A 139,634-nucleotide genomic window follows, 5' to 3' on the forward strand; every position below is an offset into this window, starting at 1 on the left:
TTATTGTTTCTTAGAATCTGTGATATTGCAAACATGCTTTGTATTTAAAAGTCAAAGCTCCTCTCTGAAAGTTGAGGTCACAGGTCAAAAGCTTCTCCCCCTTTCCTGTGGGGGAAGGGTCCAGGCCTGCCTGCATTTTGCAGGACAAACAGATTATTGTCCCACATCTGCTATTGATTAGGTAAACGCATGGCTCCGCCTCTTCTCATGTTGATGCGTGCTGTGGTTTATTTTTGGTCAGAGATGGCTTGGTGGGTGCACAGGATGTGTGAAACTAAGTGATCTCCCCGGCTGTATTAATGTACTTGTAAAATAAACTCTCAGTGCTTTGGCTAACGACGATCCCGACTCCTTCATTCCACCTCAACATTGCAACATCAGAAGTTTTACTTCACAACATCTGCTTTGAACACCTGGAAGCCTCCCTGCGACACCAGCACCAACCCTTGGGTCAGTCAGATGGGACTAACGGCTTAACTTAGGGCATTTGGTTCAGAAATATGACTCTCGTTACCGCAGAGTGGGTTGTTTTTTTAAGGCTATTCATACTGCTATTTAGAGAATGCCTGTAGGTTGGCAAGCTGTTAAAAGCCCCTACTATTTTAAAAAAATAGGCCTAATGTCAGGGGCACCTTACTTCTACATGTATTCACATTATATGGAAAATGTTTCCACCTGGTGAAACTAAAGGCTGCACGGTACTCAGGCTACAATACGACCATTCTGTTCTGCTCTAACGATTCAATTGATAGATTCTACATAAAAAAACAATTAGCTTTTATTGTTTCCAATGATAACGTCATTTTAAGTGGAGGAATGCAAACCTGTTTTCAAATGTAAGGTTTTGAATTTGTTTGACATTTCTCAGTAATAACACCCTCAGACACCCACTATCATTCATGCTATGCCTTCAGTGGTAACTCAGATGTTAAGGGGGGTGAAGCTTTTTCCTCCCAAATCGGCTATGCTTTGTTTTTTAACAAAGGTATGCATTTCCTGCATAATATATGTTTCTCACAATTGTTTTTTGTTAGCTGCGCACAGGTGATACTGAATCTTCTCGATTAATAGATTATAAACTACACCATGCTTAAATAGACTCCTAAGTTATTATTTCATATGAGACATATGTAAGAAAGGGGAGGGAAGAGTCAATTATATTGAGTAATTGATTTTATATTGGAACATTTATTTCTCAAACCTGTTTTATGGAAGAGGAAAATATTTCTGATAAACTAATCTTTTATCAAAATGGTGAATTAATATAACATTTAGAATAATTGAGAAAGGGTTATATCGACAGGGACTAGCTCACCTTTAAATTACAATAACATTTCTCTACTTTGGACTGATGAGTATATGATTCTTGCATGTTAAATGACTAACACAAACCTTACATTTATGCATGTGCATGGGTCAGGAAGGCTCCCAAATAATTCTGAGGGGCCTATCCTATTTTTGTAATTAAATGATAATGTGCTAATCCATTACTTTGAGTTGTCTGCACTCAGGAAAACATCCCTATCAAGTGTTAACCCAATAACTAGGACAGCTCTGAAGGCCAAGGGTCAGAGAGAGAGGGTCACACTCTCCGGCTGCAGAGGGCACCCCCAGCCACGGGCAAGGAGGCACGAGGTCGTTCGAGATGAGAGGATTCTAATCTTCAACTATCTGAGGAGATGGGATGCTTCTTCACCATTCTGCTCGGTGGGCTCAGGCAGACAACCCTGCGGGACGAGCGAGGACTTCAGAGGCTTCATACAAGGTTCCTTGTTTCTTGGAGGAGCAGATGTCTTCCTAACCTCTCCCATCACGGGGGAAGACCTGGATGCGCCACTTGGAATACGCAGTTTTGTCTGGCACTGCTCTCAAGCAGATAGCAGAAGGAATGCAGGCGGATGAGCCTCCGTTTCACTGGGGGGATCAACTACAGTGCTCACTAATGAGCCACACAAAAGCAGAGCAATTGGGGGGTTTAAATATGGCGCTCTGATGAAGAAGAGTTTGAGCCAATCAGCACCTCAGTGCTAATCTACAGTATCAGGATGCCTTTACACACCAGACACTTTTTGTCATAAAGAGAGGAGGAGAACGAGTCAGAAAGACTGAAGGACACGTTTTTCCAGCTCTCGTACAAAGATGAACTTTGAATTGATTTTATATCTTGGATGGTTACATATGTATAATTAATGACTGTCTTTATATTTCCAATGACCAGACATGTGTTGAATAGTGGTGATTAATATATTTTTGCCGGATCAGATTACACTTTCGCACTAAATAAAATTAATTAATTAATATTTTCAGATTGAATAATAACATATTTCTACTATTATCACAGATAATGTTAATATCCTTAATCGTCCAGCAATCAGGCTTAACAACACTACTCTTTAATGTATTATCCATGCACAGAAAGAACTACAATGATGTTTCAAGTACTGGATTGATTTCAGTTTTGGCCCAAAACTAATATTTATAATATTTCATATAAAAATTATGTAGCACATTTGATCCTCAAATTAGAGAAGTATAATTTAAAGAAATTGAATCCTTTCCAAGTACCATAAGTAGATGCTCAGGTAAGTATGGCTAATAGGAATAATTGATAGACTTAATTTGGTACAGATCAGTGGTAGCATTTACAAATGTAATAATTCAAGTTTTAAGAATGTTTAATCCTTCCTTTCCAGGTTTTTACAAAAGTCTTTGAATATTTGCCTAACTTTTCCTTTTCAGATTTTGAACAATGTTCTTGACTAAAATGAATGTATTGATTTCACTAAGTGCCTTACTCTTGACTAAAGCGTATTTAAGTAAACGTAAAAGTAATCCTAAAATTGAGGACACTGCACTTTTGCAGATTACAGATTGATCAAATCACCAGTGTGAATTATATACTCTAACTGTGAATTTTTAGCTGGATCTCTTACGATCCTGAGTTTTAAAATGCTTTTGACTAGTGATTGCCTTGAAGTAAATCTTTAAAGCGGCAAGCTGGTTTTGATTTTATAGTTTGATGAATGAAATTAACTAATGATAAATGATCAAATATATTAGTTTAAAACAAATATTTAGCTATTGTGCACCTGTGTTTTATGTGTGTTCATTATTATGCTTTTGACAAAAGATGATCAAACCACTGATGAGAGATGATTTTTCCTATTATGATTGGCTGTATCAATCATTGTGATTGAATGTTTCAATCTTATTCTACTTTGTGATGTAATTAATGTAAGGTGAGACCACACTCGAATCTGGAGACGCCTATTGAGTTAATTATTGACCAAATGATTATTAGACTAATGTTTTTAGGTTATCATAAATGATAAAAAGAGTGGACTGTTAGGGAAATAATTATCATAGACGCCAAGATGTGACATACAGGACAAACCTTGACGTCTGTTTACCTCCTTTAAGGACACAGGCTGCTTCAGCCAATAATGTTATTGTTCCCATTCTGTGACCGGTCAATACTGGGTCACAGATGGTCTGTATTGTGGGTACACTGGGACACTTCCTTGTCTGTTGTCTGAGGACTCCAGGGCATGACATATCCAAGGCCATAAGTGGCGGAAGCTGGTAACTTAGTGTGCCCAAACTATCTAAAGCTATCTTATCAAAACATGTTGATGACTCTCTGTGGAACCAGTTAAATGGGCTGGCAAGAGAGAGGCTCTCCAGAATTTACGTGGCAACCCACCCGTGCAGTATCACCGGGACTGCTGTGGACTTGTGATGTGAATCCTCCGGCCGTAACTCCAAATAAACCATCAGTGTTTGACATCAAAGCTACTGCTCCTACCGTGTCTCCTTCCTGAGTCGGTGACTCCCACAGCATTGCTACACAGAAGTTTCCTCTACAGTATGAATAGGGGTTGAAGAGGCGCTCTTCCTGGGTGATAACAATGCAGGCCAGCCGGTCGCATCACAGATTTCAGAGCGCTGGGCTCTGCATGTTATCCGTCCTCCCAAATCCCATGGAAATGATTTACTCTTAGGCTTTGCACCCAGAGAGTTCCAGGGAGGACTACCACTTGTAGATTTATTACCCGGTACACAGCCCTCCTGTTCCTTGGAATCCTTGTAGCTGCTAACTAGCTGTGAGTTAGCATACCCTTCTCCATTTTTTTGCAACACTGGTAAAGTGGTGTCATTCCCATGACATAGTCCATTCACTTCCACGTTAACTTCCAACCGTTGCATTTTCATTTCCAACACAGCTATCTTCTGTATACGTTTGTGGAAGTCATCTGTAGAGAACGGAGGCATTTTGCTACCAACTAGCTTAAGCTAAATAGCATGCAGTAGCCTACCAGGCTTTAGCTGTTGCTAGGCCACGCTACTGTAAGACTGAGGTCGTCGTAAAAATGTTGAAATATGGCTGAAACCCTCCGTCTATTTACGAAGATGAACTGTCCCAGTGATAAGTTCATGTCCAGGAGCCACTGCTCGAAGTTTTCAGAGAATAAGAATAGGAAAATCAGCATAAAAAGTAAGCAGAGGCAGGAGCAAGCAGAAAAGCATCTGCACTGTAAGAAAGAAAGATAATTTAGATATGCAAGTATAAGCCATGATAGCTTATTTTATTAACACGCTAATTCGATATGAAAATCAATGGAGGCTGAGTTAACTTTGTAGGAAAACCTACCGTCCATGACTGCCCCTGAGCTGTGTTTTATTTGTTAATTTCATATTTTTCATTTCCTAAAACATTATTTTCCTCTCATATTAACAGTGTGGATCATTGAGACAGCGTGGCGTCCAGAGGTCTTATCCCGTTTTCCCACTTCCTCTGAGGGGACAGCACGGAGGGGGGGGCATGAAGAAAGACCTGCACCATCTTCATCCACGCTGGGCGTTGCTGTTACTTATCACTGGCTCAGTGTCATTTCATTTGACCAAATGTCTTTACATTTAATAGATGTTATTATTATCCACCTTTTTGTTTTATGTCCTTTTATTTTAAACATTCTTTGAGACTTCATCTTCTGGTTCAAATTTCAATAAATGTAATTTGTATAATCACTCTTTTGTCTTTATTCTACATGAAAATGTTAGAGATTCCATTCAAATCTGTTGATTATTCATATCTTCCTCAGGCTAGGAATAGTATGGAGAGTTGTTCATGCTAAATGTATATCATTTTCTCACAGGATATAAAATGAGACAACACAGTTTGTATCCATTGTGTATGAATGCTTCAGCTCTTCAGACCAACATAGTAAGATGTGAGCATGTTCCTAATTGTGTTGGTATGCAGCCTAGGTCTGGTCTGTTTAATAAAGCAAATCTGCCATTTTTATATTGTAGAATTTGTTAAATTAAAGCAGTCTTTAATTGTTTGTCCTAAACATAGCAATATATGCTTTTGAAATGTAACATGTCTTTGAAAAAATAATAGTATACAGTTTATATTGTGCATCACCTTTAGCTTGAAAATACATAGATGTGTTTTTTTAATCTATAAAATAAATGGACAGACACTTTATGTCTATGTTTATTACTTTTTATATTTTTTTGTTGTTACATTTTTCATTCATTTTACCAAAATAACTTGATTTAATTGTATTTAAAATAATATTTCCAAAGAAATAAATCCTTCGAATCTGCCTGTTCAGTTTCTGTTGGAATGTGAAGGGTTAAATGCCGTCTCTGTGAGTTACTGTGAAGACGGGAGAGCTTGTTGGTCCCGGTTGGTCCCTCTCTACATTCACAGAGGGGCCCGCTATCGTAACTCAACGAGAGAGTAATGTCAAATGACAGTACAATTGACCAATCATATCTTCCCTCTAAATGGGCGGGCTTTATTTTCGCGGACTTTATGACAGGTTCCGCCCGCTGTGAGGTCTATGCAAGTGGTGCAGTCATAGATATATATAAACACTAGATTACTCACCCGCGCTGCTGGCCAATGGAGACCGACGTTGCCACATGGCCGCCATCTTGCTACAGGTAGTGCTCTCATTCATAACATTATGGTTTACTATTTAAATAACCATAGCTTGCTCAATTTTCAACCAATTTTCAAACGGTTTGGTTTTTTATAAACATCAAAGATGTAGTTATGATACTGTATACTTATAGTCGTGGACTTTCTTATGAAAATAACATTAAGCAGATAAAGCAATAGCTATACACACACACAAGGTATTTATATTAAATATTTGCCGGTGTATATATTTCCATTTATTTTTATTATATTGTTAATATTTAAAATAAATTATAAAATTAAAATATATTTATATTTTATATATAAAAATCGGTCTCATGTTACCACTCTGTAAGCCAAGCGTTGTTAATTTAGCAATGCCTTAGCTTGAAGAATAGGGACACAACTAATGACAATAGCATATGGTGGTATATTATTTAGATATTCACACCTTTATCAGAAGAACCAAACCAACATAAAATGAGCTCACAGACAGGCCAGTTCTGTCTCATTTATCACAATTATACGAATATATAAATAATAGTAATATGGAAATTAATAAGTTACTTTTTTAACAATTCAATGTTCACTTATCAATACTATGAGCCTGATTTTTTTTACATTCTCCAACAGAAAACACAACTCAGCGTACTTTTAAGAAATTGATCTTAATAGGCTTTTCCCCTTATAAGGCAAAAATATGTTTTGAGGCTCTGGACAAAAATGGCTATTTTGATTGTAAAGGTTTCCAATCCCTGGGTGTAGTTTCAATGTTTGCACATGTTTATTCAAGTGTATGAGTGACATAGAGCAAGTGAGATGGCCAGTGGTTCTCAAACCTTTTACACAGAGTACCGCCTCAAATTATATTGGGCTCTTCTAGTAACACCATCATAGACCTTCCTGGGTACCACCGAGATAAAGGATTTAATATGACAAGCCATATGATGCTCTCATTTGTTAGTGACATTCCACATGCAAATAAAACAAGATTAGATGGTACTTTATTGATCCCAATTTGGGAAAACATTTTTAGTTACAGCAGCATAAGGGACAAGGCATTTTACAATGAATTAGAAATAAGCAAGACAAATAAAGAAAAAGGAAAATATACATGTTGAGTTTGTCAGGATATTATATATATATAATATACATAAATATAAGGCATATGGAATATTAATGTTAAATATTAAATAGATTATATATGTGTAAAATGTACAACGTGGTTATATTCAAGAGAAACTATGGAGCAGAGATCTTGGATCTTCCAGCCAGAGGTGATTTGTTGAGTTATGGCACTGCGGAGCTGCAGCAGTCTGTTGGAGAAGGAGCTCCGTTGACTGTCCAGCTCATTTTGACGGACAGGATCGTAACATTTCCGTCATAATCCATTATTACCCGTCGAGTACACAATTTATCACTCACTCGCGCTGACGGGGGGTATTTGGTTAACGCGAGTGCGACCACTGCTCCCAAGCCCTGTTGTTGCCATTTTATTTTATGTTGAATAAGGTTAGTTAGTTAGAGACCATGAGTTAGACCCGAGTCTTCCTGACAGTTCATATTGTGCCGCTGCCCGGTGTAATTCAAATGTGCCGACGCGCGCAGCACCGGAAATGGAACTGCTGGGAGAAAAACTGACGATCAGAGATGTAACGTTATCTTTGATAATATTTCGCCTCCTCATTTTTCGTCAACGAAAGTAAAGAGAGATTTTGGCATAGTTTTTATTTAGTAAACTACATTTTCGTCTAGTCACTTTTCGTCAACGATATTACATGATGATTTCGTTACAGTTATTGTTTACTGCCGTCGGTGCCGTCTCGTCATCGTCTCGTTTTCGTCATGGAAAAAAAGGTCGTTGACGAACATATTTCGTCATTGTTTTAGTCAACGAAATTAACACTACCACAGCTTCAAAGGGGTCCAGCTTGATGCCGATGACAGACCCAGCTTTCCTAATCAGTTTATTGATCCTGCTGGTGTCACCGGCTCTGATGCTGCCCCCCCAGCAGACCGGAGCAAAGAAGAGTGCACTGGCCACAACAGACCGGTAGAAGATCTCCAGCATCTTGCTGCACACGTGGAAGTATCTCAGCTTCCTCAGAAAATAGAGTCTGCTCATCCCCTTCTTGTGCACAGCATCATTGTTGATCCTCCAGTTCAGTCCGTTGTCTAAGTGCACTCCCAGGTATTTGTAGTCCTCCACAACAGCCACATCCAGAATGCACAGGGGTAGAAGAGATGTCCTCACCCTCCTGAAATCAATGACCATCTCTCTGGTCTTGGCCACATTCAGAATACTCACAACATTAGGCTGAGGTTCATCTTCCGCTCTTCTTGAAGTGGTTGTGCTTCTTGTTGCTTCCGGCTAAAAAATAAACATAATTAAAGACATTTTGAGTGTTTAAAATGTGCTTTAATACACAACACATTATTTATTCCTAAACTTGCAGAAAGAAAAACTAAAGTGTGACATTTAATCACATATTTATCAATCAATCTTATACACCTTGAATTCTTGTTGGCCAATGATACACATACCCTTTGAAGATGAGCTGGGAAATTGAATACTGTTGGCACAACACCATCTTTAAGCCGGACAGTCTGCCCCGTCCTGTCAAAGTCCTCACTCCTGAAGTACTCACTGCAGAGCAGCGTCCTGCCAGAGGAAACAAAACCGTCCCTTCTTAGGGCAACTTCCCACTGCCTCCTCCTCTCTCCGGTTTTGGGAAACCTTAAAAACATGAGAAAGGTAGCCAGATATATAAATTATTGTCAACATTGTCCGCCCTTCTTTCCTTTAACATTAAGGGTAAGGACAAAAATACACACCGAAATTATCATATTTTTGGGGTAATTGTATGTATGTATGTATGTATGTATGTATGTATGTATGTAATGTATGTATGTATACTTTAAGAATAAGACAACCACACTAAGAGTAATAAAAAAGGTGTCCAAAAGAAACATTACATAATTGTGTAAAGAAATGGTAACAACATGTTCTAAAGAGGCTGGGTCAACATCAATCTTGCAATACTATTATCTCACATAGCCCCACTGATCCTGTGTAGCAGGACTTGTAATGTACATACATCCACTAAGTAATTAACGATTATTCTAATTATAGTCATAATATTGTCATATCTTACAGGTGAAAGGTGATTCCACGGGTTCTTGTTTGCAGACTGCAGCGATTAGAGCAGCCGTAGGCTGCACAAAAGCCAGGCAGTCAGGTACTTCTGTAAACACAAAGCCAGCAATTTCCTGTATCATAATGTATCTAAAATGTAAGATGTTTTTAACAAGCCCGACCACTTGGAAGAAATCATGTGTAACTTAAATTATGTTGAAAAGAAAGAGCAGTTCTGCCTCTCCCACTGGTGTAAAGTTGCTGGGTCAACTTTGTAATACTAGGTCTCACTCACAGCCTCTTGTTATTAGCCAGCTAATAAATACAACCACGTCATACACAAAGAAAAGCTGCAATTTCAACATGTCCAAGCATCCTGTATCATAGCCATACTAATAACGTTTATAATAAACAAAATCGTTTGTAAATCAGTCAAGATTTAAGAGTATTTTTGTGCAGATCACTCACCTTACAACAGCTACCATAGCGCGTACCAGAGTAGCTGTTGACTGTAGCAAGATGGAGGCCGGTGAGCTACGCTGGAAAATCTCCCATGAGCCATCTAGTGTTTATATATATCTATGGGTGCAGTGACGCATCCTAAAACCCGGAAGTAAGCTTCGCTCGGATTCCCTCGACAGAAAGCAACGGGATTTCTCCATAGGATTTTGGAAAATAGCTCGAAATAAGGTCTGTGGAAAACGAACCTGTTAGATAAATGCACGTTGTGTTCAGCCGGATAATATCCACATGTCTATCCTACTTTTATTATTTTTGAATCATAAATCTAAACGATAGATTTATGATCGATAGATTTATGATTAGCACAAGTTCGTTCATGATGGCTCACTTCAGTGATAGTGATGACATCGTTGCGAAATTATTAACCGAGTAGTTACAATGATAAACTGGAGTGGCAAAGGATCAGCTCAGAGCCGTCTAATAGAAGAGTTATGACATCTCCGTTCACTCCAATGGACCACTTTTTTACAGCAATGGCGGATCGTGGAGCCTCTCATTCGTTCCCCGGTGTTCCGGATTGACTGGTTCCCCGATCAACTGGTTGACAGATGTGGAGGCGTGGCCTCGACTGAAATACACATTTCGATCGCTTCTTCTGTCGTTTACATACATCTTTTGGTATATTTGGCGGGATAGGAACACTTTGATGCACATTCAGTACCAGTGTGTGAGGTTGTGCTTACGATGGCAATATCCGGACGCGAACAGCGAGGACTACAAAAAGAAAAACGAGTTGATCGGGGATGTCTGTTCAAAACATTGCGAGCTCCAATAAATCATTTAAACCAGCTATTGTTGCCAGACTTATTTCTGAATATCGTTCTTAATGTGATACCAAGTCCATCTGATACCTGTGTACACCTTCAGACAGCCTCCAAGTGAAGCACACGTTGTTTACTCACAGTTTGAAAGCAGCGTGGAGAAGTCTTCAGCTGTGTTAAACTGTGATCGCTCGAATAAATCCTTAAAACCAGCTATTGTTGCCCGATTTATCACTGAATATCGTTCCTAATGTGATACCAAGTCCATCTGAGACATGTGTACACCTTCAGACAGCCTCCCAGTGAAGCGTACGTTGTTTACTCAGAGTTTGAAAGCAGCGTGGAGAAGTCTTCAACTGTGTTAAACTGTTCCTCTCAGGTAAACTGTGATTCGCCCATGGGAAAATGGGATCCGCCCAGATTAAACTGGGTTACGACTTCTGTGGCTATCTACCAGCTATCATGTTTAATATGAAAGACACACACATCTACATGCCTTATAAAAACGGCATTCTGCAGCACTCATCCAGATAACATGTGACTGTTAACTCGTTTTGCAAAGATAGCAGCAGAAATGTCATTGCTGCATGTGCAGGGATATTAGACTTTAAAATGCTGATGGGTCATTAATGTTGGTCTCGGCAAACAATATTAGGAATCCTCTATTCAAACCACATAATATTCAGTGTCCATCGACATGAAAATAACAAAAAAGTTCATGCTGGACTCAAACCCGAGTTCCAACAGCAAAAGTCACTCCAGCCCTGCGCGTTATGAGTGCGCCACGGATCAACACGACGTATCGAACCACCACACTATAATATTTTAGATTAACCTTAACACACTTATATGTAAAACTAACACTTGTCACAACATAATGTGGGCTCGCAGGCTGATAAACTAGGATATCTGATCTCGGTGGGTCTTAATGAGGCTTGATACAGACCTCAGTCAGTATACTATATTATAATATGTATATTATATGGCTTAAAGTGTACATTCGCTCACATTATAAATGATGGTCGGGTTGCATTTTTCTGGAACTTTTTAACAAGGTAGACATTGCTGGTAGATAGCCACAGAAGTCGTAACACAGTTTAATCTGGGCGGATCCCATTTTCCCATGGGCGAATCAGTTTACCTGAGAGGGTCACAGTTTAACACAGAGAAGACTTCTCCACGCTGCTTTCAAACTCTGAGTAAACAACGTACGCTTCACTGGGAGGCTGTCTGAAGGTGTACACATGTCTCAGATGGACTTGGTATCACATTAGGAACGATATTCAGTGATAAATCGGGCAACAATAGCTGGTTTTAAGGATTTATTCGAGCGGATCACAGTTTAACACAGCTGAAGACTTCTCCACGCTGCTTTCAAACTGTGAGTAAAGAACGTGTGATTCACTTGGAGGCTGTCTGAAGGTGTACACAGGTATCAGATGGACTTGGTATCACATTAAGAACGATATTCAGAAATAAGTCTGGCAACAATAGCTGGTTTAAATGATTTATTGGAGCTCGCAATGTTTTGAACAGACATCCCCGATCAACTCGTTTTTCTTTTTGTAGTCCTCGCTGTTGGCGTCCGGATATTGACATCGTAAGCACAACCTCACACACGGGTACTGAATGTGCATCAAAGTGTTCCTATCCAGCCAAATATACCAAAAGATGTATGTAAACGACAGAAGAAGCGATCGAAATGTGTATTTCAGTCGAGGCCACGCCTCCACATCTGTCAACCAGTTGATCGGGGAACCAGTCAATCCGGAACACCGGCAGTTAGCGCCAAGGCTAGCAGAGCGGTAGAGTTGCAGCATAATAACCGTTCGTGACGGACTTTTAAAGGTAAGAAGAAGTTTAAAGATTTATATTGCGGATATTATCAGTACATCTGATTCAAATTAACATGTGTATTAAAGGATGTCAGTGGATTATCCCTAAATCAGTAGATTTAGGGAACGTTTACAGATAACAGATCAAGCTAGGATACCGAAGCAAGTTAGCAACAGACGTTGAACAACCTTTTAATTGTAAATTCCATTCTCTTAATGTCATTTGGTCCAACGTTGTTGAATTAGAGAAGAGGGGCTTCTAAACAGGATTGTATGCGGGGGTGGAGGGAGTTAAATATTAGATAAATATAACTTTGGTGCGTGTAAGAGTGAGTGTTTTTAGCAGAGCCATAGTGTGTCCTTGTGATTATGTTGATTATTACCTGCCTGTATAATGTTGCAGCTCAGCTGATTTTGGATTGATGGTAAAGGGAGAGGGACTTAAGTGAGTGTGAAAACACAAGGTAAGTTTAATACTACTGTTTTATATAAGTAAGCATACTAAACATGTATTCTATCACTGTATTATATAAGTAATATTGTTAGTAACCTACTGTATGGCAGGTGGAGGGGCAGTGATGTTACAGGTGGAGGAGCAAGACTGCAAACTCACAAGGCAGAGAAATCAAAGTTTGTTCTCCAGAGATGAGGTTGATTTCACTTCAATTTTTTCATATTTTCTAAAGATGTGGAAATGGCACACAAAAAAACTTGAGAGCTGTAACCAAGACAACTGTAACAACATGAGTAGACAGCCACCAAGGTTTTTCAAGTCCCTCTCTTACTCCATTTTGCCAACCCAAACTTCCAGGTACATGACAGGACACCTTGCTTGTTTTTGTTGTTTGCGCTCCTCTGGCAGGTGGAGGGCAGTGATCCCTTCCCTTCTTCCCTCAATCTTTGAGACTAATGTAAGTAGAAGACATGGCACTGTAAATGTTCGAACATTTAAAATATTATACCACTTAAAAATAAGAAATATTACTTTTGTTACTAAGAGTTCATACTTATGATACCTGTGTCACCTTTCACACTATCGCTGTAATCATGAGCTATGGGCTTTGTAGATACAGGTCCCGGGGTGAATCGTGGTGCAGGGGCCCTTCTCTTTTTGACCACAGGGCGATGCACGAAGATGGTGGGTATAGCCTCTGCTCTCAGCCTTGCCCTTTTTTGTCTTGACAAACTGGTCTGCATCAAAATGTGCCTGCGGAGTGACTTGAGGTTACTTCACACACAGAACAACTGTGTCTGAATCTTGTCTGCCCACATACATATTCCATAGTGGTTGAATACACAGTATTAGGAAACACTTTATACTTACTGGACATGTTATACTCATTACATACTGTATATAAAATATGACCAAGAATGTGAGACAACTTTATAGAAATTCATATCACATATGTTACTGATGCCATTTGTCATACTTTGTTAAACTCACAAATAATAAAGTTCCATAACTTCAGTTGGGAACAAAGACCACACCTTATCTCCCCAAGGCAATTTCCCATCCAATAGGTGTGCTATATAGGTGTGTATAACCCTTTCTCCTGTCTGTTTATCCCTCTTTCAGCACAAGAACCAGAGGGGGATTCAATGGAGCCTGAATACCTGCACTGAGACCCTCACCCTGCACCCTGAGTCTCAACTCTGTGTTTTTCAAGCCTTTCCCTGTTTTTTGTATTAAACAAAACATTAAGCTTTCCCAATGGTGTGGTTTTCGTTTTGTGAAAAAGTGCAAATGCAGTGTTTGTATATAAATCACATATTTTGTTGCTGTTGGTCGTGAAATTGCTCCTGCTTCCTCCGCTCTGTGTCAGTGGGGAAACTGTACATTTGTACTCCTTTCTCTGAGCGATTGGAGCATCCCCAGGCAGCACAGCAAACATGGTGGCGACTAGGAGGCAGCACAACACGGAGGAAAAGGCACAGACAAACTGCATGATATGCTATTCAATGTTTATTGAATTCCATGTATTTGCAATGGATGTTCCTAAAACAACACATTTAACATCATCATCATCATGCTGCTGCTGCTAGTCCTTTGATAGTCACCTGTCGGTCTCCTGTCCTTTCTGAAAGTCATAAAGATGACATTAGTCATTTAGATAACTTGTGTCCTCAATTACCATGGGATTACTGAAACTACCATGAATTTAAAAAAATGGTAGACATTAATCTAATCTGAATTTTAAAGCATTACTTTAGATCCCCTCCCTCTAAATATATCAAACATTAGAAAGTGATGCTCCTGACTACCATACAAGTTTAAGAAGATAATATTGGTTTTAAAGAATTCAAAGCTATAAATAAACAGCAACAGGCTCTTTAACCAAGGCACTGTTAGCCTAACATGTAAACTAGTTGTTCACACTAATCCTAATATTATCACTTAATATTAGCAAATTCTATTTTATTTTTTAAAACATATTGATGTAAATACATACACATATCGATTTGTTGTATACATTTTGCAAATCAAAACCTTTATTCACTAATAATTACCAAAAATCGTAGTTCTATCTCCTGTTATCAATGCATTCACATTGCCCGCCATGAACTTCCGGGGAACGATCCTCTTCTACATGAACCACGTGACGATAACCGTTTTTGGACTTCCGTTGTCGTAACTCTTCTATTATATGGCTCTGGATCAGCTGAATGACCCGCAAGTGCTTCATCCAAAAGGACAGGAGGATGGACTTTGTGTTTCAGTGATTTGATCATCAAAGGTAGGCCTAAGTCATTTTCAATGTGGGCCGTCGTGCCGACTTAATTCATTTGTAATTGCTACTTGGCTGTGGGTGCCCTGTCATGATAGGTGTTTATATAAAGGATGTTGTTTTGTGTGGTAGAGCGTCGCTGTCATTGATGCGTTTTGCACCCCGGACCACTGTTTTGATATTCCGCTGAAGTCTACGTTGAGACGTAATATCTCTTCTTTTTTTTCGAGGGAAGGGGGGGTCAGAGGGCCTAGGTATAAAAGTCACGGCTCGCCACTGTATTTCATTATCCTTGAAATAAAGGTATTATCAGTTTAATCTGCATTTGGGTCCTGCTTCCTTCGCTCTACCGTGACACTGACGGTTAGAAAGAGATGTCAATCAGCTAAATCGAGCAAGGAGGGCCAGAGATAAGTCAAATCCATGCACCCAAATGACCCAGAAGTGGGTTTTTTTTGCTAAATCTCTCTTAAAAAGGTCAAATTTCACTTATTTTGCATCAATCTTGATACAGGGTACTTATTATATGTTGTAGTTTGGATTCCTAAAGCTTTTAGTCTACCATCCCATTATTCAAGGGTGGTTTTCACTATAAGTAATGTTTTTTTTTGGATGGACACAATAATTTAAATTTGTTTACTGTGTTCAATCTGAATTTACTTTAAAATAAAAACATCTATATTGATTCTGACACTTCTACATCCAACTCACAGGTGTAACCTTGCTTTGAGAAAAAAGATTATTAATTTAACCCTTTTAGAAGGGAAGATAATGGTCATTTGTTCTGGGAATGTCATTTTCGAGCCTGAGACCTGAAAAACAGGCTCGGGCTTATTAATAGCTACTAACTTGAATTTTTATTAAAATGAATTGATCAATTATTTTTTATATTTTATTGTAATGTTGAGACAAGACTTTTGGTGACAATCATGTATTGCGTTACAATTATATGTAAAAAAAAAACATACCACTGCTCTAAGGCAGTGGTTCCCAACCGGGGTGCGCCAGGCCTCAGATGATTTGAGGCCAAATATCATATTTAGACTTTATTTTTCTTTTTAAATACAGTTTCCTATATAAAAAATTATTGATTAATTAATTTTAATTAAAATTCAAGTTAGTAGCTAATAAAGGCATAAAAAGACAGAAATGTATCATTTTTTCTTTAATAGAAATGTTTCTTTTGCCTGTAAAGTGTCCAAACCAGGCTTGTCTGGATAAGCGCATTTTTAAAACATAGTCATTGTCCATGCCGGTTTCAGTTGGATTATTTGTAACAGTTGCTCCGATCAGATCGGTCTCCTCCATTTTGTAGATTATTTATTTTTTTAATCCACATAAACCTCAGGCCTCAGGTGAAGCACACAGAAAACCAAAACATAAGCATCGCACTCCAATAATATTTAATAAACACAACTAATATTGATATCTTAACATGCAAAAACTGGCTTTCTGGCTGACCTTTGTGACACTACTTTGCTGAGATTATCTGACATCTGACTAAAGATCCTTAACTATGTACAGACATAAATCCCTACACACACAAGAGATGCAGATCCTAGGTTTAGATGTTATATTTTGACAAGTTTAACTTTTAACCTTTTTTTTAACTAACTTAACATATGATTAACTTTGCAGGTAATTGAAAGCGTTTTCTGAGGGAAGCCTCTAGCATCATGAGGAATCTTGAGTTATAAGTTATAAATTATAAGCACCCTTTCTATGAGCCTGTCAAGCAGTGATAAGGCGCTCAGGAACGTTGTGTATATAAAAAACCCTGCAATGACACAGAGAGTAAGATGGAGATTTTTTTCTTAAGGGAGGGAGCAGAGGGAGGGAACTAGAAAATAAAAAGTAGGGAAGAACTTACCTCTATAAAGGAAACTAGTTTGGCAAGAGCAGAGAGGTTTTTCTTCGGAAAACCTTTGGGGAGACCACAGAGACTGAACTGTGAGTATTAGAGATAAGTAGAGAGAACAATACAATTTTAAAAACTGTTGCTTTACAGGAGTTTACCAAGTCAAGGATGTACATTTTAAATGATTTCACTTTTTTGTTGATATCTATGATTTGCCAGTTTTTTAAGAAAACTCACCTTTTAGCCGGGATCACATTTAGTGCCCAGAATGTTTCCAACCTATGTCTTGCTTGTGAAACGTATAGATTTTCAATTTGAGTGATTTTGTTGGGCCATGCAGGTCAGGTCCATTTGTTATGGAAAAAAAGTAAATATTTGACTGTTTACATAGTGCTCTCTAAATGTACCAGAATAACATTTCACATTTATTTTGTTTGGCAGGTGTAGTTACAGGAGCCACCTGTATACGAGTGTGTGTGAGGGACCATGCTAGGTTTTGTGAACAATTTGATGATGTGGCGCTACCTCACTTTAGTTACAGGTCTGTTTGAGTGTCTGTGCTTCTCTGGAGCTGTGTTTGGATGGGCTTCTCTTGTTTTTATCCTAAAGACGGAGGGCTACTTCAGTTCTCTGTGCGTCAGCACCACAGGAGTCAATGCAACGCAGGTCTTAGGTCAGTTTGATATCCTCACCTCCACTATTTTAAATTGTAAGCTGGAGATAGCCAGACTAATAATTGTTGTCAAATGAGTTTGCAATAAAAAAACAACTCTTTATGCAGGCCACTCTGACACTAATTTTCAGCTATTTAAGCACATTAAAGGGATATTTAGGATTGTTAAAAGTGGGGCTGTTAAAGATCCTTGTCCAAAGTTTGGATAAAAAGACAGGCAAAGAAAGCTAAGCAATGTATTACTGTGAACAAGGGCGACAGCAAAATAAAAATAAAACGTGACCACCTAAAAAACACTGACTAGGCCTAGGGATAAGAAGTTCATACAACCCGACTTCAAACAAACTCAAATGTTTTGGTTAAGGTCAGAGAGGCCTGCGTAAATAATATTACTTGAACAACTGGTATCCAACTGTCATATATTTTACAACCTTGCCTCTCTGTCTCTCTCTCTCTTTATGTTGTATGTGTCTACAGATTGCAGCGGACAGGATGAACAGTTTTCTCTTGTTTTCACCATCGCCTCCTTTCTGTTCAGTTTTCTGATGCTACCAAATGGTGTCCTCTTCGACCGGTTTGGTACTACAGTGGCTCGGCTCTTTGGAATGTAAGTCAGAGAATATTTCAATAACTTAAGAATAAAAGGGAAAAATATGTATCATCCATATATCCTTTCCATAAAAACAGTGACTCAATATAGTACGTAAAGGGGACCTATCATGCAAAATGCACTTTTTGATTTTATACATATATGTGTCCCCGGTGTGTCAGGGAACTCACGCAGTGTCAGAAAATAAAACCCTCTCTCTTTTCCTCCGTACCCAAATCGCTAAAAACGGGGGTCCAGATTTGCTTCCGATATGACGTCAAATCGGCAATGCGGACCAACAGCACTATCAGAAACGTTGCTATCAGAAACAATGCCCGACTGTTTTGGACGTAATATGGTCGGTGTTTACATTAGCATCGTTAACACTCAGAGCTAACCTGTACTGCACAGAGCATGGCTGCAGTCGAATAGTCCATTTAGCTTAGGAACCTTCCTAACGGAGTGAAATGACCCGGAAGTCCCTCAGTGGCAGCCATGATAAGTGCCGTTCGAATTCTCTAGAATGATAGGAAAGGAGGTTTCAAACTTCCTTTTTAACCTCCTTTAGCTTAGGAACCACTGGACCTCCCTAACCGAAAGGAGAGGAGAAAATGCTGCCCCACAATGCCTTGCAGCCGCAGCATTTGACGTCACACAACAGTCGGCCGTTCACGGAAACAACCGATTATGACCGAGAAATTATATCATGAAAGTTACGGTGCTTATTAAGCTTTTTAAAACGTATGTGGTAAGTTGCCAAAGTGCTTTGTTTTGAACGTTCCTCAGTATTATAATCAAAAAGAGAAATATGAACGTTGGTTTTTACTGAAATGATCAAATAAAGTCAACATTTCACTGAGCTGTGTGGGGTTTGTTCAACTTTTAAAAGATGTTTGAATGGTGATATACACAGTGATAGGTGTTAAAGACTAACGTTTATAATAAATACATTTGTATTGATTTTAAGATATTTTCATAGTTCATACAATCATACTGGGATCATTTTTTTTATTAATGTAGACCGGAGGGTGACGAGCATAAGTTTCACTTTCCTTTTTTATTTCAATTCCAACTTTGGTCATGAAGAATGTGTTTCTCTGTTGTCCACGTTCATAAAGCATAAAACAACAGCATCAGAGCACGGTGCAGAGTCTCTAGATGAGTTGACAGTAGTCCCTCGTTCTTATTAAACATCCATGTTGTAGTCCGCTGTATAGAAAACTGTAGTTTCCATAGTTTCCCCACAGCAGCAGACGCACATTCATGACGTCCGCTGGCGCATCATAAACACGTCGGATAGTGAAAGTGCAGTCGGATTCTCTAAAGCACCGCAGTCTCTTCTCCTAAAACCTTTTGAATTCTCCTATCCATTATCCCTTAACCCCGTGACGTTTCACTCAGAGGTCAAGGAATAGGAGATAGGGTTAGAATTTAGGAGCTGATTTTTAAACTATCTGAACGCAACCCCCCTTACGAAAAATGAACTATAGTATTACTATAGTATACTATAAGAGTTGTATAGTATCCTATAGTAAGTTTGTAGAGTTCTATAGTATTTTTCACCAGCTGTCGTATTACTACAGTCTTTTCTGTAGTGCCATTTTACTAGCTATAGTAGCCCTATAATATTTCAATAGTAATACTATGTATCTAGATCTTTGTAGTATTCCTATTTTATTTTAAATATTATAACTATAGTATAATATATAGTATTTCTGTAGTTGTTTTTTGAACACACTATAGACCACTCCTATAGTAATATGATATTGTCATAATGAATGCATATTATTACCATAGTGTTTGTAAAAGTATTACACTCCTAGAATTAATGTGTCATTTTTTTTAAACACTGCTGTGTCAAAGGCAATTCAACACATTCAGTGTCATTTCTGAACTATTTTACACACACGTGTGTACGTAGAAAAATAAAAATGCACATAATCAACACATTAGTTTTGACTAACACTGGGCTAACATTGGGTACTGTCATTGGGCACTGTCCTGCCCAATCACGGTTGAGTTATTTCAAATGTATCATTTTTCAACTGTCCATCAAATGTCCCAACTGCCATTTCACCTCTGGCTGCTGTGGAGGATGGATGTCAGCGGAGGAGAGTCTAACTCTAGGTAAATTACAGAAACAAAACGTTTTTAACAAAGTGAGCAGATATATTGTCATAAATGTGAGCAAGCTAGGGGTCTAAATACATATTTTTAAATATGTTTTGCCAATGTTGAACAGCTAACTATTGTTTGAGTTTAGCTGCCTGGATGACAATTATTTTCCTTTAAGCCGTTCTTCTTCTTTTTTATTATATTTATTTTATCTTAACTTAATGTAGCTTACACTCTTTTCTGTGACCATCATTCTTCAATCGGCATTATATTGATAGCATTAGCAGCTATATGTTTAATGCTATCTAGCTACTTTGGCTAGGTTTCATTGTTCGGCCAGATGTGGCGGGAAAGTGCGAGTGAGAAGACCGACATTGGCTGCGTTGATATACAGTCTCTCTTACAGTGCAAATACGTAACTTACTCGCACTAAAGTTATTAGTAGTACGTGTACACTACAGTTTACCTGTTTCTGACTAAAACATCAGCCACTACTCTATACTTGCAAATATTATATTGTGTAGAAGGGAGATTTCATATCTGCCTCTTGTCGCTAAGGCAACTTGTGTATGTGAGATGCAGCGTCACGCACGGCACTTTAGGCCTTCCCTTCTGATTATTTGATTGGTCGGAAGGGAAGGGCCGGCGGGCTTTCCTTCCGACCAATCAAATCGTTGGGAGGGAAAGCCGGCATTCTTTCCTTGACATGTCCCTGACACAGCGGACTGCGGGTGTAGTATAGAGTGAGTGTAGCGTGCAATACTGTGTTTCACCACACATTAATTTATAGGTGCGCTGTTTCAGTTTTTGTAAAATACTCACTGACAACAGCGGAGAGATGTTTTTTAATACAAATAAAAAGAAATACCCAGCCTCCAGGAGAAAACGCCACTGGAGGCTGAGCAGAATATCCCCTGTGCTTCTCTAGAAGTTGTCTTTATGGGTGAAGTTAATTAACTTAAAATTACCATACTGCTTATAATTTATATAAGGTGTGTATTAATGGGTTTAACTAGAAGATGATAGATGATGGCATTTAATTTAATCTGGCATAATATGATTAGTCAACATCAGGATGAATTTGTATTTTTCTTATAATTACAGGAAGCGGGAATGAGCTGCAGGAATCTGTTAAAGTCCTAGCAAAAAGGAAATTAAAAGAAGAATCTACAGTGTCCAAAGCACAAACCATCTCCTGGAAGTAACAGGTGAATTTGGATATGTCCTGGATAGGATTTTAAAATACAACACAGACTTCAAAGAGTTTATAGATGTTGATAGAAGTGAGAACATCAGTAACTTTGACAGATTCCAAGTGCACTTTTCTGAAGCACCGGATCTTCAGCCTGTCCTAAGAGAAGTCTGTCAAACTCAGGTATACATGTACCATGCTTGTTAAATTGTGTTTCAAAAAATCACACAGGCCAGAACTTTACTTTGTGCTGTGCTTGCTCTTATTGTTTTGTTCAGCCAAGAACCAGTTCTTCTGAATGGCCTAACTGATCTACTTAAGAAGAAAATTCCAGAAGTATTTGATGAACTGCAAACTAATGTACCGAGAAGACCAGGCTCAAACTTGTCAAAGTTTGCATCTCTGACTTGGTGGAGAGGCATGGGTTGTAAGTATATGAATGTGAAATGTGTTTATATTTAGGGGTTGGGATACTTTTTCCCTTAATTTCATTGCCCAACAATTTCTGTTTCGGGCCTGAAATTGTTCTTGTACATTTTTTACATTTAAGTTATTCGTATTCATATTCTGTGAACAATGTATTTTATTTTGTTAATAAAGTCCCTACCTTTCAAATTGAAACTGCTCTGCTTGCTAACTTGTATTTGTTGATACCATACTTACTATAGGGATGAATACATCATTATTAAAGCTAATTAACTATAGATTCACTATAAGATCACCATAGCCAACTCTATAGTATTACTATAGTAATTTTCTGTAGTGTGTTCCAAAAAACCATATAAATAATATATAAAGCACTATAGTGATACTACATAAAACTCAATAGTATAGCTATAGTAATTTCCTATAGTGGCCGAAAAACCATATAAATACTACAGGAAACACTATAGTATAACTGTAACTTCACTATAAGATCACCATAGCCAACTCTATAGTATTACTAAAGTAATTCTCTATAGTGTGTCCCAAAACACCATAGAAATACTATAGCAGTTTTTTGTGGTATTTCTATAGTAATTCTCAATAGTAATACTATAGTGTTTTTTCGTAAGGGCCATGTGTGTGAAGATGCAGGAAATAAAAAGGAACTCACCTTGTGGTATAACCATGGATGTATAATAAGAACTGGATACAGCGTGGGAGGCGGGGCCTCATTCATTCCTATGAGAGCTGCTCATTAGCGCATGATGATAAAATGACCCAACTTTTGAGAGAGTGAAACGTCACAGATTACCCAGCATGCCTGAGAAGTACCCGTATGTGCACTCATAGAGCATGTGCAACTTTAACCAAAATGCTCGTTCACATCAAGCACGTCAATTTGCGTACACGTAATAGCACCGTGCGTTCATGACAGCATGGTAATGGATTGTTGTTATCATGGATTTGATAATGAACGAGGCGGCAGTTAGCAGCTAGCGGCTAGCTAGTAATGATGCTAATGTACACATCAATCGTTATGTACTTATATTACGCTGTAACAGGATCTAGTGATATCCAACAGAGCTTCATTTAGCATGAAATTATTATTGCACTGTATATATATATATTTATATACAGTGCAATAAGCTTCTTAGTGCAATACGAAGCTACAGGGACGTTAATAATGTCGGTAATATTAACTTTATTTAATACAACATTTACCGTACAAGATTTAATCATACAGCCCATGTATGATAATGAATTACAGCAAACATGTGCAATATATCCATTATTACAGCTCCGTGGGATGGCAGTAAGACGATATGGATCCGTTCTTATTGTGCATCCATGGGTAAAGATAAACGCAACTCACATTGGTTTCTCATACAGCATCTCTGTAAACTACGTGTATTCACTGAATTTCACTCTCTGCCTTTAACGCTCGTTGTAGCTCCAATAGCTCCAGCCCCACCTGGAGCACAGTGTGCTCTGATTGGTCGGGACACGTAACATGAACGTGCCGGGCGGCGCGGTCCCGTGGGTTAGATGCGCGTTCATAATGCAGAGGGAAATAACTCTCAGAATAACGTTATTAGCTAATTTTTACAACTTGAGGAACGAATGTTTTTAATAAGGGCTATACAAGTGTTCATACTGGGTAGTTTATTTAGTTTAAAAAAAATTATCCAACGAGTTACAGACCACTCTTTCCCCATGTAAGTCAATGGGAAAAAGAGTTTCCGGGCCTGGCAACCAAACGGAAGTGTAGTACCGCCGTTTGGCCAGCACGAATATTTTCATCTGAGTCCGGCGCACTTCCTGGGGGCTTGGGTATAACCGGCAAGAGAGAAAGCCTTTGAGCTCCATACTGTTTCAGAAATAATCCTTGATCTAATAATCCTTGCGTTTCATCACCGCAGCATTTTAGACGGTATCTGCCAGGTTCCGCATGAGCCGGCATAAGCTCCGCCCCCTCTTATTTTTGTTTGTTTCAGTTTTTTTTTTAAAAGCTTTTTTATTTGTTTAGCCTTTATTTATACAGGTGAAAATCTCATTGAGACACAGGGTCTCATTCTCAAGAGAAACCTGTTTATACCCGGAATCAGCACTTTTGTAACAGAAAGAGAAATAGTGGGATATGAGGCATGGCTAGAATGGGTGATCTGTTTGGTTTTTGACCAAAACAATTCATAGACATGTTTTTTATATATTTGACCTATGCTATTGCCTAAAAATAGCATGATAGGCGACCTTTAAAGCCCATTAGCCGTAAAGTTAAGAGGGATGTAATTTTGAATATTGACTAGAAAAGAACATCAACAAGTCCTTCTTCATTTGTGTTCTTAGTGGGGAAGAAATTAAGTGAGAACCTCTCCTAGTTAATTGCACTTGACTGAAAGTGTGATGCTTAAATCCAAGCAAATATGTAATACATCGTCTAACTCTGCATCACCATTTATATAATATTTATATAATAAAAATCGAAATAAATAAAAACCGAATAAAAAAAAAAATTAAAACTGACTATTAAAAAAATAGAAACTTACCCAAAACAAATTAAAACTGACTATGACAAAAGAAAAGACTGACTATAAAAAAATAAAATGTGTAGCACAGTCAATAGCAATTAATCATCAACACAACCTTTCTAAGAGTTTAAAGTTTAACTTCAAACTGCAGCATTTGAAATGCACTTTTGAAGCTCTGCAGTACAGTTCTGTTTGTTTGTGTCTTTACAGCTGTGTGTAAAGACAACATTTGATTAAAAAGCACTTTTTAACACATTTAATGATATCACAATTGATGCAGTTTACTATCAATCTGGACTAATAGTGGTGTCTTATGATAGGACACTGACTCGAAAGGTCACCACAACCTCACACCCGTACATTAACAAATAAATAGTCATAAAACTGAAAACATCCATAAAATGTACGATTATTGGCTTATTTTAACGATGTCATAGCAGGATTATTTCAGATATAATTGCAGATCTGCTGTAAACTAGCTAACTTAAATGTTTTGGTCTTGTAAAATATCATGTGTTTTAAAACATTGAAATGTATATTTCCAACAGAACTCTTTACACCACGGGTACCTTGATGATGGCCTTCTCGACTGCAGGTGAAAAACTTTTCTCTGTCTTGTTGTTTTGTAATCACTCATGGTTTACGTAAGTAATCTTACGTCTGTTGTTGCTCTTTTATTTTCATCAGCTTTATCAAACCTGATGTTCCCAGCTCTCGCCCTCATGGCGTCGGGTGGCAACATGCTTCTACTGACCAACTTGCAGGTACTAAAGCTGTCTCTCAGATCAAAGAAAATGTAAAGTCCATCCATCAGGACATTGTTTAACCTCTCAAGAATGGGGGGGGTCATGTTCAGACTCTTAGATTGAGATGAGGCTTGATCAATCCTTCCTATGTTTCAGAATCAGACTGTGGCTAATTTTGCTTTTGCCTTAACATTTTGGACACATTTGAGATTTTTCCCCTGTAAACACAGGATCAAAACCATACCTCTAAGTCAGGGGTCACCAACCTTTTTTAGGATGAGGGCTACTTTCAAAAAATAAAACAAGTCGGGGGCTACTTTTACTCCTCTTTTTTTGCAGTGTATATATTTAGCACATTTTAACATTATTATATGCTTACCTTTAACCTTTGTGTGCTGTTTGGGTCTGTGGGACCCGTTTTCAGTGTTTACTAAAAGAACATGTATGCAATTTAATTATTTTAACCTGCTTTATTTGGGGGTGGACTTCACATCCTCTAGGGGGAAGATTATTTTTTAAATGTTGAAGTTAAATGCATCAATCTGGTGCACTTTGAGCACAACATGAATTTATGGATACAGCTCTCAACACGCTGTATACTTTTCAATGATCCAAACATCTTTAGAATATGATCACAACCAATAACAAATCATTTAAACTGGTTTATTCTTACCTTATGTTTCCTAGTTAGCATTCTATCTTTGCATTTATGCATATTTTACTAATCACTCCCCTTTTAAACTTTTTTTTTTTTTTTTTTTACTGTCCTAGTACACATTGGAATGATTTCTTACTTTATCTATATTAAATAGATAAAGGTGTGCTCTCCCTAGCTCTCTCTATTGCTCTCTCTCTCTCTCCCTCTCTCTCTCTCTCCCTCTCTCTCTCCCTCCCTCCCTCCTAGCTCTCTCGCTCTCTCTCTCTGGGTGTTTCTCAATCGCGAGGATGCTGGCTTGCTAGTCGCGTACTTCCAAGCCACGGCTTCGGAAAACGAAGAAGAATGGAACAGGCTAACAAGTGTACCGAAAATAAATATCTCACGATGTCTATCTAATTATGAACTTGCTTTACTTTCACGGAACACATTTTTGGTGATAACAAATGTAACAAAGTAACATATTTATCAACACATGTTCTACGCCACTACATACTTAGATTTAAATGTGTGCTGCGTCGGTTCAGCAATTCTCCGCAAGGGTTTTTGAAATTGGTCCGTGCGCAAAGTATTGTGTGGATTTTAAGGACGCGAAGTCTACCCATGTGCAGCCTCGAAATTTCCCCCAAACCAAGGACGCGGCCTCGGTGGAATTCCAAGTATGCATAGGGTAGATTCTTTTAATTACATTTCCTTTTTTGTTTTGTGTATTTTTTACATTTTGGATTTGCTTGGCGACAGGGGCGGCGGGTACTGTAGGCTAGGGAAGGCTAACGGCCCGTCTACACTACAGGCGTCAAAAAATGCTTTCAACGCTTCGCCCATTCATTTGAATGGGGTGACGTAGGATATTTTCAAACTTCGCCGAACTGCATTGTGGGTAGCATGGCAAGGCGTTGCAAGCATCGCATCGCGAAAGTTGAACAATGTTCAACTTTTGAGGCTCGATGCTTGCTCGAAGCTGGCGTCAGCCAATCAAATCCCGTTTTTGCAATTCCCGCCAGTACAAGCGCTAGCCAATCAAACCGCGTGCAAGCTGGGAGAGCCAGACCGCAGTTCATTTCCTCATATTCCAAACGAGAAATTACGGTAGCAAATCACCCGGTTCTTTTCGACCAGAACTATTTACCGGGATACAAACCGGAGGAACCAGGCATGGAGGGAGGTGGCAGAGACAGTGGGTGAAACTGGTAGGTTTTCGCCTGTTTGGGGATTTTATATCCAGTTTACTTCGTTTTAACATTGCTATTGCTTTGTATGTCGGGGGCGGGAGATTCATGTGATTGGTTGTTGGTCGTGTTGCTCGCAAAAAATCGCCAAGCTTCAGACACGCCCAGCTTCAAGCTTTTTCGATGCCTGTAGTGTAGACGGGCCGTTAGCCTTTCCAAATATTTGTGTCACTGCATCCTGGTAAAATAAGAATATAATGTATAATGTTTGTGTCTTTGACATTAGCGCTGCTATGCAGCCACCAGTAAACTGTACTACGAAGCTCAACAGATCCTGGATATGTTTGAGTTATCTTAACTAACCCAAACAAACCAGATCTTGCTAAGCGGTCCTACGACGCTGGTTATCAACTCCGTGAATCAAGCCAGGGGCCCTTTCTCACTTCTCTTAGTTTTAATTTCCTCGCTCCTAGGTCTCGGTCTCACCGGAAGTTGATTTGTCTGCGCCATCTTGAGTAGCGTCCCAATGGCCTTATTTTTGCCGGAGGAGCGATAATGGAGGAGCTATAATCGAGGAACCACCAGACCATGGCCGTTTCTCAATCGCGAGGATGCTGGCTTGGTAGTCGCGTACTTCCAAGTCACTTCCTTCAGAAACTAAGCAAGTATTCTTCCAAGCCACGGCTTCGGAAAACGAAGAAGAATGGAACAGGCTAACAAGTGTGCCACTCTCTCTAACGGTTTCAACATAAACTGTACCAAAAATAAATACCTCACGATCTAATTATGAACTTGCTTTACTTTCACGGAACATATTTTTGGTGATAACAAACAAATGTAACAAAGTAACATATTTACCAACACATGTTCTACGCCACTACTTACATTTAAATGTGTGATGCGTCGGTTCCATACTTGCCAACTCTCCCGATTTTCGCGGGACACTCCCGATTTCATTGCCCTCTTCCGGTTTCCTCCCCGGGTCATATTTCTCCCGCATTTCTCCCGATTTCTGACAAAATCAGATTTACTCAGGACTGTTTCCACTCGGACTTTAATACAGCTACACCATTGTTTGGTTTCCATGGTAACCCGTCTCTGAGTCTGAGAGGGTGAGGAAGATAGTCACAGAAAACAGAATCGACAACTACTCTACTCTCTGCTCACTCCCATTTTGCATTTTGAAATGCTCCCGATTTCTGAGGTCTCAAGGTTGGCAAGTATGGTCGGTTCAGCCATTCTCCGCAAGGGTTTTTGAAATTGGTCCGTGCGCAAAGCATTGTGGGGATCTTAAGGACGCGACGTCTACTCATGTGCAGCCTCGAAATTTCCCCCAAACCAAGGACGCGGCTTCGGTGGAATTCCAAGTATGCTGGAGATTGGAACAGTCCTTCGGCGGCACTCGATGACGTAGCATCCTTGAAATATTGGCTTGGAAGCCAATATCCTCGAGATTGAGAAACGGCCCATCCTTCGATGAAATCCTCAGACACTCGGGCCCGCCCCCTTACTGTGTATCGCTCACTGATTGGACGATGCAGTGCATGCACTGATCTGATGCTTCTTGACATGAGAGCAGTTTCCCAGCGGAGTGAAGAAAATACATGAACCTCACGGGAGTCACTCCTCAGTTTATACCGTGTTTTGTTTCAATTCATGTATCATTTAGTTACAAATATGTGATATATCTGAACAACAAAGTGGTCAAAAATCATTTTATTCATTTTTTGGAAACATTTTCATGATCGCTTTTTTCGTTTTACATTTTCATTTATTGTCATTTCCATTCAATCAGTCATTAAGTGCTATTTAAAATGTGAATTTGCTACATATCCACACAAACAAACAAAGTGTGCAATCCAATGAATGTTAATCTAACTGGGTTTTGATAGATAACATATCTCTTTTTCTTCTCTAAATTATTTTTATTTCTATTGTGCACTCTAATCAAACTATTGTTCGTTTATACATTTTAAGAATGGCGTTTATCTTTTTTGAGAATTAGTTCTTCTTTTATTTTATTTATTTGGGTCTATAACAGATGATACAAATGTTTGTGTCAGTAAATGTGTACTAACAGAGGCGGGGGTGTTTGTGCGGCGTCATCACAAACGGACGTCGCTTCACGTGACACTCCGGAGGAAAGGACGTCCCATTGCTCTTAAAACTAATTTCCCTGCTTCTCGTGGTTTCCTTGCGTCCCTCCATGCTTCCCTGGTGGGAGGGACTAAACGCAGGGAAACAACGCAAGTGAGGGACGCAAGGAATCCATTTAACCGAAGTGAGAAGGACCCTGGGACGCAGGACCCCTCCCCGACAGCCGCACGGACGCGAGGGCCCGCTCATCACTGCGCGCACATGTGCGACCGCAGTTTTAATTGGTAATTGTAAGTCGCTTTGGATAAAAGCATCAGCTAAAATGAAATGTAATGTGTTGAGAGATGTATCCATAGATCTTTCCATGTTGCTCTCAAAGTGCACCAGATTGTAGCTTTTAACTTCAATATTTTAAAAAAAATCCCGGGGGAGCATCCCCCCGGACCCCCCTAGAGGAGGTGAGGTCCGCCCCCCACTCATAAAAGCACTTTACCGCTGCCTATATGCCGTGAGCTGATTATCGAGCCTTCATTGTAACAGTCGCGGGTGTACTGTGTGTGTGCGTGTGGGGAGTGTTGCAGTAGAAAATTCCACTGTAGCGCCACTGTGAGCTAAGCCCTGAATGTTTTCAGGTCCAGGCGACGCCCCTGATACTGCCCCATCTAAGACACGAGTGGATCTGACTTTAATTACATTTGAGTTGGGTGTTTCCGTCAACTTAATGTATTGCTTAAAATAATACGTCTGCATACAGTAGGCCTATATGTGACAATGTAAGTGTTGCACGGCCAGATACAGCTCGAGAAGCTGACTCAGATAAGGAAATATATGATAGGCTATATTATGATATTATATGATCGATGATCTGATTGATGATGTGATATGAATGATAAGTACGACACGTCGGCGTCTTCTCTGCATACGGTAGTTTAAACTGTATTTCCGTTATCCTGTAATATGACTTGATAGATTTAAACTCCGTACACTGAGCTCTGATTGGTCAGCAGGCGGTGCTTTCACTGAGTTGATCTCTTTTCTATAGACGCCGGAGGCGGGCAGCGTCAGGAAAAAAAAGTTATTTAGCCTTCCCAAACCTGAGACTCACGCGCCGCCTATGCTTGGCGAGCTATTTTTAGAACATGCCCGGCGGGCGACTCACGTTCCCCCTGCGGCCGACTAAGTGCCCGCGGGCACCGTGTTGGCTACCCCTGCTCTAAGTCATATAACGCCTTAGAACTTAGACTGAGAAACACAGTCATCAGAGCTTTTTGGAAGCATAAGAGGATAGATGTTCAAGATCAGATTTTTCACAAGCTTTGAAACCTTTAAACATCTGTCCCCAATGCTTCACTTAACAGGAATTAACCCAACCAAAACAAGAGTTTTCCCTCACACTTTTCTTAGAAACCGAGTCCTAGGGTAATGTTTAATTCAAATGATGTAGGCCTAGTATAAAACCACATCATCATATTCAAACAAGAAATTCTAATCATTGAATGGCTTAACGATTTTGATGTAAAAATGACAAGTCAGATTTAGAAAAAAAAACGTTTGTATTCCTCTCATGAAGTTAGGAATCTTGTTCGGGTCACATCGCTCCACTGTCATCACTCTCTATAACGGGTCCATTGGCTCTTCAGCCGCGCTCTTCCTTGTCATCAAGGTAAGAAACACTCGCTCGCTATTTTCGTATATTTGCAATATATTCAAACACTATCATGTTGTAACAATGACCTTGTTGTTCTGTTTTGCAGCTGTTGCATGAGGCTGGCATCTTTTTCCTCCCCTCCTTCCTCTTCCTCTCCGCCTGCAGCGTCCTTCACCTGCTCAGGACTTTCTTCCTGCTGCCCCGAGGCAAAATTCCCCACCCACTGCCTGATGGCTACACATGCGGGTACAGATTAAAAAAATCACACACATCAACACACATATCAACAGAATACTTTTTGATCTGTGCTCTATGTTAGAAGTACTTGTTTACTGTATAGACATCAGAGCAATGTGAATTGATAGTATTCAGAATATATTATTTTGTATATCTATTATTTTGGGCGCTCCTTTTACAGAGATGAATGTATTATTCATATGAAAAGGCTGCAAAACATTGAGCTTTCACTTGTGATCAAATCACCCCAGACGCATGCTAATCCCAGGTGTAAAAAGGGCCCTTGTCACCTTTGATCTTTGTCAGGATAACCTGTGGTAAATCAAAGACTCTGAGCTTGGAGCAGATAACAGCGGAGGGTAACAATCAACCGATGACAGAGGAGGTCAAGGACGTCCCGGATCAAGGTCTGTTCACTTCAAATCGCACAGATATTTAAAACAGGATAAACTAATCAAATATCCTATCTGTCTTTATTGTTGTTCTTTCCTCATCTTCATCCATCTCTACGGTTTCCTCTTGTCTCCCTCAGAGAAGAGTTTACGTGAGTGTTTGAAGTCCAGGCTCTTCTGGTGGCACCTGCTGTGGCTGTCAGTGATGCTGCTCAGACATTACCTCTACATCGGCACCCTCAACCCCATGCTGCAGCGGCTGACGAATGGAGATCCTTCACTTGGTAAACATGCACAAACACTACCTTTTGTCTGATTGTCTAAGCAAATTTCCTGCAAACCTTCCTTGTCATACCGTCTTTCCGCCTTGGTAACCACAGCACATAGCCTCTGGCAGAAATAAACTCTTAAAACTCGGCAGATTATCACAGCAAACACCTTCAAAACATCCAGCAAGACCAGCTGGATCAAGCACCACCGTAAGAGCCAGAGTATAAGAGAGTATAAGAGAGTATAGGCATGGACCTTGGGCTGTTTAACTACCCAGCATTCTCCTGGCTGATGTCTGGTTAGTAGTGAATTAAAACGGATGAATTATGACTCTGACTGGCTCAGCAACAAGAGACTGACTGCCCACATCTTGCAGGAACCGGGCTACAAGGTGGCATCCCTGATCAACTTGTTCTGGTTCATGATTCCTGTAGTACGAGGGATGTTAGACTCTGAAGGAGATTTTTGTTTCTAACTATCTTGTCCTTGCTTGTGTGTCTCACAGTGAGCTGGTACACCAATGCCTTTGCTATAACACAGCTGTGTGCTGTGTTGTGTGCTCCATGGAATGGCCTCATCTTCGACAGAAACAAGGGCAAACCTAGCACTGAAGGTAACAACATTCTAAAAAGAGCTTGTAATAAACCCAACATGAAAAATACATGGTATCCTAAAGTGAGACCCATCTCAGGGCACAAGACAGCAAAGTCAGTGGGCTCTTACCATAGAGTGAATAAAATATGATCATGTTCAGCGTGCCTACAGTCATTAAAGGGATTAGTTGCTGCTGAGTGCTCTGGTCTGTATGTATGGAGATGTCAGCAGAGTTTCTCTTTAAAGGAACAGGTGTGTGTTGTATTGTGTGTGTCTGTAGGAGAGAGTGAAAAGGAAGCAGACCTGAGGGCCTCAGTACTTTCTCTCTTCCTGACGGCGCTGCAGTGCGTGTTGTTCTCAGTCTGTGCCTGCCTCCCCTCCCTGCCGCTTCAGTACTTCACATTTGTCCTGGAGGTAATCAACCGCTCTTTCCTCTTTGGCGGCAACGCAGCTTTCATCAACGTGGCGTGAGTATCAAATACACACACGACCACATACAAATTAATTCCGACACAGCATGTTCTTGAGGCGTACAGCATACATACACCATTCAGCAACTTTCATAAATAACCTGACCATTTTGTACCCATCAATCACACTGGATAATATATGTAAAGGATGTTTGTTGATGTATTCGTCTACAACTTCTGCTGTTAGCCATCCACAACTAACTGCTGGCGTATGTGCTTGAAAACAATAGGTGTCCCGACTCTCATGCTAAAGAGTCTTGAAAAAGGGTTACACAATGTTCCGTTGCCACCTCCCTGGTGGTGTGATCATAATGTATGATGAGGGATATGCTGTAAAGCGTGATGTTGATGTATATGAGTTTCTCTGGCCGTATTTGTGTTTTAATAAACTCATATATCCAATTAAGGAGAACTGAAGCTCATTGAGTTTGTTCTATCTCACCAAAATGAGGATTGACCTGAAGTAGACGTTTTCTACATCATGTGTTCTTATCTAATCATAGGCTAGTTCATTATATGGGTTTTAAGTGGACAATTTTGTAAGTGTTACCTTCATCTAAGATAATTTTAAATACTTGATTGGTGTGTGTAGTTTCCCGTTGTGCCACTTTGCGAAGCTGTATGGTCTGGTCCTGGCTCTATCTTCAGTGTTTTCCCTGCTGCAGTATGCCTGCTTTGCACTGGTGAACGGACCTCTTCATGGAGACCCTTTATATGTAAGTGCAAAGCATCTCACCTACTTAATCTGGTAATTTTCCTCCAGAATTACCACCTGTATTTTATTCCACTGCCTCCTCTCTTCCTCCATGTGTCTGCAGGTGAACATTGGTGTGTCGCTGCTCATCTTGCTCGCCTTCATCCATCCTCTCTCTGTGTTCCTGCACTGTCGAAGTCTCGCCTCCCAACGAGCCATCAGTGCCTCCTCATAATGTTTGTGAAATGGGATTTGCACTTCAAATTATGTCAGCAATGATAAACAACAAAGCTCTGCCATCTGCTGGACGCTTAATTATCAGTGTAGCTGTTAGATACTGATATTACTGTACCAAACATACTCAATCTCCTTCTATGTTTTCATTTTATCAAACATATACATCTTGTGTTTTGAGCATGTCTATAAGTAGAACAAAATTTGATGTCATGATGGATTCCATTTTTTATTTGAATATGCCAAATGTAATGATATTCGTCAAATTATACAGAGATATATTTATGTTTCAGGTCCACCGTTTTTTTAAGTGCAACAACTGAGGAGGTTGTCAAATTGTTGAAATGTTATGAAATATATTTTCAATATGAAAATATAGTGTGTTAAATGGAATTATTCCCTATATAAATGTAATTGTAATATCATTTGTAATTTTTAAAAACAACAAGGAAATGTTGTATGTTGTTTAGCATGACATTAAAATTAAAGAGATACAAGGCTGAACTCCAAACTACCCCTGCGTGTTTTGCCCAGTGTTTGGTGGATGTTTGGAGTCCATGTTTTCTGGTGAAATTTGATTGAGACTTATCAGAGATTTATCAGACTTTTTATTGTTTGTCAATTTATACACTATTTTTTTAAGTCATGTACATTTTGCCCAACTCCTAAGCTGAATAAAATGTAAATGAATAACATTTTGGTGAAAAAGGTGCAGTATAATATCAACCCATTTTCTTCTTGAGCTGTCCTCATTGGCTCCTGTCAGACTGATTGCTGAGGTTTGATCCACCTGCTGAGTCCTTCACCAGCAGCTGTCCGTCATTTACTCGTTAAGGTCTGATTGGTCCGGGCTGGTCTCTGGCAACACTTATAACCGTCCTCCTTTGCCAGGTTCTCCAGTGAATGCCTTCATCATGATGACTTCACGGTTTGTTGCAGGGTAAGTATCTGCCGTGCTTTATGTTGACTTGTTACTCATACAAATGTGTTCATACTATTCCAAATTATTTCAGGGCTTCCCTCTTTGCGATGCTGATTGTGAGCATGTGCTGCCTTCCTGTTCAGCAAGGTGATGTGTCTTTCGACTTTGGTAAAATGTTTGTTTTTTCAGTTGAATTAGCTTCCTAGTAAACTTGTGTTTCTCTTGTACCTAGGCTCTTATCCTGGTGGAAGTAAACCCAACACAGCTCCTAATGTTGGCTTGTACCAGCAATGGCCCTCTGCTCAGTTTTCACCTGAGGCTGTTGAGTATTACAATGGGACCTACCAATCACTTTATAAGGCTGTACCACAGCAGGAGCCCAGTGTCCCTAAGCTAACTGCTCAAAGACAACCAGAACCTGCTGTTGGTCCTGGTTCTTTTGGACCGGTTAATTCAGGTTACAGGGGAACTTCAGCAAGGCAAAACCCTGACAACTCTGCTCAACCAGAAGCTGCTTATCAACCTGCCCCTCCAGGTAATGATCTCATGCCTAATGTTATGTTCTTTAACTGCCAAATCAGTTTGCAATTGCGCAATAATACAAATAAGAATCATCCCTGGCAAATCTTGGCCTCACTCTTTTCTTGACTACAAATTCATGTGAGTTTCAAACTTCTCTACATTTCTGTTTCAGAAGTCAAATGGGCTGTTGAACCTCCCAGGATGTTCTCCGGAGGTGAGGAAGTGTCGACAGGCACCCGTGCCGTTGTCTCCAGTCAACCAGAAAACATGAGTCCTCCTGGATCATTTTACCAGGCAGGGGAGTTGTCCACTTATTCCCAAATCTTAGAGCAGGGTAACTCTGAGCAGGAGACGGAGGACCTAGTGCCTTCTCGACGACCTTTTCCTCCAGGACCTTATCAAGCTCCACCTCCTAGGTCAGAGTCTGCGGGACGAGGATATGCTAGACCAAGCTTAACCAGCGAACCTCGACCAGAAGCCAACACGGGCGGAGTTGTGGTCCCTTATCGGTTCTACGACTTCTTCTTCCTGAACGGAAAGTACCCCCCAGGCACATTCAGTTTTTCCAGCGACAGCTACGAGCAAGGAAGAGACAGCTTTCAAGATGTTGGCTATGTGAGAGACTATTTTCCCAATAACCCTGCACCCGTACAGGGGCGCCAGGCCGCCGCTGCTGCTGCACCCGTCCAGAACTTTTACACACCCAGGATACCCGTGATGGCTGGTTCTGGACGGGATGGTGCAAAGACTGCTTCCCCTAGAGGCTTCAGGCAGCCAATCCGCAACCAGGCCCCTGGCTACAACTTTGGTTATGTATGTTCACAAAATGTATTGGCATATTAATAACTGCATATTTCTAACTTGTACTAAACGTGGTCTTTTCCTGTCTTTCAGGGTGGATACTAGTGACGTGGATGCCTACAGCATGAACAAAGATATCTGCTAAATAAATATTTTGTTAATTACTCTGGCTTCAAGGTTGATACTCTTGACTTGGGAACTCTCTTGCAGAAGGAGAAACCCAATTTTTAAGATGGTTTAAAACCTCCTGTGAAATCACTTTAATATAATTTGGGATTGTATTGTTATTGCACGGCTACTCTTATTTACGATTTCCATTGGCAAAAGATGGTAGATGGTACACTATTTATAAAATAAATGTATCAGTGGGCTAAGTACTACAAAAGTTTTTTGTTTTTTTTTAAACATCTTTTTTTTTGTTGCTGGCCCAAGATAAGAGGTACTTTAAACCAAATTGGGGAAATGTTTGCATTGCAGCAGCATTACAAAAAACAATGCATTGCACATAAGAAATAAACAATACTAGAATGGCATTACAAAGTAGAACATATATAGTAGACTGTGAAGATACATCTATAAACCCAGATGGCTTGAGAGTAACTTCTGCATGATCAAAGGCAGTCAAACCTGCGACTTCTGTTGATGTATCGGGTGGTTAGTTTCTTTGAGATCTCTATTCACCATGCTGTGGATTAGGTGGCACATTAAATGCATCCTTTCAATGTTGTTGTACATACAAACATTTCCTCTCCTGCATCCATCCTCTCTCTGTGTTCCTGCACTGTCGAAGTCTCGCCTCGTATCGAGCCATCAGTGCCTCATGTTTCTAAAATGAGATTTGCACTTCAAATGATAGTCACCCATGATAAGCAACACTGCTCTGCCATCTGCTGGATGCTTAATTCTCAATTTAGCTGTTAGATACTTATTACTGTGCCAACATTTCTCCATCTTTGCTTTGATGGTATCAAAGATAAAATGTCTCAGGTGTTTGTCAGTAGAAAAATGTTATGTCATGGATTCAGTTTTTTTATTTGAATATGCCAAATGTAATGATATTCATCAAATTATACAGAGATACAATTTGTTTCAGGTCAACTTTTTTTTTTAAAGTGCAACAACTGAAGAGGTTGTCAAGTTAAAATGTTATGAAATATATTTCCAATATGAAAATATAGTGTGTTGGAATTATTCCCTTTATTTGCCAAGATATTTTTCAATTTCTGAAAAATATTATACACCTGCAGGCAACTGGCTATAACATTTGTTTTATAGAAATGTAATTGTAATCTGATAAGATATTTTTTTTAAACAAGGACGTTTATGTTGTTTAGCATGATATTCAAATACAAATTAAAGAGATACAGTATGTAAAGGCTGAACTCCAAACTACCCCTGCGTTTTTTGTCCAGTGTTTGGTTGACTCAGTCCATGTTTTCTGGTGAAATTTGGTTGAGACTTATCAGAGATTTATCAGACTTTTTATTGTTTGTCAATTTATACACTATTTTTTTAAGTCATGTACATTTTGCCCAACTCCTTAAGCTGAATAAAATGTAAATGAATAACATTTTGGTGAAAAAGGTGCAGTATAATATCAACCCATTTTCTTCTTGAGCTGTCCTCATTGGCTCCTGTCAGACTGATTGCTGAGGTTTGATCCACCTGCTGAGTCCTTCACCAGCAGCTGTCCGTCATTTACTCGTTAAGGTCTGATTGGTCCGGGCTGGTCTCTGGCAACACTTATAACCGTCCTCCTTTGTCAGGTTCTCCAGTGAATGCCTTCATCATGATGACTTCACGGTTTGTTGCAGGGTAAGTATCTGCCGCGCTTTATGTTGACTTGTTACTCATACAAATGTGTTCATACTATTCCAAATTATTTCAGGGCTTCCCTCTTTGCGATGCTGATTGTGAGCATGTGCTGCCTTCCTGTTCAGCAAGGTGATGTGTCTTCGACTTTGGTAAAATGTTTGTTTTTTCAGTTGAATTAGCTTCCTAGTAAACTTGTGTTTCTCTTGTACCTAGGCTCTTATCCTGGTGGAAGTAAACCCAACACAGCTCCTAATGTTGGCTTGTACCAGCAAGGACCCTCTGCTCAGTTTTCACCTGAGGCTGTTGAGTATTACAATGGGACCTACCAATCACTTTATAAGGCTGTACCACAGCAGGAGCCCAGTGTCCCTAAGCTAACTGCTCAAAGACAACCAGAACCTGCTGTTGGTCCTGGTTCTTTTGGACCGGTTAATTCAGGTTACAGGGGAACTTCAGCAAGGCAAAACCCTGACAACTCTGCTCAACCAGAAGCTGCTTATCAACCTGCCCCTCCAGGTAATGATCTCATGCCTAATGTTATGTTCTTTAACTGCCAAATCAGTTTGCAATTGCGCAATAACACAAATAAGAATCATCCCTGGCAAATCTTGGCCTCACTCTTTTCTTGACTACAAATTCATGTGAGTTTCAAACTTCTCTACATTTCTGTTTCAGAAGTCAAATGGGCTGTTGAACCTCCCAGGATGTTCTCCGGAGGTGAGGAAGTGTCGACAGGCACCCGTGCCGTTGTCTCCAGTCAACCAGAAAACATGAGTCCTCCTGGATCATTTTACCAGGCAGGGGAGTTGTCCACTTATTCCCAAATCTTAGAGCAGGGTAACTCTGAGCAGGAGACGGAGGACCTAGTGCCTTCTCGACGACCTTTTCCTCCAGGACCTTATCAAGCTCCACCTCCTAGGTCAGAGTCTGCGGGACGAGGATATGCTAGACCAAGCTTAACCAGCGAACCTCGACCAGAAGCCAACACGGGCGGAGTTGTGGTCCCTTATCGGTTCTACGACTTCTTCTTCCTGAACGGAAAGTACCCCCCAGGCACATTCAGTTTTTCCAGCGACAGCTACGAGCAAGGAAGAGACAGCTTTCAAGATGTTGGCTATGTGAGAGACTATTTTCCCAATAACCCTGCACCCGTACAGGGGAGCCAGGCTGCTGCTGCACCCGTCCAGAACTTTTACACACCCAGGATACCCGTGATGGCTGGTTCTGGACGGGATGGTGCAAAGACTGCTTCCCCTAGAGGCTTCAGGCAGCCAATCCGCAACCAGGCCCCTGGCTACAACTTTGGTTATGTATGTTCACAAAATGTATTGGCATATTAATAACTGCATATTTCTAACTTGTACTAAACGTGGTCTTTTCCTGTCTTTCAGGGTGGATACTAGTGACGTGGATGCCTACAGCATGAACAAAGATATCTGCTAAATAAATATTTTGTTAATTACTCTGGCTTCAAGGTTGATACTCTTGACTTGGGAACTCTCTTGCAGAAGGAGAAACCCAATTTTTAAGATGGTTTAAAACCTCCTGTGAAATCACTTTAATATAATTTGGGATTGTATTGTTATTGTACGGCTACTCTTATTTACGATTTCCATTGGCAAAAGATGGTAGATGGTACACTATTTATAAAAAAAATGTATCAGTGGGCTAAGTACTACAAAAGTTTTTTTTTTTTTTTTAAACATCTTTTTTTTTGTTGCTGGCCCAAGATAAGAGGTACTTTAAACCAAATTGGGGAAATGTTTGCATTGCAGCAGCATTACAAAAAACAATGCATTGCACATAAGAAATAAACAATACTAGAATGGCATTACAAAGTAGAACATATATAGTAGACTGTGAAGATACATCTATAAACCCAGATGGCTTGAGAGTAACTTCTGCATGATCAAAGGCAGTCAAACCTGCGACTTCTGTTGATGTATCGGGTGGTTAGTTTCTTTGAGATCTCTATTCACCATGCTGTGGATTAGGTGGCACATTAAATGCATCCTTTCAATGTTGTTGTACATACAAACATTTCCTCTCCTGCATCCATCCTCTCTCTGTGTTCCTGCACTGTCGAAGTCTCGCCTCGTATCGAGCCATCAGTGCCTCATGTTTCTAAAATGAGATTTGCACTTCAAATGATGTCACCCATGATAAGCAACACTGCTCTGCCATCTGCTGGATGCTTAATTCTCAATTTAGCTGTTAGATACTTATTACTGTGCCAACATTTCTCCATCTTTGCTTTGATGGTATCAAAGATAAAATGTCTCAGGTGTTTGTCAGTAGAAAAATGTTATGTCATGGATTCAGTTTTTTTATTTGAATATGCCAAATGTAATGATATTCATCAAATTATACAGAGATACAATTTGTTTCAGGTCAACTTTTTTTTTTAAAGTGCAACAACTGAAGAGGTTGTCAAGTTAAAATGTTATGAAATATATTTCCAATATGAAAATATAGTGTGTTGGAATTATTCCCTTTATTTGCCAAGATATTTTTCAATTTCTGAAAAATATTATACACCTGCAGGCAACTGGCTATAACATTTGTTTTATAGAAATGTAATTGTAATCTGATAAGATATTTTTTTTAAACAAGGACGTTTATGTTGTTTAGCATGATATTCAAATACAAATTAAAGAGATACAGTATGTAAAGGCTGAACTCCAAACTACCCCTGCGTTTTTTGTCCAGTGTTTGGTTGACTCAGTCCATGTTTTCTGGTGAAATTTGGTTGAGACTTATCAGAGATTTATCAGACTTTTTATTGTTTGTCAATTTATACACTATTTTTTTAAGTCATGTACATTTTGCCCAACTCCTAAGCTGAATAAAATGTAAATGAATAACATTTTGGTGAAAAAGGTGCAGTATAATATCAACCCATTTTCTTCTTGAGCTGTCCTCATTGGCTCCTGTCAGACTGATTGCTGAGGTTTGATCCACCTGCTGAGTCCTTCACCAGCAGCTGTCCGTCATTTACTCGTTAAGGTCTGATTGGTCCGGGCTGGTCTCTGGCAACACTTATAACCGTCCTCCTTTGTCAGGTTCTCCAGTGAATGCCTTCATCATGATGACTTCACGGTTTGTTGCAGGGTAAGTATCTGCCGCGCTTTATGTTGACTTGTTACTCATACAAATGTGTTCATACTATTCCAAATTATTTCAGGGCTTCCCTCTTTGCGATGCTGATTGTGAGCATGTGCTGCCTTCCTGTTCAGCAAGGTGATGTGTCTTCGACTTTGGTAAAATGTTTGTTTTTTCAGTTGAATTAGCTTCCTAGTAAACTTGTGTTTCTCTTGTACCTAGGCTCTTATCCTGGTGGAAGTAAACCCAACACAGCTCCTAATGTTGGCTTGTACCAGCAAGGACCCTCTGCTCAGTTTTCACCTGAGGCTGTTGAGTATTACAATGGGACCTACCAATCACTTTATAAGGCTGTACCACAGCAGGAGCCCAGTGTCCCTAAGCTAACTGCTCAAAGACAACCAGAACCTGCTGTTGGTCCTGGTTCTTTTGGACCGGTTAATTCAGGTTACAGGGGAACTTCAGCAAGGCAAAACCCTGACAACTCTGCTCAACCAGAAGCTGCTTATCAACCTGCCCCTCCAGGTAATGATCTCATGCCTAATGTTATGTTCTTTAACTGCCAAATCAGTTTGCAATTGCGCAATAACACAAATAAGAATCATCCCTGGCAAATCTTGGCCTCACTCTTTTCTTGACTACAAATTCATGTGAGTTTCAAACTTCTCTACATTTCTGTTTCAGAAGTCAAATGGGCTGTTGAACCTCCCAGGATGTTCTCCGGAGGTGAGGAAGTGTCGACAGGCACCCGTGCCGTTGTCTCCAGTCAACCAGAAAACATGAGTCCTCCTGGATCATTTTACCAGGCAGGGGAGTTGTCCACTTATTCCCAAATCTTAGAGCAGGGTAACTCTGAGCAGGAGACGGAGGACCTAGTGCCTTCTCGACGACCTTTTCCTCCAGGACCTTATCAAGCTCCACCTCCTAGGTCAGAGTCTGCGGGACGAGGATATGCTAGACCAAGCTTAACCAGCGAACCTCGACCAGAAGCCAACACGGGCGGAGTTGTGGTCCCTTATCGGTTCTACGACTTCTTCTTCCTGAACGGAAAGTACCCCCCAGGCACATTCAGTTTTTCCAGCGACAGCTACGAGCAAGGAAGAGACAGCTTTCAAGATGTTGGCTATGTGAGAGACTATTTTCCCAATAACCCTGCACCCGTACAGGGGAGCCAGGCTGCTGCTGCACCCGTCCAGAACTTTTACACACCCAGGATACCCGTGATGGCTGGTTCTGGACGGGATGGTGCAAAGACTGCTTCCCCTAGAGGCTTCAGGCAGCCAATCCGCAACCAGGCCCCTGGCTACAACTTTGGTTATGTATGTTCACAAAATGTATTGGCATATTAATAACTGCATATTTCTAACTTGTACTAAATGTGGTCTTTTCCTGTCTTTCAGGGTGGATACTAGTGACGTGGATGCCTACAGCATGAACAAAGATATCTGCTAAATAAATATTTTGTTAATTACTCTGGCTTCAAGGTTGATACTCTTGACTTGGGAACTCTCTTGCAGAAGGAGAAACCCAATTTTTAAGATGGTTTAAAACCTCCTGTGAAATCACTTTAATATAATTTGGGATTGTATTGTTATTGTACGGCTACTCTTATTTACGATTTCCATTGGCAAAAGATGGTAGATGGTACACTATTTATAAAAAAAATGTATCAGTGGGCTAAGTACTACAAAAGTTTTTTGTTTTTTTTTAAACATCTTTTTTTTTGTTGCTGGCCCAAGATAAGAGGTACTTTAAACCAAATTGGGGAAATGTTTGCATTGCAGCAGCATTACAAAAAACAATGCATTGCACATAAGAAATAAACAATACTAGAATGGCATTACAAAGTAGAACATATATAGTAGACTGTGAAGATACATCTATAAACCCAGATGGCTTGAGAGTAACTTCTGCATGATCAAAGGCAGTCAAACCTGCGACTTCTGTTGATGTATCGGGTGGTTAGTTTCTTTGAGATCTCTATTCACCATGCTGTGGATTAGGTGGCACATTAAATGCATCCTTTCAATGTTGTACATACAAACATTTCCTCTCCTGCATCCATCCTCTCTCTGTGTTCCTGCACTGTCGAAGTCTCGCCTCGTATCGAGCCATCAGTGCCTCATGTTTCTAAAATGAGATTTGCACTTCAAATGATGTCACCCATGATAAGCAACACTGCTCTGCCATCTGCTGGATGCTTAATTCTCAATTTAGCTGTTAGATACTTATTACTGTGCCAACATTTCTCCATCTTTGCTTTGATGGTATCAAAGATAAAATGTCTCAGGTGTTTGTCAGTAGAAAAATGTTATGTCATGGATTCAGTTTTTTTATTTGAATATGCCAAATGTAATGATATTCATCAAATTATACAGAGATACAATTTGTTTCAGGTCAACTTTTTTTTTTAAAGTGCAACAACTGAAGAGGTTGTCAAGTTAAAATGTTATGAAATATATTTCCAATATGAAAATATAGTGTGTTGGAATTATTCCCTTTATTTGCCAAGATATTTTTCAATTTCTGAAAAATATTATACACCTGCAGGCAACTGGCTATAACATTTGTTTTATAGAAATGTAATTGTAATCTGATAAGATATTTTTTTTAAACAAGGACGTTTATGTTGTTTAGCATGATATTCAAATACAAATTAAAGAGATACAGTATGTAAAGGCTGAACTCCAAACTACCCCTGCGTTTTTTGTCCAGTGTTTGGTTGACTCAGTCCATGTTTTCTGGTGAAATTTGGTTGAGACTTATCAGAGATTTATCAGACTTTTTATTGTTTGTCAATTTATACACTATTTTTTTAAGTCATGTACATTTTGCCCAACTCCTAAGCTGAATAAAATGTAAATGAATAACATTTTGGTGAAAAAGGTGCAGTATAATATCAACCCATTTTCTTCTTGAGCTGTCCTCATTGGCTCCTGTCAGACTGATTGCTGAGGTTTGATCCACCTGCTGAGTCCTTCACCAGCAGCTGTCCGTCATTTACTCGTTAAGGTCTGATTGGTCCGGGCTGGTCTCTGGCAACACTTATAACCGTCCTCCTTTGTCAGGTTCTCCAGTGAATGCCTTCATCATGATGACTTCACGGTTTGTTGCAGGGTAAGTATCTGCCGCGCTTTATGTTGACTTGTTACTCATACAAATGTGTTCATACTATTCCAAATTATTTCAGGGCTTCCCTCTTTGCGATGCTGATTGTGAGCATGTGCTGCCTTCCTGTTCAGCAAGGTGATGTGTCTTCGACTTTGGTAAAATGTTTGTTTTTTCAGTTGAATTAGCTTCCTAGTAAACTTGTGTTTCTCTTGTACCTAGGCTCTTATCCTGGTGGAAGTAAACCCAACACAGCTCATAATGTTGGCTTGTACCAGCAAGGACCCTCTGCTCAGTTTTCACCTGAGGCTGTTGAGTATTACAATGGGACCTACCAATCACTTTATAAGGCTGTACCACAGCAGGAGCCCAGTGTCCCTAAGCTAACTGCTCAAAGACAACCAGAACCTGCTGTTGGTCCTGGTTCTTTTGGACCGGTTAATTCAGGTTACAGGGGAACTTCAGCAAGGCAAAACCCTGACAACTCTGCTCAACCAGAAGCTGCTTATCAACCTGCCCCTCCAGGTAATGATCTCATGCCTAATGTCATGTTCTTTAACTGCCAAATCAGTTTGCAATTGCGCAATAACACAAATAAGAATCATCCCTGGCAAATCTTGGCCTCACTCTTTTCTTGACTATAAATTCATGTGAGTTTCAAACTTCTCTACATTTCTGTTTCAGAAGTCAAATGGGCTGTTGAACCTCCCAGGATGTTCTCCGGAGGTGAGGAAGTGTCGACAGGCACCCGTGCCGTTGTCTCCAGTCAACCAGAAAACATGAGTCCTCCTGGATCATTTTACCAGGCAGGGGAGTTGTCCACTTATTCCCAAATCTTAGAGCAGGGTAACTCTGAGCAGGAGACGGAGGACCTAGTGCCTTCTCGACGACCTTTTCCTCCAGGACCTTATCAAGCTCCACCTCCTAGGTCAGAGTCTGCGGGACGAGGATATGCTAGACCAAGCTTAACCAGCGAACCTCGACCAGAAGCCAACACGGGCGGAGTTGTGGTCCCTTATCGGTTCTACGACTTCTTCTTCCTGAACGGAAAGTACCCCCCAGGCACATTCAGTTTTTCCAGCGACAGCTACGAGCAAGGAAGAGACAGCTTTCAAGATGTTGGCTATGTGAGAGACTATTTTCCCAATAACCCTGCACCCGTACAGGGGCGCCAGGCCGCCGCTGCTGCTGCACCCGTCCAGAACTTTTACACACCCAGGATACCCGTGATGGCTGGTTCTGGACGGAATGGTGCAAAGACTGCTTCCCCTAGAGGCTTCAGGCAGCCAATCCGCAACCAGGCCCCTGGCTACAACTTTGGTTATGTATGTTCACAAAATGTATTTGCATATTAATAACTGCATATTTCTAACTTGTACTAAACGTGGTCTTTTCCTGTCTTTCAGGGTGGATACTAGTGACGTGGATGCCTACAGCATGAACAAAGATATCTGCTAAATAAATATTTTGTTAATTACTCTGGCTTCAAGGTTGATACTCTTGACTTGGGAACTCTCTTGCAGAAGGAGAAACCCAATTTTTAAGATGGTTTAAAACCTCCTGTGAAATCACTTCAATATAATTTGGGTATTTTTATTGCACGGCTCTACTCTTATTTGCGATTTCCATTGGCAAAAGGTGGTAGATGGTACACTATTTATAAAACAAATTTATATCAGTGGGCTGAGTACTACAAAAGGGTTAAAAAAACAATTTTTGTTGCTGGCCCAAGATAAGAGGTACTTTAAACCAAATTGGGGAAATGTTTGCGATGCTGCAGCATAACAAAACGAGGCATTGCACATGTAGAAATAAACAATACTAGAATGGCATTAAAAAGTAGAAAATATACAGACTGTGAAGATACATCTATAAACCCAGATGGCTTGAGAGTAACTTCTGCCTGATCAAACCTGCGACTGCTGTGACGTATCGGGTGGTTATAGTTTATTTGAGCTCTCTATTCACCATGCTGTGGATTTAGGTGACACATTCAAAAAACGTTTACTTTAAGTATATTTTGATGCCAATACGTTTGCACTTTTACTTGAGTAACATTTTAATGCAGGACTTGTAACAGAGTAAAGGCTATTCCTACATTTAATTACTTTTACTTAAGCACAAGATTTACTTCCATTTCTATTCTTGACACAGCAACGTGTCCACTGGTATTAGCCTCAGCTACAGACTGTAGGCAACTGCTAGCGGGCAGATGCAACTGCTAGCGGGCAGATGCCACTGCTAGCGGGCAGATGCCACTGCTTGCTCTGGCAGATGCCACTACTCTGTGGCAGGTAGGCTACTTCCGGCATCTGCCACAGATGCCACTACTTACCGGGGCCGTTTCTCAATGTCGAATAAACCTGCTGCATATAGCCACTATTTCGAGAAGCTGCCGGACCGACAGACGTACATAAGTTTCACTTTCCTTTTTTATTTCAATTCCAACTTTGGTCATGAATATGTTTCTGTTGTCCACGTTCATAAAGCATAACAGAACAGCATCAGAGCACGGTGCAGAGTCGCGAGATGAGTTTACAGTAGTCCGTCGTTCTTAAATACATCGATGTTAGTCCGCTGCAGCGCCGGTCCGCTGTATTGAAAACTGTAGTTTCCATAGTTTCTCCGCAGACGCACTTTTATGACCTCTGCTGGCGCATCATAAATACGTCGGATAGTGAAAGTGCAGATCGGGTAGTGGTAGTCTTCTAAATCCTTTTGAATTCTCCTATCGACTATCCCTTAACCCCGTGACGTTTCACACAGAGGTCAAGGGATAGACGTGAGCTGATTTTTTTGACTATTCGACCGCAACCCAGGTGTCCAGGGTCTTCTAATTGGGAGCCAAAATATCAGCAGACGTCTCCTCCTCTTTAAAATATAGACTTTCAATTGAATGCCATCTGGTTTAAATACTGCAACACTTTTTAGTCCAGACATTGTGGTGCAACTGTATGGTGCGTCTGACTTCGGATCGAACAAGTATGTGATCAAATCACGTTAGGGTCACATTTGTATATTATGTGTCACTCAAAAAATCCGTTTGTGATTATATACATAGTGATTAGTAGCGATAGTATACCTCTACAAAGGACATTTCCCACTTGACTCTGTGGCGCAACGGTAGCGCGTCTGACTCCAGATCAGAAGGTTGCGTGTTCAAATCACGTCAGGGTCAGTTTTTAAGTTCCGTGAAATAACATAAAAACCGTTCACTCAAGCAGAGTATGGCAGCATTTACATTTGTATCTAAAGGTAGGGTAGGTAAGAATGGAGAAACCAGCTCGAGTAAGCTAGAATTTGAAAGTACACAACCGAAAAAAAGCTGCCACTTCCTTACAGAGCCCCTCCTCCAACAAACATGAACGCGCACATGACCAATAAGGACACGAGATAAGTTTGTGCACGAGATGCAAGGCTGGCAGGGAGGTAGGCCATCCAATTATCTGCCGAGGTAGATAATTGGACTTGCTTTTTACAGCGCCACGGCTTCCACAGATGAAATATTTGTATATGTATTGTCAAAGCATTTAATTTATTCATTGCTATCGGGATGTTTAGCGCATTCCATGGAATATAACAAAAAGTGTTTCTGAAGTGAATTACCTACCCTACTACATTTAAATCAAGTAATCCCTCAAATGAGGACGGAACATGACACAAGTATAAATTAATAAATGTATGAATAAATACAGGAATAAATACGGAAATAAATAAATAAATAAATAGGAATAAATAAATACAGAAATAAATACAGAAATAAATAAATGTGGAAATAAATGTGACCTGCTCTATCGAAATCAGTCGCATTGACCCGAAGACACATTTTGAGTTGTATACACTGTTGGAAAGAGGATATTCCTAGCTTTCTAATGATATCAGGATTGTTTTTGTACTCCAAATATTAAGCAAAATATGTCACATTTTGAGAAAAAGGCCTTCAAAGTTTTCTCTTCTCTGGGATCCATCGATCTGATTGATTATTATTATTATTATTAGTGGAGCAAATGATAAAAAATACTACGGAGGGAAGATATTTTCGTTGGAGGGGAAGCTCGCGAGTGTGTGCGTGTGCAGGGCCGTTTCTAGCTATTTGGGGGCCCTATGCAAGATGCTGTTTGGGGGGCCCTAGTTTTGACAGTTTTTTAACTACAATGGGGGGGATTCCAAAGCCTTTAAGATGATCTGTGGAGATTCATCAATCTGTTACACTTTAATAGGAAAACAGGCTAATTTCACGAAAACCAAGCAATTGAAAATTACAAAAAATGATATTAAAAAGGTAAACAATAAGGCTCCTCTATGTCAATAAATGCAAGAGATGCAGCATTTTCTCAGCTGTCAGCCCAACAATGATTTGGACTTTATTACCCCAAAAACGCAAGCCACAGCTTTGCTATCATTGCAGTTTAGTCATGTTTATATCCTACATTGGATTTGTAAGCATATAATGCTTCACCGAACACTCACAGGAGGGGGCTTGGCTGTCTACAAATAAAGACGGCTCATTTTAATTCTCCCCAAATATATTGAGGCTGAACCTGAACTTTGAATTCTCTGCTCCCATCATAATCTTGGCGATCTTGTTAAAATTGTGAATGCAGAATTAAAAATACTATGTAACTGGTTTGCAGTTAATAAATTATCCCTTGTTATTCAATACAAAGTCTGAGAGTAGAAATGACTGCATTATACGGATTTGCAATACAGAGATAGAAAAAGTTGGTGCATGTAAATTTTTAGGACTGCTTGTTGATGAAAAACTCAATTGGAAGCACTATATAAATTATGTACAGACTAAACTGTCAAAAACAATAGGTATTTTGTATCATACTAAAAACATTCTTGAAGAAAATATACTCTTTATAACAGTCTATTTCTCCCTTACCTTTAATACTGCTCCGAAATATGGGGAAACACGTACTCAACAAATCTACAAAAAATAATAACATCCCAAAAAAAAGTATTACGAATAGTCTGTGGTGTTGGTAAATATTGTAGCGATCCTGATAGGCTACTCAGGGTGTCACTTAGGCATCCCCCGTCTCTCTGCCAATCATAGAGCTGCACCGTGATGGTGGCTGAGGTGCGGGCCTGTGGTTGGTGGAGCGGACGGGGGAGGGCGGGGAGTTGTGACGTAGACAGTGCTATATATATGGGTATGTGTAGAAGTTAGTGTTAGTGTGAGTGGAGTGTGCGGTAGAACCCACAAAGTGTACTTGACCTGTTATCATCTGTCTTCAAATACTAGTTATTAAAGCCTAATAACTACAAGCCTGTCTCCGACTCATCTTGGGAACGTTACATTGGTGTCAGAAGTGAACTTTTCGAACAAGGGACGTCTATCCGGACGAGAGTCGTAACTGCGTCACGGAGCTAGCCGGTAAGCTAGCGGGGATGGATAAGTTCAGCAAGATGGGAGTGAAGCAGAAACACAGTAGTGATGAAGAGGAAGATGGAGCATGCGGGTGGTCGAAGGACATGAGAGAGGAGTTCATGAGTGCACGGGAGGTGAGAGAGCGCCTGAGAGAGTCGGCGGTGAGGATGGCTAGAGACGCGGGAATGTCTCCGTCTTCTGCGGCAGTTCGCGCCATTTCCAAGCTGGAGGTAAACAACAATGGCGGCGCCCATCAACCCGCAGCAGAAGCCGCCGCCGGGTCAGTGAAAACACCCAAATTCTCGGGTAAGGCAGACTGGGAGGCTTTCCATGCCCAATTTGAACTGCTTGCTCATGCCGGGGGGTGGTCAGTAGAGACTAAAGCACTACAGCTAGCTTTGTGCCTCACAGAAGAGGCTCTTTCATGTCTGCTACTACTTAGCCTTGAGGACCGACACAGCTATGAAGCGTTAGCGGGGGCTTTGAAGAGGCGGTTTGGACAGTGTTTCCCGCCAGAGCTGCTCCGGAACGAATTGAGTAACCGCTGTAGGAAGTCTGGAGAGACGCTGCATGCGTTGGCTAACGACGTGGAGAGCCTGACGCGGCGGGCATATGCACACATGCCACCCGGAGTGCAGAGTGAGCTGGCACGTGATCAATTCATCAGGGCTCTCCTCCCTGCGGACTTGAGGGTTGGGGTACAGCTGCAGCATCCACAGTCCTTGCAGGCGGCCTTGGAGATGGCTGTGGAGAGAGAGATTGTGTGGAGTGTAGCGGCGAGGAGCAACAGAAGGCCGGTACCGGCTGTGAGGAGCTGCAGAGTGGAGGAGAAGCCTGTATGGGTTACCGAAATGACTGAAAGTGTTAAAGTTTTATTAGAGGAGAAAATGAGGGAGATGGAAGCAGCTGTCAATGCAGAGAGGGAACTGCGGCAGCAAAAGGAGGCTAGACTCAAAGCGGAGCTGGCCTCTCTTGAGCGAGATCTCCAGGAGAGTAAAGAGAAGGAGAGCCTTGTGGCCTCTCTGGGGAAGTGCCTCCAAGAGGGCAAAGAGAGAGAAAGGAGCCTGGTGGAGGAGGGTGCCAAGAGGGAGGCACAGTTCAAAGAGCTGCTCAGGAGCCTGGAAGCCGAGAAGGACAACCTGGAGGAGCGTCTGACGAACCAGCTGTCCCAGCTCAATGGCAGCATCGCAGACTACCAGCAGGAGGCGGCGGACAACCGGGAGCACTTGGCCGAGCTGCAGCGGGAGGTGGAGCGGTTGGCGAGGGAGCGGGCCGAGTTGGAGGCTGAGGCGCAGAGCGAGAGCGACCGGGCCGCCAGGCTGGAGGAGGACATGAGGCAAGCACAGAGAGAGAGAGCAGAAGCAGAGTCTGGTAAGCAGGAGGAGCTGCTGAGGGAGAAGCAGCTGCAGAGGGACTGCATCAAGTACCAGGAGAGGATCAGCGAGATGGGTAGAGACGCTAAGGCGCTGCAGCAAGGTTACAACGAGCTCCAGAATAAGCTAGGACAATCCCAGCTGGAGACTTTGAAAACTCTAGAAGACCTGAAAAGGACAGAATCAGAGTTGGATACCTGTAAACCTCAGCTGGATGAGTCCCAGAAGCAGGCAAGCGTAGCTATAGCGGAGAGGAGTATCATGGAGCAGAACGCCCAACACAGAGAGGCCTCGATGAAGGCAGAGGTGGAGCAGACCCTGGACTCTGTGAGGTTCAGACTCGGAGGCGAACTGAAGGAGATGGAGCTGAGACTGGACGAGGTGGACAGAAGCGGAACTATGACACCAGGACAAGAGGGCAGCATTTCCGGGCCGGGGAGCTGGTCTGGGTCTACAGCCCACAACGGAAGAAAGGCCGGTGCCCAAAACTGGACAGTCAGTGGGTTGGTCCCTGCAGAGTACTGGAGAGGGTGGGGGTAGTGTTTGTGCTGAGTTTTATTTGTTCCTCGTGGGCGAGGAACTTTGTAGTGGGGGGGTAGTGTAGCGATCCTGATAGGCTACTCAGGGTGTCACTTAGGCATCCCCCGTCTCTCTGCCAATCATAGAGCTGCACCGTGATGGTGGCTGAGGTGCGGGCCTGTGGTTGGTGGAGCGGACGGGGGAGGGCGGGGAGTTGTGACGTAGACAGTGTATATGGGTATGTGTAGAAGTTAGTGTTAGTGTGAGTGGAGTGTGCGGTCGAACCCACGAAGTGTACTTGACCTGTTATCATCTGTCTTCAAATACTTTATTAAAGCCTAATAACTACAAGCCTGTCTCCGACTCATCTTGGGAACGTTACAATATGAACACACAACTCCCATATTTAAAAAAAACTCAATCTATTAAAATGTGTTGAGATAGTACAGCTTAAAACAGTACTGATTATGCACAACATTTTCCATAACAAAATGCCTAATAACATTCAAAAGCAGTTCCAAACCACAGCGTGAACATATGAATGTAAAAAAAGTCACTTGAAAATAAGTGTTCACAATGTTTATATGCAATTACGCATATATTATTATTATTATTCATTTGCCAAGTGCATGTGTACCTATTTATATATAGTATTTTAATTTCCAAAACAAGATAGTTGAAACTGCTATTGACATGTGCAGAAAATGACCCTATATCTAGTTTTCGTATATATATATATGCATTTATTGTTTTCCTGCCCTAACTTTTATTTAATTTTTTCTCCTGTTTTCTTTATTTCTTTGTACTCCTTCATTTCTATATACGTTTTTGACGCAATAATGCCGCTGTATTAGGATGATGCACGGGAGGGCTACTTTCTACAAGCTATGCTTCAGCCCTCCCGCTTCTACTAATTTTGTTCATCTTTGTGTGTATGAATTAAACTTTTTTTGTTTTTCGGATGAATAAAAAAAAATAATACTTTCAGCTTGGGGGCCCCCTAGTGGCCGCGGGGGCCACTAGGCCGCATATAGGAAGAAATGGCCGTGCGTGTGCGTGTGTGTTTGTGTAATTTTGCGTTTGTGTGTATTGTGTTTGTTTCCCGGGGAAAACACACCGGCTGTTGTTATGCCTGCTGTGACGTTAAGTTACTCCGTTCTCCACTTGTAATTATGCCGTTACAAGCTTCAAAGTTGTATTTATCATCTGAATTTGCCGAAACAAGTTTAATATTCTGAAAGCCAAGACTTTGTTTAATTGAAATCAGATGAAAACAAACTGTAACGGACCCTGCCGTGTTATCTATGATTACTATACTCTTACATTCAGAATTTCAGCCGGAGGGAGGGGGGCGGCGCTGCGGAAGAGCAGATTGCGAATGATAGGTGCCTGTCTTCGTCCCTTTACAAGCTTCAAATATATATTTATCGTGTGATTTTGGAAATAAAAGTTTCATATTCTGAAAGCCAAGACTTTGTTTGTTTAAAATCAAACAAAACACCCGAACCCCGAAAAATTGTTTTTTACGTAAATCCACGTTTATTTTGAAATGAGCCGTTGCGACTTCCGACTGATTTCGATGGAGAGGCGAAGTCACGCCCATCTACTTCCGGACCATGGGACCCCGGAAGCGAAAAATGTACATTGAATTCAATGGAGAGAGAACACGTATCTTTTGATCCTGTTTGAATTGTGCCACGAACTACACATATGATGTTTGTCAATCTTAAACAATTATTTCCATGTCAAAAAAGTCACATTTTGTCGTAAAACTGCTGAAATATAAGACTATGAAAAATACACTACTACAAAGACTACAAATCCCATTCTGGGTCGCGTAAGTGATGTCACAGGCATGCTCGGTGATTTATAATAAGACTCGTAATTAAAGCGAAGAAGAAGATCTCATAATTGATTTATTCCCTCCAATAAATTATAGATCGCTAAAAATAAATTCACTTTTACAAGATGCCTGTGTGCTTTGTACCAGGTTGTAGTCATACAAGTGATCATACCACTTGCTCCTTCTATCGATTCCCGTCTGATGAAAGGACCAGGAGTCGCTGGATCAGACATATCAGGTAATATCATAGGTAATATACATGTTGTGCATGGAACATAGTCAAGTTAGCTACCTAGCTAGTAGCGACGAGTAGCGACGAGTAGCGAGCACGTTAGTTAGCATTACATTACTTAGCCTTGTCATTTTTAGTAGCCTTACCATGAAGTTATTATTTTATTACATGAAGTAAACCAAAATGTTAAACAGTAACCAAACATGATGGTAAGTATTTCGTGAAACTTTTGAAGAGTAGCCTACTGCGCCCTCCACCGGGTGCTAAGGAAGCAGTTCAGGGAGAGTCGAAGGCAGGCATGGAGCTTTGCATGACATTCTTCTGGACGTGTTTCATTGTGATGACAATCTGTTTGTTGGAAAGACAGTCGTTGTGTGCTTATTGAGAGAAAATTGTTAGAAGAGATAATTATTCAAAGTGTTACTTTAAAGTGTTTTTACTGACATTTTTCTCTTTTATTTTCTTTACCTCACCTGTAACTGCTGAGACGTTGAGGAACATGCACACTGACCTGCTCTGGCAACCTGATTTCCACTGTACGTAATAGTATTTGGTTATGGTATATTATTTATATACATCAAAGGCACAATGCACCCCCCAGAGACACACATGTATTGAGTGTGATATTTTGCATAGATCATGTGAAATCATCTTTACATACTAGAAAACTGTAGGAGCGGCAACTTGTTTTGAAATTGAATTTTTAATATCCGATAATAAAGTTGATCTGTTTTCTTTATTCTTCTCTCTTCCCAGCTCCATCCATCACCATTCTCTGTTCCTGCAGGTCCTGCTTGTTAATCAATGCTCATATTTTTTTACACAATTACAAATAAAGTCATTGTATTGTATGACATGAAGTTGTGCTTCATTCGGAGTCAATAATAAATTCATTCTGCCTTCAACTGCGCAATGATTGTGGACTGCACCAACATCCATGTAGCTGCCCCCCAGTAAGATGAACCAAGCAAAGAGGGTCCCCATCATGCCCAAGGACATCCAGCTGGCCTGCCGCATCCGCGGAGAGAGGGCTTAGACTGACCTGAGACCAGCACACCCAAACACAACAGCTCTTTTAAGAGCCACCTACATTTTCAAAGAGTTGCAATCCTACGTTATTATAATGATTAAACTGGTTCATGTATCACTTAGTTTACTGAACCGTGATGAATGAAAGAAATTAGTGAGGTAGTGGTTTACTGAAGTTACAAGACATTCATATATGAGTAACAGGTCAGTGTAAACATAAGCTTCTGTCAATTATGGATCATTCAAACTATTTATATAAAAATATGTAATAAAGTTCTAAAACAAGTATTCGGTATATTCCTTGATAGCTTTTGGAGAAGGTTGTTTTTAAGTTTACTAAAATCTATCGTTTCAACTGTTTCACTTTATAAAAAGGGAACAGGTGAGTAGAGCATCATTGAGTTTCTTATTCTGTCAGTAAATTATCCAAATGAATGTTTTTCATTATTTTAGTCAACCCTAAACAAATTGATTGTACCTTTTAATGATGACCTTACATGGTCGGCAAAGTTAAATTAACTTCAGAAAATCAAATCTGTTCTGAGAAAAAACTAATAAATGTTTAAAGATAGGAACTTGCCATCCCACTGAAAAACAGTCTGTAGAGATATAAAGGCGTAGTTGTAGTTCAGTCCAACGTTTCATTTGGATTCATTTGACAACAGTCAACTATTTTCATAAAGAATATATATATTTTTCAAAGTCAACTTTATTGTCAATCTTACTCAGTTTGAGAGATCAAAAAGACGTTTAAATAAAATTATACAATTTACAGATATGTATACAAATATATATCTCCTATATACACCATCATGTATAATGATGGTGTATGATGTAGAAGGAAGTGTGGTAGATAACAAGTAAATATAGAGTTACATACAGATCCATGTTACAGCAAAAGATGGAATAACTAAGAAGCACACAGTATAATAATAATTACATGCAACAATGAAATAACTGCTCAGCATCTCCACCACAATCCCAATCTGCTGTGTCCTGTTTTCCTCTCCTCTGCATAACACCCCATCACAGATATGAAACACAACGCAGAGTCCGAGGGTGTTAAGAGTATGTTTATTGAAATGTCCTCCTCTCTACTGGCCAACACAGGGAGCATATGCTGGGTGTAGAATTGTTCCAGGAGGAAGAGATTTCCATGCCATGCAGGGTCTTTGGGGATGGGGATGATGATCGCCTCCTTCGTGGTCCACACAACAACTACTTTGGAAGTGCCAGGCTTCCTCCACTGGCACTCAACATCTGTGGAGCTGATCTGCCACATGGCAAATATTGCCAATGCTGCAGCGTGGCTGCATTTGTACATCTCCTGTGCACAATCACATACAGCGCTCTGCATCGCGCCATCGTCTCCCATGCAGATCTGTAAAAATAAAGTAAGTACCATTTGTTAGCATGCTATAATAGATTGAATGAGCAATAATACAAGGATGGTCCGGATCTGGGGGTGGGAGGGTTTATTGTTCCATAGTTTTGTCCTCTTGTCTGTTGTTATTGTTTGTTTTTTCTGTATTTTTTGTAATTTGTGTTGTATTGGTTGTGATTGTACATTGTATTTTTCTAAATGTGTATGAATACATTTTTGAAAAACATTTGATCAACAATAAAAAAGGATTTGGTCAGGATCTAGACTCAGAGTGTAGTTTATTAATTAATCAATGCTCTCTACATTAGGAAAACACATACCAGTGTACCAGAGGGAGTCACACACAGCTGTGCCTAGATAACCAAAATCCTTGACTCGACACACAGCAAATAAACTCAAATGACACAACGAGAAAAAGGAGATCACACATACAGTATAGTCGATATAAAACTGGCCGCTTCAATCTGAAGAGCAACTAAAACAAAACACGGGAGTGTACCTTGTTCTTGTGAACACTAATGTTATCCACAGCATACACAGAGACCACGAAGTTCTTAAGGAGAAAACTAGTTGCTAAAACAAAACACGTTAGTGTACCTTGTTAGCTAATGTTAGCTAGCTGACATTAACGTTACAGATTCTTTCACACACACATACGGGTTTTGGGCCGAGGGCGACACCGTACTTCCGGTATCAACCATTTCACACGAGGTGCATACAGAATATCATAGTCGATTGCCTTAATCAATATAGTCAACTCTAAAATACCACATATATGCATTGGCATGATAATATTATTGTGACAAGTGGGGTATTCACCTGGTGTTTCCAGAAGATAGACGTAGATGCAGCCAAAATCGACCGAAGGCCACTTTTGAGGGTCGTAATTCCATACATTGTACATCCAACAACCCACACAGCTCTAGTTTACGCTGGTAACGACCTAGAGCACACCCCTCAAGTCCAGAGATATAATCCGAAGACATGCAGCGATTTCTTCGGTCGTTAATTCAGAAAAAAAACCTAGTGCGCTCTGCCTGGCAACATAAGCTAGCTGTTTATATTAGCATTGTCAGGATTTTTGCACCTCCAGAAAAATGGCGTCTTTATAAAAAAATATATGGCACGCGTTGCATTGTGGGTAGCTGTGACGTCACTGTGTGTGAAAGAATTGCACTCATATTACTCACCGAAACCTTGTAAAGCCGGTCCCGCATGCTGGCTCTTACAGAACCGACTAACTCCCCTTTCATATAGGTACAGCTCTCAACGTGCCCAGACTTGTAGTGATTTTCACCTCGTAAAATACTTTTATTCTCATTCTGAAAGAATGTGGTTAAATGTGCTAACGTGACGGCCATCTTTGTGATGGTGACGCGTATTGTGCGAGACGAGAGACCTGTAGTTCACTGAGCGGTTTCACACGAAAAAATGTGTAACTTCACAGTTTTACGACACATTTTTATTTTTTTGACTTGCAAAATGTTCTTTTAAATTGACAAACATCATATGTGTCATTCGTGGCACAATTCAAACGGGATCAAAAGATAACCTTTCTCTCTCCATTGACTTCAATGTATAATTTTCCGCTTCCGGGGTCCCATGGAGGCTTTCGGAAGGGGAGGGACTTCGCCTCTCTATAGAGCGGGTCACAAATACAGGAATAAATAAACACTACAATAAATGCATAAATACATGTGGAAATAAATACAGGAATTAATTAATGAATGTGGAAAGAAATACAGGAATAAATAAACACTAGAATAAATGTATAAATAAAAATATATAAGTTGAAAAACAGATCATGTATACATTTCTACATTTCTATATATAGTTATGAATGAATGTGTCTGTGCGTGTTTCACACAGTGTTGTTCTGCTTGGTAGCCTTGTATTCTGTGGATACGACAACATTTATAACAATTGTACTTTCAATTGCTCTGAAAGTTGTGCATGTTTCTTTAACAATATCTTTGAGTTGCTATAATATTTAGTTTCACTTCCTCTGACCAGTCCCCCCTTTTATTTGGAAGCTTTGTGTTAAGGTGTACACTGTGTGAGGAGAAACACAGTGACTCTTCTCTCTTCAATACATATTTTAAAAGCGTATAGCATCGGGAATTTCTGTCGTATTCATGTTCCTTAAAGTCCCCTGAGACAAAAGTACAATTTATGATATTGGGCTGAATAAAAACACTTAGATTTACTTTTATCGATTTATTTGGCGCAAGAAGTACACTTCACTTCAGAGCCCCTCAAGAGCCAGATATAAATGTTTATTAGAGTAAAAAATTATGTTGCTATTAAAGGTTTTGCTCCTACCTAAAACTCAGTAACAGGATAGTAAGGGATGGGATTTCTAACAGGTTTGAGATTTTTGATTTTGAAGCTCTTCTCAACTAAAGCAGTGAGATAAAGCACACATTTAACAAGCAGCAAACTCACTGTGATAAATCAACATGATGACTGCATGGCTGGGATTGAACCCACCACATTCTGACTCAAAGACAACAGCTCTTCCCCTTAGCTACAGCCTAATTACGGGCTGTTGTTCAGAAATGATCAAGTGATGGCCGTCTGTCCCAATAGAGATAACCGTTTTGTTGTTTGAATGGAGTTTTTTTTTTTTAACGGGAAAGTTGAAGTTTGGTAAAGTTGGAAAGGTGCCGGGGCTTAACTCCATTGTTTCTAAAGGACATATTAAAGACACCTGACTCCAGATGCCCTGGTAGCCTTGTGTTTCTGAACAGATGTAAGACATTGGACTGTCACTTCCTGTGATGAGTTTCAACAAATGTTTTTACAATATCTCCTCTGACAAGTCCTCTCCTCCTCATGTCAAAGTGTACAATAGTTTATATGTAGGAAAATAAAGGAAATGTTTGTGTTGCAGTAGCATAAAAAACACAAGGCAATGTACATAAGATGAACAAGGATGCTGAAACTTTTATCCATTTAGACCAGTGGTTCTCAAAGTGGGGGCGCGCCCCCCCTGGGGGGCGCAGAGGCATGACAGTGGGGTGGCGAGAGACCAGGAGGAAAAATGGTTATTTAAAACAAAAATAACAAAAAAAATCATAATTTAAAAAATTATTGATTCGAAAATAATATGATACAGTACAGTACTATTACGTCTGGGTCTCTGTGTTTCATTAAAGCTTCCGGTGCTAGCGAGCTACGCTAATGGATATAAGGAGTTTTTTCAACAACAAGGTGGAAGAGAGTACTCTCCTGTCAGACTGAGAGGCTCAGTGAGCTAAAGGACTCTCTCAGTGTTTAGATAGTTAACTTTAGTCTAAGTTATATCAGTGGGTCTCAAACGTTTTGGTCACGATTAATGTAAACAATTATTTCCGAGGCACACGTTTATATGATCATTATAGTTATAAAAAAATAAGAGAATAAATGAAAAACAGGTATGAAGATCTCTTCATCTTGCTCTCAAGGTGCACCAGATTGATGCTTTTAACTTCAATATTTAGAAATAAATCTTCCCGGGGGAGCTTGCCCCCGGACCCCCATATGTGTGGTCCACACATCACCTATAAAAATAGCACTTTACCCCTGCTTACACCTATATGCCGTGAGCTGATTATCGCCTTCATTGTAACAGTCACACTGTGTATATGCGTGGGGATTGTTGCAGTAGAACATTCCGATGTAGCGACCGGTACATTAATGGGAAACCCTAAATGTCTGAGCACCCTCTATGAAACGTCAAGCTACCCCACAGCATCCCCAAAATAAATCTCTGGTGCCGCCATTGAGCCTGACTATTTGTGTTGGGGGGGCCCAACTTTTTTTTTCTCCAAAGGGTGACAGAAAAAGTTTGAGAACCACTGATTTAGACCAAGAAGTAGCAGACAACAGTAATGGGTGTTCACCACAACAGATTACAAGATGAAGCATACAAGGCAGCCTCTGTTGTGTGCATGCATGTTAAACACACAAACAAACACACACACACACACACACACACACACACACACCACACACAGATGATGGTCATTCGATGAGTGAGTAGAGTATGGCAGGCATGAGGCACATTAGTCAAACAAAAGACAATAATTTGTCTTTAGTCATCAGGGGACATTACATTGACTTACATGCATTTCCTGGAGACTTATCCTAACCGTAACCATAACCAACACATGCCTAACCCTAACCCTTACCCTTACCCTTAACCTTACCCTTACCCTTACCCTAATCCTAAACCTAACCAAGTCTTCACCCTAAAATGAATGATTCCCCTTATGGGGACCTCCAATTTGTCCCCATAATGGAGGCGAGTCCCCACACGTGACTGTGTAAACAGATTTAGGTCCCCACAAGTATAGTAATGCTAGGCCACACTCACACACACACACACACACACACACACACACACACACACACACATACACACACACACACACACACACACAAACAACCATTTTGGTTTCCCATCCATTGCAATTTCCTGTGCTCAGCATATCTTTCTATTATATACTATTTAACAGTATCAAGTCGTCTGGTTTTACAAACACACAAAGAGCAACAGATGCGTAGTTGTGTTTTGTTGATTGAGCAAGAGGGAGGGGGACAGATACACAAGAAGGCTGTGACATATTTATAGCCCCCAAGACTTAAACACGAGGGAGGAGGAGAAGAAGGATGAGGGGGTAGGAGGAGATGACAGACAGAGTGGGAATAAAGATAGACAGTTATTTTTAAAACCATCTGTTTTGTGTTGAATGAAAAGATACACAGTTCAGATTGGATGCCAATTTGAAAAGGTGGACTAGATAGTTTAACCATGTATCTATTTCATATCACATTTTGTCAAGAACTACAATGTGTGACAGAGGGCTTCAATTAGTACATTAAAAGAAAAAGTTGAGAAAGTTGAGACATGTGAAGTTATTTATAACTATCAAACTATTAATTATAATATATTTAATGAAGACAAAACCCAAAAAATGAGTACAAAGTGATGGAAGATATTGTGATTTTCAGTTGAGCACTTTTGGACAAGTGATGAATGACTTGTTTAATGTATAATCTTAGCTTGAGGCATACATAATTATAATATTACCAAAGAGTGTGTGTCGTTTCTGTTGTTTTATGAACTCCCTCGTTGCTGATTTACTGTAAGAATTAAAGTAAAGGTGCTGTGCTGTAAGCATGGCAGACTGAGGGAGAAGTGTACTAATTTGTTGTTTGCTTAGATGAGAATATTGATACTTGGAAGCTGCATCCAAAAGATAGTCAGCTTAGCTTAGTTTAGCTTAGCATGTTGGGGTAAGTGGAACAAAAATCGCTAGTTATGTTCTTGGAAATAAATATTAATTTGTATCACAAATATAAGAGGTTCTGGTTTGCAGATTGTGTTACTTCGCCAGAGCCGTGCTAGCTGTTTCCCTTGTTCCAGTCTTTAGGTAAGCTAAGTTAACCAATCGGGGTTGAAGTTTAATTTGTACCATACATATGAGAGTGGTCCCAATCATCTCATTTAACTCTTGGTAATCAGGTGAAAACATGCATGTATCAAAATCAACATTTTATTTTAAAAGCAACAATTAAGGGACAGCTTATATTTCTGTGAGCATGTTTAATGGACTGCATGCACCCGCATGTGTTTAAAATGTGTACAACCACGGTTTCCACAGCAGACGCAGCTGTCTGGCCCATTGGACTGTGCCTATCTCACTGTGGGTCTATTTTTGGACCACGTGTTGTTCAAAAGGTCAGATAAAGAAGCTAAGGCATCCTCACAAAGCAGTGGGTGGGGGTATCTGGTGAAAGGGGGTGAAGGCGGATATCCACAAACCAACCCACACATCACAAACACAGGGGCAGTGCTGACAGAGACGGAGAGAAAGGGAGACAGGGAAGCAAAGTCGAGCATTGAGAAGCAGAGAGGCAGAGACATTGAGCAATGAAGAGGATTCAACTTTGACTGAATTAAAAACGTTTCTATAAAGAGTCCTGGGGCATTAGTTGAAAAGAAATTCTGATTTTACCTTTGATCCAGTCATTAAACTGACATTTCTGCACATCATGGATGGAGAATCGCCCAGCCAGGAGACATCTGGGTCTACAGATCCAACCAGCCAGACCGACACCAACAACAACAACAACCAGGTTTGGTGTTTTTTTCATGTCATATTAAATTGCAGCATAAAGGTTTTCATGTTGTGTGAAATCTATGATGTGACAATCCGTACCAGGAATAGGCAGTGAGTGTATTTGTGACTGTGGCAGGTGGTACGTTAGGACAGCAGGACAGTTGAAGTGGTTCTGGCTGAATCACCTGTTGTAGCTCCTGGCTCACATGTAACACACAGATACACACAAGTTATGTAAAGTAATGCGCATGCACGGTATGGCATGCACACACAAACCTCCGATGAGGCCTGACCCGGGGTGACCGTTCCTCGAGTGGCAATATACAAGATATACAGTATTTGAAATAAGATTAAGTTAATCTCTAAACAGAAAATTCTGTATGCTACATTTCATTGAGATGAGATCTGAAAACCTTGAAGATTCCATGCAGTGGCATTTAAGAAATGATTGATTTCCTTCATAAAAACGAGTTAAAGCACTAATTCAATAGGAAGCAACCTGACATTTACATGTATTAATAAGTTGTTTGTTTAATTTCTCATATTGAAGAAGTTGACCTGTATTATAGGTGTGAAGACAAACTTTCCATCTGACAGTCCAACCTCTCAGACGTATTAAAATAAGTGAGATACTCAACAAGTCCCAGAGTAAAGCTTCAGGTCTCACATTACATTATGCTCTTTGGCTCAGGGACTGTAAAGAAAAGTAATTTTAGCGCATGCGACATAATGGTACCTTACAATCTGAAGTCATGCTTAAATCCATCTTGCAGTGACTGGACCAGGATAACAATATTGTATTAAGCTTCCACCCATGCATGTCCTTTATTTGAGCAAACTATATTTTTAATTGTTTTGAGATACAGCTCTACTTTCCCCATGGTGCTAGTAAGTTCTGAGTTTCCGATTTATTTTCTCAAAAGTAGGTTAACACTCTTTGCTTTTAAATTAGTTTAAAAGACCTAATGATGATAAGAGGATATATTAAATAGGAAAGAAGCACAATTACAAGATAAAGTGACGTAATTTTTAAGATGGAAATTGATGACATACAATATATAAAGTTATATAAAGATATAAGCCTTTTTCTATGTATTGCATATGACACCCTAATTGGTCAGACCTCCTCTTGGTCAAATCAGAACAATGTTAACAATGTTTTTTGGTAAGTATGGCAAGTGTGAGATGTTAAATAAATGTGTGTAGATACACACACATGCATTGTAGCTTGTAACTGCTTTCAGATGGATGACTAAACTCTATGTTATGCTGCTTGTCCTGCAGACAGATGAGCCACAGCTGGAGGAGAGTATAGACCCAGGGAGAGAGCCTCCAGCAGGGGAGACAGTGGAAGGTCAGGCGGTAATGGAGGTGGGGGAGAAGGGGGCGGAGGAATCAGTACCAGAGCAGGGAGGAGAAGAGGAACCCAGAGATCCAGACAATCCCCAGATTCCTCCATTAAAGACTGTCGAAGGGGATGCTGAAGACGCTGAGGACAAAGTCTCCGCTGATGCTGACGTTAAGGATCCTGAAACAACAAGTGAAAAAAAAGATGGGGAGGAAGAGATGACGGAAGATGAGAAAGGTGAGAAAGTGAAAGAGGACAAACCATGCGAGAAAGAAAGAGATGGAGAGGAGATGAGAGACCAAACCAAAGAGAAAAAGACGACAGAGCAAAAGGCAAAAGAAGCAAAGAAGGATGTGAAAGAAAAAGCAGCAAAAGGGGCAGAGAAGAAAAAACAAGTCGAGGCAGATGTAGAAACAACAGACAGCGGAAAAATGAAGGAGGTAGAAAAGCAAGGGAAGCCAAAAAGAAAAGGTGCTCCACCCTCTTCTTCTGTCTCTCGACCAAGACAGACCGCGCGCTCAATTAGAGCAGCCGCTAAAAATGACATAATTGCCAAATTCCAGCAAGGTGCTCCAGAGTAAGTCATTGTACGATACCCAGTGCATCAAATAAGTGACAGTACATATGGTCTAATAAAGGTTTCATGTGCAATATTGTGACTTCTTTAGGACACCAACACCCCCCAACTTCAAAGTTCAGAGGTCATCTTCAGGTTTGGCTACAGGAAACACAATCAAACAGAAGATGCTTCAGTGGTGTCGCAGCAAGACTCGCAACTATGAGGTGGGTTCAACACACAATCTTCAACACCAAATGTCAAGGTTTGTCGGCTAGATTTGGGACCAGAGAACTTGCAGAATAATATCATTAAGCTTTGATGTGTTTATCTTCCTGTCCTTTGACCTTTTAGGGTGTCAACATAGAGAACTTCTCCTCCTCCTGGTGTGATGGGATGGCGTTCTGTGCTCTGATCCATCGATACTTTCCTGAAGCTTTTGACTTCAGCACCCTGAATCCAAAGCAGAGGAAGAAGAACTTCACACTCGCCTTTCAAACTGCAGAGTATGGAGCTTTTAATTCTCTACCCTTATGGTCAGATGTTGACCAGATGAGTGCTTATTACACATGGGATCAAATGAGGACTAGATCCTTCTTCCCCCAATTGGTCAAATTCCTGAAAGAGAATAGCTTCGATAAGTTGGGTTTAATGTAGCTTTGAGTGCAATATCCCATGTGAAAGTCTTTCTTAAAGGTGGCTGCTTCTCACCAAGGAGTTTACTAACACAAACTAAGAATACTAACAACAAATCTGTTAGAATATCAGGAGTCTCTTTTTGAACCATACCACTGCTTTGTCTCACCTCAGTGCTCTCCTTTCCTCCCCTCTGTCCTCCCGTCCCATCCTTCCCCGGCAGGTCCCTGGCCGACTGCTGCCCTCTGTTGGAAGTGGAGGACATGATGTTGATGGGTAAACACCCGGACCCCATGTGTGTTTTCACATATGTCCAGTCTCTCTGCCACAACCTCTCCAAAATAGAGAAAGAGAGGAAGGACAAGGAGGAAAAGGAAAAGGAGGATAAAGACACCAAGAATGACAATGAGGGAGGGGAGAAGGAGAAAGGAGAGGTGTCCCCAGAGAAGGACAGGGGAGAGTCACCTGCTGAGAACAGTATGATAGAGAGCCAAGAGGAGAAACAGGAAGAAATTACAGAGACAGAGGGTGCTCAGGAGGAAGATAAAGCACCAAACAAATGTGAGAATGATGGAGATGGTGAAGTGGTAGTCGAAGGAGACTCCTAAAAAAACACTGACAGCGAACAGAAAGACTGGAGACCAAAGGATTGTTGACGGTTGTTTGACTTCAATGATTATGTCTTAGTTTGATGTTGGATTAACTACGGGCACTGTGTTATTAGATGTATGTTTGAAAGTGCACTATGCTTATGCTTTGTTTTTGTTCCACGTGTTTTGAGCACATGAATCAGAAATGTTCTGTTCCTCTATTTGCTGTGTGTCTATAGACATATTTATTAAATGATGGACTTGTGAAAATTGATTATGACAACAATTGATTATGACAAAAATATAATGAAGGACAGGTTGTCTTTTCTGCCAGAAAGCATTTTGTGCTACAATTTTTTTTACAATTTTTAAAGGCTCTATTGAGAAGTCTTAAATAGCCTAATTAATGAAAGTCGGTGAGAAATTGATAAATGTATTGAAAAGCTTAATTAAAAAGAGTAAATAACACTTAATTATAAATTGTGACCTTTGTAGAGTATGAGCCAGTTTAATTTGCTCTTTTTTAAATGTGTTTATCAGTAATAAAGCTGTGATTGTATGTTGTTTAAGGGTTGGATCCGAGGTCTATACAGAACACGGTTGTCCTAACATTAGAACACATATACAGAGGTGGGAAAAGTACTGAGATATTTTAGGCCTACTTGGTCCATTTCAGAATAATATATATGATATGTTTTGATTACAATTATTGATGCATTAAAGTGTTATCAAAGCTGATAAAGGTACAGCTAGTCCCAATTACGTTGTATACTGCAGGGTAGCTTGTGAATTTACTCCAGGTGTAACTAAAGTCTTATTTGATTATATTTCACATCATGAATCCAAATCTGTAAAGTGGGCTAACTGAAGTATTAAATAAATGTAGTGGAGTAAAAGTACACGATTTACCCCTGAATTGTAGTGGAGTAGAAGTATGAAGTAGCATTAAATATAAATACTCAAGTCAAGTAGGAGTACCTCAAAATAGGCCTACTACTACAGTAGCCTACTTGAGAAAATGTACTTAGTTACTTTACACCTGCGCTCATATATTTGTCGATTAGGCAATAGGCTACATCAAAAAATAATTGATTGTGCTTTTAATTATAAGGTGAATTGTTGAACATTTATTTTGTATCAGTAAAACATATACACGGATCATAACAAATAGCCAGGAAAACGTGAACCAAAACTGCCCCTGCTTCCCATGGATTACGGTAATCAGCGCCATGGTACCGGAAGAGCCATTGTGTTGTCGCTTTTGTGAGCTAACACAGCCACTGAGTTGCGCTTCTTTCCAACATAATTCACGGCGGAAGCAAAGTGAAACATGTCTGCAAGCATGCCGCCGGGCAGCATGAATTTAGAGTCGCAGCTTTTGTCCATAATGGATGTGCTGGTGAAAGCGGCGGTGTCAGAAATCAGTCAGCTGTTCTCGGAGAACTCGTCGTCTCTCCGGCTGCATCTCAGTCAGAGCCTGAGGGAGAACGAAGCGCTGAGGATGAGGATGAAGGTGACCCGGAGTGAGCTCTTCTCCCTCCGGCTGCAGACCAGGACCAACCGGCCGGTCAGCCGCTTCTCCCCGATCCGAGGATACACCCCCAAACCCCGGGCTAAATCCCACGGTAACTCTAAATACTTTCTACTCGAGTAACAAGTTGTCTCCTCCTGCAGCTTTCAATGTAAAATTAGCTTTTGTTAATTCAGATGCAAACCAAGGTATTATTTGTTTTTTTTTATTAAAAAGTGCTTTGATATTTCTCCCAGCCTACAATTATAAAATGTCAACAACTGCTCATTACCACCTCACGTGACAGTCCACATCAACAAGGGTTGCCCTTGTGCCCTAAAGTGGGTCTCTTAGGTTATTAAATATAAGCCTCATCTCATTCACTGTGCAAGACATGTTTAACTGTATTATGACTGGTTTAAATTGTGTATATTTATATGGCAAATTGAAGATATCGCTTTCTTTTACATTTTAAATGTGGTTTATAAGCATGGATGGATTACTGAATACCGAGAACAGACTATGGGGACCAATATGTCCGGAGCCCCACTGGCCTTCAACTACAAAATGTAATTGAAAGTTAAATGTACCGAATAGGAACATTCCCAAAATGACCACAAAGAAACATAAAACAACTACAGAGAGACGCAAACAGACTACAAAGAGACTAAAATAACTACAAAGAGATGAAAAGCAGCTGCACATAGACACAACTATGAAAAGGATCAAAAACAACCACAATGAGACACAAAGCAATTTCAAAGCAACTCGAAATTACCACAAAAAGACACAAAACCACAGAGAAATGTTTAACAACAACAACGTGAAACAAAACAACTACAATAAGAGACTAAACAACTATAAAGTCTGTGTTTTTTAGCGCCAATGTAGTAGTGAGGCCTTTTTGCTCATCTGTGGCCAGGGCCCCTTTTGTTTCGTAATCCGGCTTCGTTATGGTGCACAAGCAGAACATACAATAATAAAGATGGCACACAACATGGTTTAGGTAATTTTGGAGAAACCAGCTCGAGTGCGCTAGAATTTGAAAATGCACAGCCGGAAGAAATCGGCTACTTCCTTACACACACGAACGAGCACATGACCAATGAGGGCACGAGATAAGTTTGTGCACAGATGGAAAGCTGACAGGCAGGTAGGTTTTTACAGTACTACGGCTTCCACAGATGACATTTTTTAATGGATTTTTTGTCAAAGCACTTAAGATATTAATTGCCATCGGGATGTTAAGAGCATTCCATGGAATATAACAAAAAGTGTATCTCGAGCCGGTTTCTCAAACTTACCTACCCCACCTTTATGCACAATTAAAGGGCACCTAGTTTACAAATAACTTTGGCATGTCTTTTTGTAATAACAACATTGAAACATAGATACACAGTTTAAATATACTTTTTCAAAACACACAACAATACATCATTCAATATCTCATACGTGATATGCATGTTAACAAGGCTTGTATTAAGATTTTTGTTATTGGTCTTTTATTCCCCTTTTAGTGGTTACTAAGCCACCAATGCCACAAAAGATGGAAACTGTTGTGGAAACTTCTACTATTGCTCTTCAATCAGAGAACGAGCCTTCCTTCCCTGCCCCTCAAGTCGAGGTTAGTACACTTCAAAGAATTCCAGAATATAATAGTTGTGTTTGATTTTTATTTTGTTCATGCATATGTATTATTTTTGGTTAGTGTATAGTGGAGACACCAGATGTCATCCTGATCAAAGATGAAGAAGACGTGGGAGGATGTGTGCGAGTTGGAGGTGAGTTGTTATCAGATGTGAGAGTAAGGCAGTAGCTACAGAAAAAATACTTAGATGGTATTGCTAGTTTTACAAATTCAATATTGGATGGACTTTTCAGGAGATTTGTTGAAATAAATATTTATGAAGGAAACCTTTTAGCATAAATACATAGTATTCCGCACCTCAACTGGAACTACTTGATGTTTGGACTGTCATATTTGACCTTTATTCATCCTTATTGTTTTAAACTAATATGAATCATTATATGTATCCATCAATATAATGCACCTTCCCAAGCAGATGCAAATGCAATTTTGTTGTGTTTGTATAATGACTATAATGTTTGTTTATGTTGAGTCTTAAATCAACATGTGTCTGGCACTGCTGAAAGAAAACAGCCTTCAGTATTCTGCCTCAGAAGTTTTTTTGAAAGAGTTTTGATATTGACTTAAAATCTTACAATATACCTTTTTTATTTATGTTCAAACACTGTACACTTTGTCAAGTTAGATCATCATCACTTGAACTTTTAATTATTTTACTTAATGCATGCTTTAAAATATTCAAAGCATGTGTCAGATTGGATATTTGTTGATGGGTTAATGAGTAAGCTTTCAAGGTGATTTATTATAACACAGTGTGCATTGTGACATGATGAGTGGCATGATTCAGCCATGACTCATACATGCTAATTCTGTTCTAGAGGAAGGGAATTTTGGGTAGACTTTACTCATTGTTTTTAACCTATAGTGGGTACTTCACATCACACGTTGCTTTGTTGAAGCTACTTTAGGTTCTTGATGCAATGATTTTTATACACAAACTGATTCATGATGTCTTTTTGTGACTTGACCTTTTAGGTCAGGATGACTTTGGAAACCACAGTACGCAGGGTGGTGTTTCTACAGTGACTCCGAAATTGGACTCCTGCCTGACGGATGATAATGAGGATCTGAGAATCGTGAGTGTTCACGGACGAGGGGAAGGGCCTCTGCAGGAGGAGAGCGACACCCTCTTCACTGCCTCTGAACTCCAGGCTTTGAGCTCACTGTCTCCCCACCACAACGTCCACCATGACAGTCTCCTGAATTTCACCACAGGTGCCAGCGACAGAGTCCCGATGAGAGGGATGCAGGAAAACAGAAACCTTCAACTGGCTTCAACAGCATTGAATCCTGCTTTAGAAACACAAATAATAGGAGCTGATGTTCTTGTGGGCCAGCCCAGTCATGTTAGCCAGTTCACCCAGCAGCCAAACATCTACCCTCACGGCATCAACAAATCTCTCGACTGTACGTTCTGTGGTGAGCGCTTCCTCCGCCGTGAAGACCTGATTTTGCATAGAGCAAGTCACACTGGAGAGCCGCCAGTTCTTTGTACCTTTTGCGGCAAATCATTCTTCTCCAAGACCACGCTGAGCATCCACATGCGCATTCACACTGGGGAGAAGCCGTACGCTTGTAATCAATGTGGGAAGCGCTTCACGCAGAATGGCAGCCTGAAGATCCACCTGAGGACTCACTCTGGAGAGAAGCCATACACGTGCAACCAGTGCACAGCCAGCTTCAACAACCCCAGCAACCTGCGCAGACACATGATCACACACATCAGTAACGGGCTGATCTGACAATGGCTTAAAGATATTTTTAAAGAAGTTACTTTTACTGACTGTGCTGCATTGTGTTTGTGTGCTTTTTTTATAACAAAATAAGTTATAGTGGGTCTAATGCAATCCATAAACTACAAGTACACTAATGTGTTGTCAGCTTCCCAGTAAAATAATAGATTTTTTAATAATCTTTTTTTAATACCATCTGAAAATCAGACAAATATATGACTCTTTCATCATTCAAGGAGTAAGTAGTGCCTTCATTTCAATGAAATTTATAAATACTTTTATATATTGTACCTTCTCGTAGCCAACTCTGCAAATTATACAACTATAGCTTAATGCTATAAATAATGATTCAATGTGGAAGATACGCTCATTATTAAAGACTCACGCATTTGCTATGTTAAATAATATTACAGCACTGTAAACGCCTGTAAACTGTAGTGGAAACCGTGTGAACAACCGTGATTTGGACATTGGATAACAATGTACTTTATATTGTAGTATATATTGTGATATAGTAAATACTCAAGAAAAATTGTTTATCTATAATCCAATTAATGAAACGATATATTACAAATATTCACTAGAAGGTATCACACTGATGCAGAAGCCCTGTCTGACAGTTCTGCTCATTTATCTGCTAATGTTAGATATACTAAAGGGGTCACATTTGTTTTATGCTCTGGAAAAATCCAGTTATGATATGATTCACACATTTCTGTTTATATATATTGCCATAGCGCCAAACCCTAGTACAACAGAGCATGTTACTATGATGCTAATTTATTGTTGACAGTTATGAAAGTCTACAGTGGACAAAGAATCCCAACATTGAGTAATCATTCGATTTGGAATAATCAAACTCAACATAATTTATTATCAAAAATGTGTTTCTTACTGTAAGCTTAATATCTGTTAAAGGAAGAGAGACATGTACATGTGTTTTATTTTGTTCAATGTGTGTGTATAATTTAAAAAGCAAACTACCTCCACTTGTATCTCTGTTTCAGCTCTCTTCTCTGCTTTTGCACTTCCCAGAGGGTTAAAGACTGGTCATTAATACTTTAACTGTGGTTTCTGTTTGTGGATTTGTAATCTGCATATGCAATTATAAATAAATACGGATTTGTTTAACAGCTTTTAATGTCCGACAAGTAACCTTTCGTTTTGCCCCTCTAGGGTGCAGCATTGTTTGTGTTCCCAGTGATCATTGTGACTCAGGTTTACTCATACTGTGGCACTGTGGGGGGACTCGGAAACTGGGGGAAATTCCTTGCATTGTTCCTCTTTCCACCCTGCCCACTCTAAATCATTGTTTATCAGCATCCATCTGTTTGGCTTTTGGTTCACCATAACTTCTGTAAAGTCAGAAATATATCAAACACTAATAGGCAGGACTAAAAGTTCAATAATTACTTTAATATCAAGAGGAAACATAACGTTTGACACTAAAGTTAGAGTTAGGAGGGATCCCTAAATAGTTTGGTGGTCAAGCATTATACCAATAAATCAAGTGATTGCAGAGGCTGTTTACCATTAAACTATTTACTGACCGGGCACATGCAGAGGATGTGATGGTAACTGGTGGTGGTTTAATGTGCCCAAAAGTGTTTTCATGTTGATGCGAAATGCGTTTTTTGAACTTCCCTAAGAAATGCAGCTTCCTCTCAGGCTATTGTTCTTGGGCAATCAATGAAATGATAGTGTGTGTGTGCGTGTGTTTGTGTGTTAATGTGAGGGAGAGGGGAGCGACCCGGAGCGACAGACGGAAATAAATGGGAGGAGAGAGGAGGTGGTGGGAGGAAGCCTATTTTATCTACTAGTGCAGAATAATTTAAATCCCCCTTCTCGTCTTTTCTATTCACATGCTTGCTCATGCAAGTTCGTGTGAACGTTATCTATATTCCCAGTACACTGAATAGCTGCGCCCTTCTGGAAACTTGTGACAAACACCTGTATGAGAAGAGGAATTCTACTTGCGCCGTATTTACGGTAAAGCCGATTGTTGATCCCGCCCTCTCTTTGATAGAAAACTCGGTGATGTCGCTTCGTCTTTAAAGAGCTTGACCCAGAACCCAGGGAAGGAGGGGAAAAAACACAAAAAACGGAATAGTCTGTAAGGGGTCCGCAGAGGTTTTCCACAAGCAAGGTGAGTTAATTCATAAATGTTACCAGATGAAGCGGCGGGCGAGTGTTTCTTTTCTGTTTTTCACAGATAGTGGGTGCACTGCAGCGTTGGCAAGGAGTGGTCACATCATCGACAGATCAGCAACACGACTCTCCTAGATAGCGTTAGCTCACGATGCTAACGTGAAAAGTTCATACCGAGGCCCGCGTTACCGTAGCCTACCGTGCACACTGTTACACCTGATTCACAAGAGACCTAGATACCACTGAATGAAATTGAGAATACCGTCTAAATTAGCTTCAAATGCCCCTTTAGCCAAACACACGCTAACTTGCGGCTAATCTGTGTTTGCTAAGCTAACGCTAGCCTCTCAGTATGTAGGTTATTGTGATGCTAACGTAGCGAGACAGCCAAACCAGGTCACACGGGAGCGGAGTGGAGAGCTATCTGTGCTGAATTATTTCCCCCAAACATTAACATTTATCTGGGCATTAGCGGATTCACAAAAATAAGCTAACTCTCAAATATCCAGGTCTTTGTTCGTGAGAGTAATTTTATACCCACGTCTTATTGTGGTTTAGCAAACGCGCTGTTCTTTGCACATGCTCTACCTTGCTATATTACGTTAGCAAATCAATTCACGACAGTCTGTGGGTTTTTGCTAACTAGATCAGGGGAAACAGTTTTTTGGACTTACAACAGGGAATATAGTGGCATGACAACGTGACGGTCAGGCGGGTTTACAGCACTGAAGTAGAGCTCGTCTTTACATCAGAAGCAGACCGTTTTATCAGTTTAAGCAGATAAGTAGATTTCCACAACTAGACGCTTATCTTTGGTAAGGAGGCCCAAAAGAGAAGAGTGTATTTTAAGCAATGATAAACTGTAAGTGTATTTAGCATTGAGTAGTTTAACTACAATGTAAGGTACTTTTAACTTATCCTCCACTCCATGTTTACATAAAGTGAGGTTTACACTGCTATATGTATTTTTGCAAGATACTACAAATTATAATTAACTATTTTTAAAAAATATATATATATATTTGAACTACCCAGCAGTATTTTATTAATCGAAATAACCTCCTTCTTCAGCAGCAAACATTAAAGTGAAAAACTATTATACAATAATGTGCCATTCTGCATGCTGTTTACTACGTACATTTTAATTTCTAGTGTATTTATGCTTTTCCTTTAGTAGCATTTATTTTACTTGTATCGTAATACATATTCCAAGTGAGGTTATTGGAAACCTAACAACTTGTTTAACAGCACATTTCAATGTTAAGCCTGTTTTGTGTATTTGAGTGTAGGTAAGGGTGGTGGTCCTCAGTAGTAGGAGTCTATCACTCATGGGCTTGGCTTTTAAGTTTGTCCTTGTAAACCTGTTGGGTGAGTCATGTGTGGACTTGTTGTGCTAGGAAAATGCCTGGGTGGGAATAACTGTCAGCTTCATTGTGAACAAATAAACTAGCTGTTTCTCTTGTAAACATGTGCTACATGCACGTACACATTTCAGTGTAAATTAGTGTATTCTCTATTGTCTTTAAGTTGTATTGTGGTTTATGTTGTGTACAGCATGTGTGTAGGAATCACTGGGCCAAGGCTGTAGTTAATTCAAAGTGATGCAGGTCCCACCACTAATAACACCATGTGTGTCTCTGATCACACAGGTATCAGCCGTTCTCGACTACTCGTCTCAAAGTCGTTGTTTGATTGTTGATGTATGCTCCAACGCCGACTGTAATTGTGTCTGCTCCCTTTAGGTGTGCAGGTTAATCCACAAAGGGCCTAGCCTGTGTGTTTGTCTATGTACGTACGTGCGTGCACGTTAACGTCATGTGTGTATGTGTTGGGAGGTAAGTGGATTAGCTGGCCAAAGCTTCAATCCCATTACAAACCAGCTCCGGTGGCATCACACTGAGCTATTGGCGAACAGCCTGTCTGTGACCTCGAGATGCACGAACAGTTGTGCTCTTTGACAGTGAATGTGTTGTTTCAGTGGGAGTTTTTGCTGATGATGGCAGGTGTAGGGGCTTATTGAAGTAACCAGAGTTTCATTAACTTAACAAAGACTGCATTGTTGGTTACGTGTGCATATGATCTCGGATGTCTTCTGACAGGGTTGAGTGATTCATGCTGACTGATGGCCACAAAATCAGATGTAGATCTGTGACTCGTGTTGTGTCAGGGCTCGATCAGATGTTTGAAGCGTATGTGTATGTAGTTGACCTTAAGGCATCATGCTTGACATTTTTGACCATTTGTTGGCGTCATTTTTGTGACGGCGAAATGTTCGTTTTTCACTGTTTTTGTTTGCTGCTGATGGTACATTTAACATGTGGATTGAAGGAAGGCTTATGATCTTTATGTATAACAACATGGTTCGATCCATTTCTAATATCTTATTTCAAAATGTCTTTTTTGTATTGCTTTACCTGAAATACACTTTTGTGATCTTGAAAATATCTAGGACAGAAAGCAAATCAGTATGGTTCATAATATTTATTTTTGTTCTTTATTACAATTGGAGAACAAAAACGTTAGTCTTTGATAAACAGCCTAAAACCTACAGATAATCAATCAATTATTGTACAGGGAGTGAAAAAAAAAACCTTTTCATATCCGAGACTTTAAAACCAGCCAATATTTCAACGTTTTAGCTTCAATCAAACTCATCAGTTATCAAAATAGATTTTACCTGCCAGTTGACTAATACATCTTATTTCCGGTATGAATATTCAGAAATTAGGGAACAACCTAAATATAATAACTTTAATTAAAAGATTATGAAAATGAGTTGATACTGCCAAATTCACATGGATACTTTATGAGAAGTCATGATAGCAGAACTGAACACTTTGGATGGAGAACAATATAAGCAAAATGGGAAATGGTTTGTGGTCTTGTGATCAGCATATTGACCATAGGGAATTTTCACAACAAAGACTTCCTTTTAACCATCAGAAGGTGGTTCATTCAAGTGTACATCCTATAGGCTCTTGTGGTATTGCATAGAAGCAGGTCTGTTGAGGAAGATGGTTTCTGGTGAGCTTAAGTGGCCGCATTTTCCCTTTACTCATCTCTGACGTCCAATCCATAACATCCTGTTTCTCAGGAAGTGGGTTAGAGGGAAAGGGGAGGGAGTGGTAATGGGACGGCTCTGATTGTTTTCATTGTTCAACGAAACTAACCGCTGACTTTCAAGGCCAAACTTACAGCTGTGAGAGGGGAAGACGTGTGGAGAACAAAAGTCAAGAGCGACATTAACTTGACCCCCGACAGTCACATTCAAACAGATGCAATGGCACTCAAATGTTTCAAATGCTAATTATTGCTCTCCATCTCTTTTCACACTTGCCTTTATGCTCTCAGTTGCACAAACTTCTTATTGTTTCAAAAACCTCCCAGACTGGCAGCTGCACATTCTCTCCTCTGACTGTGGCTAAACACACACACACACACACACACACACACACACACACACACACACACACACACACACACACACACACACACACATACAATCACATTCCCCAGTACAGTTGCCAAGAAATATCAATCACAGTTTATAATTCATCTTGCATGAATGAGCATTGCACTCATTAGTGAAACACGATAGTGGTTAGCCTGTATATGATTATTTGTTCCAACTGAGATTACATGAGGAGCGAGGCAGTCTGTGTTTACATGTGGCATAACATTAAGAAAAGATGCCAGATGAAATGCAGTTAAGTAGTTTATTCCTTTGGGTAATTGCGACCAGTGAACTTGACTCGACAAAACTTTATCGGCCAACACGGAACACTAAAGGTTATTAGCCAGTGTCCTGCTTAGGTCGCTTTACAGCGGATGAGTGGGAGGGCTGCTTTGCTGAATTGGCAGGAGACAATGCTAGGAATGCAAGATTAGCTTTTATTCAGCTCTCCTTTCCTTATCTCTACCCCCCTCTTACACTGCTGTGTATTTCACTGCCTGTCTTTTTCCTTGCTTGATTTGTTTGCAGCTCTTGGCCTCTTCATCTCTGTCTGTCTCTCTGTAGGGTATAATATCAGCCCTGTCCTGGCTATGACCATATATAGGCATTTGTGGCTCAGGACTGCGCTGTGTGATTTGCTCAGGTGGGAGGTTATAGCTCTGGGGCGCCACAGCCACTAAGCAAAGGATAGTGGGAGTGTGTGTATGTGTGACATCATGTCTTCCTGTCAGTCAGACTTAGCCCGCATGCAAATCCTGGTTTTGGTTCTGACAAATTCCTTTGTCTTGCGAAATCAACTGCAGCCACTCCTTGTTTTCTCATCAGGCCTTCCTACTTTTTTCCCACACTGGGAACACCCCAAGAGAAACCGCAAGTAATATACGTGTGGGAATGTGTTCTTTGTCATTGATTTGACCGACATACAGGATCAGACACAGCCGCTCCATGCTTCATTTTACAAGTGAAATGGTGTCGTAATAGTCTGTCTTATCAGTTAAACAGTGCGATCACCATGTCTGCCTTCTTAATTTGTTTGCTCAATCTGAGGCAGGTGAAACTGTGAGTCATTCGTCACCATCTCTACATAATCTTATTACACCTATGCTTGTTAACACCACCTGTCGTGCACACAAACACCTGTTGCCTGAAATATAAATGCAGGTCCTTGTTTGCAGCCCAAATGTCTCTGTACCAGATTGTCAGAAGAGTACATCTGTGCATGTTTGGGAGACAGAGAGGCATTTAGAAACTGAAATTCGGTCGCCCCTCCTCTACCTTGTCCAACCGGTCATGCAGGTGTGTGGGTGGCAATGCTTGTGTTTATTCACCTTTCAAACCAGGGCCGATGAAGAGCCAGGGTGCTGAAGCAAAGAGTGTATCAACAGATAAGAGGATCTGAGTCTCCACTTGTTTGGCTCCGCTATAACAATGTCTTTTTCTCCTAGCCCAGCCAAGATAACAAAGAGACGTAGGGGGAGGGATAAAAGGCAGTTGAGTTAAGCGAACACGAGTAGCGGACTGAAAGAGCTAGGCCAGAGGTAGATGAAAAGAGGAAAGGCTGGGTACTTTTAAAAAAAATGCAAGGTTAAGAAGGAGAATAAAAGATCGAGTCGATAAGAGAACATATGGTTCTTGAAGAATGTTCCTATCTCTAAAATCCTTTTTCTCTTTATGCTGACGGTCGATGTTCTCTGGCCCAGAGAAAGCTGCAGGTTTGGTCAACTTCCCACAGCCTTTGTACGCAGGCCAAATATTGAGTAAATACAGGGTGTGTCTAAAGGCTGAAGCTACTGTATGCCTCGGTCTCGTGCTGTGTTTTTCTTTTTCTGCTCACAAAGCAAACACTCCTCTTGACACGCTTGTACGGTATTCTCACCAAGTTGCTGTTTTTCCAACCGAGGTGCTTTGAATCTCAAACGGTTCTCTCTTTCTCCCTTTTCCCCCCTTCCCTCCCCTTTCTCTCTGCAGTCCATTCCTCCTGTTTCTGGGCTTGGTGGTTCGTTGACCATCTACTCATGAGCAACTAGAGCTCAACCTCTGACCTTGGTGTGATCTCTCACCTCTACTACCAAACCACGCCCAAGGTGAAGGTGTGTATTTCAGATTTTCTCTGCAATGAGCTTTGATAGTATGTTTGTGCTTAACTCTCCTTGCAAATAAATGTTGTGTTTTTGGTGTAAGGCTCCAAAATATATTGTTTCTCCTCTTTATGTTGAGCAGGCCTTGTCCTCTTTGTTTTTTTTACCCTGAAGGTCTCTATCATTATAAATTGGCGCTTGAATGGTTCAATTTGTGATGTAGGACCATGGTGATTCCTTAACATCCTCCCAATGCTATGGAAACCACAATTATCGCATATAAATGTCATAAAAGAAACATGTACTCGGCGAGACACCTTTATATTTCTCATAAAAGGAACATGAGGTTTTGTTTAGTCTTCTGTCAATATGCCAACAGTGTTTTGCTTTGCAAAGTCTACACACTGCAGAGGATCTATGCCAACATCTCTTTGTCTGTCTGTAAGACGGTATTTAATGTTGTGTATGAGAGGGTGAAAAGCCTAGAGGACGCCTCCATAAATGCCCTAAGTGGCAATAGCTTTATTGATCTGCATGCTGGGGATGGTGGTATTGATCAATGTAATGTTGCAATAACTCTCCATATTATCTTGTTCAATTTGTTGCTTGCAATATTAATGATCAATGCAATAACCAGGGTTCAAAGACTCCCTCCACCATCACTACCCTCCTGCTACAGCTTTTGTCCCGTACAGTCTGTCTGACGTGAAATGTACAGTATCATGTGTCCTGGGATTTATGCTTTTAATAGTACCAGTTGAGAAGTCTATTATTATTCTACGTTATTTGATGTTCACATAGTGCCACCCTGAAGTTATTTCATTGTTGGCAGTGATTCTGTCAACACATGTTGTAATGTAGGTTTATTCAGTGCTGACATGCTCATGTAACCGTATCCCTAACGGCAGCATGACATTTGAGCAAGTCAACCTCCTTTTTACGTCTGTGTGCTGGGAAAAGCTTGAATGAATGAGTCATTGCACTATGACGAGTTTTCAAAGAACAGACTTTGAACACAAGAGCTCAGCGTAGTCTGGGAAGGTTTCCTGCCTGAGGTTTAGCCAGAAACCCGTCTTTACTGTTGGTGTGTAATTATTAATCACTGTGTTTGAAGCATTGAGAAATCCCTCGATGACCGTTCCAAGAAAACATCTCGATCTCAGTCACCAAACAAATCAGATTTATCAGATTGCGTAATAGTAGGAATGCACAAAATGTGATCACAACGCAAATCTTTTTCATCTAATTGCAGAAAACATCTGTACCCGTGATGGCCCACCAGCAGATGCAGACATAAAATGCAATGCTTTATAAAATATACACGTTCTCTGGGCATAATAAGAAAAACAACTTCAACTCAGAGAACATGTAAACATGCCTTATTTATAAAATCTTCACATTATTATAATTTGTATCTGCCAATACCAATGTCATACCACTATCGGGCGTCCTTAGTTGATAGCCCTTCCTATTTTATCAGCCCAAAACAATCCAGCAGCTGCCGAATCTTGCTATACTTTCTTTGGAGAGGCGTGTCTGTGTTTCCATAGCCACCCTCTCCCTGTGCTGTAGTCGGTACCAGGCTTTATGGACGTGAGTAACGCCCCCCCTCTCTCCCATGGGGCCGTGTAGTGTGTATGGAGCAGTGTGAGAGCGCAGCGGCTCTGCTGGAGTCGGTCAGGGAGCAGGAGGTGCAGTTTGAACAGCTGACCCGGGCGCTGGAGGATGAGAGGAGGAGAGTGGGCCTCCCCGCCACCAGCCCCTCGACCCTGGGTCGCCCCCTCCCTCACACACAGGTAACACTCCCCAACAAACATCGCCACCCAGAGTCTCTCATTGACATCTGCATCCCCCATTTTTTTTTTTTCACTCCACTTCCAATTAATGGATCATCACTTGCTCCATCCTCCAAATGTTCTCCATCCATCATTCATCCCTTCTCCGCCTGCCTCGTTTCCACCAGCGCCCGGCCACTCTGTGTGTGTGTGTGTGTGTGTGTGTGTGTGTGTGTGTGTGTGTGTGTGTGTGTGTGTGTGTGAGTCAGGATGAAACGTCTCGACTGTTGTCCGTCTGTCTCTCAGCCCCCCAACCGCAAACACATCCCTGCGCATCGTTCCACTTCTTTTAACACGCCTGAGATGGCCACCCTCACATTTCCGGCATGCCTTCGCTGTCACTCACCGGATGGCAAACACAAATACACTTTTCAGCGGCCCCTGCTGAGGAATGTCAGTTATTCTCCGGTGTGCTCCAGCATGTTGCGTTATCACGTGTGGTCATCTGTCGTGCATGTGTCGCATACTCCTGCATCCCTCGTGGTTTCTCATTCAACCTGAAGGATTTTGTTTCTTTCCTTTTTTAAATGTTTTAATCAAGCTATTTAACTGCTTCTGTTGTTCTTGCTAAAGACTGAGTATTGTTGTTTGCATGAAGTCATATAATTGTTGGTTGAACATCAATGATATTGCAAGCTCCATGTTTGTATGGTTGCGCAAAGGAGTGATATGCATTTATCGGGCTTGATGTAATTCATATACTGTTTATTTTCTCAATTGTATTTATTTTGTTGTCTATACAATGTCAGAACATTTTCAAAGAAATCCTCTTTACAAGTTCCTAGAGTTATTTTACTTTGAAATGGTCCTACCGTATCCTTCTTCCATTGTCAAGCGTTTTGATAAATACAATCACAGACTTATAAACTTCAGTTAGGTGTCTGTAGGCTTGTGAAGCGGATTAAAGAAGACCCATTAACAAAGACGGGCAGGAAGTTTAGCATTTGACATGCAGAGTAAACTAGTTTAAACTCTGTTCCTAAATATTTGTCTTCCTTAAGGGCTCTGTGACATAGATTAGATATCATGTTGTGTCTCTTTGAATCCTTGGAAGTTTTAGATTAGTGTGCTGCAACTGGAAGATGAAGGCTGAAGATACACTATCTTAGTTTTTGGCCTTGACGAGAAGAACAGTTTGTAAATGAGCAGGTATTATAGGAAGGTCCAGCTGTAGAGGAAGTGTCCTTTTCTGCTATAAAACTACAGCTTGTTATTAACAACCCTGCCTCCTTGTGGACATTATGTAAAGTGCAGTATGACATACTGCAAATAAAAAGAGAAAGTCAGTGTTTGATAAGGTTCATAACGTAGTTTTTAATTGTAATAGTCTGTAGTGTCAATGCAACCGTACACAGTAAACCCTGGTTTAGGAGACACGGTTATGGTCAGAGTTCAGTAGCGGCAGAGAAAATGCATACACATATGTTCATTTCCATTTGTATTGAAGAGAGACTTCTATATTACTCTGCACAAACACTTCCCCAAAGGCAACATGTCACAACGGGCTGAAAATAAAAGGAAAAAGCATCAATTAAGCAATGAAATTACAAGTAAAATGCAACATAAAAGTTGTGCATTAAGTGTGTTTCATTCAGTTTCTCCTTGACCATATTAAACATTCAAATCACTGAAACATTTATCTGTTGGGAATGTGTAAAGCAGTGAATGGTAAACTGGGAAGAAACGCACTTTCTTCTTCTCATACACAATGCGACAGTGTACCGCTAAAAGTATCTCGACGGCTCCTGCATTTGTGAGCTTTAGTTATGCATTATGTGCAACAATCTACATACCGTGTGTACTGGACCGTGATTGTAAGGCAAAAATACACAAACCGTTAGTCATGACCGTCGGTAGTATGAAAGAAATGCTGAAACTAAAAGTAACCCAGGGTATCAACACAGTCTTTTCCTTTTTGCTGGGGATAGATTTTCAAAGTATCCCCATTGCATTGTTCACATGTAATTCAGCTGGAGGCTGTTGCTGATAGCTGAGGCTTGCATGAGTGTTACTCAGGGTTAGGTAGAAAGCCTCCAAGTTATACAGTGTGACAGTCATTGGTTATGTAACGGAATACAACAGGATGAAGTAGGGTGTGAGGATGAGTGGCTGTACTCCAAAATGTCCTCCCTCATGTCTGGCAGTGATTCACAGACCATAAACATGCAGGGACAGTTTGGTCAGCAGTGAATGTGCTTCAGCAGCAGTAATATCATCTGGGAGGTTGTAAGAAAGTAGACAGCACTAGCTACTGTGAATCATGCCTTGACCTCACTTTATTATGTTGCCTCAGCTAAACTGTAAGATATTTATTTCTTATTTTAATTTCACATGTGTCTTTCTCTTTCCTACCAGAACGGGCGTTTAGGTGATGCAGACATAGAACGACTCAAACTGATTGACTCGTACATAAACGGCACACAGGTTTGTGTTTTTGTGTAGTTTTTCATGAAAATGTATATTTGTCTTTTATTTATAGCAGTAAGAGCGAGTGACTTAAAAGAGCCACTGATTCAAATGAACTTTTGCATATACAGTACAGAATGGTGGACCCTGCACACGGCGCGCTCGACGAGAGCTACACACCAGAAGACGACTCACAGGAAGTGCACTCAGTCTTTTCTGACGAGGGAACCGCACGGCGGCAGGATAATGGCGTAAGTGATTATAAAACGATCACCGTGCGGTCATCAGGCTTTGCCTACAAAGGCTTGTGTGGATCAAGTTCACAAAATGTAACCCTTTTTTTATTGCGGCTGAATTTGTTGTAAGTTAAGCTACGCATCTAAGGGATATTTCATCACCTGATACTCAAACCCTAAGAAGTATGAGTCAAATGAAATGTTAACATGTTTAAAACCTTTATTAGGTGACAAGCTGACTGCATGATGGCACGATGTTCCTTCACAACTTCATGACGCTCCCAAAATAGTTTTTCTTTATTATTTTGAGACCCCAAGTGGCATGGCATATCATATTGTGCAATTAAACATACTTTGATACAGTTCTCATGTTGCTCTCCTGCAGATGAAGAAGCCAATCTCACGCACAGTCCTGCCCTCTGACTCCATGTCGATTGACGGGGGCTTGTCGGTGTCTGGGATGGGGGGTTACAGCGCCACACTGGACCGCTCCTACAGGCAGGCTGTCCCGTCAGACTACCCCACGGCCACAGTGCCCAGAAACTACCACTACGCCCCTGTAGGGGGATATGACGACTACCGGGGGGGCCCGCCATCAGAGGCATACACCAGCCTGAGCAGGGGCTCGCACATGGACGAGCGCTACAGGTATAAGACCCCTGAACATGGTGCTCTGAATTATTTATTTGTTCGGGAATTATTTCCTTCAAGCCATACAGTACATTTACTTTATTTTATGAGTGGACACAAAGCATATTTCCCTGTTGTTGTTGTTGTTGTTAACGAGGTTAATAAATACAGTCTCACTTAACCACTCCTCACCCCCTTCTTACCCCAGGCCAGTTGACGGCTACCGGACCCTGGACTCGGGCTACCGGGCCCCCAGCCGCCAGCAGCTGGACCCGTACGCAGCGCAGCCCCAGGTGAGCCGGGGGATGAGGGCCCTGGGCTCGGCGCTGGAGGTGCGATACGGCCATGGCCACTACGGCCTGGAGGACGACCAGCGCAGCGTGGGATATGATGACTACGGCATGGGGCCCCCACCCATGCACCCCGGGGGCTACGGCACCATGCCAGGCCTGGGTCGCGGCCCTGCTGCTATGGACAGAAGAAGACTGAGGTAAAACACAAAAGCAAAACCTGATTGTTTTATAATCACACCATGTATGTGAGTAATATGAGGCAAGCTCTACTTTAGACCTACCTTTTACTATTGCTTGTAATGCTTTTTTTATTTATTTTTATAGTCAAAATGAAATGTTAGTTTGTTCTTCTAAGTTTGATATTTCTTTCCCATTTTAGTTTTATTGTTTAACTCAGTAATCTACTGCCTGTTTGCTTTTATTTCAATGCTTTAACCTTAAAAGTGCCTTGCTTTGAGTTAATGTTAAACTCCGAATATGTTTCTAGAGACTCGCCTAACAAATGTTTCTCTGTTTATTCCTGTCTGCCACATGCAGGAGCTGTGAGGATACTTTGGACGGTGACGTCGTTGGAGTTGACCCCTATGCCTGGGGCGTTCCCATGACGATGGAGAGGGGCAGCATGGCTTCACTGGACAGCACGCTGAGGAAGGGTCCGCCTGGTACATGGAGACAGCCGGAGCTGCCGGAGGTCATTGCCATGTTGAACTACCGCCTGGACCCCGTCAAGATCAACGCTGCCGCGTTCCTGCAGCACCTCACATTCAAAAATGATAAGGTGAGCAAGGAATGCCTGTTATTTGATCTGATGGATGACTCAGTGCTTAAATCTAATAAATGTGTGGCAACCTCTGATAAGTCACTTAACCAAAGGTCTGTTTAAAAAAATAAAATAATGGAATTCTGTTTTTTGCATTGTGTCTATATGGCAAATCCTTGATGGCAGCTTGATTTATATTGCTTGTGTGTTTAGGTTAAGTCAGAAGTGCGGCGCCTGAAGGGTATCCCGTCCCTGGTGTCGCTGCTCGATCACCCCACTAAGGATGTGCACCACTCGGCCTGTGGAGCACTAAAGAACATTTCCTTTGGGAGGGACCAAGAGAACAAGATCGCCATCAAGAACTGCGATGGAGTGCCCGCTCTGGTCCGGTTACTGAGGAAAACCCACGACCAGGACCTCACCGACACGATCACAGGTAACGCATCATGTGACGCGAGAGTAGATCAATTGTGATGTTTATTATTGACTTTGTTATGAGTTGTAGCAAGGAGTTATTGGATGAGACAAAAGGTCTTATCATGACGACAGCTATTGATTATTATAGCAATTAGTATTTTACCGATTATTCAAACATGTTATCGGATAAGAAAATGTATTGCAATAATAAACATGAGCAAAGTCGCTTTAAGTGAATTAATTGGTTTTCCAATCGGCACTAACTCATTTCGTGCCATTTTGTACTCTGGGTTTAAAAAAAAGAAGTGTTTTCTGAAATGTATCAAATAATAATAATAATAATATGGAGTTTTTTAAGGAATGACTTTAGCCCTAAGTCACTTTAGTTATTATTATTAATTATTTGAAGGGCCATGTACTCTTGTGTTCATTGCGGTGAGGGTAACAAGGTTTATTATTTCGTCCCAGGCACATTGTGGAACCTCTCGTCCCACGACTCGGTAAAGATGGAGATCGTGGACCACGCCCTGCACGCCCTCGCCGACGAGGTGGTCGTTCCTCACTCCGGCTGGGAGCGAGCGAGCCACGGGGGGGAGGAGAGCTGCAAGCCTCGCCATCTGGAGTGGGAGACCGCCCTGACCAACACTGCCGGCTGCCTTAGGTATGCAAAGGGTTCAATGGATTAAAAGCCAACAAAGTCAAAGAAGAAAAAGAGCTATTTTGAATATAAAGCATGCAATTATGTGCTTAAAATTCTCCCTCTGTCCGGCAGGAATGTGAGTTCAGAGCGCAGCGAGGCCCGGCGAAAATTGCGGGAATGCACAGGATTGGTGGATTCTCTTATGTATGTTGTCCAGTCACAGATAAACCGCAAAGATGTGGATAACAAGGTACCCGTCCACTTCAGTTTTGACAGATGTTCCCGCCCTGCTCTCTACTTCTGTCTCCATTTTGATCTTCTCTTCTCGCCCTGCAGTTGGTGGAGAACTGTGTCTGCCTCCTGAGGAATCTTTCTTATCACGTTCATCGTGAAGTTCCTGGCTGTGAACGTTACGCAGAGACCGCGCCCGTTAACCAGGGGCCGGTCCCTGCCAACAAAGGGGGCTGCTTCGGCTCTCGAAAGGGCAAAGGTCAGTGTGAGACAGCCGAGTGTTGCATTGTGTCCATTTGGTGTTGAAAAAGTGGTTGCGTTGCTGGTGGCTTTGAGCTTGTTGGTGGTGGAAGCACCTGTGGCTGTTTTTCAAACTCTACAACTCTTTCCCCCCTACTCCTCCTCCTCCTCCTCCTCTTCCTCCTTCCTCCCCATCTTTCTTCCTGCCCTCCTTCACTTCACCTCCTCTCTCTTTGCTGTGTTTAGATGAGTGGTTTTCAAAAGGTAAGATTCTCCTCTTGGTGTTGGCAAACTTTTGAAAGTATTGACCACTCTGTCATCACTCATTTCACTTGTGGAAAATAGTACTTGTTTGTATTGAGAATGTCGAATAAATAGGATTTCACATCCCGTTCATAAGCATGATCACCTGATCACATGATCATCCACGTAAACAACGTTGCATGTTCACAGTGCTTGTTCCACTGGTTGCATGGTTGTATTCCCCATACTAATGAGCCAGAGTAAAGGAATGAGGATAACTGAATGCTATCTCAACCAGCTGCACACAAAATCAATCTTTCATGTTCTCCCTTTTTTTTAAATCTATCTTCTTGCTGCAGGAAAGAAGGATGGAGATGATGGGAGCGGAGATGTGGTCGACATTCCAAAGAGGACAACACCTGCCAAAGGTATCGTTTCTCTTTCCCTTCAAAGCATTTTATAATTGATCAGATAAATAAGGGATCATTCTTTAAGATAATACAAGTCTCATCCCAAAATGTGTGTTTACAGTCACACAGATAAACAGTTTGGGCTGGTAGGAATATTGTTTGGAAAAAGGCTTATATGTGGTCAGCACTAATGTTGCATTTTTTCAAATTTGAAATCTAAACCATCACCCCTTTCTCTGTTGGTGTCAGGTTACGAGCTGTTGTATCAACCAGAGGTGGTCCGTGTTTACACATCGCTGCTCAGAGAGAGCAAGAACCCCTCGGTGCTCGAGGCTGCAGCTGGGGCCATCCAGAACCTGTGTGCCGGCCGGTGGACTGTAAGTATCTTTAGTTTTTTCAGCTTTCAGATTTTTTTTTTGTTGCATTTTAGAGTAACACAGAAAAGTAATCTGATTGTTTTTGTTCTGTCGAAGCAAATATGATTAGTTGGTTGTAGGAAAGGTCCATGAAGTTACTGGAATGTGTGCTGTCAATGTAAAAGATATTAATTTCTCCATGTGCTTTCAGTATGGTCGCTACATCAGGGCCACAGTGCGTCTGGAGAAGGGTCTCCCCATGATAGCGGAGCTGCTGGCTCATGGCAACGACCGCGTGGTGCGGGCAATGTCCGGAGCTCTGAGGAACCTCTCCATCGACAACCGCAACTGCCAACTGCTCGGTATGGATGTGTATTGTGCTACCAAATGAGTTACAAAATACTCTGTTGTTCGTATGGAATATAGCTTGCACTTCTCTTTTGTCCTCCAACCTTGAAGGTTGTATTGCCCCTTGTTCTGTGGGCAAAAGCTGTGCTTAAAACATGCTTATTTCAGGCATCTCATCAAAAACCATTGACTTTGAGAGGAGGAAAACAGAAGTGCAAACATGCAGACTCGTTTGTGTTTCAGGACTTCCTGCAGCATTTTGTTTATATGTATTCCTAATACTATAAACGATGTGTGACTTTGATTTTGGATGTTTGCATTGGTATTACTCCCGATACGTTTTTCTCACTTCGCTGCATGTGTTCTTTAGGTTTGCACGCCGTGCCTCACCTCGTGGCCAACCTGCCCGGAGGCCAGAGTCAGTCGGGCCGAACTCTATCGGAGGAGACTGTGGTGTCTGTACTGAGCACGCTCACTGAGGTGCTAGGCAACAGTGTGGAGGCAGCAAAGACTCTCCGAACCTCACAGGGCATCGAGAGGCTGGTGCTCATCAGCAAGGACGGGTGAGTGTGTCTGCAAATAAGCTAAGAATAGAGTAAGTAGAAAATGGAGCATTCAGGATGCAGCTTATTGCAAACCCAACATTTAATCTTTAATATACAACGATGCTTTTATGATAGCAAGACAGATACTTGAGCAGTGTATAACAAAATCAATGTCCATACCTTACTGTTATTGCAAACAAACATTTGAATGATTCTTTAACAAAGCTGAGACTTGAAAGAAAACTGTCAGAAACCAGCTTTCCAACGGTGTTGACTCATTAGATAATAGCCTCAGTCAAAGATGGATTTGAATAAAATGATTTGCTGATCACACATTTCCGAAGTTAAATAGCTCTTTGTGAAAATGCCTGAACTGGCTGTTGAAGACAACTGTGCCAACATATAAAGCCAACACTTTGCTAAATGTGTGAACGTCTCTGTGCGTCCTGCAGAAAGCGCTCGGAGCGGGAGGTGCGGGGGGCCGGCCAGGTGCTGCAGCTCGTCTGGGCGCACAAGGAGCTCCGCAAGCCTCTGGAGAAGGACGGCTGGAAGAAGACTGACTTCATGGTCAACCTCAGCGCCACCAACGGGCCGAGCACCCGGGCCAACGGCACCTATGAAGACAGCACCACGCCACTGCTGGACAGAGGTCGGTGTTAGGAAATAGTTCACGGTTTAACATGTTGACTGCGCTCAAATTCCACATTTCTTAACTTGAGAAGAAAGTTTAGTTTGATTCGTGACTCTGTTTTGTTTCCTCTTAGGAGAAAAGAGGGACATGATTCCTCTAAATGACCTCGGCCCTGGTTAGTATTTATCATCACTGTTTTTGTCCATGAAAACATCAAGATCATGACGAGATGTTGTATGATTTCCTTCTCATCGTTTCGTTTCCTCAGAGGCGTACTCTACACTGGACCAGAGGGAGAGGAGACACACTCTGGATGAAACCACAGACACTTTACCGGTACCTTACATCTTTCTCACGCAAATACACAAGTCTGCTCAAGTTGGATTGCTCACTTAACTTCACTAACTCCTGATCTCCTGCACCATTATGAATATTTCCTGACTTTATAGGGATAGTTTGGATGTTTTTGAAGTGGGGTTATGTGAGGTAATTATCCTACATATCCATAGTCAGTACGATCACAGAAACAATGCAATGTGCTGCCGTTGAAGGAGGCAGCAGCAGAACATATTTGAGCCGTATAAAAAAGGGCCTACCTAAAAACAGTTTACGCTATATTTAAAATATTTGACCGCTTTATCTTAGTGCCAGACGTTCCTTTTTGATGGGGAACAGAAGCTATATTTGCTCTTTTAAAAGCCAGCAGACTCTTTGGACAGAAATGGTCTGGTTTTCGGGTCAGCTAACTCCTAAATTGGTTTGTGGGTTTGTCTGACTTTGCAGTAACCAAAATTAACCAAGTTGGCGAAAAAAAAGTTTCACTGCTGCCCGCATCAGTGCATTGCTTTGTTTGTGTCTATTACATGCGTACTGGGGGTTGTGTTGATCCCCATCTACTGTACACAGACCTTGGATCAGTATCTAACACAAACCCCACTTCAGAACATCCAACCCATTTCCCCTTTAATCTTTCCTTTGGCAGTTGCCTTTAAAAAAAAAACTCACATTTACTGACATTTTCTTTTCTCACTCACTTCCTCTCCCTTTCTCTATCTCTCTGGTCGTCTCTCAGCGAGGGGTGTATGGGGGCAGAAAGGGGTCCTTGCCCCTGTTGGACTCCTACGATGGTTAGCCCTCCCACCTCCCCTCTACCCCCTCTGCATGTAACAGCATGGTATGTCCAACTCACCTCTCGTCCTGCATGGACTCTGAGCTCTGTTCCTCTGTCTGATAACACCGGACCCTCAGTGAAACCTGTCTACATGGTGTACTGAAGCAGCTCACTGTCATGTATTTTAACTTTATGATGCCCCTATGTGACCTGTACATGCTGGTATAGTATGCTGCAAGGTACTCCTTATGCATTGTGGTCCATGCAGTCCTTTTTTTAAGACTTTAATCCCTTAGAATTCAAACTGTTATAAGTTCAGTAGTGCCGTCACAATACCAGAACTTGTCGTTGATACCAAAGCTAGTTTTAGTGTTAGAAATATTACAGTTACACAATGTCAAGAAAACATTCCTTAAAACAGCTTTGTAACCGTTGCAAGGCAAGGCAAGGCAAGGCAAGTTTATTTATATAGCACTTTTCAACACAAGGCAATTCAAAGTGCTTTACAAAAAATGAAAGAGATTAAGAAAATGGCAGTCATTAAAAAAGAAAAGCTAATAAAATAAACATTAAAAGAAAAAATACATGGATACAAGTTACAGTGCTGTCAATTAAACATTAAAAGAAAAAAGTACATGGATAAAAGTTACAGTGCAGTCTAAGATATGAATAGTTCAATTAAAAGCAGCGACAAAAAGAAAAGTCTTCAGCCTGGATTTAAAAGTAGTCAGAGTTGTAGTGGACCTGCAGGTTTCTGGGAGTTTGTTCCAGATATTTGGAGCATAATAACTGAACGCTGCTTTGCAACAAATATGTTCACTCTTGTGATCTTTGTCCCAAGTTCTGTTTTTAACTTTGTATAGTACCATCAGTGTTGTTCACACGTTGCTCCATGCCACATGGGTTTATTGATAACAACATTAATCCAAGTAGACTCTGAACACAGTCAATAATGAACCTTTGTGGCATTGAGCCAGCGTGCAGGGTTACCTTTCTTTTTATTAACACTATATTTTTTGGATAGCTTTACACCAAAGTGATGTTTAAATAGCCACACCCCTTCAGGTTTATGGTACTATTGCCATTACTCCCAGGACTGAAGAATCTATCCTCAGTGAGCTCTTGTGGCTCTGCAGGGTATTACAACAACATACAGTATGTGCCAGGAAGATTATTGATTGAAATGGCTAGTAACTTCATGTCAGCTTTAATTTTGTATTATTTAATATTGGAGAGGTTACTCTAAAGTAACGTCTTTGATTATTTGTTATTTTTCAGAAATTGTAACATATTTAATTTGGTTTTCTTTTGAGTTATTCTGATCACAATGTAGTACATAGCTGGTAAGAGATCATTTATACACATTTGAACCAATGCTCCATAGGATGATTGTGTTTTTAATTCAGTGTTTTCATCAGGCAAGGCTTGGATAGCTGACTATGAAACTTGATGTGAATTACAACCAATTAACAGAGAAAACCAAACTTGAGTTAAACTTGTTTTGATTAAATGTTTGTTAAAGTATTATTGAACACCTGGTTATTGTGATGTGCAGTGTGCCATACGTATACCACATAATGAGTCTCTGTTGTGCCTCCATGTTTATCCTGTAAATGACCAGCTTTAATTTAATTCTAATCGACGTGATTTGCTCCTCCAGAAAAATTGATAGTGTGCATCACCCAGACGGGGCCGTCCCTGCCCTACCACTGCTACTGAAGAGAGAAGATCCAGATGCACAGTCTCTCTCTCCCTCTCGTCTCCCCCCTCCCCTCCTTCTCTATCACCACACAGATGGGATAAGAATATAAGGGTTGGCATCCAAAGAAAAGTGGCCGTGTTGAAGGCAAAACGCTTCATGCAACACACCGTACAGAACCATACAACTACTTTTTACAAACACATTCAATTGTAGCAGCAGAAGTATATGACATTTTAAATTATAATTCTCCTGTAAAGGCAATCACCTTTGTTGACAATCATTTAATTTCGGTGTTGTCCTCTTGCTTGTTTTTATTATTTTCTTGCTATCGCCAACATTTCGGTAAATGTTGTCCTGCCAACACCCGCATCCTGATGATGACTTTGTACGTAGAGTAATGTAGGGTATATACTGTATATAAAAAGAAAAATGGGATGACTGCATTAGTTTTGGCTCATTAATTTAAATCGTCCTTTCACTGAGACCGTTGGGAGCTTTGGGCCGACCTGTAGATTGAGAATGTTTATAGGGAGTTATTTTCCTGTCTAGAGTTATTTTCTCTCGGTTGGGATGAGCACAGGTGTAGACCAGAAAAGGGCAGGTGTGTGTATATTTGTCATACAATAAGCCTGTGCCCGTGTGTGTGTGTGTGCGTGTGTGGAAATATGGACCTTGGAGCGAGTGTTTTGTGTGCGTGTGCACGGACCAGACCCATAAGACCATGTGTTGATAATTCATCTGTTCATGTTGTCTGTTTTTCAAGGTGTGTGTCTACTCCTGTGACAAAGCTTTGTTTGGTTTAATGTACCAGCTGACTCTTCAAACCTTCATTTCCAACTAAAAACGTACAATTTTAGCAGCTGTCTTGGATTTTCAGTCTGGATTCAGCCGACGAGAGCAGTCCAGACTTGACTCTGAAATGACAAGCTGGTAACATCACACTCTTCTAAGCCACTAAAACATTTTTGACATCCTGCTTCAGAAAACATTCCTGGCTCTACTGTAAAATATTCACACTATAGACACACCTTACCATACCTAGTTTATTCATTATTTAGAAATGAACAAATGCATCATGAGGTTCTCTGGAATAATGATTTCCTCTTATCATTTCAAAGAAACCACTGCTTTCTTATTTTATCAATATATCTGTTCATATTGGCATTCTTGATGTGCCATTTTACAAAAGAAAACCCTTAAATATGGGACACTAATCCCCTCGGAGGAGACTCAAGGTTTAACAGACATATCTGGGAGATATACTGATGTTTAATTTAATTAGGGAGGTGGACAAAAGCACATTTTGGTCTATAATCCATTTGTTTTTAACTTTTTTTGTTGTATTTTTTCCACTTTTTTGTCAGGTTTATTTGTTTTTTTATTTCGGGTTTGTATGTATGGGAGTGGTGGGTGAGAGAATTATGCAATGTGTTTTAGTCCCAGTTTCCCCCTGAGTTCTTGTTGAGGCAAAAGAGACCAAACATCTTTGTTTTGTTTCGTTTTTTACTCTCCACACACAGTATATTTGTAATGTTGCCTATCCATGTAAAATGATGTACCATTCATACCGGCCTTGGCTCTGAGAAGTTGCTTTTTTCAGTAAAGTATGTAACTGGTAATACTGTTGTTTTTATAAATAAAGATCTTTTCTTAGACAAGATTTTGCACCGTGTGATTTATGTGGCTGTGTGGTGAGGAAGGACTGCTGTGATAAACGTGTCTAATAAAAGAGGAAGGTAATCATATCCCCTCACTCTTGTTAACTCACAAACCTGACACTATGAGATATTCATCTTCTAACACCAATTTGCTCCATTAAGGATGCTCTAATTGTGAAGATGTTATCTGTAGTGAAATATTTTCTGTCATCACATCTTTTTTTTAACTCACTAACACATTAATCTAACTGTCATGTTCATGTCTGCGTAAAGCCAATTAACTTTCCAACACCGCAGCACAGTTTAAGAACTGTTAGTGTCGATGTTCTCGGCTTTGCTGTTGTCTATGGTTTCACATGCTGGCAGGGAAGAGTTTGTGTTTGTGTGCGTGTTTTCGAGGGTCATGACATGTTGCAGAAACACGCGAGGGTTGTACCACGATGTGAAAGTGTCTTGCTGATTCCAGTTATGCAACACATGTGAAATTCATCCCACCAAGATTGAGAAGCAGCTGCTAGATCACGAGGTGTGTGTGTGTGTGTGTGTGTGTGTGTGTGTGTGTGTGTGTGTGTGTGTGTGTGTGTGTGTGTGTGTGTGTGTGTGTGTGTGTGTGTGTGTGTGTGTGTGTGTGTGTGTGTGTGTGTGTGTGTGTGTGTGTGTGTGTGTGTGTGTGTGTGTGTGTGTGTGTGTGTGTGTGTGTGTGTCTCAGACTCAGAAAGAAGCTAATAATCTGTGGGTCATCCCCATGTCCTCGTGGTTTTACCAACAGGTGCTTTTTTATATTCTGCAATTATAACCATTGAAGGTCTTTGAGAAGCTGATCCAGAAGACAAACTTACATTTGATCAATTATTATGCACATTATTTTCTGAGTTATGAAAGTATTTAATCCATGACTCTATATATGCTTTATAATGAGACTTCACATATATTTCAAGATTTGTTTCTGACTTTTCTGTTTCTGATTTTGATCCATTTCGAAAGGAAGGATTTGGTTTTACAAAAATGTTTGGAAACAAAGATTCAGGGCTGGGTCAATCAATGTCGTTGCCCTTCAATTAGCTTTGAGGAATATAAACATGTATTCCCTTTGTCCCTCTTTTTTCAAATAACGAGAAGAGAAGTTCAAAAATATGACCAAGCATTCATTACTTTCTTCACTTGACACCTTTTAACACTTGATACAATGGACACATTTTCTTTTCTATTCTGGATGTATAAGATGATATTTGAGAATATGTTTTGTGTTCACAGAAAATGGATTGCTGAGCTGCAACAAGTAGATCATACAACCCAATCATTTATATGTTTTCTTCACATAAAGTTTGGATATTAGGAACAATAACAAATATCTCCTGAAATGTAGAGTGCATGTGGGCATGTGAGTATTGCTTTAAGTCAAACATTTCAACATATCCTTTAGGTTTCACACTCGGCCTATACAGTGTACCTCGAAAATTGTGTTATTTCTTGCATTGTTAAGAATGTTTTCCCCATTGATGTTGGGAAATATATTTCTATATAGGCTAAATAAAAATAGTATAGAGGCAAGTCCCCTCATTGCTGGGACTCATGAACCCAGTAAATCTAAAACCGGCGCTCTGGCCCTGATAAGATGTGTTAAGTCTATAGGTTATGTCCTAGATGCACCTGCCACAGTGTAGTATGAGCTGCAGTAAACTGCAGAGCAACATTAATGGTTTCGTCCTTTAGTTCCTTAACCACAGCTGTGTGTGCAAATATCAGTGTTAGTCATTGAATGTGTGTAATGTTGGTAAGTAACACACACTCATGCACGCACCTTCCTTAAATTTCAGATGACCAAACCCAGCAAACCCCCCCCCCCCCCCAATCCCTCCCTCTCTCTCTCCCTCCCTCGCTCTGTCATTAGGTGTCATATCTATTTAGGGTTCCCCCGCTGTTCTGCATTTACTCTCGATTTCTCTCTCAGGCGAGCTAAGAAGCAGCAACATTCAACTCCAGCTCACCAGATCTTTCGAGTAAAACTGTGGGATGGAAAAGACAAATAGGATTTTATCTTATGTTCACAGAGGAATCATTTTGTCGGGAGGAATGTAGCACCAGATTCATCGGAGGAACCAGAGTCTGCTTTCGGGAAACCCCTCCACTGGAGATTATGTGAGGCCTAACACCTGATGTGTGCAGGACATCAATTTCAAAGATCTCAGTGTACGAGCAAAGGAACTGCTCAGTATTGACTTGTAACTCATGGGGTCCCTCGATGTCCCCAGTCCGTCCTCTTCAAACTCGGATGGCGAGTCCCCCGATCGTACCCTGGCCCCGGACTCCTCTCGCCACACCTCTCACACAGGGAAGCAGACCCAGCTGGGGGGCCTGGGCTACGGGGTCATGGTGGCCTGGGACCACCTCAGGCCCTTCATCCCCTTCTTCCTCATCAGCTTCATGGTCGTGGCCCTCGTCTACCTGATGCAGGCCATCATCTTTGGCGGGCCCTTCAAGGACCCTCTGTTCTTTGTGAAGTTCAACGAGCGATGGCCCCGGCCCGCTCCATACAAACAGAACCCTCCAAAACCAACCAAGTTTTTCAGTCCGGTCCCTTCCTCGTCCTTCGAGCAAGTCCTCTTTGAAAGTCACAGAGACAACGAGACAATGTGAACTCAAAAACTGGAGGACATTTTGTATTTCTTTGTGGACATGAGCACCAAAGACTCTCCTAGGATTGCAGGTCTCAGTTCTAATGAAGCACACAGACTGAAACTTTGACTATGTTTATGAACAATTATAAACAATCTATTTTTGGACAACTTTTACAAATCTACATTATAAAGTGATTTACAAAGGTAGCAAAATAAGACAGAGTTTCAGAATAAAGCAGTTTGGTATATACAAAAACGAAATGGTGTATTAAAAAAAGGTTAGGAATAGTACAAATGAAAATAAAATGAAGGTGGATCAAAGGCAAATGAAATCCAAGTGAAATACTGGAAGGCAGTGTATAGACTATTTTTTTTAATTAGTTGTACTTTGTAGGTTGTTTTTAATGTTAACCTACTTGTCCTATTTACCCCAGAACTACTTGGTCCTTTCTCCTTGTGATGTTGGGCAATGATAATATAATGACCCTTTCAACAGAGACAAAGTCCACATTGCTGCAAACTATCTGTCTCTGTAATTCCTTTGTGAAGTATTTTTTAATTAGAAACTGCAGCTGCCTGATCGGTCCAGTAAAGCACCAGGTGCATCATGTTTGGCCTGTTTTTCTGTCAGTGTTGCTGCTTGAGGAAAGTTAATGAGGTTTAAGCAGTCTGTGGTGGACACGTGAATCTTTCAAAGATACAGACTAATGTCACTATCGCGCCACCTTGGCTTGGAGGGAAATACGTACAGTAAAGATATTCAAAGATACTAACTGGATGTGACTAAAACTGCTCAACAAAAGTATATATAATTGCCAACTGTTTTTGATAATCAGTGAGTCGTTTAAAGTAATTTTTCATGCAGAAATGCTGTTTTTAGTCTCAAATGTGAACATTTCCTGCTTTTTTGTTAAATGTCATATTAAACTGCATATTTATAGATTTTGGAATAAAAAAACAAAGCATTATTATTTATTTTTCATTATTTTCCGATATATTTTCTAGACCAAGCTGTTAATCGTTTAATCTTAAAAGAGGCAGATTAATCAATACTTAAATGAAAGGTGGGGTAGGTAAGTTTGAGAAACCGGCTCCAGATACACTTTTTCTTATATTCCATGGAATGCTCTTAACATCCTGATAGCAATGAATATCTTAAGTGCTTTGACAAAAAATCCATTAAAATAATTCATCTGTGGAAGCCGTAGTATTGTAAAAAGTACGACCAATCATTTGATATGCAAGGACTGAGGATTGTGTTTCCTGCAAACTAAGCTGTTTGATAAACTAATGTACATATTGTAAAACTTGTTAAGATGCCTTTGACACTGTTTCATCATATATGTTTACACCACAGTCTCTGGTTTACACGAATGCCCCAACAGGGAGGAGGGGGTTGACAGGCCGACATATAGCTGGATAAAAATAACACCTTGTTAATTTGTTTATTTAGGGACAGGGTGTCCAAGGGTGGTCATTACAATTGTTGTCCCAAAAATAATAGCTGGTTGGTAACATTTAACCCAGGATAATGTTTAATGGTTTTTCAGTCTACCATCTGACAGGGAGAGTGTGGGACGGAGTTTTGCAATGTTCCTGAGGTGGTAGAAGGAGGTTTTGCACAGGTGTTTGATGTGGGTGTCAAAGGTCAGATGTCTGTCAAATCTTACAACCAGGTTGGTAACTGCTGTGGAGAGGGGTATGTTTTGGCCAGAAAAGGTAATGTAGGTTATGGGGGATAACCCACAATAGCTTCTGTTTTGGAGCTATTAGCTTGACTTATATCGTAACATTTTATCATCATTTATTATTAGTCGATTTATATATTGGATTCAAAATGTAAAGTAACTGAAGGTTAACAAATATTGTGGAGCATTACAAAAACATTAGCCTTTAAATTGTAGTGTAGTATAAGAATAAAGCAGCATGAAATGGACATAGGCCTACTTGCTTATAAGAGACAATAACAACATTTGTTTAAAAAAACAGAGCAGTTAAGTTTCCTAACACAAGAACTACTAACAGTGTGTGCTAATACAAGTGTAGGTAATGTAAGGTGGTTAAAAATAAATTAGTCAAAACAGTACAGCAACAATGGTTACTCTAGAAAAATATAAAACAAGAAGAACATAAAAAAGTACAGTTCCATGAAACTGAACCTGCAGTACTTGAGTCATGTTACTGAAGTACAGCCCCTGCCGTTAAAATAATATTGTCACTGATCACAGAAATGCAAAAATGCTAACGCTTTTATGCGAACATGGAAGGACTAGAAGTGAATCATCTTGTGTTTAATGTTGTGTCTCTGTACTCTCTGACACTTCCGCCCCCTGGTGGCGGAGCGACACACGACAGTGCACTTTGATGACCACGCTGACCCGTATAGACCTCCCCAAAAAAGAAAAAAAAACACTAAACAATATAATGTTTGTTAATCTCACTCTGATACATCGATATTTTAGACGAACATTAGTTAATATTTGACGTCGGAGATAATTTTTAAAGAGCATTGATACGGTAAGTGAATCCGACATGTGTGCACGTTTACATCTTTAGTGCCAGAAAGTAGTGCAAAGTGCTCAGGTTGTTCTCAGAACTTTGGTTAGAGACAATGTAATGTGCATGACATGTTAACTAACAGGTGATCTGCATTGACTAGTTGGCACACAGTTAGCTTAGCTGGCTGCTAGCTGTCAGCCGTGATGCTAACCTGCATGTCTGCAGAACAACCTCTAAAATGCACGACTGTGAAAAATACACATTGTTTGGGGGGAAAAGGAGAATTTTAATTAATGTGTGAAATTCAAGCTGTTAAAGTTATTTTAAAATGCAATGTTGAACTAAATGTGCAAAATCAGTCAACTAGAAAATGCAGAATGCTGAAAATGCGTGTGAATGCTGCAAGCTGCGCAAATGTGTTGCTGAACTTAGTTAGAAATTCAGAAAAAGTTTAATATTGTATTGGTTGAATGGTGTCTGTAGCTGCTTTTGGATACAGAAACCAAGTAAGTGTGTTGCTGAACTTAGTGGAAAAATGCAGAAAAGTGAAATTGTTTTAATCAAAATTGTTAAAGCTCAAATGCAATGACTGTTGGACAACTTGAAAGTGAGTAGGAAAATAGCGATGCAACTTAATATTGAAAATAAAGGTTTAAACATAGACAAAATATAAAAAATATATACCCTCAATGTCCAGAGCTGAGTAATGTAAGCTTCTTGTTTGAAAACAGTAATATTCTAGGCTTTTAATTTGAAAAAACATCCCGCTTCCTGTAAAGATATCTATAGGGCTTTTATTTTGAAGGGGGTGTGTGAGAGGGGGGATGAGTGTGTGTGACGTGTGTCTGTTTTTTATAGAAATTCAGCAAGACAAAAAGAAGAAAATTACAAAGAAATAAAAAACAACTAATATTCTGGATTATCACAGAATTGATAGTCATAATAGATCAGATCATTACAACAACGAGTAATGATCAAAAAGGACTGTCAGTGTAATGTATGTTGTCATAATGAATAAATATGGACTGATGATGTTTGTATTGCTTAGGCTACTATTTTATTCAGACGTAGATAGGGAGATGTGGTGCTACCAGAAGCCGGAGTTTGAAGCCCTCCTCCTCGCCGAGCTGCAGAGACAGCAACAGTGCAGCCAGTTCTGTGACACCCTGCTCAAGACAGAAGGTATAAAAACACTCACAAAAACACTGTTACCTTTATAGTGTCTTCTTTTAATCAGCACATAGAAGGTTTGCAGATAGACCATCTCATATGGTTTTATGTAGTTGTGGAAGCTATTATCATTACTGACACCTGTCCTTTCCTGCAGGTGTTTCAGTGCCGGCTCACAGCTGTGTCCTGTCCGCTCTCAGCCCCCACTTCTCCTCCACTCTGTCCTCCGCGCCACAGCCCCCTGCAGGACAGAGCCGTCTCCTGGAGTTTCGGGCTCTAAGCGCCTGCACCCTGCTCCACATGGTCCGACTGCTGTACTGTGGGGAGATGGCAGGCGAGGGGGAGAAGGAGAAGCAGGAAGCTATCTCTGCTGCGGCCAAGCTTGGCATCCACGGGCTGGTGGAGGTCACAAAAAGACAACTTGAGAGAGGCAGTGTGAAAGGAGACGGGGGGCACACCGAGGCAGGGGTACAGACGGAGCCGCTGATGCCTGAGGAGGATGAAGGGAGAGGGGGCAGGTGGAGGAGAGAGGTGAGGGATGGGAGCACCTTTCTTTGGAAAGACACACTGTCAGATGGTAGAAAAGACTCATGGACTCAAACAGAGGAGATGCAAGAGCAATTGGTTCCCGCTTATCAACCAGCAGCCCCCCTTGAGACCATTGATGTAGCCGCTTTTCAGAGTTTAGGACAGACCACCTCCCATTTTGTTCCACCTCAAATTCCCTACGTTCCCATATCCCTTGTCTACCCACCTAATGAAAACCCAACACAACAACCATCATATGCCCTCATGGACTCCATGCAGGAATCCACCTCAGCAGCTGGGTTCATGTCTATTTTGGCACCTCAGCACACCTTTGTCCCCCAGACTCTTCTTCCTTTTTCCAGCCAAGGGCCCCCCTGGGCTGCTGGGCTTCAGAGCTGGTGGGCCGCCCCCCAGGAGGCAGCCAGAGAAGCAGCAGCTAACGAATGGGAGGACCAGAATCTGGAGCAGTTTGATGACTTCCTAAACCCGGACAAGGAGGAGGGCGTCGGCAGGGGGCGAGCAAGAAGGAGGCGGGGCACAGGAGAGGGAGGTGCCAGGAGAGGGGGGGCAGGAGAGAGGAGAGCCAGGAGATCACGAGCAGGAACAGGAGGGAGGGGGAGAGGAGGGTTGACGCAGATGGTGGATGTGCAGGAGGTGGGGGTGAGCAGGCTGCAGAAGCTATTCCTGCAGAGGGTCTGGGGGGGGACGCCCAGGACGGGACAGGGCGGAGGGGCTGCAGGCAAGAAGCTGTTCCTGAAGCCCAGAGAGCTCCTGAAGTCAACGAAGAAAAGAGGGCCCGGCAAAGTGTGGGGGGTGGGAGACGTGCTGCCATACAAAGGGGAGAGAGGAGGTCAAACGCAGCATGGGAGGAAGAGAACAACGCAGGAGGTTAACCCGGTGAGTACAGACGTAACGCTGTCCTATTCTAACACAATCAAATCATAACATTAATAATAATAATAAAAAATACATTTGATTTGTTAAGCACCTTTCATTACTAAAAGCAATCCCAAAGTGCTACAAGGGGCATAAAATACATACTTATAAACACAAGTTTAATACAAAAAGTTATTTAACATAACAACTTAAATTGAATATGAAAACAAGGACCTGTCAGTTAAGTCAGTCTCCAGTGTCAGTTTGAGAGCATTTTACACCTTGAAATACTATATTTAGATTTGTAATAGAAATTAATCAGGAGGTTCGTTTAAAATCTGTAATGTTTTTTTTTAATAAAAAAATAAAATCCTGATAAATGACCAAGGAATCACATTTTTTTTGGTAAACATAAATAACATAGAAAGTGTGAAAAATAACTACTTTTTTAAATACAGCCCTCCACATCTTTGTCAGTGTCATTGGTTAATCAAGATGTCCCTTGAGTTCTGACCAATCATTTAGCTCGAAGAGGAAAACAACTCAGATATCAAACTTATTGTATACTCACTGTAGAAATCTAAAAGCACTTTATGACACATTTCAAGACCTCGTGCATTAGTACTTTTTATTGTTTTTCAATTGATACATTCTTTTCCCAACAGAACGGTCTTCCCGTTGGGCGGCCGAGGAGAGGGAGGCCCCCGCGTGTTCCCCCTCACGAGGAACAGCCCGAACACATTGAACGTCTGCTGGAGGAAGTGATGAACGACCTCGATATTTTTAAAAACAACGGTGCTCCTCAGCCTCCTCCTCCAACCCGCAGCAGCGACGTGGCCTCCTGTGGAAATACTGTGACACAAAACAAATCAGGCTCCAATGGGTACCCACGGGTTGTTGTTGTCGCGAGAGGAGGGGGCAGCCCCAGCGTAGCAAACCCTGGGACCCCCATTCTGCAGCAGCAGGGGGAGGGGGAGGGGGAGGTGAACGAGACGCTGAACACCTTACTTCAGTCCTTTGAGCACAACATTGACAGCTGCTCCGCCTGTGAAGAGGCTAACACCGCTCAGAGAAAGAATACACCTCCTCCTGCCAGGCAACCGAGTGACGAGGCTGAAACACCTCTGAGGCGTTCACTGTCTTCTGCTCGCAGTGCCGCTCCACCTGAACACACAGAGGGATCAACGGCACCAGACAAAATAAGAAAAAGGAAAAGGAAAAGAATAAAGCCGTATATGCTCTCATTGGACAGAAAGAGGGTGAGGGTGAGGAAGCCGGTGTCATCCAGTGAAACAAAAACCACAAAGATTTTGGACCAGAGAGACGTGAAGCTGCTTCATACGCCTGGGTTGAAACTGGAGAGGAGCGGCCGGCTGTCGGACAAAGTGATGGAGCGCAGCTGCAAGGAAGTCAAGGTGGAAAACTTTGCTAACTCCACTCTGATAATGCTTCTGATGATCTCTGCTGATCTCTGCTGTCACCAGTACAGCACAGTCTGATACATATACATGTGAGGAAGAAACTGGGTTGTTACAGCCACAGAGTGTGAAATCAAATGTATCAACTCTTTTTGTGTGTGAATGTATTTTTCAGAAATCTGCCAAAACAAAGCGCAGTTTATCATCGGTGACACAGCCACGGGACAGCGTCCGGGAAGCAGCTCCGCCGATTGCATGGAGCACAAAGACTTACCCAATCAGGAGCCGCTTAAGAAAGGCAAATATGGTGAGCATTGATATTTTTTCAATCTCCAAATGTGTCTTTTAAACATCTGTTATTGTGGTGCTAATCCTCATGATTTCCATCCTGGTTGATTTGGTGACACCCTGTCTGCTAGCAGTAATATCAAATGTAATTTAATACTCTCAAGATACTGGGGGCGAAACACAGCGCCGTCTGCAAACAGTGAGTGTTAGGAGAAACGTTTATATGTTTACTGCATTTTATTTCAAATGAAAATGTTAACAAAACTCTCTGAGATAATAAAGCCTGCTAACTCTTTCTAACTAATGCCTTCAGGTAAAAACTTTACTATGTCAAATAAATTAGATTTTCATCCAAATACCTTCAAATACATTCCATGGTGAACACGGTGATTTGTACACCTGCTTCACATCAGCCTGTTAGCATTGTCATTGTGTCCTGTTAGCATTTAGCTAAAAGCTTGGCATAAGTACACTACATAAGTAAGTGAGTTGGTAGCATTGCTGTAAACTCTTGTTTGTAAATGTGTCTTTATGATTGAATACGATTCATTTGTTTTTCAGGACAGTGCACCCTTTCTTGTGGAGCCACTTCAAACTAAGCGACCATCATCAGCAGGCCCCGGAAGAGACAGTTTATCTAATGGTAAGAGATCACCATCCAGGGTGATAAAAACATCCACAAACAATTGGAAATGAATACGATGATGCACATTTAAAAGTATATACATATTTTCTACATGTTATATTGTTGTACACATCTAGTTTGAACATACTTATAAATATTAAAGAAATTGTTTGATTTCATCATTTTGATTCATATTTCTCTGAGTCTGGAGAGTAAAACATATAAAGACTCTTTCTGCGGTGCAATACATATTTAGATTTAATTTACATAGAGCTAGTTTCACGCATAATATTTAAATATGGACGTGGTTTCCACTATTGCAACCATTCTGACCTGACTAAGAAAGTATTATTACATCTGTTTGGCGTGGAGTAAGTGTGTGTTTAGACGCTGTCTGTCATGCCTTGCACCGACATGATCTGTGTCTAATTATTATTTTCTACAGAGAGTTCATCACTACCTGTTGAGCCACAGCCTATGGAGCCCTGTGTAATGGATGAACAACTACAGAGAAATCCAGAGACACGTGAAGAAGAAATAACAGTCCAGCATCAGGAAGAGGTAGAGGAAGAAACAAGGAGGGGAGAGAAGAGACACACCGAGCCAGAGGAGACGGGTGAGGAATCCTCTGTGCCTAAGAGGGTCTGCTTTGAGCAGACAGCACAGCCGACCTCTGAAACATGCGCACTGAGCTGTAAATCTGCAGACTGTGTCTCCGGACCAGCACCCAGAGAGAGGAGGGACATAGTCTCTGTAGAGACTGTTCCCATTGCAGGAGAGTGCTTACCAAGACAAGATGAAACAAAGAGGGGTGAAATCAACATCAGAGAAACTGACTGTGAGATGGAGAGCAGTGGGGATGACATGATTGCTGTGGACGGAGAACCTGAAGACTCGGACACTTCACCTCAGACTCATTGTGTCGATGCAAAGCTTTCACTTTCACCCACTTCACTTTCAGCAACGGAGTTCAGTCTGACGTCGACAGGAAGCTGGGAGGATGACGAGGACGTCGATGTGATCGGCGGTTCCAGTCCCGCCCCTGATCCCGTGCTCTTCAGCTGGACAGAGTGCTCAGAGGTTGAGGAAGAGGAAGGAGACGAGGATATTGACGTTGTGGGAGACAATCCAATCTACACTTCATCATCGCTCCTTGCTACTGTGAGGTGAGCTAGTTAACAAGGATCGTCACACTGGGGTGCTTCACAAGCAGCTGTCAGGTTTTTTTCGACTTGTCTTCTCCAGTTCATGTTATTTGATTTCATGGAAAAACATTCCTGAATTGTTTTCATTTAGCTTAAGAGTTGAAGATAAATAACGTCTGATTATAAATGTCTGACAATCACGTGAGAGATTTGTGAGCGACTTGTTGACTATCTGTTTGGATTTAAAGACAAAAAAGCAAACATGTGCATCATAACTCTGAAGGCACTCACATCAGCATCAAAATAGAGGACTGTTCATATGCACTTATTCAGTTCCTGAGTTGAGTTAACCATTGTCAAAAGGTGACTTTTGTATTCTTTCGAGGTATTAAGCAGTTGATTTTATGTATAAAAAAAAGTATTGCTGTTAAGTTCAGTGATTTTATGTTTACTAAGCAGAGATATTCATCATAGTTTGTTTTAACTGCAGAAAGTGAGAAAAACAGCGATATAGAAACAGTTTAGAAAGAGATGCAGTGCAAAAACAATCAAAAAGTGTGTTTTAGGCGAGTGTTTTATTACTTATAATTATGACTATTACTGTTTTAGTTGTACAAATGTTGACAATATTAGCCTTTGTTAGTTGGAAATGTTCCAGGAAACTTCTGTCTTCCTTGTTTTACTGTTAAGTTATGTTTGGTAATGTTCCTTGTGGCACTTTTGAGTCTGGACTGATTTCTACAATAAATGTTCCTCTCTACTTCCTGCAGAGGCTCTTTTCTGTGACTCTACATGCACTTCACTCAAAATTGTTTCACCTTTGGGGTGTGGATTATTTTTTATGTACAAAGAAATGTAAAAGTTATTTTCCCAATTCAAAACATTTTTTAGCACCTTAAATATGGTACACAGGTTTAAATGCAGTTAATCCTATTCGGACTTGAAAAGAATGGTTTCAATTACAACTGAACTCCTGACTTGAAAAAAGAAACTATAAAGTGTGTTTCATCAAAACATAATATGAAACTTATCCAAATACTTTTGAGAATGTATAGACATTTAGATAGTTCTCTACAAACTTAAAAACCTACAGGTGGTGTTACATGCTGCAAAGAGAGTACATTGTATTCATCATATTCACACTTTTATAATAAAACAAGAAGACATGAAGTGAAATGGAGTTTATTAGTAATCAACCTCCTGCACACAACAACACATCTGAGCTGCACTGAGGAGACTGGGTGCTGCCTGTGGGGGCTTTCTCTCATCATGTCTTCATGTTGGAGCTTCACCTCCCCTCTGTTCAAGCTCGCTGAGGATTCACTCTACTCATCGCCCAGCTCAGGTAAGGAGTACAGCGCAGGTGTGTGTTTGTGTGTGAGTGCGTAGGAACCTCTAAACCAAGTAAAAAGACCCTATGAGTGTCAGCGTGTGTGTATGTGGAGCATGTGTTTCCCTGTGCTTTAACAGTGTGATATTGTCTCTTATCACACTGGCAGCATTTGTAAATCAGTAGTGTTGGGGGGCGGCTGTTGCATCTCAAGTCAAGAGGAAGGAAAGGATTGAAGAGGGGGATAAAGAAAGAGGAAGGGGTTTAGAGGGGTCGAGGGGTGTCTGTCTCAGTCTGCCTCTTAGTGCTGGATGCGCCTGATGGACTGGATCTGGGGGGTCTGACAGTGGGACCCCCAGTTCTTCCAGTGCTGGTAGTCTCCGCTGTGCCTCTCACACTCCATGATGTACTGCTGGCCCCTGTATCCAGGGTGCTGGTAGCACACAAAGCTGCAGGAGAAACAAACAACAGTTAGTGGGAGTGGTGACAAATGGGGGGATTTAGGACACACTTGGAGATTTAGCTTGTGTGTTTAATACATAAACTATGTGTAGGTTTATTTGTGAATATATTTTGGTAGCCGGATTTGAAATGGATATTCAAGTGTAAATATCCTTGGAAGTGGAGGAGCATTTCGAGTATGTCCTGATAAAATGCATCCCATCAATCAGGTTCACTTACGCGCCGCACTGCACGTGCATGGAGCCAACCTCGGGCATCATCCAACCCATGGCCTGCAGAGAGGGGTAGTCGTCACAGATCTCAGAACTGCGGCCCATGAAGTTCTCCTTCTCAAAGATGAGCATGCGACTGCTCTGGTGGGACTGCGGGGGGGGGGGGAGAAAAAGTTTGACTTTGGAATCCCCAGGTAAAGGTTGAATGTCACCTGAACACTAAGAGACAGGATGTACTCACAGCGCAGAAGATGGGGCGCAGAGACATCAGACGCTCCACGTGGTAGGAGAGGGAGCCGCTGTAAGCATCCCAGTGGGGGTACTCTCCCCTCTCCAGGATAAACTGCTGGCCCTGGAAGTCGTGGTGCTCAAAACCCACCCAGCTTATCGAGAGAGAGAGAGAGATGTTATCATCACTTCACTGTATGGCCATCTGAAGAGCCATCTAATTTAGATCCTGGTGTAATTAAATTCTGACTATGTCCCAGGGTTGCTCTATTAAATCATGCAGCTCAAAAGCATTTTATTTCCAAAATAGCCTTTCTTTCATTCAGAACACAACAATTCAGTCCCTTTGCATAGTCAACAACATCATTTTCTTGGTGCTTAAAGCATCCACATGACTCCTCTTTATCTCCTCTTGTTGTTTGTAATGATTAATCAATAGAAAACAAATGGGGATAACAGTTTTACTTGAGTATATGTCATTAACATGTTGTACTGTCAGAATACTATGTCTAATTTGTTTACAGTGTAACATGTTTGAGACACTTACGCTCCGCTCTCCACCCTGATGGAGCGGATGTTGTCCAGTCCACAATCCTGGACGTTGCAGCACTCAGAGGTGAACTCCAGGCACTTGCCCTGGAAATGCTCCTGCTCGAAAACAGTCACCTGAAAGAGACAGAGGATAAGAGGCATCAAGTTACAAGAAGTATGTTGGCAATACAGTTGTATAAAGGGTATCCTCCTTTAGCTTTCAGCATCAAGCAGAATTTTTGCTCAAATGTGAGTGTTTACCTTGAAGAAAGGAGCCATGCCCATGCCAGAGTTGACCAGGGGCTGCATCATTGGGGATCTTGTAGTTCTGTACATCTTTACTCCTGAGATGTAAATAAGAAAAAAGACTTTTTTAAAAGCATAAATGATTTAACAATGAGATATTCCACACTGTTTCTGCACAATTTGTTGTAGTGTTACATTCTCACTTCTAAAGGCACACCACAAATCTCTGTATAACATTCAAGCGGTACAACTCCCCAAAAAAATCTGAATTTAAACATCTGGAGGCCAGCAATGGTTAATATACCTTCTGTCTTTCTATCTTTTTTAAATTTAGAAAAAAATCTGAAACTTAATTCAGATTAAAATGAAGGTGTTGTACAGGTGATTCAGCAAGTGCTTTTGTTTTTTTCAGTGTCTGCGTGAAGCACCTGGGGTTCACCTGTCTGTCTGTCTGTCTGTCTGTCTGTCTGTCTGTCTGTCTGACTCTGAGCTGTATGATAGCAGAAAGCATCCTTACCTAGATTGGCACTTTATTGGAAGAGCTTGAAAGTGATACGCCTACGGCTTGCCTCGCGTAGAGCTTTGCGGGAACCTGGCGCCTCAGTTTTATACCGACGGTCGGGGAGCGCGCCTGCTGTTGCGCGTTCACGGCTCTGGTTAGACCTGGCCGTGATGCGCGCCCCCGGGTCGGCTGCGTGTCCGCTGCATGCTGTTGTCCTGCTCCAAGGCCAGCTCAGCACATCCCATAGTGCTGCTGGGGCTGCGGAACAAAGGCGCTCCGGTATGTTCGGACCCCGGTCAGCAGTCCAGCCCGTGCCCCGGCACAATGGGCCTGGGTGGGGTGGAGAATGTGGGGATTAACGGCGGAGTAGAGAGGCAGTGATACACAGAAGAAGATAACTGGTGTGTCTTTATATGAGAATAGAAAGGCTAGATATCTATAAAGTTAATTTCAGTGCTATTTGTTCAAACAATAACGTCTAATTTACAACAAACGATTTAGTGCGTGTACCTTCATGGGTGCAGGTGTAGGCTACACCTGTTTGCACACATATCTGAGATCTGGTTATGTCAATGATGTAAAAAGTGGAGAACAACGTGCTGTGATGACAAAGATGGACTTTTATTAATCCCTCGTGGGGAAATTGTTTCTCTGCATTTGACCCATCCTAGTGTTAGGAGCAGTGTGCTGCCATTTTGAACGGCGCCCGGCGCCCGGTGCCCGGTGCCTTGCTCAGGGACACCTCGGTAGCTCTTGGTCTTGCCGGGACTTGAACTGGTGACCTTCCAGTTGCCAAGCCAAGTCCCTATCGACTTCGCCACCACCGCCCCAAAAACCTGTTGTTTCAAAGTTTCCCTGCAGTCACATTTATCCCATTCTAAATTAAAACAAACGTGCCAAGATTTAGAGTATTATGGTTTCAAACCTCTGTGTGGGGGTGTTCCAGGTGAGAGGTTTAATAACTGTAATAACCCAACAAAAAATTGGGACTATTTTATTCAGATATAATGTAACACACAAGTTAATCACTGGTATTATCTGGAAACATTCAAAAACATTCATGAAAAAGCTTTTAATTTGCAGATTCATTTAGCCACAGTTAAACATTCATGTCATTGTATTCATGTGTCATACTGCTTTATAAATTGAATAAGCAGATTGGTATGTAGACTAGAGAATATATGACATATAAATTAATGCTGCTTATTTGATTTAGGGGGCATGATTTACCTCTAAAAGTTGATTTCAGAAACATCAACTTGTATCAGATTTGTTCTGTTAGTAACTGGTCCTCAGTCTGAGCTACATCTCCTGTCAGTCAGCCTCTGCCTCCGCCCGCCCCCTCTGACCGCCCCTCTCTGATGATGTGGGGTTTCTTTTGTCTCGTGTCTCTGACCTCAGCAGGTTTGTTTCTCTACCCATAATCCCTCTCCTGTGGGCGCCAGCATATATAAAGGAGGTGCGCACTTCGAGCCGCACACACTTCGAGTGAGGCTTCTCATAGGAATCACACACACACACAGGTAAGGTACAAACACATACTGTATACCAACAGGTGTGTTGAGATACAAATCAGAAGGAAAAGGCATAGATTAAATTAAATGATCCAGTTTATTTTAAATACCTTTTTTAAAATGTTACATTTATAGTCTTTCCTCTATCTCGAAACACTTTCACTGGTGCAAACAGGATTGATTTGTCATATCAAAGTTTCCACTCTTATGATTTTTTTCTCTCTTTCCACCCAGCAATCATGTCCAGTGATAAGTCCAAGAATTCTTCCCAGACCGACGGAAAGGCTGCTCAGAGCAAGAAGTCTGAGATGGGAATGATGTCCTACAAGGTGGGTATCTCTTGCACGGGATATCAGGATATATTCAGGTTATCATATCACAGATAACTGACTCATCTGTGTTTATCTGTCCCTTCTAGATGTACGTGTTCGACCAGGAGAACTTCCAGGGTCGCATGATCGAGATCAGCAACGAGTGCATGAATGTGTGTGAGATGGGCATGGACCGTGTGCGCTCTGTGCGCGTTGAGTGCGGACCGTAAGTCTCAAAGAAGATTTTTTTTTAGTAATTATATGCAGTCATCTTGCAGCATGGATGCTTCATAATATTGTCTCCTCTGTAGCTTCGTGGGCTTCGAGCAGATGAACTTCTGTGGTGAGATGTACATCCTGGAGAAGGGAGAGTACCCCCGTTGGGACTCCTGGAGCAACTGCCAGAAGAACGACTACCTGCTGTCCTTCAGGCCCGTCAAAATGGTACAAAAAACATGCTTGATTTCTTACTCACAAGTTTCTCTTTTGCTTTCGACTGCCAGCTAAACTAGTGTTTCTCCCTGTTTTCCTCTACTCCAGGACGCTGAGAAGCACAAGATCTGCCTGTACGAGGTTGGAGAGTTCAAGGGCCGCAAGATGGAGATCATGGATGATGACGTTCCCAGCCTGTTCTCCTACGGCTTCACCGACAGAGTTGGCAGCATCATTGTCAGCTGTGGAACGTGAGTGGTTGAAGCTATCACTGATAGAAAGAAAATGTACCTACAGTATCCGGGGCTGACATATTTCCTCTGTTTTCTCCAGCTGGGTGGGATACCAGTTCCCCGGATACCGTGGCAGCCAGTACCTACTGGAGAAGGGAGACTTCAGGCACTTCAACGAGTTCGGTGCCCGCCATCCTCAGTTCCAGTCCGTGAGGCGTATCCGTGACATGCAGTGGCACCAGCAGGGCTGCTACACCATGGCCAGCAAGTGAGGCTCAGGGAAGGAGAAAGAGAAAGAGCGGAGGAAGAGGGAAAGGGGGAGAGATGTCTGAGGCCTTACCTCAGTACCTTAAACAGTCGATGTGATAATGCAGTGAGGGGAAGGGTGAGGATCTAGATCTGTCCCAGTGGAAGATGGACCACCCTCCATCCCTCTCTGTCTACTCTTCTCTTTCTCCCCTATGGGCTGAGCTTTGCTTTCCCCCATTTTCTCCCTTTTTTTAGTCCCTCACTTCATTCCCCCTCCACAGTCCTCTTAGAAGCCAGAGAGGGAACAAGACTCCCCTTGCTGTTTTACCAACTTGATTCTCGGTTCAGGGTATGATGCATCACGGGAAACTGACTCCCTAGAGCCCCCTGCCCCCGTCTTCTTGCCCCTGTGCATTGCACACCCTCTCTGCTGTACAGAATCCTGGCCAAGTTTTCAATAAAAAGGAAAATCTTGATTTAAAAAAATGTTGTTGTTGTTACTTATTACTAAAAGATCCCCTTAACGAATTGTAAATGACATTCAGAAATATGTCAGATGAATCCTTTCTAAGTTATCACATTTCATGAAAAGTTTCATATTTGTCTTAAGAATTATTGTTATGCTTAATCGGGTTTGGAGAACAGAAAAAAAACATGTTGGTGTTGAAACTCCTGGATTGTGTAACTCATGGCTTTATAATATCAACAGGACACACCTACAACTCAGAATGCAGTAATTGAGTAAATGCTCCAAATGGCTTTTATGTGAAAGTCAGTGTCAAGAAAATAAGATAGTGGTTCATGTGCTGATTGTATGCAGGAAGTCTGAAGTGGCTACGGGTTTATCACAAAATGTGTCCAGATTCATCCAAAATATAATTTATAGAAAGAGAAAATAAACATTTAGGTGTGTTCTTTATGCAAACCAGACCATTTAATGATGTACTAGTGAAACCAGTAGGAGGCAGTAATGTAACTTAAATCATTCCAACTCTCAGAAAACCCCAAATTAAAGGTAGGGTAATTCACTTCAGAAACACTTGTTGTTATATTCCATGGAATGCTCTTAACATCCCGATAGCAATGAATAAATTAAATGCTTTGACAATAAATATATACAAATATTTAATCTGTGAAAGCCGTAGCACTGTAAAAAGCTAGACCAATTATCTGCCCCGGCCCGTGGCAGATAATTGGATGGCCTACCTGCCTGTCAGCCTTGGAGGGGCTCTGTAAGGAAGTCTGAAGGAAGGGGCAGATTTTTTCGGTTGTGTACTTTCAAATTCTAGCGCACTCGAGCTGGTTTCTCCATTTTTGCAGTCTATGATTCTTACCTATGATTCTTACTTACCCTAGCTACCTTTTAGTAGAAGAAGAGGAGACTCAAGTCAAACACACCCGCAATGATGGTGACCAGGTGCATACTAAATGCTAATAATGTAATGGTCTTGGTGGATCCTCCAGTGGTGGCATTTGTAAAGTTTATGAGACCATTCAGCTGTTTGTGACTTTTAATCCCTACATAACCTCAGTAATCGTATAATGTTTACTCACGTTGAGTACAGTGGGACAGACAGAATAACAGAAGTCTGGAGCAGATTGGAGGACAGTGGACAAGGCTCACAGAAAAACCGTCCAGATAGGTGAGTACAAACAACACACTGGTGCAGGTGGTTTTATAGGATGTGTTAACTTAGTGTGACCATGCAGCCCAACAGGTGTATAACTTACACTTTGCAGATCTCTTTATCTTTATGTGTTGCTACACCTGCAGTGGATGTTGTATTGTTTAAAATATGTCTGCTTTTGTGTTGTTTAACTGTTGATTTTGTAAGAAGTGTCAGGTTATTTTATTAATGTAGCCTTATATTGCTTGTTATTAGCAGTTATTTTGTGTTTTTCATTTAAATGTGATTGTGTTGTCCTCTTTTCTGGTTAATTCAAGCGAGGTTGTTGGCACAATGAGATCTGCATGCTATGAGATATTAAAGGTGCACATTCGGCTTAATTCTTTCCTACACTTTATGTTGACCTCAGCACATGCAGTGCAATTTCTTGTTGAATACCCTTTTAAACAATGCCCCCCCTTGCCGAGTCACCATTAATTTAAACCTTTTACGTAATTGACACTGTACACGCAGTCCATGTTTAAAGCTCCATATTAATAGACTGGTTATTTCATGATGTGATTGTATGCCACATCCTTCATGTTTACCTTGTCAAAATCATTTGCCATAAACTTCATGTACATTCCTTTATTTTAAAAATGATTTTTCCATTTTACCAAACACTTTTTTTTTACACTTAAAGCTCAAACATTGATATATAAAAAAACAGCTAAAAAACACAGAGTCATAAATGTTGTCTGATGCGGCTTTCACACCAGCGCTTTTCCCTTTCTAGCTCCGAGCTAGAGCTTTTCTGGTTCAGCTCCGGTTTCCCTTTTCTGCTCCCGCTCTGTTCACACCGCCCAGCACCCGACTGGTGCTGCCGCTGCTGCGTCATGACGTCATCGTTTACATCGCTGATTTGCTCCCCAACGGCGTTACGGCGCTCACAACAACAACTGCGTCGGGTCGATGATCGTGTTGCTTTTAATCACACGAAGCCAGATTAAATTGAATAACGACTTCTCCAACCTTATACTTGGCTCCAGAGTGCCGTGGTTCATTGTTTATTAATGTGTTTCTGCAGCATTTACCGACCGCTGCAGTGTTGGCTGCTCTTCCACGGGAGTTTATTATCCTCCGTTAGCTCCCGGTTAGCTCACACTGCTGCGGCCGCTCTAAAGTATTCACTGTCCGACTCACACAAGCAGCTGATACATATCCCCAGTTCCCCTTAGCCTAAGTGAATGTGTGTCAGTCTGAATTGACGCTGTTTGCTATCACAACGCTGTTATGAAAGTTTCTCTGGTATAAAATGGGTGATGTTAGCATAGCAACCGAAGCTAAACTGACTACTTGCTATTGCTATCCTATTGTGGCATAATCCGTTTTCTACAGGCACATTTTACCGGCGTATTTTAATTATGATTCTATTTGTGATAGTCGGACACGACAACCTGTGCAGCCCATGTATTGATTCCATCCGATAGCTGCTATAATACAAAACAACACGTTTTCTCTCTCCACAATGATCAATAACAGTGAACGGATGGTCAAAGTAAGGTACAAATAAACAGAATCACACGAAGCCTGGTTAGTGTTGCCTGACTTTATAAAGTGTGTTTATAAGCACTACTGCTTGGAGGCAGGCATGACAGTCGACCCATGTTCAGGGGAGGAGGGTTTAGTTTCCTGCACGCCTCGACGTAAGAGAGACGTAAGCGACGCCACCTCTTAGCTCCAAAGCTCTTGCCTCGAGACCAGTGGTTCCCAAACGGTGTGCCGTGAGGCAAGTCCGGGTGTGCCGTGGGATTTTGTGCAACCATACGTTATTATTGCAATATACAACTACACAAAAATAATTATTTTTTAATTTACTATCAGTACTTTGTAGGTTTATATGTACGTAATCTGCGCGACTTGCGCGTCCACATGTCCACGTGCAGTGCTGCATAAACATGGCTGAGTCAGCGATAACTCTCGAGGGGTGAAGGTATGCCCATTACTTTGAGTTCGTCCGAAGAATAGACAGGAATGTGACGGTGAGGTGCAAACTGTGTCCAGGCCAGAAGCTGTTATCCACTGCTGTAAACACCACGTCAAACCTCAACAAGCACCTGCAAAGAACACATGCTAAGGTGAAGCTACCGCACACGCTATTTGTTGTTTGTTTACATCACGTAGTCTGTTCTTCTTCTCTGTCTTCCGGTTGTTGCCTGTTTTGAATGACAAATACACACTACCGCTGCCTGCTGGTAAGGAAAGTTATTGCCACTCACGCATGCGCAGTTCGTACGTGCTCGGCGAGTAAAGTAACGAGTTACTTTATGTAGATAGTAACGAAGTAGTGTAATATATTACTTTTTTTTAAGTAATACATTTATAATTTATAATTTATAATTTGTAGTTCAGGACCATGGACAATGCAGCTTCCTTGCATTGACAGTTCTCTGTGCTGAATTTCTGCTGAGTTTCCTTTGCCTCATTTTTTATTTTGTGACCTGTCTGGTTTAAATGTGTGTTGCTGCTTTGATGAAGCCTAATTTGATAAAATTTCAAATTAATTTCTGAAATATTTCGTAATATAGTGGTCTTTGTCACATTTTATTTGGCATTAGTAAATAATTATGCACATTTACAGATATTTTACATGATATGAATGATAACACGTGTTATAAGGGCTATTTTGCACAATAGGTGTGCCTTGAGATTTTTACTTGTCCTTTGGTGTGCCTTGGGCACAAAAAGTTTGGGAACCACTGCTCTAGACCGACAATTTTTTGGAGCTGGAAGTGAACCAGATTCCGGAGCTAAGAGCCGGCGCCGCTCCGGTGTGAACAGGAAAAACCGGCGCTTTTCAGGCTCCAGCTCCGAGCCGGAGCTGAAAAAGCGCTGGTGTGAAAGGGGCATCAAAGCGCTTGATATGTTTTACGCTATTAAAGTGCTTTATCTTTGTATTGCACCTAGTGTTCAGAAGTGGATAGTCATATGATTTCTACTCTGGATACTATTCGTGCAGTCAAAGCCTTTTTGTATTCTTATTTGTTTAATACAAAAATACAATTTTGTGTGTGCAGTCTTACAAGCAGATGCAGCAGTTGCACAATGTCTGGCTGTACATTGTGTGACATGTGGGCATTCTGCTCAGCGGGACATCATTCGCACAAATTCTGAAAGAATAAGAGAAAGGGGTGAGTGGGATAAAGATTAGGATTAATGTAGTTGCCAAAAATATCCCACAAATGCAAAAAGAAAGTATTTTACCCTCAAAGTCCACCAGGCCGTCTCCGTTGAGGTCGGCGTCACGGAGGATCTCGTTGATCTCTCTGTTTGTCACTTGTTCTCCCATCAGCTTCTTCATAGCTTCACGGAGCTCATTCAAACTGATCTGACCGTCACCATTAGAGTCAAACTGGACACAGAGAGATAGATGCTAAGGATGACTCCTGAATATCTTCAATTTATAGTATCAAACTGAATAGATTGGGAAATACACTAGTTTGCTTTAGTTGCCTGCAACTATGCCCACTATACCCGCTTTGGGGGGAAGCTACAGTATATGAACAATTTATCAAGATAACTTTTTCAAAGAACATAAACTGTATTTTGTTATACCCCTGTCAAAAGCCAGAACAATATCTCCCAACCTGTTCCAATATAAAGGTTGTCCAGAAGACGTTTTGGCTTATCATAGGCACAGGTAGTAACCCCACCAATAATAGCTTTATCTCATCACTTTTTGCAGTTGAATGTCTGTAGATTAACAACTTTAAGTAACAGTATATCTTGACCTCTTTGAATGCATCACGTAGTTCCTTGATTCCGATCATGTCTGCTGTCTCTGCCAGCATCTTGGGTCCCATCAGCTCCACAAAGTCCTCGAAGTCCACCTTACCTCCACCTGCAACACACAGGCGCCACATCATCCTCTGCTATCTATTCTGACCATCGACTCTCATAGTCATGTGTCTCTAATAAATTACAACAGTATAGAGCATGAGAAATGATTGGTAATCAATTGCATTAACATCCCCCCAACACGTTATCATTAATTGATTAGGGAATTAAACAAGAATTGGATCGATGAGAGATATGAATAATGGATCAGTATTAATTCAATCTTATTAATTCCCTTTTCATAGTACTACTCACAAATCTGCTGACTCAGTTCGATGAGCTCCATCTCTGTAGGCATGTATCCCATCGTCCTCATACACTCCCCCAGGTCATTGTGACTGATGTAGCCTTTTTTGTTCCTATCAAACTCCACAAAGGCCTCGCGCAGTTCTGATAAAAAAAAAAGAAAGAAAGATAGAACATGTTTATTATATAATGTAGAGCAGAAACACACTGAGGTTTGCTGCAGAGAAATCACTCACCGTCAATCTCCTCTGGTCTCAGCTCTCTGTCCTGCAGGAGGAAGAAAGACGTTAGCGTCTCACCTCATTCTGTTCATGAAGAAAGTACTTTATACATTTATTTGGCATAATAAACAAATATAAACACAGGCGGATTCAAACACCCAGACAACCACTTGAGAGGAAAGATACACAAACAGCTGAAAATGAAAGAAATGATTCATGGAATTTGAAATGTGATAAACTGTCCATTTGCTATAAATCTAAGCCCATGAATTATAGTCAGGATTTTATACCTCAACGTAATTTACAAATGTAATCATTTATGTTATGTGCTTTAGTTGCTCAGTAATTGAATTGCATTGAATATACAAAACCAGTGCATATCCAAATGAAAAACAAACTCTTAATCTATATGGATTAGGCACTATTATATATATGACAACAATTCATGATTGTTTTTGAAAGTTGACCGGAAAACAAACATCTGGAGATCATGAGATGTAGGAGGTTAAATTGTACCTTTGACACATTTCCACTGTTAGGACTTGTATAAGTAGACATATAGATCCTCTCTTGCACATAGCACTCAAGCTCACAAAAGCCCTGTGTATATATAGAGAACATAAGGCTTAGGGCTTTGGATGAAAAACAATATGGGGCATATACAACTATGACTTAATTTCCCTTGCTTTGGATTCCTTCTGCCTCATTTCTTAGTGCAACACATTACATGTATCAATATGAGTATGGTCTTCACAATGGGACACCAACAAAAACTTTAGTAAAAATCCATATTCATACAAAAAGAAAAGATAGGAGAAATCCCATAATACTAAAGTTGTTGCACTCCTCCTTTTATCTTGGGGTTTGTTTTTCCAGTTGCTTTCTCTCTATGCTAGATGGAAAAACAGAGTTTATCATTTGGACAGTTATTTTGGAAACGTAGCAGCAAGGTTTAGTGTAAATGAGTTCCCCTACTGTAGACTTAACATCTAATAATTGTTTCCGTTGCTGTGACAATACTACCAACGTTTGCAAAGTGTGCAAAAATATCAGTTAGTTTGTACTAATTCAATTTCAAACAGTAAAAGGTTAAATGTCCTTTTAGTCCAACCTAGATGAATCCATAATTTGAATCAAGGTAATGGTCCATTTATTTTGGCCATAATGACGAAGTATCTCCTTAGTGCATGCATAAATGTCTGGTTGTCTGCCAGAAGCCATAAATCATAATCATAAATGTACTTTTTACCCAGTTTTAAGACATTATCTTTATGATACATCAGATATATACCATATATAACCATATTCTAACCGCATGTTTGTTTGACTATTTGAAGTTTAAAGAGAAACAAGTTGCCTTTGTGTCCACTTAATAGCATCAGAGAAACACACATTTTCAACATGAAAGCACTTTATTTAGTGTTTTTACTGGTTATATTTCCCTGGTCTCTTTGTTTTGGATTAGAGGACACCTTTGCAAACTATTCAGCCGATTCAAAACTTAGATCGATAAAGAAATCCTAATCGAGAGAAGCTGACTCAAATGATGACTTTAGTGGTGAAGACTCCCACGATCCCACTACTTTATGTACCACCAACCGTCTTTTGTTTGATTGAGAGGCCCTGGTCGGAAATTATATATTGTGCATTAGACATATATTTATTTAGGAAAATCAAATGAATTGTTGTCACTCTGCAAAACTGGGTCTTTAGGGGGTAAGAACAGTACAGGAGCCACCTCAAGGTTCTTTATCATTTCAGTTTATGTTGTGCCTTGTATTACAAATTAGAACAAGCAAATTGCCATGCGGTCAACCAGAAGTGTTAAGGGGCAGATGCACACTTTGTGTGGTTTGAAATGCAGCCTTCACCCCCTCTTCATCCTTTGCTTCATTACATTTGAGAGTAAGCTGCACACAGCCGGTCAATACGTTTCCATGGAAGTGAACGATCGACCCTCTAAATTGGCAGGCCCGTCTGACCCACAGCAGTGATGGGATGACACAGCAGGGTTAACCACGATGAGAGGATGGAAATGAACCAACACGAGCGGAAAGAAGTGGCACGGGGGGGGGGGATTCTGTGAGGACAACAGTGTGCACACGTTGCTTTGTTACATACGAATGTCTGTGAAAAGCCCTGTTTAAGGAAGATGCAGGCCGGCCCCACGATGTTGTGCGATCTGTTGCAGAAGGGATCTTTGTACGGATTATCCTCCACATCCTCATCCTCCTCTTCCTCCAAGCCCACTCCCCCAACTTTACCCATGAGGGGCCCATCCATTCCCCCCTTTGGAGGCACACAAGCTGTTATTCAACCTTAAAAACACTTTCACATACAACATAATCATTTCAAGGAGAAAGACCCACTGTTGTCACGCACAGTAAATCTAGATTACATAAACTGCTTATTATCTAAAGAAAATCCTCTCACATCCGTGGCTATTCTTGCTGTGAAAAGCTGTTCCGATCTCCACATCTGCTTTATCTGTTTGTCCTGCTGACACTTTCTGAGATAGATCTGCCGTCTGGTCTAATGAGTGACATCTTGTCTCAGTACTGCAGCATTAAGAACTTAATCAGTGTTTATATTGGCTGTACATTTACCTTTACCTAATGGATATCTTTTTAAGCATTTTTCTCGCAACCTCCATCACATGTTAAGCAGTGCAGCAATTTCAACAAATATTTTTCACTGTTTGAAAAATGTGGTCTTTTGACCTATACTTTGTTTTGCTTTTCCCCCAAATAACAAGAATGAACTTAGTTCCTCAGAGTTGTTGAGAGGTTTTTAGTCAATCTCATAACTTAATTTACAAAGGTGCTTAATAGTAAAAGCATAAATTAGTAAGAGACAAAGTGCTCTTACCTTTTTCATTTTGTCTTCCCGTTTGGTGCAGTTTCCCATTACCCAACCTGGATCAAATGTTCCCTCCTCTCTCACTTCTCACTGATTTGATGAGTTTATTTCTTCTTTCTCTGCTCTCCTCTCTTTGGACTCCTCAGAGATCCAGCTCTTGTTTGACCTCTGGTGAACACTTCTCTGGGTTTCCCATGTTGGTTATGAATCTGATACCACAGTGATGAAGAAATAACCCATCTCTAAACAATCTGAAGTGAACCGATGTCACCAAAGAAAAGAAAAACCGAACCCAGCGTCACTGAGCTCTCTACTGACAGAGGCTCACTCGTGTTACTCCGCGCAGCATCTCTTCCCGCTGATCAGTGCTTTAATCTCCTCTCACTGTCTTTATTTTTCAGTTGCCCCCCTCCCCTCTCTCACTTGCTCTCTCGCCAGCTTTCAAATTACTTCATCTACAGTGTGAGGAGTTTCAGGGGGAGAATTAAGAGGAAGTAAATGGAGAGGGATTATTTCGTTCCATTTGAGATTAAAGAAGATAATGAGGTGATGAAAAGAGAAAAGGGAACAGATACAGCAAAGAGACAGAACATGAGAAACTGAAAAAAGAGTATGGGGTTGAGTAAAAGCTACCGAAGCTGAAGCTGGACTTCTTCATTGATTGAAAGAAGTTTTTTAACCTTTTTAAGTGAAAGCAAAAACATATTATCAAGATTTCTTAAATAGAATTGAATAAATCAGATAAAATACATATCATATTCAATATCAATGCCACAAGATGTTTATGGCTATATACAGTATATTTAAAAACTAGAAAATAGGGGATTTATTATCTTTGTTATTTTTGATTAATTGAGCATACTTAAAATGTAATGTCAAAGTTTAAAAAAGGTATTTTTTAAATTCCTAAACAGCTGTGATCTTTAAGTGTTTTCCATGAAGAATTAGAACTTCAAATCACGCTCAACTTTTAAACCCAAAGCGCTGTAAAGCCTCAGCGTATGACAGCTTATGGGTGGCAGTGTCTCTCACATTTGGCAGAATGCAGCTGCTGAAAGTCAAAGTGTTTTTAGCTCTTCCTGATCTCTTACATGCACTCCCAAATCGAGTCGTGCCAAGTTGTGGAAAATAAGAACAGCTACATTAAAATCACACGTTGAGGTCATTGCATGGGCTAAGTGGTCAGAGGAGCTCGAAAAGCATCTGTCTGAAAATCATTATTGTTGATGATATGAAAGTGTTTTCATAAAAAACACTTTTCAATACTATATCAAGTTTTAGATGGCTAAACCAATTCAGTACTTTTGCGCCCAACTACTCAGTTGTACAAATACATGTACATTTTACAGTTTTGGTGATGTTAATGTAAAAAGCCTTGCACTCTCTCACGTGTTTTCAACATACTCTCTGAAGGAGATTTTAGTCAAGCACACACATTATTTAAAAATTGATATTTTTCGTCACAGATGAAAGGATGTGTGGTCTGAATGGATTTAAATGGATTTGTCAATAAATGTTTTGGGATTAAGAGTCTTTAGAATGAAACATAATAGCTGCATCTATTTCTGTTTGCTAAATATTTAGTTTAAATCATCAGCTGTCACCACTAGAGATCCCTTTAGGACAGTCAGGTCTCTAAGCTGACTTTTATCTGACAGCTGCTGCAGTGAAAAGTCAGTAATAATACCAACTCTTTTTTTAACATAACCTCGCAGTGAATGCAGCTTAAGAGTAATGACTACTACTGTTAATAAAAACCTTTCCCGGAAAAGGTTCTTAAGTGGAAACGGATCGTTTGGATTGAAAAAACTATAATTGTGAATTATATGGTTGGAAAACAGGGGTATTTTTCAAATAATCTGATCCTTATGTTAGAGATCAAAAGGACAATTCTCAGAGCCTGTTGCATTCTGTGTCTTGTGCTTGCGTACAAGCCGCAGAGTATTAATGTCTAATATAAAAGTGTTTATATGAATTTCGACTGTGACTTTAGAAGTGTATAAGGGCTAAACAATATGGACTAGTGCAATATGCAAACCCCAGGAGGCGCAATACATTTGAGAATGGACAATTTATGTGTCTAAATAATGTTCAGAATTGAGTGTTTTTGGGCTGCAGAGATGTCACGGCCTGCAAATCATACTTTACTGACTTTTCAGATTTTCTTGCAAAAGATTATTAATATTGACAACATTATTATTTTTAATATACTTTTCAATGAAAATAAAAATAATGATGCAAAATTGATCACCCCGCTCCAAAATTCTAACTTCTAAAGCCATTTCCACTTCAGTCAGTATAAGTGCAATTACATTATTTTTTACAAATCGTTCAGCCGTAATTATTTAAATTATTAACCAGTCTTTTACTGTGAGTTTTAGTCCAACTACAAACTAAAGTACTTCATTAACCATCAATCTATCTGATCATATCCTTGAAAGAACAGCTATTTATGACTGACTGTATTTATGAGTTCAATTAGTTCATCTAACTACACAAAACAACTTTAATCAACCAAAGTAAATGTGTCTCTCAGTGAGTTACTTCTTGATTTAACAAACTGACACGGCTTGCTCAATAACCTGAGACTCCACCAATGCCATTAAGCCTGATTCATTACTATTCTCACTAACTGATGGTTCCAGTTAATCACGCATTGAGATACACACAAGCTTATTTGCTTATTTATGTTACCTGGTTTGTCTTTTGCGACACACACATTTCTTCCACAAACCATGACGTGTGTGTCTGGGATATGCAGTACTCAGGTCATTTGACTCTGTCCTTTCTTCTGTGTGTGTGTGTGTGTGTGTGTGTGTGTGTGTGTGTGTGTGTGTGTGTGTGTGTGTGTGTGTGTGTGTGTGTGTGTGTGTGTGTGTGTGTGTGTGTGTGTGTGTGTGTGTGTGTGTGTGTGTGTGTGTGGTGTGTGTGTGTGTGTGTGTGTGTGTGTGTGTGTGTGTGTGTGTGTGTGTGTGTGTGTGTGTGTGTGTGTGTGTGTGTGTGTGTGTGTGTGTGTGTGTGTGTGTGTGTGTGTGTGTGTGTGTGTGTGTGTGTGTGTGTGTGTGTGTGTGTGTGTGGTGTGTGTGTGTGTGCTGTGTGTGTGTGTGTGTGTGTGTGTGGTGTGTGTGTGTGTGTGTGTGTGTGTGTGTGTGTGTGTGTGTGTGTGTGTGTGTGTGTGTGTGTGTGTGTGTGTGTGTGTGTGTGTGTGTGTGTGTGGGGTCGGTCTGAAGGCCTGCAGGTCTCGTCATGCAGGGTTCAGAGTGAGGGGCCCAGAGACACTGAGACGAGGAGAATATAAATTGCTTCTTCTCTTCAGACGTTGCCAACTGTCTCCTCTCTCCCACTCACTCAGCTTGTCTCTCTAGTTTTGGCTCACTTGCATCACCACTGACATCACGTTTTATTCCTTCTTTTTATATCGATTTCCTGTTTCTAAACTCAGCCAGACTCATCATCATCCACTTCAGAGTTTGCTGACATGATCAGGTGGATTCATGGAGTGACTCAGAAGCTTAGATCAGACACAGAGAGCAAGATGAGGCTTTTAACTTGGGTTTAATCCCTTCTTGATTTTATTTTAATACACACACATACAAACCCACCACTTTCTCACACCATGATCCTACATTTCTGAACGTGGGGTGACAGATGCTATTACGGCGTGGCCTTTCCTGCAGTGTCGTGTGTCGCTGCTTACAATGTGAGTGAAGGGATGTGATACTGAGATAGGGTGTTCATCAGATCTCTGGCTGACTATGGCCGTATCTGTTACGGATCACTCTTTCATAATGTTTCCCAAAGCAAAACGAGTTTAAATCCCATGCACACGCCATGTCCATCCTTAGCTTTAGCCCTCTGGCTTTTCTGACCCCCTCCATTTCGGGATTTAGAGTTAAACGAGAAGGCAAATAGTTAATGTTGGTGTCACAGCTTTTTGCTCTTTTGCCATGTCAGATCAAAGAGGTCAGCGGTGTGACTTAAGTCTGCTATTTACAAAAACGGAACCACAGCTAGGGTATACATTTGAATTGATGCTTTACATGAAACACACACATGCTCACAAACAGGTGAACTGATGAGTCACACACACACTGACGGCAGGCGATGGCTCCTACCTGCCCGAACACAGAGTCCACGATGGGCAGCAGGTCCACAGGCTCCCCCTCCTCCTCTCTCTCCCCCCCCCGGCCCTGTGGCCCCTCCATCAGCTCGTCCAGCTCCTCGTCTTGCGTCTCGCTGTCCTCAGCAGCCGCCGCGGTGGGGAAGCTAGTTTTCTGGTGGCGAGGAGGTGGAGCCGTCTGAATGTCTCCAGCCGCACCTGCCGCGCTTGATCGCCTCTTCTGCTTCTCCATTTTCTTCTTGATGGAGGCCTGCACCTGAGGGGAGAGCATACATCTGTGTCCTAACTCACAAACGTCATGTTTACATCATTACTGATGCACTCGCATTTACATATTTGTAGTGTGCATAGATGCAAAATATAGTGAGATATAGAAGTTCCAATCTCTTGATACAAACACTTAATTTGTCCTATTGTCTTTTATTGGAAAGCACTTTGCTTTAGAAATTAAATATATAAATAAACGTTGCTTTAATAACCTAGGAAATTGCACAAAAAACAACAACGCTGCACTGTTTTTCTATCAGGTTCAAACCAACATGCGTACTTTTCAATAAATGCTCTTTGAAATAATTAAATTACATTTTATAGGGTCAGACACGGGAGAATTTTCTCCAACAAAAATAGAGCTTTGTGTTTTGGACTAGAAAACAGTTATTTATCAGTTACATCAATTACACTTCAATATGTTTAAGTTACCATATGTTGGAGATTGAGTTTAGAAGGAAGACTATCATAAATGCATGCAAGATTTAGTAAAAGTATATGTATTGTGATGCAGATTTGTACACAGAAAAGCATCACTTCATTTGTTTATAACATTGCACTTGTAAATTTACAAGTGCAATCTTATAAACATACACTAAAACACACTATTATACACTTCCTAACACCCATATTAACGCACCTGTTTTGCACTCCTCTCGTGCGGCACGCTCATTCCTGCACCGCCTCCTCCGGCGGACGACGACTCACGAATGATCATGAACATCTCGGTGTCACAGGCTCACACACACACACACTCTCTCTCTCTCTACCTCGCTCACCCTCCCCCTCCCTCACACACTCTCTTGCCTCTACCCTGCTCTTCTTTCTTCTGCTCTTGCTTTTGTTTTTTGGTGTTTATCAAATCAAGTTTTATTTATATAGCACATTTATAAACGATTTTTGGTCGAGCCAAAGTGCTGTACATATAATAATAATAATAATAAGTTTATGTACTATAATTCCAAAAAAGGTCTTGTTAATAGATTTTGTAAAATCAAATTATTTTTTTTAAAATCCTGCCCTCTTGATAAAAGTGGAAGTATTTTCTTGGTTCCAGGTAATAAAACAAAAACGAGAATAATTGAAGTGATTTAAGGAAAAATAAATGGTATATGCATCTATGTTCTCCTCTCTGTCCTAGTACTTCCTCCAGCAGTTTTCCTCAGTGCTTCACCACGCTCTTGTGCGTTCAGGTGAGGACGGTTTTTATCTTCAGCTGATGTCTTGGCTTTGGGATTGAGTTCCTGCCCCTCTGCCCCCCCTCACTATCTCCTGGTCCTTAGGGTGACACTCTATACCTCCTGAACTTTACCTCCCTCACGTTATCTACCTGTAATACATCGACCTCTCAGTCTCCTTATCTTTCTGCCCTTCATCACAGGTAAACACTCCCCTTGTTGCCAGGCACTCTTGTCAAAGCCACCCTTCCTGTCATTAGTCGGTATAAAGTTCCTTCATGGAATCTAGCTCTCATTCAGAATCTTGGGTTTTTCTGTCATGTTTTTTCTGTTTTCTTTCCTTCCTCCTTTACTCTCTTTGTTTGTTTCCTTCCATCCTTGCCTGCTTCTTTCTTCACCTCCAACAGTAATCCTCGTTGCTCTACATGCTTTCTCCTCTTCCCTATCTCTCTCAATCTGTCTGCCCTCAATCCCTTGTCATATTTGGAGCCTTTGTCTAACAAATTGGATTTTTGAAGGTGCCCAGGTCAGCTATTCATCAAGTGAAAGAAAGAGATAACAAAAGCAGGGAGGGATGCAACAAACTCTGCGGCTTGGTGATAATAATGATTTTGTGTAACAAAAAGCAAAGCATCACCTTGATGTTGTCCTGCATCAATAATCTCATCCAGCAAGCATGGCTGAGCACCCACACATGCTCACACAGGTGAACATGCTACCTCTGACCTCTATTTTTAGACACGAATGTTCACACAAGCATGTAAGCAAATGATTCTGGTCTCTAAAACAACCGAATAGCTTCAGAGTCTAACGCATCTGATTCAACTCAACGCTTCAGCTTTCTATAAAGAAAACGTTCATTTTATTTCCCTCCTTTTTGAGAAAAACAGGGACATTAGTGTTGAAGGGTCCAACTGTTGCCCTTTATTTAAAATCTCCCTCTATCTACTCTTCTCTTCTGCTTTCTCTCTCAAATTCAAATAGCACGACAGATCAGAAACAAACGGCAGTACAGAAAAATATCAACATTGAAAGATGATAATGAATAAATATGCAATTATCATATTCAATATTTATGTTTTATTTGGTATAGGCAGATGCATTGAATGACTGAAAACACTGACAGCTATCAGAGGCAGTCATCATGTTTATGCAAGTTGGCAACATTCATAAAAGGGCTTTGAAACCACGAGTGGCTAAAGGGTAACTGGATCCAGCAGGATACAATGAAGCACACATTGAAAACATGACATTGTACGCCAGGATTTGGTAGCTCTTTTTATAGTAGTGATGATCATGTAGAAGGTTTCAGGATTTTGTGACTTCCACAGAAAATGTGTTTTGTAGAATTGAGTCGTACCATTGCCACTTGATGGCAGCTGCTGGATTGGCTCGACTCTAAGACTTCTGATGTTTTCCAGAAAGGCTGTGGGCAAATTAATATAAACATTTAGGCTTTACATAATGAAAATCAACAAGATTCACAAAACCTCAACTTTGTATTCACTTAAAATTCGGCAATGATGGTACCTTATTTGCTTTTTGTCCAATATTGTTACGGTCTGATTATAGAAACACTAGGGATTTGATTACAGACTGCTTAACCTGGGCCAGAGGAGAACATATCATTTAATTTAGAAACAAGGCAAAATCAGAAGTAAATTATTCTCTTATCATCTCAAAGCAGCTAAGGTTAGCCTGCATGTTTTTGCTTGATATTTTTATTTATTTAATTTAACTGAGAATCCCTAAATTCTTCTCTGAGACTTTTTCCTCAAGCTTACCTTTTCTGTCTAAAGTTCAGAGATTATGTTGATGGAAAACTGATCAAGCAAAACTAACACTTTTCATTTTGGATAGATAATCTTGTCAGACACATGGACTGACATTGTGTTGTCAGCGCATATAAAGACTTACAATAAACCAAAACAATATAGATGTTGTGATTTAGAGGATCACAGTAATTGTCCTTGGAAGAACACTCATTCGTCAGTAGTAACTAATGTTCAGCTACCACGGATGGAAACAAAAATAATCTCATCATGTCATCAAACAAATCTATTTATTTAAGAAAATGTCTCTCAAATATTTCACATCTCTCACAAAGTAATTAGCGAGATTCTTTTTCCAACTCTACATCTCTTATCACACCCCCACATTACACATCCAACCTGATGGTGTTTATTCCCAACTTGCGGATAACGAATAGCTTGATTTCTCTCCAGTTTCTAATGAGGTTTCCATTAATCACTTTTCCCCCGTCGTGCAGGCTCGCTGTCTTTCATCAGGCCCTCTCATCCATTATGGATGGCAGGATGAGGCAAATTCTTGGGCTGAACTCAGAAAAGCGATCCATTACAGAATAAGCTGTGCTGCGTTAAAAATAGTGGTTGTATTTTGGGAACGGATCTGTCATATGAAAGAGCAAAGATAAAGGATGGATGAAAAAGATAAAAAGGGAGATGAGGGATAGAATTAAACACAGACTTTTTAAGAAATTAGTGTGTTAAGAAGTTTCTAAAGAAACTGTGGATAACTTTTTTCATCTCAGACTGCTATTTCACCGTCACTGACACTGATCAAAGATAGGGATTAATGACAGAGGGAGTGGCATCAGAGCAGTAATGTATAGTGAAGGCTTGTGTTACTGCATGTTGATCGGCCTGCAATAATATCTAATTACAGATCAGGATAGTTAACGGAGAGAACAAGACATTAGCCCGGCACATTAAGACCTGCACTCTATGGTTAACGTTGAGGCAGATGACGCACAGAGATAAAGCTGACATGGATAAAAAATACTTTTTATTTGGGTCAGACTAATTGTCATTATTTATTTGTTTGTAATAGTAGTCACAGATTACTGCACAATTGGCTTGAGGGATCTCATTAACCTTGCTCAACTGGACATTGAAAAAAACCACTTTGTGCGTATCCGTGACAGGTTAACACAAAGTCAAACAAAGGCAACACAACCTGGTGAATCAGGGTTTTGTTGACTGTGTCAAACAGGACGTTGTTCTAACTCTGCGCCTGTAGCTTAAAATCCTGTTTGTTTTGTTGCATTATATTTTATGGGCTGAACAAAGACCCGTTATGACCTACCAGTTCCTGGTGTCTCTTTGACCCATTGTTGACATGGGTTTGCTGGACCATTGGCCGTCCCTCTGCCTTGCTGTTGGTGCCTCAATCCAGATGTTTTTGATCTGTATCTTTGTCCTCCATGAGATTCATCCTCACCTGGTGTTTCCCTCTCGTACTTTGCGCCTCTTCTTTGCCTCTTTCTTCAGTGTCGTTCTACAGATAATACTTTTCTTTAAAGAGGCAATGTGTAAGTTGTATGCGACAATTCTTTAGTTAAAAACAGTGAAGCAACCTGAGACTATCTCACGTTAAATGGGGGATCCACTGGCCCCTTTCTCCACTTCCCACATCCCTACTTCTGGCACCATTGCTCGCTTTGAACTTGACCTTGGGTGAGTGGCAACACTTTTCAAAGTGCTCTGCTGTAGTAATTCCTGCTACAGGAGGTGTCTCCTCTCCAGGAGCACATTTTGCCATGATGACACACAAACACACACACTCACAAGCTGAAACAATACAAACGTCATGGTCACGGCTGATTTTGAACTAACATCATCAACAGAATGTGAATAGCTTACAGTGTTGGCTGTATGTCATTAAGACATATGTGTGAGTAATCTGCTGAAATGCCAACTGGGTGGCCTTCTTGACATGCGGCAGACGAAAAGAAGGTGTAAGTCATTTTGTATTTTCTTACCTTTTGGGCTTAGACCAGTAAACAAACGTTCAATTACACAGACTTAACAGCCTCCGTTTACTGGTATAGCAAACGCACAGATGGCTAATGTGAAAGCTGATGCATATGTAAAGATTATGACAGTCAATAGTACATTTAGGTTGTATTGACTCAGTATTGAAGGGTGCAATGCTGCCCCCATATGTCTTCATATTGTTCATTAAGTAAAGGATCTAAATATCTTATCCAGCCCTGACTCCTGTCTGTTTGAACATTCCTAGAAGTTGCTTGAAATACTAATGTTTGCAATCCATCTATATTATAACAGAGTATGATACAACGTGGTTTGTGAAATCTGGCTACATATTTAAAATTGAGTTGGGTGGAAAATAATTCTGAATCACCCAAGATGAGATGTTACCTAAAGCTTTATTTTGTCTGCAGATAGCTTCCTTATGGTTATAGTTTAAAGCTGTATTATAAAGAGCACAGAGAGACAGTGGTGCTGCCTTCAAAGCTAGATGAGGGCGCCCTCTAGTGGAATCAAATGAAACAACAACATTAGTAGGAAATTTAATCGAATTATTCAAATCGAACGGCACATTTCTAGATAGTGTTTTCCTTATTAAAAACTTCAAAAACACTCAGAAAATATTTCTGATCAATCGTTTGTTGTATTAATTGTGATGGAACATTCATGTATATTTACCTTGTAAAGTAAAGGCATTTAGAAACCAATATTAGTAGTCATCTGCTTTACACATCATTTCCTCAGTTGAACTCTACATGTTATTAGAATAACATGATTGGATATATAACGGCTATAAAACGGTTTTAAAATATATGATATTATAATGTTAGATATTATTCCAAAACACACAATAAAATATTTTGCATCGACTGTTAATACAATTTTGAAATGTTTTTTCACACAACCATTCAGTGTCCAAATGGCATTGTGTGTATCTTTGAGCACCAGCTAGCTGTCACATGATAACTCATAGGCTCCTACAAATCTAAAACTTGTCATGGACCCTTTAAGTCTTTGGCTACATTACAAAGTGATATGACCTACCACTTTTCTAATGAATTCAGAACAAATACAAAATAGGATATAGCCATTCTTCAACACTAAAAGCAACACAAAAAGTAGTCTGTTTCTCTGTACTCATTTGGCTCCCAGCCCCAAGCCCATTCATGTTTACTGAAATGTTTTCTTAAAAGCTTGTGCTGACAAAGTGAAACCAGGTTTAACAAGCAAATGTATTAAAAAAAAAAAAAGTTAATGATGACATAAGAAGACCCTTTGGCTCTTAAAATGTATCTCAGATGTCCCTCATTTCTCTTAATCATCTTTGAGAGGTTTCAAAGGTGGGATTGGAGTCCAGTTGTGATATTTGCAGTTGATAACTGACTAACCAACCAACATGACTTGGAAAAGCACACCTGTCTAAAGTGTCACAGCTCACAATGCATCAGGGCAGTAAACATGCCATGAGGTTGATGGCACTTCCTATCATTTCAAATACAAAGAAGTTCCTATATGTCATAAAGATATGAAATATATCCGTATTTGGCTACACAGACAGTATTTGTTAGTAGGCCATCATAGTCAGTTTTTCTGGTGAAACAGTGTTCTGGCATACACTGATTCAATTACTTCCCAACTGCCCCCACTCTCTTTTAGCCTTTTTTTATAGAAATAAAACCACATTCTTAGTCGAATTGGTGGACACGGTAACAACAAATTGAAAGTGCCTGATCCTCACAGCGGCAGATTTGCAGCACAGAGCAGCGGGGGTGTCACATTTGTTTATCACGGAGAGTTGAGAAACAGGAAGGCGGAGGATTTGATGTCAAAGCGAAAAGCACCTACTTCGCAATATTTTTGGATTTAGACTAACTGCTAATCGGGAACATGATAACATCAATGAGACAATCTGAGAATTGCGAATGAAGTTCACGGACGGTGTCAGGTGGAAACATGCCGGGGCTCGTAGTGAAAGCTCGTCCAGAGAGGCCAGGCACACATCTATTCAACATTACAAATATTTTCTTTGATGTGTTGACCATAAGACAAATAGAGTATCAACAGCCATGTGTTCTAAAGTCTCACTTGTCTGACATTGTCTGACACTTGTCTTGTTCTTTAGTAGTTTCATCTTCTTATTTAAAGTCTCACGTTTCAGGGTCACTGCCAAGTTCATTATCACCACATCTGATTAACTTTGTCCTGCAGTTTTATTCTGGATCTGTTCTGAGATGAAGGGGGAATCTATCCCCAGTGTGGTGTAACTATGGTGAGGGGCTCCCTGTTGTATCCGTTGATAATTGGCCAAGGATTAAAGTACGGAAAAACAGGCTCTTTGAATGTTGCACCATAGAAGGTGAAGAGGTGGGCCATGTTTCCTGCATCATAAAACCCAACGTCACCAGAACTATAGTCCAGATAGACCCCCACCCTGCTGGGGGGTTTGGAGGGATATATCATGGTCTCCTCTGAGTCAGTGCATGCCTCGTACTCGCTGTTGCCGTCACCGTTGTCCCTCAGCACTAGGGTCCAGAAGCCGTCATCTGGGCAGAGGCTGATCTCCTCCTTCCTGTTGACGGAGGCGGTGGCCACGCCCAGACCCCACGCTGTCTTGTTGCCCACCTCCACCTCCCAGTAGTGTCTCCCAGAGGAGAAGGCTTCAGAGCCCAGCACGATGTTGTAGCGGGTGAAGCGCTCTGGATTGTTGGGCAGGTTGGTCTGGATTCTCCCCACCTGGACGCTGGTGCAACACGGGGACACCCACAGGCAGGGGTAAGCTGTGTTCGGGTCAAGGGTCACAGCGGTGATAGCTAAGAGGGCCATAACATGAGAAGGGTTAGAAATGTTGCAATTCAACAACAAACTTGTTGACAGAGAAAGACTGGCTGTGACCTTCAACTAGATGAATGAATGCCTTCCTGTCTAATTAGTGTAAGACGAGCTAGATAAGAGCATCAGCTACATGGATACAAATAAAATATAAATGATATGCGTCAAGATGTAACTCCATTCTTTAGTGCAGTCTAGTGTTGCACGATCAACAACAATGCATGATTACATGTCATTGACTCAAATGACCCCAAATAAATCTTGACTTTGACCCAATAAGACAGAAGTTTGGAGAACAGGTACAGTCGAGTTTAAAACTCATGTTGTCCAACTTCTCTAGGCAGAGCATGTTGATAATGAGACAGAACATAAAATACAAAGCAAATAAATCAAGTATTAATAGATAAAGGAAAATGTTTTTTAAAGAGGCACAGACTTGGAAACTGCCAATGTTTCACAGAACCCGGAGTTGCAATATAAGATTACGTTTTTGTTAAGCTTTACTGATACAACTGAGCCTCTGCCGCATTTATTGCCATTGCTTTCATAATTGTGTTAGGTGTTTAACTACCTGGCTGAAAAATTGAGCTCATTTTCCTCCATGTCCTGTACTGCAGAGGTCCCAGGAACTCTCCTGACTGCAGATCCACAGTCACCTCTGGGGGCTGCTCAAAAAAACTCTGAGCCCTGACGGAGGGAAAGAAAAAGAGACAATGAGAGATAAAATAACTTAAAGCAAAAAGCCTTTTCACTTCACTTCCCATAATATATATCTATTGTTGTGGCTGCTTTAGTGTATACACCTTACTACAACTGTTATGGTATTGTTGTCCTTTCACATACGTAAACAATTTATGTTTCTTATAAAATACAAGACCAATATATATTAAACGACTTAGAAAAGTGAAGATTTAAGCCATGTACAGCAAGCAGTGTGGACTTGAGTCGTATAATTACATTGTATCTGCATTCTTACACCTATTTAAGAAGAAATGTCAACAGAACACTGGCAAATGGTAAGACTGCTACCTAGTGGTCACTAGTTGGCGTGACAATGTTTGTCAAAGATAACATGATAAACCACAACAATGCCTCAACATCCTGTTTCAGCAACACTCAAAGATAATTACAAAACAATACACCATTGTGACTTTAGATTTAGGGCAACAGTCAAGTACAAGAAGACCAGGAGATTATCTAGAAATGAATAAGTAACTAAGACATTAGCGATAATGATCAATTGTGATAATACTCACCCTCCAATGAAGTCTTTGATTCCCTGAAATAGAGCAGATCAAAACAAGCCTATGATTACAAAATACCTCACTCTTTACTGTAACATGCAGATAATATCTAAAACTGCACATCTAGAATAGAATATCAACATTCTTTGGTATTTTCAGACTTTTTATATGGGGTAAAATAAATGTGCTCTACAAGCATCATGAGCATCATATATTACTTTTCTCTCATACCTTGAGTTGCTCAGGGTTTTCCTCTTCTGTCAGTTTGAGGCGAAGCTCGTCGGCTATATTTTCCATTTGGCTGATTTGCTCTGTGGTCTCAGTGAGCGCCTCCTCCAGCTGTTTGAGTTTCTGCTCTTTTTGCCTCTGAAGTTTCACCTTTATGCGCTCCTCCTCCTCAAGCAGGAACTCCCTCAGACGGCCAAACTCTGCGGTGACCATCTCCTCCAGGTCTCCTGCTCGCTCCTAAAACACAGAGGACCCCATTAGCTAGAACATGGAAGAGGAGTTGTAGTGTTTCAGTTTTAACCATAGACTGTAAATATTTACAGTTTCAACACGAGGCCAAAGTAATCTGACATTTTAAACATCTAAATTAAACCAAAAAAAGGTCAAAAGCTTCTGATATACCTGCTTGCTTTTAATATTTAAAAGTTTATTTTATCAGAATGAACCAATTTAGCATTGCCATCATTTTCACACACAAAGACGGACCGTTTTTTTTTAAAGTGGGATGACATTTTACACAGCAGAACCAAAATATGGTCTTTTTCATTTCAAACATTTGCATTTTATGTCAAAACTTTCCACTTAAATTACCCATAATGCAGCTTGATCTGAGATTTAGGTGTTATGCTAGCAGCTAAAGTAGCTTTTCGTCATTAGCCTGAAAATATATTAATCTGACTTTGTGTAGCTCTTTCTGGAGCTTTACACTTTTTTCACATATGCCGTAATATGACCTGTGAACGGATGTTGATGTGAGGTGGGGTTCCCCTTCAAGCAATAATCAATGCAGGACCTTTTACGTTTCTAAGTAAAGGAGAGCAATACTTCCTTTATTGCTGACGCAGGTAGATGGAGAAAAAGATTGATAGGAAGACAAGCAATAATGATAAGAAACGTACACACACACACAGACTAAGAGAAATTGGCCGGAAAAAAAGCTTGCCAAACTTCCTCTGAAACTTGTTGACCCACATCCTGTCATACCGGCAGAGAAACAGAAGTGAAAATCTGTGAATGTGCATATAAACTGTGTCAAACAGATAGACAGACATGCTGAGACAAGTAGACAGACAGGATAGAGAAAAATGTGTAATAACCTAGAGCAGAGATATGTGTAGCAGCAAAAAACACTTTAACAAAGCAAACATGCTACACTAATTTCTCGGTTGAACACACACAAGCGCACCCACACACAAACAGACCACTATATGAGGTAAGAGCTGCTGTGCTGGATAAAGCGTCACAGCATAAATTCAGCCAGCTGTTATCTCTTTCTGTGAGGTTGTGAGACATTGTGTGTGTGTGTGTGTGTGTGTGTGTGTGTGTGTGTGTGTGTGTGTGTGTGTGTGTGTGTGTGTGTGTGTGTGTGTGTGTGTGTGTGTGTGTGTGTGTGTGTGTGTGTGTGTGTGTGTGTGTGTGTGTGTGTGTGTGTGTGTGTGTGTGTGTGTGTGTGTGTGTGTGTGTGTGTGTGTGTGTGTGTGTCAACCAGTCGTAGAAAGTTACGTAAGTATTTAACCTGTACTGAATTTATGTACAAGTTTGAGGTACTGGGACTTTACTTAAGTATTTACATTTTATGCCACTTCTACTTCACTGCTTTTGGAAGCAAATATTGCACATTTTACTCCACAAAATGTATCTGACAATATTACATTTGTGTTACTGTGCAGATTCAGATAATAAATACGATACATAAACAAATAAATTGTATTTTTACTTTGTGGTATCGCTACTTTTAGATAAGAGACCTGAGGGCCGCATTTGTGAAAAAAGATACTGTGAGAAAGACAAACGGGATGATGTGCATGAATGTTTATTTACCACCTGTGTCATTTCAGGAGGAACTTCTACATTTGCAAAACATAAGAACAAACCACACTGAGTAACAACCTGTTGTGTCATTGCCCGTCATAGTTAGGATTAGTCATCAATCAGTCTCGCTGTCAGACAGGTAAAGGTGGAGGAATGTTTCTTGATGACCAGAAATGCAGGTTCAATTCACAGGCAAACACACACACGTATGTATTTGCTGGGATTATGTCCAGGGTGTTTCCCAATGCTTCACAAACAAATAAACACATGTATCTGTATACCTTAATGAGGAGGATCCTTTCATTGGTCTGGCTTTGGAACAGCGTGGCCTCCTCTGTCTGCAGCTCAACCCTCTCCAGAGCGATAGACAGCTTATCCTGCAGCACAAATAAACAATCACATGCTAAACATCAAACAGAGGTGGTGTTGCTAAACTGGATTATACTTAAAAGTTGATTAAATTGGTGTATCGGCTCTGAAAAACAACAACATCCTTAATGGGAGTCATATGATGCACACCCTGTCCTCAACAGACTGCTGAGAGCCACAAATTCAAACAAAGTGGACAATTCTGTCTTGGTGAAACATGAGAGGCCTCTCGGAGACTCTTCAAACGAACTGATGATGGTCAGCTGTCGGGTTAAAAGCATAGGGGGCGTTAAAGGAGCTCACACTGTTCTGCTGAATTCCTGTAAATAGCAAAACACCCAAAGGCTGCCAAGGCAAACAAGGGGGCCTGCTTTAAAATAATAAATGCCATTTCACCACATCTGCTAAAGCCAGAGCAAATGAGTTCATTTATTAAATACAATCCTTATAAACTAGGTTTCCTTTGATATTTAGGAATGCTTGACAAACCTGAGATATGTTTATTTCCAAGAACAAGGAGAGGTGTGTCAGAGGAGCATGCATGGCACTCCCTAAAAGACTAAAATACTTTTAAGTTTAGTGATCAATAATGACCATGGTCAAATAATGATCACCACGTTCTTTATCTTAGAGAGGAACGTTTGTAATAGTGGTTTTACAGTAAGATTATCCCCTAATTTAGGCCTAGCTAGACTCAATCTATTGGTAAAAAAAAACGTGCCTAACTCAGCCAATCAGAACGTACCTTGTAGTTTTCAAAGGCCTCTGTAATGGGGATGACATTGTGGGTCTTGTGGTCCCTGGACATGCCGCAAACCAGGCAGATGGGGAGCTGGTCGTCCTCACAGTAGAGCTTCAGCTTCTCCTCATGCTCCTCGCACATATCCATGCCCAGGCGCGGCCAGTGCCCGGTGGAGGAGGCCAGGCTGCTCATGCTGGACCCCGGCTCCCGCTCCTCCGGCTCCTCCAGAGGACCCCCTGAGTCCCACCCGGTTATCCCCGAGGCCGTGTCCATGCACCGGGCTCTGCGCACACTGTCCACCACGTTGCACAGCAGCGAGTTGGGTCGCAGTCTCCCGCCGCTAGACTTTCTACACTTTGGGCAACTCGACAACTCGTCGGCCTTGACTTCCCAGCACTGAAGGATGCACACCTGGCAGAAGTGGTGTCCGCACTCGAGGATGACCGGGTCCCTGAACAGCTCTAGACACACCGGGCAGGTAAGCTCACACTGCAGCTCCTCAATTGTGACGTCCGCCATTCTCTGCTGGGAACATAGTCTTTAAACAGCCGCACAGAAAAAGTAGTTGACTGCTCTTCCGCTCCCTCCGAGACTGAGAGGGAGTGGTCTGAGGCTGACAGCAGCAGAGCATGTTTTCACGGAAGAGAGGAGGACGTGCAGCAACAGGCTGAGAGCCTCCTGGAGCTGCTCCATGACAGGGCGTACGGTCTGCATTAGTCCGGGGACCAACAGGTTTTATTAGAAAGAGTTAGCCACAACGACAAACACTCAAGTTACCTAAGTACTGTACTGAGTTTGACCCCTCAAACATTAAGACAGTGAACAAAACTCACCTTTTCAGAAGGACTTTTAACGTAGGCTACTGTTGTCTCTTTGTGTTATGTTGTTTCATTGTTCGATTTTATTTACATTTGTTATCTTTTTATTTATTCATTTTTAACCCTGTAAAGTGTCTTGTATTATTATCAAGCAAAACTATGCTGTTATAAAGTATATTCCTATTGACAAAAGGTTACCTTTACCTCATGAACCAACCCTTTTCCTGTGTAAAATATATTTCAGATTGGGTAAAGTTGCCCACACATAATCTAGAAAAAAATTCTATAGGTATTAGGAACCTTTAAAAAAAAACGTCGTTATTAAAATATATCCAAGCAGTGGTGGAATGAGTGTTCAGCTGCTTTACTTGAGTAAAAGTACCAATACATTATTTAAAAAAATACTTAATTACAAGTAAAAGTACAAACATGTTAGCAGCTAAATGTACTTAAAGTATAACATGTACGATTTATCATTGTGCAGAAAAATTGCCTTTGTGTAATTATATTTATATATGTGACATTTCTAGATAATATTGTTGCATCATAGCATTTCACTTTTATGGACAAACAAAGTTCTGATTTACTTTTTGTAAAATATTTATATCATTTGACTCTTTTGTGACTTAAAGAATTAATCCACTAGTTTAATTTTTAGAGATGCATTTTGTTTAAAGTAGCTAAAGCTGTAATAAATGTAGTGGAGTAAAATGTACATGAATTCCCTTTTTATTGTAGAGGAATAGAAGTATAAAGTGGCACACAATGGAAATACTCAAGTAAAGTAAAAGTACCTCAACATTGTACTTAAGTATAGTATTTTAGTAAATGTACTTAGTTACTTTCCACTTCTGCATCTAAGTAATTAAGTGAATCAAGTGTATTAATAAAGGTTAATGTATTTATAATGTCACAGAGATTCTCTCTATTAGGCCAACAACAAAGGTTAGTAGGCCTAAATAATCTATTATTCTAAATATATACGAACGTATGGATATGCTAATAGTAGGTTAAAGTTATTGACTTTGCATCTTAGACACTGAGTTAGCCTATACCTAAAGCATATTGACTAACTCAGTCACTGCATTCAAGTTGGTATCTATATAAACGTTCTCATACTCATTCATTACCATAACTCTCATGTAGCAGTAGAGAATATTAGAGAGCTTTAGGGCTCATTTATTTGGCAGAGTGAAGATGTATTCCAACTTATTTCATTAGGTAAGCGAACCAATAGAAGTTTTGAAACACACCCCGTAGCCTGTGAGTCATTTACACAAAACAAAGAATGACACAGCGTCAGTAAGTACCATAGATTTTTGCTTCTTCTTGGGACAACAGAGGTGGATCTTTTATTGCTTTTTTTTTTACTAACTCCTTAAGTGTATTTTATTTCAGTCTTGCCTTTGTGTGTGCAAAGGGTCAACAAGTTCCATATTAAGATGCTGAAGACCAATCTGGTATGAGCACTTCCTGTTTCTCATCAATATAAAACAGAAAGCTAATATCTGTTGTATGTAAGGCTCAGCAATTGTCCTCTGTGTGGAAACCGAAAACGTGGTAGTTCCAGGTCAGCCACAGGTTGCAATTCATCCCCAGTGACTGTAAACTGTAAGTGTCTTGGTTTTATGGAGATCATTGATAGACATGCACCCCTGCGTAAATTTAGAGTAAAGGGACGAGACAATCCTTGGTTTTCTGCTGAGCTGTCTAGTCTCCTTCATGAGAGAAACAAGGCCTGGGCAAAGGCTAGGCAATCAGGCTCAGAGGTAGAGTGGCTGCATTTTAGGCAGCTAAGGAATAGCTTCACTTCAAATGTCAAAAGTGCAAAGTCGAAGTACTATTTGTCAGTTACCACAGAAAACCTAAATAATCCTAGGAAATTTTGGAAAGCAATAAAATCGATATCCACCGGTGAGATCCGTAATGAGCTACCTCCGTGCCTCACCACAGCATCTGGCACTATATCGGACAGGGCTACTATGCTAAATTGCTTTAATGAGCATTTTGTGTCCTGCGGTTCTATGTTTGATTCTGTGACTAACTCTGCTTCTGTGAACACCCCAATCCGTGACTCTGAACAATGTGGTCTGGAAAACCCTTTCAGTTTTACTCCTTTTACTGTCAATGTTGTTCATGAAGCCTTATCTAAGCTAGATCCTAAGAAACCGGCTGGCCCGGACAACGTAGAACCTTTCTTTTTAAAGATAGCTGCAGATTTTATTGCTCTTCCTCTTACTACTCTTTTTAACCTCTCCCTCAGCACAAATGCAATTCCAAAAGTATGGAAGTCAGCTTATGTCTTGCCTTTACTAAAAGGATAAATAACTATAGGCCAATCTCTAAATTGTCAGTTCTGGCGAAGGTGCTCGAACGCCTAGTGAGTGAACAGGTAAAGGAGTTTTTATGTAAAAATGATATCCTGTCTAAACATCAGTCAGGCTTCAGAAAACAACATAGCACCATCACTGCCACAATGAAAGTGGTGAATGACATTACGAGTATTTTAGACAATAAGCAGAGTTGTGCAGCTCTATTTATTGACCTTTCCAAATAGTTTGATACCGTCGATCATCGCATCTTAAAGCAGAGGCTACTCAGTATCGGCATATCCAGCCATGCAGTGGGTTGGTTTGTGAACTACCTCTCTGAAAGGCCCCAATGTGTTCACTTTGATGGGCTGTCTTCTGAGTGGTTAAACATTGCTAATGGTGTTCCTCAAGGTTCTGTTTTAGGTCCACTTTTATTCTCCATCTACATCAATAGTTTAGGTGAAAATGTGGATGAAACTACTTTACATTTTTATGCTGATGATACCGTGATGTATTGTGCAGGTCCCTCCATTAAGGAGGCTGGTGTTAAATTACAGGCTGTTTTTAACATTATTCAGACTCAGCTTGCTGAACTTAAGCTTATTTTAAATGTTGATAAAACCAAGGTAATGCTATTTTCAAAAGCTAAAAAGACACCAGAGCCTGTTTTGGATATTTTTACTATGCAAGGACAAGTACTTGAAGTGGTTACCAGTTATAAATACCTAGGTATCTGGCTTGATGATTGTCTTACTTTTAAACTTCATGTCAATAACCTGCTTAAAAAGCTGAGGGTTAGACTAGGTTTCTTTTTCAGAAACAAGTCCTGTTTCTCTTTTGAAGCCAGGAAAAGGCTAGTCACTGACCTTTTTACCTGTGCTGGACTATTACATTACATTACATTGCATTTAGCTGACGCTTTTATCCAAAGCGACTTACAATAAGTACATTCGACCAGGAAGACACAAACTTGAAGAAAACAGAATCATATAAGTACATCAGGTTTCATAGAGCCAAACATTTCAAGTGCTACTCAACTGGCTTTAGATAAGCCAGTCCTTTATTAGTATATAAGTGCTTTGTTAATAGTTCTATCGCTCGAAGTGGAGTCGAAAGAGATGAGTTTTCAGTCTGCGCCGGAAGATGTGTAAGCTATCTGCTGTCCTGATGTCAATGGGGAGCTCATTCCACCATCTTGGAACCAGGATAGCAAACCCACGTGTTTTTGCTGATGGGAACTTGGGTCCCCTTCGCAGCGAGGGTGCAGCGAGTCGTTTGGCTGATGCAGAGCGTAGTGCACGTGCTGGGGTGTACGGTTTAACCATGTCCTGGATGTAGGAAGGGCCAGATCCATTCGCAGCATGGTAAGCAAGTACCAGTGTCTTGAAGTGGATTCTAGCAGTTACCGGAAGCCAGTGAAGGGAGCGGAGGAGCGGAGTGGTGTGGGAGAATTTAGGAAGGTTGCAGACCAGACGAGCTGCTGCATTCTGGATGAGCTGCAGAGGTCGGATGGCACATGCAGGTAGACCAGCCAGGAGGGAGTTGCAGTAGTCTAGGCGTGAGATGACGAGAGCCTGGACCAGAACCTGCGTCGCTTTCTGTGTCAGCTGGGGACGCATCCTCCTGATGTTGTAAAGCGTGTATCTGCAGC

The 139,634-nt window shown here is 40.8% G+C and overlaps 14 protein-coding genes and 1 non-coding gene across 23 annotated transcripts; 11 read left to right on the plus strand and 4 right to left on the minus strand.

Annotated features, from left to right (window-relative positions):
* Positions 1 to 6,823: 6,823 nt before the first annotated feature.
* On the minus strand, positions 6,824 to 9,581 carry LOC117555746. Its single transcript, XM_034230710.1, has 4 exons — positions 9,537 to 9,581; positions 8,477 to 8,669; positions 7,878 to 8,303; positions 6,824 to 6,835 (listed from the first exon to the last, which is right to left on the minus strand). Exons 1-4 carry the CDS (start codon positions 9,551 to 9,553, stop codon positions 6,824 to 6,826), a joined length of 648 nt encoding a protein of 215 aa, XP_034086601.1. The 5' UTR covers positions 9,554 to 9,581.
* Positions 9,582 to 17,104: 7,523 nt separating this feature from the next.
* Positions 17,105 to 34,078, plus strand: LOC117555747 (solute carrier family 43 member 3-like). The gene is made up of 13 exons (XM_034230711.1): positions 17,105 to 17,110; positions 17,380 to 17,443; positions 17,921 to 18,050; positions 24,842 to 24,888; positions 24,981 to 25,057; positions 30,531 to 30,623; positions 30,715 to 30,854; positions 31,152 to 31,252; positions 31,378 to 31,521; positions 32,013 to 32,120; positions 32,382 to 32,568; positions 33,164 to 33,287; positions 33,390 to 34,078. The coding sequence occupies exons 1-13, from the start codon at positions 17,105 to 17,107 to the stop codon at positions 33,498 to 33,500; spliced, it is 1,332 nt and encodes a 443-aa protein (XP_034086602.1). The 3' UTR covers positions 33,501 to 34,078.
* A 261-nt stretch (positions 34,079 to 34,339) lies between these two features.
* LOC117555918 (protein transport protein SEC31-like) lies at positions 34,340 to 36,226 on the plus strand. The gene is made up of 5 exons (XM_034230984.1): positions 34,340 to 34,439; positions 34,513 to 34,568; positions 34,654 to 34,956; positions 35,116 to 35,756; positions 35,838 to 36,226. The coding sequence occupies exons 1-5, from the start codon at positions 34,414 to 34,416 to the stop codon at positions 35,847 to 35,849; spliced, it is 1,038 nt and encodes a 345-aa protein (XP_034086875.1). The 5' UTR covers positions 34,340 to 34,413; the 3' UTR covers positions 35,850 to 36,226.
* A 1,290-nt stretch (positions 36,227 to 37,516) lies between these two features.
* On the plus strand, positions 37,517 to 39,207 carry LOC117555936 (protein transport protein SEC31-like). The gene is made up of 5 exons (XM_034231018.1): positions 37,517 to 37,559; positions 37,633 to 37,688; positions 37,773 to 38,075; positions 38,235 to 38,869; positions 38,951 to 39,207. Exons 1-5 carry the CDS (start codon positions 37,534 to 37,536, stop codon positions 38,960 to 38,962), a joined length of 1,032 nt encoding a protein of 343 aa, XP_034086909.1. The 5' UTR covers positions 37,517 to 37,533; the 3' UTR covers positions 38,963 to 39,207.
* Positions 39,208 to 40,627: 1,420 nt separating this feature from the next.
* LOC117555945 (protein transport protein SEC31-like) lies at positions 40,628 to 42,450 on the plus strand. Its single transcript, XM_034231028.1, has 5 exons — positions 40,628 to 40,670; positions 40,744 to 40,799; positions 40,884 to 41,186; positions 41,346 to 41,980; positions 42,062 to 42,450. The coding sequence occupies exons 1-5, from the start codon at positions 40,645 to 40,647 to the stop codon at positions 42,071 to 42,073; spliced, it is 1,032 nt and encodes a 343-aa protein (XP_034086919.1). The 5' UTR covers positions 40,628 to 40,644; the 3' UTR covers positions 42,074 to 42,450.
* Positions 42,451 to 43,882: 1,432 nt separating this feature from the next.
* Positions 43,883 to 45,187, plus strand: LOC117555748. The gene is made up of 4 exons (XM_034230712.1): positions 43,883 to 43,907; positions 43,992 to 44,294; positions 44,454 to 45,094; positions 45,176 to 45,187. The coding sequence occupies exons 1-4, from the start codon at positions 43,883 to 43,885 to the stop codon at positions 45,185 to 45,187; spliced, it is 981 nt and encodes a 326-aa protein (XP_034086603.1).
* A 1,688-nt stretch (positions 45,188 to 46,875) lies between these two features.
* On the plus strand, positions 46,876 to 46,947 carry trnaw-cca. The gene has a single exon. It is a non-coding gene; the product is annotated as a tRNA-Trp (tRNA).
* Positions 46,948 to 61,351: 14,404 nt separating this feature from the next.
* On the plus strand, positions 61,352 to 65,236 carry smtnl1 (smoothelin-like 1). 2 transcript variants are annotated; one of them, XM_034230764.1, is made up of 5 exons: positions 61,352 to 61,649; positions 62,918 to 63,558; positions 63,650 to 63,764; positions 63,892 to 64,043; positions 64,397 to 65,236. In XM_034230764.1, exons 1-5 carry the CDS (start codon positions 61,566 to 61,568, stop codon positions 64,779 to 64,781), a joined length of 1,377 nt encoding a protein of 458 aa, XP_034086655.1. In that variant the 5' UTR covers positions 61,352 to 61,565; the 3' UTR covers positions 64,782 to 65,236. The 2 variants fall into 2 exon arrangements, with proteins under 2 accessions (XP_034086655.1, XP_034086656.1); XM_034230765.1 differs by having other exon boundaries at positions 61,352 to 61,634; positions 62,915 to 63,558.
* Positions 65,237 to 65,979: 743 nt separating this feature from the next.
* On the plus strand, positions 65,980 to 70,790 carry LOC117555712 (zinc finger protein 287-like). The gene is made up of 4 exons (XM_034230676.1): positions 65,980 to 66,388; positions 67,791 to 67,897; positions 67,982 to 68,054; positions 68,897 to 70,790. The coding sequence occupies exons 1-4, from the start codon at positions 66,094 to 66,096 to the stop codon at positions 69,661 to 69,663; spliced, it is 1,242 nt and encodes a 413-aa protein (XP_034086567.1). The 5' UTR covers positions 65,980 to 66,093; the 3' UTR covers positions 69,664 to 70,790.
* Positions 70,791 to 71,479: 689 nt separating this feature from the next.
* Positions 71,480 to 92,028, plus strand: LOC117555707 (catenin delta-1-like). 7 transcript variants are annotated; one of them, XM_034230663.1, is made up of 21 exons: positions 71,480 to 71,800; positions 77,225 to 77,346; positions 78,967 to 79,130; positions 81,525 to 81,593; positions 81,707 to 81,826; positions 82,197 to 82,459; positions 82,650 to 82,931; positions 83,272 to 83,512; positions 83,708 to 83,930; positions 84,380 to 84,572; positions 84,684 to 84,801; positions 84,888 to 85,041; positions 85,625 to 85,693; positions 85,925 to 86,052; positions 86,243 to 86,393; positions 86,750 to 86,942; positions 87,377 to 87,573; positions 87,689 to 87,730; positions 87,824 to 87,891; positions 88,628 to 88,729; positions 90,327 to 92,028. In XM_034230663.1, the coding sequence occupies exons 3-20, from the start codon at positions 78,972 to 78,974 to the stop codon at positions 88,685 to 88,687; spliced, it is 2,730 nt and encodes a 909-aa protein (XP_034086554.1). In that variant the 5' UTR covers positions 71,480 to 71,800; positions 77,225 to 77,346; positions 78,967 to 78,971; the 3' UTR covers positions 88,688 to 88,729; positions 90,327 to 92,028. The 7 variants fall into 7 exon arrangements, with proteins under 7 accessions (XP_034086554.1, XP_034086552.1, XP_034086553.1 ...); XM_034230661.1 differs by lacking the exon at positions 90,327 to 92,028 and adding an exon at positions 85,269 to 85,286 and having other exon boundaries at positions 88,628 to 88,687; XM_034230666.1 differs by lacking the exon at positions 78,967 to 79,130 and adding an exon at positions 85,269 to 85,286 and having other exon boundaries at positions 71,481 to 71,800.
* A 4,993-nt stretch (positions 92,029 to 97,021) lies between these two features.
* Positions 97,022 to 103,926, plus strand: LOC117555749. Its single transcript, XM_034230713.1, has 7 exons — positions 97,022 to 97,161; positions 98,192 to 98,325; positions 98,471 to 99,738; positions 100,383 to 101,132; positions 101,311 to 101,442; positions 101,985 to 102,066; positions 102,494 to 103,926. Exons 2-7 carry the CDS (start codon positions 98,223 to 98,225, stop codon positions 103,216 to 103,218), a joined length of 3,060 nt encoding a protein of 1,019 aa, XP_034086604.1. The 5' UTR covers positions 97,022 to 97,161; positions 98,192 to 98,222; the 3' UTR covers positions 103,219 to 103,926.
* Positions 103,927 to 104,359: 433 nt separating this feature from the next.
* cryba1l1 (crystallin, beta A1, like 1) lies at positions 104,360 to 106,790 on the minus strand. Its single transcript, XM_034230682.1, has 6 exons — positions 106,720 to 106,790; positions 106,218 to 106,300; positions 105,973 to 106,091; positions 105,439 to 105,580; positions 105,205 to 105,347; positions 104,360 to 104,972 (listed from the first exon to the last, which is right to left on the minus strand). The coding sequence occupies exons 2-6, from the start codon at positions 106,290 to 106,292 to the stop codon at positions 104,825 to 104,827; spliced, it is 627 nt and encodes a 208-aa protein (XP_034086573.1). The 5' UTR covers positions 106,293 to 106,300; positions 106,720 to 106,790; the 3' UTR covers positions 104,360 to 104,824.
* Positions 106,791 to 108,192: 1,402 nt separating this feature from the next.
* On the plus strand, positions 108,193 to 109,929 carry crybb1l1 (crystallin, beta B1, like 1). The gene is made up of 6 exons (XM_034230681.1): positions 108,193 to 108,227; positions 108,453 to 108,547; positions 108,637 to 108,755; positions 108,841 to 108,973; positions 109,070 to 109,212; positions 109,295 to 109,929. Exons 2-6 carry the CDS (start codon positions 108,458 to 108,460, stop codon positions 109,464 to 109,466), a joined length of 657 nt encoding a protein of 218 aa, XP_034086572.1. The 5' UTR covers positions 108,193 to 108,227; positions 108,453 to 108,457; the 3' UTR covers positions 109,467 to 109,929.
* A 3,925-nt stretch (positions 109,930 to 113,854) lies between these two features.
* Positions 113,855 to 123,384, minus strand: LOC117555715 (calcium-binding protein 2-like). 2 transcript variants are annotated; one of them, XM_034230679.1, is made up of 7 exons: positions 123,301 to 123,384; positions 122,389 to 122,649; positions 115,430 to 115,460; positions 115,203 to 115,337; positions 114,842 to 114,951; positions 114,315 to 114,462; positions 113,855 to 114,220 (listed from the first exon to the last, which is right to left on the minus strand). In XM_034230679.1, the coding sequence occupies exons 1-7, from the start codon at positions 123,382 to 123,384 to the stop codon at positions 114,195 to 114,197; spliced, it is 795 nt and encodes a 264-aa protein (XP_034086570.1). In that variant the 3' UTR covers positions 113,855 to 114,194. The 2 variants fall into 2 exon arrangements, with proteins under 2 accessions (XP_034086570.1, XP_034086571.1); XM_034230680.1 differs by having other exon boundaries at positions 122,389 to 122,675; positions 123,301 to 123,344.
* A 4,626-nt stretch (positions 123,385 to 128,010) lies between these two features.
* Positions 128,011 to 135,459, minus strand: LOC117555711 (zinc-binding protein A33-like). The gene is made up of 6 exons (XM_034230675.1): positions 134,857 to 135,459; positions 134,024 to 134,119; positions 131,934 to 132,167; positions 131,715 to 131,737; positions 131,030 to 131,145; positions 128,011 to 130,439 (listed from the first exon to the last, which is right to left on the minus strand). The coding sequence occupies exons 1-6, from the start codon at positions 135,370 to 135,372 to the stop codon at positions 129,874 to 129,876; spliced, it is 1,551 nt and encodes a 516-aa protein (XP_034086566.1). The 5' UTR covers positions 135,373 to 135,459; the 3' UTR covers positions 128,011 to 129,873.
* Between the last annotated feature and the right edge of the window lie 4,175 nt (positions 135,460 to 139,634).

This window comes from Gymnodraco acuticeps, unplaced genomic scaffold, assembly GCF_902827175.1.
Source record: "Gymnodraco acuticeps unplaced genomic scaffold, fGymAcu1.1, whole genome shotgun sequence".
Lineage (NCBI taxonomy): Eukaryota > Metazoa > Chordata > Actinopteri > Perciformes > Bathydraconidae > Gymnodraco > Gymnodraco acuticeps.

Bases quoted from the DNA above. Each gene is read 5' to 3' on its own strand.
- LOC117555746 (XM_034230710.1), bottom strand. The intron at 8,304-8,476 runs GTATGTGTATCA...TTTATTTTTTAG, and splicing joins TCCCAGCTCATCTTCAAAGG to CCGGAAGCAACAAGAAGCAC.
- LOC117555747 (XM_034230711.1), top strand. The intron at 31,522-32,012 runs GTAAACATGCAC...TGTGTCTCACAG, and splicing joins GAATGGAGATCCTTCACTTG to TGAGCTGGTACACCAATGCC. The intron at 32,569-33,163 runs GTGAGTATCAAA...TGGTGTGTGTAG, and splicing joins GCAGCTTTCATCAACGTGGC to TTTCCCGTTGTGCCACTTTG.
- LOC117555918 (XM_034230984.1), top strand. From the start codon at position 34,414: ATGATGACTTCACGGTTTGTTGCAGG. The intron at 34,569-34,653 runs GTGATGTGTCTT...TCTTGTACCTAG, and splicing joins CTGCCTTCCTGTTCAGCAAG to GCTCTTATCCTGGTGGAAGT. The intron at 34,957-35,115 runs GTAATGATCTCA...TTTCTGTTTCAG, and splicing joins TTATCAACCTGCCCCTCCAG to AAGTCAAATGGGCTGTTGAA.
- LOC117555936 (XM_034231018.1), top strand. From the start codon at position 37,534: ATGATGACTTCACGGTTTGTTGCAGG. The intron at 37,560-37,632 runs GTAAGTATCTGC...AAATTATTTCAG, and splicing joins ACTTCACGGTTTGTTGCAGG to GGCTTCCCTCTTTGCGATGC. The intron at 37,689-37,772 runs GTGATGTGTCTT...TCTTGTACCTAG, and splicing joins CTGCCTTCCTGTTCAGCAAG to GCTCTTATCCTGGTGGAAGT.
- LOC117555945 (XM_034231028.1), top strand. From the start codon at position 40,645: ATGATGACTTCACGGTTTGTTGCAGG. The intron at 40,671-40,743 runs GTAAGTATCTGC...AAATTATTTCAG, and splicing joins ACTTCACGGTTTGTTGCAGG to GGCTTCCCTCTTTGCGATGC. The intron at 41,187-41,345 runs GTAATGATCTCA...TTTCTGTTTCAG, and splicing joins TTATCAACCTGCCCCTCCAG to AAGTCAAATGGGCTGTTGAA.
- LOC117555748 (XM_034230712.1), top strand. From the start codon at position 43,883: ATGTGCTGCCTTCCTGTTCAGCAAG. The intron at 43,908-43,991 runs GTGATGTGTCTT...TCTTGTACCTAG, and splicing joins CTGCCTTCCTGTTCAGCAAG to GCTCTTATCCTGGTGGAAGT. The intron at 44,295-44,453 runs GTAATGATCTCA...TTTCTGTTTCAG, and splicing joins TTATCAACCTGCCCCTCCAG to AAGTCAAATGGGCTGTTGAA.
- smtnl1 (XM_034230764.1), top strand. From the start codon at position 61,566: ATGGATGGAGAATCGCCCAGCCAGGAGACATCTGGGTCTACAGATCCA. The intron at 63,559-63,649 runs GTAAGTCATTGT...TGACTTCTTTAG, and splicing joins TTCCAGCAAGGTGCTCCAGA to GACACCAACACCCCCCAACT. The intron at 64,044-64,396 runs GTATGGAGCTTT...CTTCCCCGGCAG, and splicing joins CTCGCCTTTCAAACTGCAGA to GTCCCTGGCCGACTGCTGCC.
- LOC117555712 (XM_034230676.1), top strand. From the start codon at position 66,094: ATGTCTGCAAGCATGCCGCCGGGCAGCATGAATTTAGAGTCGCAGCTT. The intron at 66,389-67,790 runs GTAACTCTAAAT...TTCCCCTTTTAG, and splicing joins ACCCCGGGCTAAATCCCACG to TGGTTACTAAGCCACCAATG. The intron at 68,055-68,896 runs GTGAGTTGTTAT...TTGACCTTTTAG, and splicing joins AGGATGTGTGCGAGTTGGAG to GTCAGGATGACTTTGGAAAC.
- LOC117555707 (XM_034230661.1), top strand. From the start codon at position 78,972: ATGGAGCAGTGTGAGAGCGCAGCGGCTCTGCTGGAGTCGGTCAGGGAG. The intron at 83,931-84,379 runs GTAACGCATCAT...ATTTCGTCCCAG, and splicing joins CCTCACCGACACGATCACAG to GCACATTGTGGAACCTCTCG. The intron at 86,943-87,376 runs GTGAGTGTGTCT...TGCGTCCTGCAG, and splicing joins GTGCTCATCAGCAAGGACGG to AAAGCGCTCGGAGCGGGAGG.
- LOC117555749 (XM_034230713.1), top strand. From the start codon at position 98,223: ATGTGGTGCTACCAGAAGCCGGAGTTTGAAGCCCTCCTCCTCGCCGAG. The intron at 99,739-100,382 runs GTGAGTACAGAC...TTTTCCCAACAG, and splicing joins CAACGCAGGAGGTTAACCCG to AACGGTCTTCCCGTTGGGCG. The intron at 102,067-102,493 runs GTAAGAGATCAC...TATTTTCTACAG, and splicing joins AAGAGACAGTTTATCTAATG to AGAGTTCATCACTACCTGTT.
- cryba1l1 (XM_034230682.1), bottom strand. From the start codon at position 106,292: ATGTACAGAACTACAAGATCCCCAATGATGCAGCCCCTGGTCAACTCT. The intron at 105,581-105,972 runs GTAAGTGTCTCA...TCTCTCGATAAG, and splicing joins ATCAGGGTGGAGAGCGGAGC to CTGGGTGGGTTTTGAGCACC. The intron at 104,973-105,204 runs GTAAGTGAACCT...TTTCTCCTGCAG, and splicing joins ATGCACGTGCAGTGCGGCGC to CTTTGTGTGCTACCAGCACC.
- crybb1l1 (XM_034230681.1), top strand. From the start codon at position 108,458: ATGTCCAGTGATAAGTCCAAGAATTCTTCCCAGACCGACGGAAAGGCT. The intron at 108,548-108,636 runs GTGGGTATCTCT...TGTCCCTTCTAG, and splicing joins TGGGAATGATGTCCTACAAG to ATGTACGTGTTCGACCAGGA. The intron at 108,756-108,840 runs GTAAGTCTCAAA...TCTCCTCTGTAG, and splicing joins GTGCGCGTTGAGTGCGGACC to CTTCGTGGGCTTCGAGCAGA.
- LOC117555715 (XM_034230679.1), bottom strand. From the start codon at position 123,384: ATGTTCATGATCATTCGTGAGTCGTCGTCCGCCGGAGGAGGCGGTGCA. The intron at 122,650-123,300 runs GTGCGTTAATAT...CTCTCCCCTCAG, and splicing joins ACGAGAGGAGTGCAAAACAG to GTGCAGGCCTCCATCAAGAA. The intron at 114,463-114,841 runs GTCAAGATATAC...CTCTGTGTCCAG, and splicing joins TACGTGATGCATTCAAAGAG to TTTGACTCTAATGGTGACGG.
- LOC117555711 (XM_034230675.1), bottom strand. From the start codon at position 135,372: ATGGCGGACGTCACAATTGAGGAGCTGCAGTGTGAGCTTACCTGCCCG. The intron at 131,146-131,714 runs GTGAGTATTATC...TCCCTCCGTCAG, and splicing joins ATCAAAGACTTCATTGGAGG to GGCTCAGAGTTTTTTTGAGC. The intron at 130,440-131,029 runs GTAGTTAAACAC...TGGCCCTCTTAG, and splicing joins GAGCTCAATTTTTCAGCCAG to CTATCACCGCTGTGACCCTT.